The sequence below is a fragment of the Pyrus communis genome, chromosome 15, assembly GCF_963583255.1.
Source record: "Pyrus communis chromosome 15, drPyrComm1.1, whole genome shotgun sequence".
Taxonomy (NCBI): domain Eukaryota; kingdom Viridiplantae; phylum Streptophyta; class Magnoliopsida; order Rosales; family Rosaceae; genus Pyrus; species Pyrus communis.
Genome location: NC_084817.1, coordinates 3,308,466 through 3,451,198, shown reverse-complemented (window position 1 = coordinate 3,451,198; position 142,733 = coordinate 3,308,466). Strand labels below are relative to the sequence as shown.

The window sequence follows — 142,733 nt, the reverse complement described above, 5'->3', positions numbered from 1 at the left end:
GAATTCATGCATGTAGAACTCAAAAGGAAAGAAGCTTGTGCAGGTCACAAACCATGAACGTCTAAGATCAACTCGAATGCATTCGCCGGATTCTAGTATTTGCCTTTCTCATCATCATTTCACTTTAATACAATGTACCTTGTCGTCGATGTCGGTGAAAATTCTACAATGTACCGATGCAATGAAAAGATTGGATTTGCATGAATCACTGTCATTCTAACTATCAAAAACATCGGTGAATTCTGCACATCATGTATTGTAGAAAGAGAAGTGAGAGGAATGCCACTAGCCAACAGGATCCTCTTCTCATCCTCTTTGTGAGGATCTTGAGGATTTGTAAATCGTGTCTGTTCATCATACATCGTGCGATCAGTTTTTGTCAGGTACTATTTGTGTTTAATTTTAAATAATTTCTGACCGTACGATGTACGATAAATGGACACGATTTATAGATTCCGAAATCCTCACAAAGAGGATCCGGATCCTGCCACTAGGTACTAAGTGGTGTTTTTTTTTTTTTTTTTTTTGCTGCGTTGTAAATTAAATAAAACCAATATCTTGGTCATTTAGGCGCATTTGAATTGTGAAATTTGCTGACCATCTCTTTGGTCGATAAATAAACAGTGAATTCACACAACTCTTTTTATGTGATACACTTTTTTATTACTTTAATTTTTTTTCAATTCATTTTATTTGACGATTAAAAAATAAAAATAGCATATAAAAAAAAAATATGAGTGAGAATAACACCGTCTAATAAACTGAGATCGGACGGTAGATTGGAGTCATGAAATTTGATAAAGTGAAGGAACAGCATTGGCGACCAGACCTGACCCAGAAAGCAATAGGTGCCAACCGGGCAAATGAAATGAATGAGTATTGGGACAGAAAAGGTCGTCTCATTCTTCAGAAGCTTTTCATGGCATAACTGGCTTTGGTGGTAAGGTTGACTGCTGCCGGAAGAGACTCTGCTTTTCCAGTTTCCACTGTACTCCCGCCTTGCATTTAAGTTAGAGGAGGGTTGAATAATCAAAAGGAAAATTAAGCTACATGGACAAATAAAGGTGTACGAAATGAGAAAATATATGTATGAAAATTATTTACGTAACATTCAAAAGCCACTCACCATGGGATGATGTGTTGGTCTGTATTTCATACGACTTTTCTTCTGTTTGATTTTTATCGTTAGTGAATCACATGATGGTAGTTAAGACAAGGATGAAGTGACTATGTGAGTCTTCTCAACCCCTAAATATATGGACTGCCGGCGAAGCGACTATCTAATCCTTATATGTATATATAAAGTAACATTCAAAAGCCTAAATTATATTCGTTACGAATAAAATTTGAGCATTATTGTCTGATCACATTATGGATGGAATATTTTTCACTTAAACCCATTATGTCCTATCTCATGCGAAAATTGCTCTAATCAAACAACCCTACATTTACTCATACGACGTTAAGTCGAACGTTGACTTCGTTTAATGGGTAGTTTCATTGACAAATAAAACTCTTCATATAGGTTTCCTTTTTGTACTGGGTGTTAAAGCATCAGCGGCTGAAGTTGTCAAATTGGTGCAATAAGCCTTGTGATGTTATCCAATATACACGTGTTTGTATGCATTCTTTTCTGCTAATATGAAAATCCCCACAGCCTACCATAGAAAACAATACTAAATCCACCTTAATTACTACTCAAAGAGGTTCGCTTTCAGTCGGTATCATGCATCCTTCTTTGATTTTTCTTTCAGTTAACTTTTGACGAGTTTGTTTAGGGTACAATACCTTGATTAGTAAGAGAAGCGTTAGGATCCTTCGCTAGCATGTCTACACTGATTTTAGAATTCATGCATGTAGAACTCAAAAGGAAAGATGCTTGCGCAGGTCACAAACCATGAACGTCTAAGATCAACTCGAATGCATTCGCCGGATTCTAGCATTTACCTTTCTCATCATCATTTCACTTCAATACAATGTACCTGTTGTCGATGTCGATGAAAATTCTACAATGTAACGATGCATGAGAGTACCAGTGTAGTGAAACGATTGGATTTGCATGAATCACTGTCATTCTTGTGGATGCAAATTTCTGTTGTCTTCTCCTTTGACGAAAATGCACCTGCAAAATAATAACACCTAAGATTAAGGCCAAAAGTCTCATGCGTTCATGATGAATGGGGGGGGGGGGGAAGGGATTTGGCCGAAGAATCTCCGATGCTAAAGTTAGAATTTGAGAGAGAAAGTGTTTAGGAATTTTTGGGAATAGAATAACCTTGCATTTTAGTGGGAAAACATGACTATTTATAGGGGAGTGACTGCCCTGTTTGGAAAATAGGGGTCGGCCACATATGGTCAAATTGTGAGTGTAATTGCAAGATATTATGTGAAATAATATCTTGCAAGTAACTTGGCAATTAATCACAAATTGAATAGGAAAATTGGGAATTACCTTTTGAGTGAAGATTTGATAAGGAGTGATGAGAGGGTTTTGAATAAATATCATTTTGATCACCTTTGACTCTTCCTTGATTGAGTTGTTACTGTCCATTGTATGCACGTGGGAATCCCAGTGTGCCTCGAGAGTAATTTTGTCCTTTTCATCCAAAAATACATGTGTCGCCTCCATAATTTTCTTGATTATTTTTGGCTCTACAATTCTAGCCATCAAAAGCATCGATGAATTCTGAACACCATGTATTATAGAAAGGGAAGTGATTTTCACACACCTTTTTTTAGCGTTTCATGCACTTTTTTTTTATAGTCATCAGATTAAATAAACCAAACGAAATCAACAACCATGATTAAACAGGAGTGTGTAATAAGCTTAATCAACGGCCACGATTCTCTCCCCGTTAAATCACCCTCTCCTTCTCTCCCATTCTATTTAAACGGTTACAATTAACCCATATTAACATCTTATTTTCACTTTTTCTATAAAGAGAAAAAAACAAAAAGGAAAATGTGAAAGAAGGGGAACGAGTGGGAGGGGATTAGGAGAGAAAAGAAACCTTCTCCGTGAATCCCTAGTGAAAAATCTCTGGTGTTGAGTCAAGGTGGGGTTGAATTGAAGGTGCAGAGTTGTCCAGATGCTTCTTGTAAAAAGAGGGCATCTATCTCTGTCAAATCTAATAAAAAGGCACAACAGAGAGAGAGAGAGAGAGAGAGAGAGAGAGAGAGAGAGAGAGAGAGAAGGACGCAGGAGAGAGAAGTAGGGTTTCACAGTGCACATGCAGATAGGGTTTCACAGTTCACATGCAGATTGTTTGTCTTGTCTTTGCCGTGGACGGGAATGGGATTTGTCGATTTCTTTCGATACTATGTATCTTTACTTAACATTCACAAAACAGTGAACTGCTTTCAAGTAAAATTAATGGCATTCGTTTCTCCCTGTAAAAAAAAAAAAAAACGAATGTAATCCCCAAATGATTCACATTCCTTAAAGCACAAGTTATAAAAATAAGTCAATGCTTTACTTGTAATTTGCAAGCCAAGTTTCCAAGTGCTTTTAAGTATGGTGGTTTGCAAGTTTCGTCATCATAGCCGGGAAACTTGACAATAAGTTGTGGTTGCTAGTTTTAGATATTTTCATTTTACTTGCTCGATTCACAGAAATGAAATAGAGTTATGAGGAGCTTATTTATGAAGCAACCCGAAATTGAGGTGTAAACTAATATGTAGACACTATTTTTCTCTAAAGATATATTTTAATCTACTATACTTTATGAGGAAGATTGGAGATTCGAAGTAAGTACAAAAGGGGGCCACGGTTCTCTGGCCTAACCGAGATCTACTTTAGCAATCAGTTTGCTATTTTGGTGAGTCTTTAAAAAATAATTTTCATTAATGAGATCAACCGAACCACTTAGTATTATCATCTAGTAGTATTCAACTTTACTTATAAGTAAGGATTATTAGGTTCGATTCTCACTAAAGGCAACAAAGTTATTATGGTTGGTCCATTGTAGGACTTAACCCACTCTTCCGCTTCTCAGTTTAGATTAAAAAAAATGCGACCAACCCGCATAACATCTTGTAGAAGTATTGTGAATTTAGAATCCATAAGCCGAAGCCCAAATAGCAATTGGGTTATCATAATACTGTGTGAATTAGGCCTAAGTAAGCCCAAACTGAAACCAAGACCGGAACAAGAACTCAGAAACCAACCACCGACATGAGAAAGTTTATCACCAACTTTCGAATCAATACATCTCAAAAACCAGCTCCAACAAGCTGTCTTTTACCTAATCCATAATGAGAAAACCCACTAGGGTCTCCCACCCACCTACCCTCTACAATCCACGCTTACATTCACAGACAAACTTTCGTAGGACTACCTGTCTATGATGGATTTTGCACTAGGCGGGACCAGCGTAAGATCGAATGAAATAATACAATTAAAATTGTGCTTGTTTGAGAGGCATCATCCGGCTAAATCCTAACATTCGTAGGTTTGCACATGTGACTGAATTCTCATTTTGTATTCTCTTGAAGATAAGAAGAGGGTGGTGCTATCCACACACATTTTTACTTCGCACACACCTCTTGTTAATTTCTGTCTTTTGACATTCTTCGATTCATTCAATCCGAGGGTCGGAAATTGAGATGGTGTATGGATAGCATCAGCCGAAGAAGAAACCAATTTGAAAACCATCAACCTTAGTTCTCACTTCTCACCAGTATGTCAAAATATGAAACATTCTTTTTACAGAAAACAGAAGCACTTCAACAAATTTCAAGCAGCTGTTTACATAGCAGTTGGAACAGATTACATGATGGGAAAGAAATAGAATTTGCAATTCCTCCATTCTTTTGTGCAAATGAAATTCTAAAACCCTATAAAGTCTTTAAAACTAAAAAACGGTGTCAAAGCTTTAGAGTCAATGCCGAGGTTGAGGAAGAATGGATCAAAGATTGAGACGGAGGAACGCAGTGTCTTTGTCTACTACTTCTGCCTGTAGACGCTGCAGTGGAAGATTTTAATGAAGAGGGCCGAGGATTTGAGGATGCATTATTAGTCGAATGGCTTCTCAGTTTCTTCTTGTCTCCATTATAAACCCCGTCTGATCTTACTTGCCGAACCTTTGTTTCGTTCAGACCAGCCGGAAGAACACAATTGCAAAAGAAACCTAAAGTTCACCAAAATGATGCAAATAAATTACTAGGGAACAAGAACAATCTCTGAGTATGAGTATGAATACTTTTCTAGTTAACATGTTCTCTAAATTCAGCATTCCGATAGAAATAAGTTGTCAAGTTTGCCTTCTAACATCGAAGACATCCCGAAAAGATTATACAATGGACAGATAATTAACAATATAGAATCATTTGTATCCAAATTGTTATTTTTCAATGAATTTTGAATCCTATGTGCAGTGAACTGAATCTAAAGATGCAAATTTATGATGATAGGGTAACAATTTAAGTTTCGGTTATCCTGTGGCATTGGCATTGATGGTATGCTACTAATAGTGGTTTTGTTTCGCAGTGGTGCTATACTAATAATGGCTGGACAAAGAAAAACCTGATAAGAGATGTTTGATTTCTTACCAAGTCGAGCAAGGCGGTTGACCCAGCGAGGAATAGGCTTCCCCGTCAATCTGGTGCAAACATCATTGCAGAAGTGGTTGCAGTTCTTGGTGATAAGATGGTATGTGTTTCCGGAGTACTCCTCTGCTCGTTTCTCCATAAAGGCACGGACGTCCTTCGGACCTAAATCCGTTCTTCCGATCAAAATCGATTTTCTAAACACAAAGCCGGGACACTGCTTCGGTTCCACTTCGAAAATCCCAGTCGTTGCATGGTCATGAGCTCCAAAAGCATATTCAACGCCATGTACTACATCACATTACAATAAAGCATTTCATGCCAATTAACAAATACAAACATCTAATTACAAGTCTAACATAAAAATCTCAATCAATGGATTACATCATATCTGCGTGCTTCTACTACCCACAGTAACAAAAATCAATTCAAAAATTGGGAAAATTGCTTGCAATTGAGTTCAATGGAGAGTGAAGGTTCTGAATTTATCACACCCCAAAACATGAAAACTGAATTCTAATTACCCAAATTGCAAAATTAATCAAATCACTCAGGAACTCTTTGATTCTTCCTAAAACATAAAACCCAAGTTCAACTGAATCGAAATTCCACAACCCACATCCAAAAATTTAGACTTTCATATCAATTTCTTCAGTATTCATTCAACCAAAACACGCAGCCAGATCTAAACTTTCTGGACAACCAAACAGAAGATAACCCTAACACAAATAAAAAACAAAAACCCAATAAAATCTATTACCTTGGACGCCGGAATGGTAGACTCCGAGACCAAGCCAATACGCGTACCCATTGATCGGCGTAAGATCGTACACGTTCAGATACACCGGCACCTTCCCAATCTTCTTCTTTCTCGGCACCAATATCATATTACACAACATTTTCTCTCTCTCTCTCTCTCTCCAGAAAAAACCAGAACCCAAATACTCCCGAACAAAAATTGAATTCGAATACAGAAAGCTCCAGCTGCCCCAAAAGCCAGCGAGAAGTGCCGAAGCCGAGGGCGCCTCGGAAATTCTGGAGGCTTCGGGAGGGCGAAACGGGAAGAGAAGATTCGGAGAATTTTGTTTTCCAGATATTTTGTTAATTTAATTTAATCCTTTTTCTTGGAGGACGAATCTTAGGCAGCTCCGGCGGCCGAGAGTGTCTACGTCGTCAGCTCGGTTTTATAGTAAAAAGCGGAAGCTTTTTGTATAGGCGGTAAACTTGCTCGTCACAAAAAACAGCCCTACAAGTCGAGTTATTTACGGAAAACTGCCAATCAAAAACCGAAACGTACCAAAAAGTAGCCGCCACGAAGACACCGCCAAGGAAGAGGAGAAAAGGAAACTTCTGTTAAAAAATGGGATTAGGCTTCTAGTGCTTTTTTTGCGACGGAAATCTCCAGCCGCTTGCAAAATCCTGTCATGTTTTTTTGGATTTTTTAAGGGAGAAAATGGTGGAGTTGGGTTAAGGGAGAAAATGGTGGAGTTGGGAAAGGGAAAGGGAAAGGGAAAGGGGAAGGGGGAAAGGGAAAGGTGGTGCCTTTAACTTTCTTCCAGCCGAACGTATAAGTTAAGTCTTGGTTTGCCTTGGTGGGTGTGCTTTATGCAATATTCTTTGGGTTAATTTGTTGGGAATGGGATTAGGGGATTAAATATTGGGAGTATTTTTACTCATCATCATTTTAGTATAGTGTATGCTCATCATTTTATTTATCATTGTTAGATGAGTTTGAATTTTGAGATTCGTGTAGTGGATCAGGACAAATCTCAAAATTCAAACTTATCTACCAATAATAAACAGGGCGGTGATCATACACCACACTAAATGGTAGTGAGCTAGGGGTGGGTTCGGTTCGGTTTTTTGCCAAAACCGGAAACCGAACCGAAATTACTGTTCGGTTCAGTTCGGTCCGATTTTCTCTCGGTTTGTGTTCGGTTCGGTTTTTCTCGGTTCGGTTTCGGCCAGGTTCGGTTTTTTTTTTTTTTTTTTTTTTTTTTTTCTCTTCTAAGTAGCTAAAAACAATTGTATGAAACCAACTTGCAGCCATTTTGTAATGAGTCCCATTTCAACATAATCGTCAAAATAAGCATTCCAAATTTCTAATATAATCATTCAAAGACAATGAAATAATCATTCAAATTTCTAATATAATCATTCAAACATAATCGTCAAAGACAATGAAAATAAACATTCAATTCAAAGTTCAATTATAATCAAGTGTTCCAAAGTCCAAAGTTAAATAAACATCAAAGTTCAAAGCTTCCAAAAATCCAAACTTAAAATAAACATCAAAGTTCAAAGCTTCCAAAACTCTTCTTATGCCTTAATGGTATGAGAGTGATCCACCAACTTTTTCAATGATAATTTGCTTGGTAACGCTTGGGTGGCTTAGGGGGCAACATATCACCTTTTTTTGAACTTCCACTTGCCATTTCTACATACAAATAATAAAAGAAAAGATATTAATTAAAATATTATTTAAAATAATCTAACAAAATCAAATGCAATAAATAAAATTACATTTCTCAACTTCTTCACAAAACTCCATCTCCTCAATGGTTGGCTCATGATGTAATGCAACATGAATGAACCTAAGCCAATTTTGAGTACATATCAAAGCCTCCACCATTTTTGGACTTAAAGAACTACGATATGGATCAATTATCCGTCCACTTGTACTAAAGGAGGATTCCGAAGCAATGGTTGATACGGGAATAGTTAAGATCTCTCTTGCAACACGTGCCAAAATAGGGTACTTAGAAACCCCATTCACTCTTCACCAATTCAATACATCAAAGTTCTCCTCTTCTTCTCCTTCATTAGGATCGGAAAGATACTTGTCAACATCATTATGCACAACCCGGGCTCTCTTTGCTTTTCTCATTTCACTTTTTTCTTTCAACTTTCTTTCTATTTCGGTCATGCTTGATGAAGAGTCTCCACTTGTCGTTTGAGAACTACCACCACCACTTATACTTTGTTGTGTACTCAAAGACATATTTTCATGAATCTTGTAAAGATCAATCAATAAGTCCTTCACCCCATTTGTGGCACTTTCAACCTTTTCTTCATCCTCACCAAATTGTATCTCAAAATAATCAACAACTTTATCTAATTTGTGGCGAGGATCAAGCACAAGTGCTATAAAAAGATATTGATTCATGTCTTTTAAGTAAACCTCAATACTTGTCATATTTTTCTTGCATCAACTTGGAGATCATAGACAAAAGTTCATCATCTTTGTTTTCATGCAAGAGATTTTTGATCTTAAACAAATCACCAAAAGTAGTATGAACGGTTGGAGTATTAGAACAACATACTTTTAAAGTGACTTCATAAAAAGGTCTCAAAAAGATTGCAAATATCCCCGCCTCACTCCAATCATCCATCGAAGGTGGCCCCTCCCTCATATTATCATGATTGTCTTTAACAAATTACGGAAGGTAATGACCATCATCTACTTTTAATCTATCAAAAGCCATCTTGAACTTTAAAGCCGATTCCAACATTAAAAATGTGGAATTCCACCTAGTAGGGACATCCAAAATCACAAGCCCTTTGCTCTCTATTCTCACTTTCTCAACACACCTTTTAAAGCTTTCCAACCTTTGAGGGGAAGATCTTACGTACCTAACCGCATTACGAATGCTTTGTATAGCCGTATTCAACAATTTTATCCCATAATTCACAACCAAATTGAGGATATGAGCAACACACCTCATATGCAAATATTTTCCATCATGCAAGAGTGCATTAGGAATGCCCCACCCACTTATTCGGTGCACCAAGTCCCTTAAACCATAATCATTTGCGGAAGCATTGTCAACCGTAATGGTTAACACCTTCTCTATACCCCACTCCACTAAACACTCCTCCAAAAGTTGAGCAATGGATTCTCCTTTATGATTTGGAATAACACAAAAATTCAAAATCTTTTTATGTAACATTCAATCATCATCAATAAAATGGGCGGTGAGAACCATATAATTGGTTTGTTGAATAGAAGTCCATGTGTCCGTTGTTAGACACACCCTAAATGTCTTCAATTGACTCTTCAATTTATCCTTTTCGGAATAAAACAAGCTAAGTACATCCTTAGCAATTGTCTTACGACTAGGCACTCTCCACATAGGACATGCTTGCATGCAAAAACGGCGAAAACCTTCTCCTTCAACAAAAGTAAAAGGCAACTCATCTATAATTATCATCTCAACACAAGCCTTAGTTACTTCTTGTTGAGAAAAACCTATAGCTTCCAACTTATCTTTCGTGCCGGCAAAGGTTAAGATCTTTTGCCTATTTGCGGCAAATATTTCCTTATTAGGACCGTAGCTTCTACATCTTGCTATATGGTTTCTTAAATTAGTTGTACCATTTTTATCTGGGTCGGCCATATTTGATTGAGCGCAATACTTGCACAACCCCTTAACTCTACCACCCTCAATTTTTCTTTCAAAGTGCTCCCAAACTTTAGACCTTTCATGACTTTTTAATGATTCCAAAAGAGCTTCTTCTTTACTTACTTGGTCACTTTGGTCACCTTCTTTTGGAGTTGCATCGGCGGGATTTCCGGATCCACCAAGAGAACTAGGAGTTTGTCGAGGTGCCACCATGGTGTTTTTAGGTGAAGTTGATTCACCAATGTCCATCTAAAATAAGAGAATCATACAATTAATTTTTCAAATAAGAGATTCATTACAATTAATGAATTAATTATTAAACACAAGGGCAAAAGTAATAGAAAGATATGACTACTTACTTCCGATGGTATACTCGAAGATGAGTTTGTTTGATCATGAGGGCTATTTGATTTTGATCTCATTGAGTTTGAACTTGAGCTTGAGGCCCTTGAGACCTTTGACGCCTTTACGTTCATCTAATTCACACAAAACAATAAGAGGATAGTAGTTAGTACTACAAACTTATACAAAAGTAAATGTTAATCAAAACTGGCAAGCACATTAGTAGAAAACTAGCAAGCACATTATTATATCTTGAGAAGATGCAATTTCAAAAAGGATGGACTTCAAACTTTTCTGTAGGCAACCGGGGTTGAGAAACCCAGTTGGCCTTGTGGAATTGATAATTTGATAGTGTAATGATCAAGTTGTCTGTCCTATAGAGTATATCATACACCTCAAACTATTCGTCTTTCTCCTTGAGGTTTTGTTACTCAAACAACCAATGAACTCATGAGTTACACACAAAGTTATTTAAAAACACTTCAAAACAAACTTTGGCTTTGAAGAGAGAATATATGTGTTCCTAAGGGTGCAAGAAATGAATCAAATGGTAGAGAGAAGGGTGGTTCGAATTATCGTGCGAAGCACATGGAATTATGCATGCTGCTGCTTCATTCGCGGCTCACAGCCTCACACGGTTTGATGAAACCCCAAGACCTAACCTTTTGCCAGCTAATCCTCCCTGGTCCCTGCCTATTGAGTCTTGACCAAACCCAAAAACTAAAGGAGAAAAAAAAAAGAAAAAAGAAAAAGGATACATGCTCTTTTTGAATGAATGTCGACCAGCTCATTAAACAACACATGGACCACCTCTACAGTCAATGTTATCAACTGCTACAACCTACAATTGTTTGTAAATACCATATTAGCCTCTTGAGATGTGCTTACGTAAGTGTTAGAATAATTGGGCAGAGTTAAGAGAACTGTCGTATACTTATACACGTATGTCTTAAATACACAAAGCGAGTGAGAAAGGAAAAACTAGTCACTCACTGTCACGCACTCATATAGTAATACGAGTCATATGGATGTCCCATAGAGGCGGAACAAAAAGGAGCCTGAACCTTTCATGATTTCCCAACAACCTGAACCTGAACCTTTCATAACTTGACCTAACAACCTGAACAACCTGAACCTGAACCTTTCATAATTTAACGATGCCAAGTCTCGAAATGACCTAACAACCTGAACCTTTCATAACTTGACCTAGACATGTTACCAAAACAAACACTTTATGATACAAATCAAAAGGCAAAAGGCCTTTGGCAAAAGGCATGACATGTTACCAAAACAAACGCTTTATGATACAAATCTGATCAGCAGAAGAACTCACACAGCTTATACGTTTCAAAACCAATTTTCTTTCAAGAGAACCAAAAGAAGGAACTTTCAACAAGGTGCATCCAATTAACCAAACAAAACTTGTAAAGCTTTACAAGCATATCTTAGCCTACAGACAATTCAAATGATGAACATAATAAAAATCCTTACTTTAGTTACAATTTTACAGAATTAGGGTATGTTTTCATAATTTCAAGCAATTGGATCTTTTCCCTCTTTGTTCTTTGGATTAAAATTTCACCAAAATTCAATACAATCATGTATTTTAAAAAAATGGAAGAAAAACCCTAATTTTAAACAAATTGAATGAAGACATGAATTGGGGGAAACAGATGGGTTTCAATCGAAGTTTTCAAACAAGAAATAATAGAGAATTTTTGAAGCACCTGAGTCACTTCTAATGATAACTCGCCCGACGCCCACTGCTAATTGTTGATGACAGTGCTCTGACCTGTTTAAGACTCGAGCTTCCACTTCCAGTGTTCTGACCTGTTTAAGACTCGAGCTTTAGAGGTTTGGTTTGAATGTAGAGCAGAAAATAAAACGTGAGAGTCACTAACCTTTTGCTATGAGTGAGAATGGTCACCACCGCTGGCGCTAGCTGGGAATGAGAATGGTCACAGCGAGAGCTTGAAAGAGGATGAATTGGGAGAATGGTCACAGTGAGAGCTTGAGCCTTGAGAGAGAATGAGATTGACAGAGTCTGAGAGAGAGATGAGGCTAAGAGAGGATGAAGAAGACCGAGAGCGGAGAGACTGAGAGTGAGAGCCTTGGGAAAACAGGCGAGGCGAGACCGAGAGCGGAGAGACTGAGAGCGGATGAAGAAGACCCTAGGTTTAGGTTACACTCGAGGTAAAACGGTGGCGTTTTAGAATTAGGATTGTTAATTAATAAAATAGCATAAAACGACGTCGTTTTGAAGACTTCGGTTCGGTTCGGTTCACGAACCCCAGAAACTGAAACCGAACCAGACATTATTCGGTTCGGTTCGGTTTTTTTTTTGTTCGGTTTTTTTGGCCTCGGTCCGGTTTTCGGTCCGGTTTTTTTCGGTTTTCGGTTTTTCCAACCCACCCCTGTAGTGAGCAAAAATGCACTCTTAAATATTTGATCTTGTTTATTGGCACTAAAGTGGGAAGGAAATGGGGAATGGGTGATGTTAGGTACCATGGTACGTAGGATGGATCAGAACGCAATGGGATGGGACGCACTCGTTTCATGTTTGGTGCGCCAATTTGCCTGGGACGTGCTATCCCGTGGAATAGATTTTAGTCAATTTTTTGTGCCACCCTCCCCCTGGAACGACTTGTTCTAGCCTATGAAACACAAAATTATAACTTTTTGGACAACAATACCCCTCATTTTTTTTCATTAATTTTCACTTCGAAAATTAATCAAAATTCTAGAGATCTCTCCATTTATGCACAATTAGCATAAAATATTCATTAAAAATCAAAATTTACCTCAACAGATAAACTCAAAAACTGAGTTCTCTTGTTTTTCCGGGATATCAAGCTTCTTTGATCGCACTTCAAATTTTCTGGGAAACTGAGTGACAAAAACCCAACAAAAAGCAATTTTCTTTGTGTTTGATTTCTATATTCAAGGAAGAAAAACAGCAAAATGAAGAAAACCCATATCAGATAAAGGGTTCCTGAGAAAGCCAAAGAGAGGAAATTTTATGGGGAAACAAACACGAAGAACAGAAGGGTACTGGGGAAAACAGGTGAAAGGACGAGAGTTATGAGAAGAGTGGAGGAAGAAAAGGAAGAGGTAGAAACCAGTGATGGGTAATCTGTAAAGGGTACGATTGTCATTTAATCTTTCGTTCCATTTCGACCTGAGCGTACACCAAACATAGTATAGAATCTCCGTTCTGTTCCGTCCCGTTTGTGTACCAAACGGTACCTTAGGGAGGAGAGCAATTTACATTCTGAAATGTGTTCACCGATGCGTTGTGTTTTGATTTAGTAATATAATTTTATGGTAAAAACCTTAACATGTGTTATAATTTTATTAGAACGAAATGCCACAGTGGTGAATCCATTTTATTAAAAAGATGATTAGATGTGGTTCAAAATGTGATATCTGTCGTTTTTCAACATGAAATTAAGGACAAATAGGAAAGAATAATCTTGTGCTCATAAATTTCTTTGATGCCAAGATGCAATCGGTTTGATAGCAGTGTTATTTCAGGTGGTGGCGATATACTTCTAAGTTTTTGCCAAAAAGAATTTATAAGGGTTTTTAATTGTCATAAAACGCCTTGAATCATCAAGAAACAATCCCAATAGGTCCAAAGTTTTCCTATTAAAGTTTACTATTTACTTTTTTGATATGGACAAATGGGAGATTTGTGAATTTATTTTAGTTTATAGTCTATCGTAGATAAAATTTACAAACTAAATGATGTGTCATCAATAAATAATAAACATGTTTACCTATAATTAAGTAATATTTCAAGGGTAATGGTAGAGAGACTAAATTTGTAAATAAAATTTACAAATTAAATGATGTGTCATCAATAAAAATAGACATGTTTATTAACGTTTAAGTAATAATAAAATTGTCAACTTCCATATCATTTACTTTTTTAAATTTTGTCTACAAATTTAGTCTGTCTAGCATTATTCACACTTCAATCATCAACTTCCATATCATTTAGTTTGCAAATTCAAATTATTAATTTAGCCTCCCTAGCATTACTGCTTTGATAAATAATGGGTAGTGCTATTCACACATTATTTCTTACCATCCAAACAATCTTGTCATTTTTGTCTATTAATCTTCTTTCGTTCATTAAATCTAATGGCCAAAAATTAAAAAATATGTAAAAAGTAAAATAGATTTGCGGATAATACCATCCTAAATGGTATCACAGTAGTGTTGGCTTTATATATTAGGATACAAGGGTGAAGAAAAGGGGAAGAATGTATGAGGTAATTTGGGTTCCACCGTTTGCATGATTGGCTTATGTGCCCAATGCCACGAGCAACTGTCACGTACAATGGAGACAGTCTCGATTTCACCCTTCTTTCTAAATCTATTCTAAATCTAATTTTTAAACAATTAAGAAGCTCAAATGATAATATTTTAATAGCTTCTTAAATCTTGGTGTTATACAAAATTCGGATATTAATGTACCAATTTGCAGGAACCAAAGCTACCAATTCAAGGCTGCAAATATGTATATTTTATTTTATTTTTTAATTAATTGTATTTAGATTTATTTGCAAATCCCTTATTAGGATATGAACAACTTAGAGAACGACATAACATTACAGTAACATCATCTTTAATAATATATTATTTTATTTTATTTTATATTGTACAGCTGCTTGTAATTTTCTAGTAATCAATTGTACTATATTAACACGCTGACCTGTAATATAATTCCCACATTCCAAAATAAATTATGATTAATGCACCAAATTACTATTATGCACCCACATTCTTAATACTAGTCTTTCTGCACGCGCTCATGCACGTGCGAAAGAAATTTTTTTAATCACGACGTGCTACGCATGACTTACACATTTTAGATGTACTTATATGCGAGAATTGGTTTAATGTATAAAAACATAAATTAAAGGCGATTATTAATTTATAAGCGTTACGGCTATCAAGTTTTAAATTAGTGAATTAGTTGATTATGAACTAAAACCATAAAATGAAATGAGGCAACACACACACATTTGAAACATGGCCTACAATTCAGACAATGTTAGGAAGATAAACCATGTTATATAAATCATCAGCAATGACAAATAAAAAATGTCAAACAAATTTAAGCAATTTGACCCCCCCCCCCCCCAACTATCCTGCCGCTTAGAAAATTTTGAGCTCCAAGGCTTTGAGATATAATTCACTGCCCGGAGAGTTAAAACAATCAAATAGGCACTCATTAGGCAAGAAAGAAGTTGGAACAAAGTGAAATGCTGAGCCAAAAGTATATATATTTAAGAAGAATGTGTAATCCACAATTAAATGGAACAAAGAAGCGATGACATAAATCACTTACCATGGTCATAGTTATTTGTTCGGTACTCAAATTGTCTTCAAGGTCCTTTCAAATATGATCAATTCAGTCATTAACTCTTTGATAGATTAATTTCTACTAAACAGTTATTAACTCTCTCTTTCTCTCTCTCTCGTGCCTTTTTCACACTATACAACCCCCGTCTCATGGCCAACCTCTCCATCCTCTCACAGTCGCACGAAACAACCCAACCTGCTCTGCCTCGGCCAGCCTTCCCTAGCACAAACCCTGCGAGCACAAAATAACTAATACAAGTTTAATTGAAGCAATTAAGAAGACCAATGAAACATCATCATATAGTAATCAATGAAAGGTGAAAAAGGTACCAATGTTAATAGGTGGAAAATATATCAGAAAGTTCAAGTGTGAGAAGGAGAAAAGAAAGAGAGTATTATACCTCTAAAAATGGTGACAGAAGACCTATGCATGACCCTGCCTGGTCTTCACCATCCTATTAGATTTTGTTGTGATTCACTTGTATCCATGGTGTGGAATGAAAAACCACGCACTAATTTTTCAATTATGGAAGGTGAGGGTGGCTGGTAGTTTTACAGTTACCTGCAGAACATGGAATACGGTGGTTTCTTTTCCTCTACAGTGGGTTCTTCACGTTCGATTTATATTCTGTTTTATAAACTGTCCTTGATAAATAAAAAAAAAAAAATTAAAAAAAAAAACAAAAAAAAAAATTGAAGTAAGTGGAGTGGTTGTGACACGCCCTGATCCCGATGTCCGAGGGACATTGAGATGGCCACGTGCTAGCCAATATCTGAGGGTGACGAAAGTCATTTAATGAATGCATATGCCGAGAACATGTGAAACATGCATATAAATTGCATCAAAATAATAAGAGGTGACTATTCATTTCTTCGTGAAGATAGTGATAGTGCATGACATGTTCATAGCATACATCTAATTCGGAATACAACAGAAGGTGTTATTACAATGATGTCAAAGCAAAGATGATGGCACAATATCACTGGTAGGGGAAAGCCTCGTAGCGCGGGTTATAAGCCTCGTTCCTATGTCCTGAGGGGGTGCAAAACAAATATGAGTGGACTAAGTTGATATATATATATATATATATATATATATATATATAATATTGAAACAGTTATCAACATACTAACCCCCAAAGTTTTATGAAAACTAATAGCATAATATGTGATAGGATTTCCGAAACCCTAGCATGCCATAAAAACTTTCATAAAACATATATCATATATAGTATGCTAACTAGTGGTATTAGTATTGTCCGAAGGCTTATAGAACTCTTCCTTCAGAACACTTCCTTCACAAGTATCAATCACTCATAGGCTCATACAACACCCAACCCATAGGCCAATATAAGTATGATCGCCCGTAGGCAAAACAGTCACCACAACATTGAATATACTCTTTCCAAACATAAATACATATATCTCAAAATCATCTTCATAGCATATAGTCATCCATCATATATACTATAAAGAAGTGTAAAGAAAACATGTTCATAAATAGTATATAGTCATCCATCATATATACTGCAAAGAACATAAGTTTGATAAAATATGGTATTCCAAAATATTCGCAGTAAAACATGATATATCATAAGTGTATATCTAATTTACTCGTAAAACGTAACCATTAAATCATGCTTTTCTTGTATTCATTTCTACTATTAAAACATGCATTTTAGAATGAGTCTACTCACAGATACTTCGTCGTCGAAGAGCTATACGAAATAGGAATGACGGAATCGCTGCTAATAAATGCACCTAAGCACATAAAGGGTACAATTAACAAAATTATACTCCAAAGATTGAATTTTAGAAAACGAACATCATAAATGGATTCAGGACATCAAAAAAAACATAAAGAGGGACCTCGGCTACCCCCACGCACCGCCCTACGCGCCTTTACACGCCGTCGTGGGTCGCCAGAAAATTCGCCGATGCCGCCATGGACAGTGGCGCGTGTACTTCACGCGCTAACGCCGACCACATACGGCTAGCCTACTGGGTTGGACCAGGTTTGGGCCTGGGTTCTTGAGCTTGGGTTTGGTGGGCCTGGGCTTTGCCAGTGGGCTGGGTTTTAAGGCCCAAAAGGCTTGTGTCTAATGGGTTTTGGGTCAAAAGGCCTAGGCTTAAAAGCTCGACCCAAAGCAAAAAGGTTTTGGGATTTTAATAAATAAAAAGGGTTATAGGGGTTAACGGGCCAAATGCCTGAGTTCGAAATGGCCCAGAAGCCTTAGTGACATAGGGGTTAGGTTTAGGTTTCCAAAGAATTGGGCTTTTGTTTAGGCCTAAAGGCCTTAGTTCTATGGTTTTGGGCTTGAAGGCCCTTTCTTCGCCGGGAAAAAAGGCTGAAGCCTTCCGAGCTCCGATCGCCACCAACACTCACCCTAGGCTACGATCTATGCACCTAAATGAAGCTAGAGACGAGAGCGAGATATTTGGTACCTTCAATTAGTCGTGGGGTGGCCGGAAGGAGCCGGGAAATGCCTTGAAGGCTACGGGGTTCGCCGGGAAAACTCTCGGGGTTTCTAGGCTTCGCCATGCTTCACAGATACGACGGAGAGAGAGGGGTGGTCCTCTCGAGTTGTTGGTGGTGTCATCAAGTTTTGGGTGTAAGGATGGGTGTGTGTGTGGGTAGATCAGGAAGAGAGACATGTGAGAGAGAGAAAGTGTGAGAGTTGACTCGGGATAGGGGAAATGAGAAAGAGATAGGGTGAGTTAATGGGCTGCCACGTGGCAGCCTTATTGACATATGGGTTGGGTTTGGGTTTCCAAAGAATTGGGCTTTTGTTTAGGCCCAAAGGCCTTAGTTATATGGTTTTGGGCTTGAAGGCCATTTCTTCATCGGGGAAGAAAGCCGAAGCTTTCCGAGCTCCGGTCACCGCCAACACTCACACTTAGGCTATGATCTATGCACCAAAATGAAGCTAGAGATGAAAGTGAGGGATTTGGTACCTTCGATTAGTCGTGGGGTGGTCGGAGAAGGCAGGAAAATGCTTTGAAGGCGACGGGGTTTGTCGAGAAACCTTGCGGGGTTTTTGGGCTTCGCCGTGCTTCACAAAGATAATGGAAAGAGAGAGGGGTGGTCCTCTCGAGTTGGTAGTGGTTTCGTGAAGTTTTGGGTGTGAGGATGGATGTGTGTGTAGGAAGATCGGGAAGGAAGAGTGCGAGAGAAAGATTTGTGAGAGAAAGAAGAGTGAGTTAAGAGAGAGTGTAAAAGTTGACTCGGGGAAGGGGGGAATGAGAGAGAGATAGGGTGAGTTAGGGGGCTGCCACCTGGTAGCTAAAGAGAGGGAGAGAATCTAGAAAGAAGATTCTAATTAGGTAGAGGATAGGGGACCAATTTGTAACTTCAATAAATCTTTGTGGGTTTTTATCTTCTCTTTTATTTTTCTTTTACTTTTCTAATTTTTAATTCTCTTTTTGTTTAACATATTCTTTTTCTTTTTGACAAAAGTACCCCTGCTATTTTGTTTCTATTATTTTCAGCTAGTTGTGGAATTTTTTGTTTGAGGGGCTTTATAGTCCATTTTGTTGGTGAAGCTTTGAGACACCAAACTCTTCTTCTAGCTTTCTAATATTAAAAATGATGATATCATTTTAGTATTAGAATCACTAATTCCATATCATTTATATAGAAATATCACAAAATTATAATTTTAATATAAGTATCTTGTCACACATTAGTTACATACTAATTCCCTTTTTTCGTATAGCTTTGGTCGCTCTAAATCCTAAGACCAAATTAAGCCTTTGCGCGACTGAACTTTTTATAGTTTATTGGACAATACTTGAGTGGTTTCGTTAGTAATTTTTGGTAGTGATACTTTAGGTCCCCAAATCAAACAGTATGACCGAAACAAAGCTAATGAACGCAAAGAATACATCCGTAGAAGTTCAAAATCGAGTTAAGATTCTAGATTTTTGTTCACTTTCCATTAAACCAATTCTTTAAAGTTACACAACTAAGATTTTAAATCAACCATAATAGGAATCAAACTCACGAAAAAAGTTGAACCATTTCTCAATTTATACGTGTTATCCTTGTGCAAGAATAATGCTAATCCTTTCATCTCATACAATTGATATTGAAGAAAGGAAAAATCAAGTTCGAAAACCTGTGTGCATGAGTGAAATAAAAAGGTTTGTCATTGAGGTTTGTATTTTGCGATGCAGTCTAACAAACAACTATATGCGTACGTTAGCATGCACGCTTTATCTTAACTGCATGAACGAACCCATGTGTCCAGATAAGCTGATGATGTGCTATGCGACAACTAAATCTTTATCTAATAATCTTTGATTGGAAATTTGAAACCCTACCAATACCAACAATCATCGAGTAACCCATTTTTCATGATACATGTTGGAGCGTGGGGGTACAGTGTCAGCATTTTCATGTCTTATCATTCAAGGGATGGCCTTAAATTATGGACATGGATCTTCTCTCTAGATCTACGCATCCTAATCCTAAGAATCCACCAAACCGGACCACTGAAATTTGATCGAACGGTTACAAATAGGGGCTCACTTTAAAAGTTGTAATAACTTTAGCTGTTTGATCAAATTTCAATGGCTCGAATTAGTGGATTCCTAGGATTAAGATGCATGGATCCGAAAAGGATTCATGTCCTTAAATTATTACACCAACCCATGGGTCATGTTAGGTTTTTAGGACTCCCACGACTTATGTGAAAAGAAACGTACACATATTCTTCTTATATCATTAGCATGACATGTTACGATAATGGTGTATCAATAAAATAGGCGTATAAATAAAATAGGCATACAAGGGAGAAAGATTTATGTGAAAAGAAACGTACACATATTTTCATATCATTAGCATGATATGCTTCCCGTAATTCGTTCATAAGTAATTGATTGAAGGTCATCCCACTCTTCGCTAAGGAGCTAAGTTGGGGGCGGGGGACCCCAAAAAAATTTGTCATCTAAAATTTATAAGTCATAATTCTATATAATGTTTCACGCTTTTATTCTTGTTTGGTTTTTAAAACTGAAATGCTTTTGACTAAGTAGCGAAAGTTATGTTTGTAGCTCATTTTACTTATAATTTAATGATATTTGTAAATTTATAATTAGTGAGTCCTAAAATTTGTTTTAATTTAAGTTATTATTTTCTAGCATCAATACATTATCCTACTTTTTTTGAAAAATTATCGTAAAGAGGGGTTCTTTTATAAATTTCGCGCAAGGAAATCTCAATGATGGCCCTGATCAATATAGTGTAATTAAGTTGCTATTCACTCATGGGATTCCAGGCCAAAATATCATTATGAGTTGATATTTTTCCGTAAGCAAGCAAGAGATGTATCCCTTTGCCTTTGCATTTACAAATTTATCGTGATGAGCATTGTAGATACAAGTGCATATATCCTCGTTGTACGTAGAGTTGATAAATCAATCATTGAGTTGTTAATAGATATCTATTAAGATCTATTTAATTTGATATCACCGCCATATAAGGGTGAGGTTGGTAATGATGATGATGATGAAAGATAAAATCAAACTAAATGAGTCTTAATTAATAGTACACATTAACAACCTAATAAATTGATTTGCTACCTCTACTTGTACTTAAGAAGCATTATGCATTAATGTGCAGTATACTTTGTATAACCAGACCCCCTCTTCTTTTTTTATTTTTTTTCAGGAATAGTGGAGCTATCCGGTTTTGTTGCCATTGCTTTCACTCTTTTTCAAGCTTTTAATTAGGAGGCATGTTGGGTGGTTTACAAACCAAGTTGTGGCATGAATTTGAGCATAAGATGGGATCTACAAATGACACCTACAAGAGGGACAAGTAATTAAGAAGGCACAAACCTCTAATTAATATCTTGCATTTCAACTTTGAAGCAGATCAGACGAACCAACGAATTATCAATCTGATGATATTTCTCTTTCATAACTTTGAAATAGGTCACAAATTCGACTTTCCGTCATCATGGTTTATTTTAAATAATAATAATAATATTATATATGTGAGTTAGGGTAATTAATCAGACCAGGATTACCATCTTCTTTTTTATCCAAGTTTGAATCTCCACCTCGGTAGCCTGAGAATCCGCATCTTATTTTTGAATTAGTCAATTTTTGAAGGCCCAAAATGCAATTTTTTCTGTTTGTATCCACCAATCCAGGCCAACTCATGAATTTATCCGGGGTTGAAACTTCTTCTTCCTAATTTGAATGGGCCAAATTTAAGGCCCATTAAACGTGTATACACATTTGAACGTTCAAGGCCCAATTCACAAATCCATCTTCTTCTTCTTCCTCCCAATTATGTTCCACTGTTAACTTAAAACCCCCAAAATCCTTAAACCCTAAATTCAAAAATCCGATTCCCAACCCCCAATGGCTCGACTGATTCGAACTGCGCTAGGTGTGCTTCCAATTTTTTCTTCTCCCGCATCCAAATCCATATTCAAAGGCGTTCAGCGCCACCCAAATCTTCCGCCGCGTAAGGCAATCTCAGCCCTTCTCTTGCACAGCAGACTCTATGCTTCTGAAGCACTTCCCCAGTCGCCCATGGAAGCTAACATTCTTAGAATTCTCAGGAACGAGGTGGAGTACCAGTCCGAGTATGCTCTTCCTCAGCAGGTTGGTCATCCTCCTTTCTTATTCTTAGCTTCTGTTTGGTTTCCGAGGAAATTGCGGGAGTAGAAACTCAGAAAGAAACAATCTTTATCAACTTGATTGTTCGGGTGTTTTTTTTTTTTTTTTCCTTCTGATTTCTCAATTTGTATCGAACTGTAGTGATTATTTGATATTTAGAGTTTGAGACCGTTTCTGTAACAATGAAAAGCGCTTCTATGATCTAGAAGCACTTTCTGGGGAGGTACCTGACATATGTTTCTTCAGAATGTACTGCGGAGTGCTTTTTCAGGATGCACTTCCGAATGCTTCCAGTGCTTCACTTGGATTTTTAACAAAAGATTCAACGTCATTCTAAAAACAGCACTTATAGCAAAAACCGCTTCTTAGCAAAAAATGCTTTGTCTATAAGTAATCTCAAATGAGCCCTTATAAGTGTTGATTCTGAATTTCTCATCCGCATTCATATTTGTGATGGCATTTTTAACAATAACTATAATCATTACAGCCTGCTATGAAATTCGAATCGTTTACAGTGCAGGATCGGCCGGGAGAGCAGTGGATTACAATGAGAAGGAAATTAGGAGAGACTGAAGATATTAAAATTGAAGTCACTATGTTTGATGGGTATGAAACTGTTCGTAAAACTGGAGATGATAGCTCCGGGGAAGACGTGCGTCTTCACCTTAGTATGCTTGTTGATATTATAAAGGGGGGTGGTGGTTCCAAGGATTTGGAGTTTCTGTGCTCGGCCTGGCCGGATCGTTGGAGGTTCAGAAAGTTTATGTTCTTGAGCGTGATCGAATGCTGGCTAAGCCTTATATGGGACCTGATTTCAGGTACAATTTCAGGCCTCCCACATTGTATTTTCTGTTTTTTGGATTGTAAAGCCGTTGTTTCATATTTGTGATCATGTATATGAAGCACCAAATTGTTTCACTTTTGCATTGTAACGCTCTTGTTTCATTTTTGCAATCATGTATATGAAGCACCAAATTGTTTCACTTTTGGATTGTAACACCGTTGTTTCATTTCTGCGATCATTTTTCAATCATGTATCTGAAGCACCCTATTTACAATTCATTTCTTCTATCTCATCAGTCCTTATTTACGATATCAGCCTATCGATTTACCCTTAGCCTATTATTTTTGGTTTGCGGTCTTGGTTTTGGTGGCGAGGTGACCTTGTTTTCTTGTTTTTAGGGGGCAGGAATTTGAATGGAAGGCTTCAACAGAGGCTGAGAGAGTATTTAGAAGCCAGGGGAGTGACTGATGTACTACATGATGAGCTTTCTGTTTTCTTGCATCAGTACATGATGAACAAAGATAGAATAGAACTGATCAAATGGCTGGGTAAAGTTCAGTCGTTCGTGGAAAAATAGAGCGGTAAATATCTGATAACTCAAATTAGATTTTCGGTCATTCTTTTCTTCTTGCTTAAAGAAATCTACCATTGATAAGATAGCAGGTTCTGCCCAAGGCACCCATTAAAGTTTAAAATGTGTGCAGCTCCTGAATGCTGTAGTATTTACTTAAGTCCGCAAGGGAAATTGACATTTGAGATGCATCTGTGATTGGTAGGCAGATTTGGAGTATTCACGTGTTGTTTTCTGGATTTCTCATTAGCCAAAGCTGCAGATGAAGTTTGACACAGCCGGAGGCTATCGGCTATGCATCCTTCGTTGGTCTTCGAAGTGTGATGAATTAATCGAGTAAGGATTAGTGTTTCGAAATGTCACTATTTTGTGGAGTTTGGCGAAGAAACCAAACCCGCACTTAAATTTTACTTAGTTTAATTTCGATGGCAATTGATAATGTTAGTGAAAAACACTTAAATAATCAAATTATACCCATTGTGTAATAACAGTGCAATAATAGTTGAGTCTACAGTTTTCTTCTTAGGTTTTGACTATGAAATGGAGTTTGGATGAGCTTATTCGTGAATAACCCATTTTAAAATCTTTTTTTTTTTTGGTAAATTCAAGTTCGATTTCTTCTCTTTATAATTTATTAAGATTAATTTAAAAAATCACTGGAGTGAAAATATTAATTAATTTCTACATGAATAATCAAATCCATTAAGAAATGTGCATGCAAATGTAAAAGATTTATGAATATGACATGTTATGGGGCAATTCTACGAAAAAGTTCTTTAATTGGAGAAATTTTTTAGTAGACCAGAAATACGGTTTGATACAACAAGTGGTCATAATATAAGTAGTTAAAGATTTTTTTTCTTTTAAGTATCCAATCAATTATACAATAGGCACTTGGTGTATGATGCGTGTTTCTAATACGCTGAAAATCTGTCCGCGCGGTAGGCTTAGTCACTTACGCCAACCTCAATTTTAATAAAAAAAATTGTTTGTGATAGGAACTTAGCAAGTAATGTAAAATGTGGCACGTAAATTAATAATATAAGTTTGTAACTAAATCTTTTCTAGATTTTTCAGATCAATTAAGGACAATGTTTGTGATAGGAAGTTAGCAAGTAATGTAAAATGTGGCACGTAAATCAATAATATAAGTTTGTAACTAAATCTTTTCTAGATTTTTCAGATCAATTAAGGACAGTGACTCAATACACGCTCTTCAAAAGAGGACAAAGATACTCCCATTAGCTCAATAAATATAATTATCCGAAAAAAAGTGAATAAATATAAAATTAAAAGAAAAGGCAAAATCATTTTATATTTTCTTAGAAGGACAAAAAAAACATCATCAATCTAAAGTTCATAAGTATGACTTGGTTTCTTTGGGTTTCTTGTAATGGCAAGTTGACAACTTTAAATGTATTCCATGATCCATCTAATCTTAATCTCTTTTTTGTGAGTGGATCTTTGTCTAAGGGTTTATTTAAGAACCACTTCAGATTTTAGTTTTCAGTTTTTAAGTTCTAGTTTTCGATTTTAATCTACTCCCTCAATCATAATATCGTTTGTTAAAAATAAAAAAAATAAAAAAATTGAAATGGTTATCAAAAGACTTTTAAGTTGCTCATAATTCAGTTGTGTGAAAAGTTATTAACAAATTACAGGTTTATGAATTTTTCAAAAATTGTTTCAAATTTTAAGCCATGTTCTACATTTACGGGAATAACGCACATACAACAAGATGTGCACTCACTTTTTCGCCTGATTGATCATGCCATGTGAAAAGAAAAGTAGAGAGAAAGCGTATACAACATGTTACAAGATTATCCAATCAATATGTCCCAGTGTATACAGCATGTTACTCTTAATTAAATTGTTTGTTTTGTTTGGATCGACGTAGACACACTAATCATAAATTATTTGGAACAAATTTCACAACCCTCACATGTTTTTCTACTTGCAAACATAACTTTATGTTTAACATTGTTGGACTAAACCAGAGGAGGTCAGTTTGTGATTGTTGATTATCAAATTTCACCATTTGATTTGAAGGGCAGATTCTTAAATTAGCAAAACTTGTGAATATATGTTACCCCGTGGCTTCACGTACAATTTTATATTTTTCCAAAATATAAATTCCTTTTGTCGTTCATTTTTATAGATAGGATTCTCGATTGATGCAAAACTTTTTGGAGGTTCATAATTATTTTTTAGGACATCAAATGGCTGCCGACCTCTTTTGATTCTATTCAGTGGCAACATACTATTAGAGAAGCCAACTTCCTCGCATGCTATATTACATCCATTAGTCACAGTGTTGACAACATGTTGTATTTGGGATAGGGTGCTTTTTAATGAGGCATGCCAAGCGTTTATATTTGATTGTATGAGTTCCACGTGTTCTCAGGAATTTTCTTTATCTTAATAAAAAAAAATTCCTAGCCGAAAAAAGAAAGTAAGAGTCGTGCATAAGGAGAAAAAATTAATTTGAAATTCACTACCCAAAAGAAAAACAAAAGTTCTTGTTATTGAACTAAAATGTGGAGTACAAAAGTTGGAAAAATGAAAAATTCTAATGGATTTGGGACAAGTTAAAAGCAAACCAAAAGAGATCAAATGCTCATGCTATTCTCAAAAATCAAATTTACACAAACCATATTCGAAATGTGAAACGAGAATTTTAAACCACATCTCAATACCGACATAAAAAAAATTCAAAAAAAAAAAGAAAGAAAAAAGACAAGAGGATCATATATGATACAATGAAATGAAGAAGAATTTTGCCGTCTCGATACTACTAACTTGTTAGAGCTTGAGTGACAAGTCAAGCTGCTTCATTTCCTCCTGATCACTACCACTCTTGAAACGACTGTCGTTTCCCAACCAACATTTTCCAATTTCTTCACTGCTTTGTGAAACCATGTTGCTCTTTGCCATGTCAAATCTCCCAGCACCACCAACACCTTTAGCTGCTGCAGCCGCAAGCTTTCCGACCGCCGGTTGCTGATCAAAAAGCGACCTTGACCCAAAAGTCCGATGTCCATACGAACCACCAAACCTGATCGCAGACGAAGACATCATGGAACTAGGCTTGTGAATCTTGGAGTGAGCCTGAATGTCCAGTGCCCTAAAAGCACCGCCACCATGGAGAGGCAGAGAAGCCAAACTTGAGTAATAAGGGTACCCAAAACCTGCAGCTGAGGCCATTATGTGGGACCCCAACATCCTCTGCCCTCTCTTTGCTAGGGTTCTCTCTCGTTTGTGGGCATTCTGGTGCCCTCCGAGCGCCTGCGAGCTGTAAAATTTTCTTTGGCAGTAGTTGCATGAGAAAACCCTAGGCTCTGCCGCATCAGAAACAAGGGGGGTTGTGGTGGTGGTGGTGCCTTCTGATGAGCCCGTTTCGAGGCATTCAAGTAGATTGAGCTCCGGATTATCAAAGCAGAACCCGCGATTCGAATTGCTATCCGAAGCGTCTAGATCGATTATTCGGATGCTAGGTTTCTTCTCTTTTTCTTGATCTTTCATCTCCTCTTCATCTTCTTCAACTCTTAGTTTCTGTTTGGTTTCCTTTGGGTCTTGAAGTGGAGTGTTTGGACATGGAGGAGCTTCTGCTAATGAGAAGGTATTTGTTTCAAAATTCTTAGCTGGTTCCATTGCTGAAATCTTGAAGGATGTTTTCTGATTTTTTTTTTTTTTCAAGTGGGATTATGAAAATTTGAGTTGATAGAACGTTGTAAGCAAAAACTCAAGAGGATAAAAAGTTTGTTTATTGGACTGAGGGAAAGTAAATGTTTTTTGTGGTATATATGGATAATGGAAGAATCCACTGTTGTTAGTAGCTTTTTTTTTTTTTTTTTTTTTATTTTAAATATATTAAGATAAAGTTTATTTAACTTTATATTGGTAGGTTTACTTAATGTGATTTGTCACATACTTTGATTGGATCAATGGAAGTTTTACACAGTTCTTCTATCTATCCATAAATCGACAAAAAAATAAAAGGTATTTTAGTTTTGACATGAAAATATCGTTTTTCTTTGATTTCTTGTTTTTTTATGAGGATTTGTTTTACTCATTGCATGCATAAACAAATGCTTGCCTCATTTGCAAGTGTACTATAGACATTCTTAATTACTTGAGTTATAAGTACTTTATGAATTTTTATTTTTTGATTTTTTGAAAAAAAGGACCGAATTGAAGCGATTGATGTTCCCGGCAATGTCACCCTAGCTAGGGCATGAAATACATCTCAGTACATGGCACTGTCACCCTTGCAACATTCTGTGGGGGACCTCACCCTAATAATCATCTCATTTTCATGTGTGTTGTGGACAGAACATTATTGACATCTACTTGTAATTTCAATGACTTATTTTCCCTACGAGAGTACTTTCCTATCATTTTTTTGAAATATGGTCGACGAGAGAAACTTATCTACGTTAAGTGTATATTTATTAGAGTAGTCTGGTTAAAACACATCTAACACTGAATAAGATCACACATAGTGAGTAAGACCAAAATACTCATAAACCTAATACTTTTGCGAAAAATGCTTTATGAATATACGAATTATGACATGGTGGTTCATAAACTCTATACAAGTTTTTCTCTGATTTCATATAGATTGAATATATGTTAGGTGAAGTAAATTATTAACAAACTAATAAGGGCATGCATTTCGAGAATTACTAGTTTATAATTTAACAATTAACTATCATTGCGAATAAGTGCATGTTTATTTTTTGGTTTAATTTTAATTGTTTTGAGATTAGCTGTTGTCAACTGTCTTAACCTTAATTTAAAAAACCCTAAAAAGTTAAAACCCTCATTATCCTTAAACCCTAGAGTCCATGTTACTACAGTAATAGATTATTAGCACGCAATGCATCCACTTAAACATAAATTAATCTCGCAGGTAAAAGCTAATTTGGTTCACTGGCACAAAAGCTAGCTAATATTCTTATTTTCTATTCTTTTCAAAAGAAATAAAAACTAAAAGATGATATGTCAATGGTGGAATGGCGAAATGGCCGACAAATAAAATAGGGGGCAAGCTGATGTGGAGTTCCTCATGCTAATGTGCCATGATAGCGCCGTTTCATGCTGCATTATTAATATTTAATCACGATTAAATCTGCAAAGTTAACCCCTAAAGATAAGTATAATCTTTTGAGCAACTTCTAGGTATACCTGAAACACGATCACTTTTATTGTAACAAATAAAATAATACACTTAGTGGAGGATTTAAGAATTCAAATACTAGGGAGTCTCAATGTTAAAGCTTTAAGTTTTTTAATAGCAACAGAATGCGAAGCACGTAAATAAATTTCAGTTTATTCACTGAGGTATTTGGTCAAACAATTGGTATGCTTGTTGTTGTCATTCAAACCATATTGCGCACATGTTAACATATATCGATATATGCCAAAGCAAAAATAGATGAGTGTTATCAAGAAAATTTGTCAAGTGCTCTCAACACAACTACCAAGATATACCTCGTGGGCATTACTTTTTTTTTTTTAGTACATTGATATTTTTATACCAAGGGGAGGGGGAGTTCGGCTAAGTCACACAATGGACAACCTAATTTGGTATCAAATTCGTCATCCACGAGATTCGAATCTAAGACCTCTCACAACGGCCATTACTTAAACACTTGTTGGGCACAAAAGGAATTTGAACAAACATTCGAAGGGTCATCATAAGACTTTCCGAACACCAGATGGTCCTGAGACTACCTTGATTCTAATGTGCCGTCACTGATACACCGTGTGATTTGTGTTCTAAATAACTATAACAATTTCTCTAATCTTTGGATTTATTTATTTACATGTTATTTTTTATAGAATTATTGCACGGGCATAAAGTCATTTTAGGAAACTTTCTCTTCTTTCACCCAATCATAACCCCACATAAAAGTTTGGTGAGAATAAAATTGAGTGACTCACACTGACTTGAGTGGAGTTTGGTATTTTACCTTCTAATTGGTTTAATCAACTCATATGATTCCATGTTTAAACATTCATAGTCAAATCAAATATGGGACCAAATCTCCTTTTGAGATCTCCCTGTCTGTCCAGTCTCCAAACTAGTTCGACATACGAACTACTCCAAAAGAAGAAACCCATGAAAGTTCCATAAATCCATCACCTCCTCCACCACAAATGTTTTTCAAACATTTGAACTCTATTTCAAACATTTCAAAGGGGGGCAACTTTATCAGAGAAAAACTTACATATTGTGGTGATGTGACTCTTCGTTAATAATATAAGTCACGCGATTAGTGTTGTAGATATGAATGTCAAATCAACTCATTAGATGTAACTTTTCTTTCATTTACAGACGACAGTCATCCGCTTAAAATAGTACTACCCATCAAGGAAACAAGAGAAAAATGCAAAACAACTCAACGGCTCATGAGATTCAAAAGCATGGGATGCAACATGAAAACTTCTATAAAAGTCACTTCTAGTACTACTATTGATTGAACTTAAAACTTTCAAAAGACAAAATCAAAATTAGGGGTCGCAAAGAGTCGTATTGATCAAGTTTACTAATTTTTGTTTGGATCGTGTGTTAGTGTCAACCTACGAGTTGATCCACAAAGAAGAAGTTATCAATTCATAAATAATATGCTAAATGAACATTGTTAGTCCAATTTTAATCATGAAGACCTAGTTCAAGTCACATAAGATGTCACATTCGAAATTGACAATCTTACTTTAAAACAATCAGAACCAATTATTTAAAGAAAAACTATTGAAAATGACTTGAAAACTTTGAGTTTTAACGATAAGGACAAAATAAAAGGTAAAGTGAATAGTACTACGATTGACTTTTTAGTGTAAAAATATGATTTTTTGTTAAAGTGAACAGTACCGCGAACTTTTCGTTAAAACTCCTATGATTTAAAAGGAAGCCTTTCAAGCCCAAGTGTGCCCTAGAAGTACCATAGAAACTGTTAGCGGGTTTATCTAGTCACTAGGCAGCCCTAATTTCATCCGAAACTAATCCTAATGTATAGACCACTAACTCTTTGAGGTTGGCCCAAAAATCCTTACCCAGTTGCCCTACACATGCGGGATATGAGTGCCAAGTAGGAACTACTAATTAGTACAAAGAACAAAAGGATTGCTTCTCTGCTTCTCTGGTTTTGGCTTTCACACACCCAGTAATTGTATTTTATAACATTTGACAGTTTAAGTGGAAATGGTTAATATTAATCCATTATATATATATATATATATATGTGTGTGTGTGTGTGTGTGTGAGGTTTACCTACTTTGAAGCTGAAGCATTCAACTTAGTGATTGGACCAAAATCCATTGAACCCTAAAATAAACAACCTAGATTAAAAACATTAAAAAGTAATTATGTGCTTCCAAAGTTTTAGTGGGTTGCTTTCTTCACCAATCACCACTAAATGTATCTCCAATGGTCCAATGGATGTATATAATTATACAATATATAAAACTTGACTTGGTCAATTTGGATCCAGATCCCCTCCTGACCTTAAAAAATTGAGCCTGCTAAGCAGGCAATCGTGGTCGTTGAAATTTAATCCAACGGTTACAATTATTATAACTTTTAGAGGACCCCTGTTTGTAACCGTTGGATCAAATTTTAACGATCATGATTGCTTGCTCAGTAGACTTAGTTTTTAAAGTTCAAGAGGGGATCCGGATCCGATTAATTTCATATGTGACTTACGGGGACCTCAACAATTTTATCGGTGCATGTGAGATCACGAGCGTATGCTTTAGACGATGAAAATTAGATGCTACCCCATAATTAAGAACAAAGAACATGACCCTTCGAAGAATTATCTGAATTGGATTAAAAGTAAAGTCCAACTTTTTTATTTATCTTTAGGTTTCATCTATTACAGAAACGTTTTAGTATACGGTAACTCTGTCACGAGAAGTAAAGTGTGGCAGCCTTCTCACAAAGGGTGGAGTAGACTTCGCCTGCGAGCATTTTATATACATACGTAAGTCTCACCCCTTTATGAGAAGGCTTACGGCAACCCGTATACAAGACTTTCTCCTCTCATGAAGTTGAATGAAACTTAAGACTTTAGCTATAGATACAGACACGAGCAGTTTGTCTGCAGAAACTTCTATTTAAAATGACCCAGTTTTTTTTTTCTTTTTAATTTCCAATTCCTTTCCAAATAGAAACATCCTTTTCTTCCCAAATTTTCTGTAAATTAATTTGGCTGTATATGTTTGATATTTTCCTCCTCCTTCAAAGTTCAAACCCTAGCTGCTAATTTGGCTTGACATATATCCAGCAGGAAACTTCAACAACATACTTCCAAACACAAAACCAAATGTTGTAAACTTGGTCGATAATATTAAATTCCTTAGCATTCGCACTTCCTCCTTCCTACTTCCTCTATAAAAAAAAAAACCCTAATAACCCAAATTAAGCCAAGCCAGCCATTTCCGAATCTTGTACCTCAGAAGCAGAACAATGGGTACCCCAAAGTTGATGCCTTTTTTCATCCTTGTAATCTTCCACACAATGCTGTCTTCCGGCTCGGGTTCGAATTCGGATCATATTTATCCATCTGGGAAGGGAATCAGAGCAGCCTATTTCCCATCATCTAATTCGTTCTCACCATCCTCTATAGACACCCAATACTTCACCCACATCTACTATGCTTTCCTCCAACCCGAATCCACCGCTTACAAACTCAACGTCACCGAATTCGACAAAGCGAGGATACCCGAATTCATCAAAGCGCTTCGGAGCAAAAACCCTCCTGTCACAACACTCCTGTCCATGGGAGGCGGCGGTAACAATGCAACCGTGTTTGCACTCATGGTTTCCACCCAGGCGACCCGGGAAGTTTTCATCAACTCCACAATTCAGGTAGCTCGGAAATATGGCTTCCAAGGCCTTGACTTGGATTGGGAGTTTCCTAAAGATGCCCTGGAAATGTCAAATCTTGCCTTGTTGTACAAGGAATGGAGAAAGGCTCTGGATAATGAGGCTAGAGTTTGCGGTAAACCCCGTTTACTTTTAACCTCCGCGGTATATTACGCATCAAAATTTACTTTTCACGGCGGTCCGAGATCGTATCCGGCCGGGGCAATAAGTAAATATTTAGATTGGGCCAGCCCAATGTGCTTTGATTATCATGGGTCATGGGCAAATTTCACCGGGATGAATGCTGCGTTGGATGATTCCAAGAGTAATATTAGTACTCGTTATGGAATCGGGTCGTGGATTGAAGCCGGTGTCCCGTCCAAAAAGCTCGTCATGGGTCTGCCTTTGTACGGGCGGACTTGGACGCTCAAGGACCCGAAAGTGAACGGGATCGGGGCATCGGCTTTGGGTGTGGGCCCTGGGGATGGTGTTTTGGTTTATCACCAAGTACTTAATTTTAACAACAGAACCAACGCAACTGTTGTGTATGATACCGAATCAGCGTCTTACTATTCTTATTCGGGTAGCTCTTGGGTCGGGTATGATGGTGTCCGGTCCGCGAACATGAAGGTCCGGTTCGCGAAGTCATTGGGCTTGGGCGGATACTTCTTTTGGGCTCTGGGCCAGGACAATGAATGGGCCATATCAAAACAAGGTGAGGCTCCAACCCAAACTCAATTTGAATTCAATATTTTTTTTAATTCCACATTTTATGTAGGTTTGAGTTTAATGTTGTGTTTCTTGTTTGGCAGCTTCTAATGCTTGGAAATACTGAGGATTTATTTTTAAGGGAATATGAATGCGCCAAATCCCGAGCTTCGTGGTATATTCTCTATTAGTATCCATCTCATTACGCGATGAGACAATGTTATGAACTCCACAAGTAATAAAATACATTTATTTGTATAATTTCATTGTAGTTTATTTATTGTAAAGTAGAAATATTTGCTTAATAATACACATAGTTTAAGATCTCATGTCCAAAAGGTAACCAATTTAGTGCATATGTGGATACAATACCTATTTGGCAGACCTTATTAGGGGTGGGCACGGTTTGGCTCGGTGCAGTTTTAAAGTAAAATTGAAATTGAAATCGAATTCAAAATTTATTTCAGTTCGGTGTGGTTTTTGGGTAAGAAGTAAAAACCGATATAGAACCAAACCATTTGGTTTCGCATGTGTCACACTTGTAGGCTCGTTAAAAAAATTGACATTAATACAAGTATTCAACATTCAAACAAACTCAAAATTCCATACCTAGTCATTTGCAAACTAAATGTTTTATGTCATTAATACAACTCAAATAAAAAAAATCCATGATAATGACCATGCTAAAATTCAACTTGATGAAAGTTTTTTTTTTTTTTAACAAACGATATTATTTACATTAAGGGGAGGGAGGTGGGCCTCACAATGGGCTAACAATAACGTGGTTCAAATTCGCCTTTGGCGAGAATCGAACCTAAGACCTCTCACTTACAAGTGAAGAGGAATAATACTAGACATTAGTACTAAGTGGCAACTTGAAACAAAGTTCAACATCAAAAGGCCTATGACATTACTTTACTACAACCCAGTTGAAAAGGTTAAGTTTACCATACTAAAATCATAGTTCAAACAATGTTCAACGTCAAAATGCCTTATGACATTAGTACAACTGGAAAAAATAAATTGTTGGGTAAATGACAAAAAACTACCTCAACAATGGGTCAAACGACAATTTCATACCTTATCTTTTAAAAATGACAATGTCATACCTAATCTTACGAATTTGGTCCAATGTCAGACCTCTATCAGTTTTTCTGTTAATTTCTTTGTTAAGTGCTGACATGGTTAGAGACGGGACCCACTCACTAATCCAACTGGATTAAAAATTAATTAAATATATTTTTAATAATTAAATGTTAAAAAATTAAAAATAAAATTATTTTTTTATATAAAATTGTGGGATCCACCTCTATAAATCCTTCCCCACCTGTCTGCCTAACTACCTCCATCACCCTCTCTCTCCCTAGCTATAAATTAAAAATTAAAATTTATAGTTGTTTATATTAATGAAATTTTAAATAAAAAACCATAATTTGTGCGAAAAATATTAAAATATAAATTATACTATTGTGTGTGTGTGTGTGTAAACATGGGTACATTCTTCAAAATCACAAAAAAAAATTATTGTACCAAAATATGGGTACATTCATCAAAATCACAAAAAAAAAGAAAAGAAAGAGATATTAGGCTTAATAACATTAGTAAATTTCTTCAATTAAACTTGACATGGATACATTCTCATATCAAATAAAAAAGAATGTACCCATATAAGTTTAAAAACGGATTAGAAAAAAAAATTGAATAGATTTTATATTAAAAAAGGGTACATTTACACATAACAAATTGGTATATTTAAGAATGAGTACATTTTAAGATTAAAAATTTGAAAAAATTACATGAATGGGTACATATAATATTAAAAATTTGAAAACATTTAAAAAAAAAAACTAATGGGTACAAACTTATTCTAATTTATTTATTTATTTTGGAAATGTTTTGAATTGAAAATTAGTTGGGAGTTTAATAAAGGTGTGAGTATTAAAATTCTAAATCAATTATTAATTTTTATTTTAAAAAAGTATGTAACTAACATGTAAATTCATTATTATTTTAATGCTAAGGACTCAGATCAAAATCTAAAAACTAATACGGTTTCAGTCAATGAACATTAGTAACTAAGGACCGAATACTAATTTTTTCTTTGGGATGTTTTGATATAGATGCCTTGTTTTTTAATTACTTATACTAAACATTTGTTTCTTTTAAAATTTTGATTAAACATTCTCCTATAAATTTGGGGATTATAATTTCCTTTTGGCAAATTATCTCGTTTTCTTTTCATTATTCGTGCATTTACAATTTTAAAAATTGTCATTAGTTCGTAAATTATGAAAATCTGAAATCTTCCAATACTCATACAACATTGGTGTTTTATCTTGACTCATAAAACGTACCTAAAAGACAACTTGCAAAAAAAAATTTCTTTAAATAATTGGCAAATACATAATACACACATAAAATGTAGATACAAACAATAAAATAGAAAGTTACTAAAACATACATATTGGTACATTTAAAATAAACGTACCTAAAATCCATCAGTAACTTCAATTTAACATGGGTACATTTTAATTCAGCATGGTTACATTTTAATTTAGTAATGGAACATTTTAATATAGTATGAAGACTTTCAATTCAGCATAGGTACGTTTTAATTTAAAAATAAGTTGTGCTGGTACATTTTAATGTTTTTGTTAAGAAAGATGGTACATTAATTTCACCTGAATCATAGTTGAATTCTAACGAAGAAAATAGAGAATGAGAAAGAATATTAACCCTTACAGTAGTAAATATTGTACCAAGTTAGAAACGATTTATATATATTATCATATTGAAAATTCTTAATAATTTAAGTCTCTCGGTCCTCAATTATTTGGTTATTATCTATTTGGATATTATTGAATTTTTAAATTGAGGAAAGGATAAAGATAATAATTAAATAAATATTATTTGACACACCCCGACCGAGATCAGGGCGTGCTGGCCGTCACACGGAGGTGACGTAACCAAGTGCACGTGCGGAAGCTAATAGAAAGTAATGTAAAAGTACGAATAATTAAAAACTAGCATACAAAGTACTAAAACAAGTGCTAGCGTAAGTGAAACACAATTTCGGAGCAAATCTACAGCAGTCCAAAAGAAAAGATGCAACAAAAGTACACCCGAATGTGACCCTACGCTGGTGAGTGTCTGTCAGAAAAGCCGGGAGAACCCTCTGGGAAACCATCGAAACTTCTAATCAACTAGAACCTGGAGGGGCGCAAAACAAAAGCGTGAGTGGGCAAAAACAAAGCTCTTTGAAAACCATTTAGTAAAATACATTCTAACCCCTCACTGTAAAACCTGTATACTTCCCAGAAAATAAACATATATACGTATATAGGTATGCCAATCATGCTCAAGAGTATGCCATGCCAAAGCCTCATAATGAAATGCAAGTGCTCAGGTGTAACTCATATCAATAACAAATAATCTGGCAGCCGGAGTCACCTAACGTGACCTGTACGGCTGCATATAGAGCTCAAATCTCAAACTCAATAACTGAACCTGCCCACGAGGCGGAACCACCTAAAGTGGTCTGTACGACAGGCCTGGGTGTAATACATATATACGCTCTAGTGCTACGATCATGTGAAGGCTGTGCGAATAATCGCGGGTCACCTACGAGTCGGAACCACCTAAAGTGGTCTGTACGACAGGATTGTGCACCTAACTTGGATCCAAGCTGAGCGTGTGGTGCGGGAGGTGAACATCACGTGAAGGACTGTGCCCTACTCTGGGCGGGAGCACTAACACCGGGGGTGCAGGTTATGAGCTCTCTAAACATCTCAAACTGCTACTGAATGTAAATATGAATAACACTTACCTAGCACTTACCTGTGCGTCCACAGCACCCAATATGCATATGTATATATATATGCAACTACTAACATAACCAACGATGCATGAATAACGATAATGTAATGCATGGCATAAACTAATAAACATTAATTCAATTTCTGGGAAAATATAGTATATAGGTATATACGGAAAACCAAAAGCCCACTCATTGGTATGTGGAAGGGTCGTAGCCCCCCTGCCTCGAGTGACCACGCTCGTCCTCGGGGTACGTATCACCTATATGCGAAACAACTATAAAAACGTCAATTTTAAAGCACATAACCAACTTCTCGTAATAACTTCTCATACATTGCTCAAATTGGACAAATGAATATACCAACGTGCTCTACACAACCTCAGGATCACACCAGAATTTTTAGAAAAATTTTTCTCCGCCGCACACGCCCCCACGAGCCGGCCACGCGCAGGCACGTGCCTGGCACGCTGACGGCGTCAACTGATGCCGTGAGGAATATTCCGTTAGTTCTAACGGATTCTGTCAGATTTGACGGAATATTCCGTCACCTTCTCCGGCGAGCCTCCGGCGACGTCGCCGGCACCGGAAACTGGAAAAACCTGCAATTCGTGTTTTCTCACTCGATTCTCAACCATTTTCCACGATTCTTGAACCAAAATGAAGCCCTAGACTAGTAGAACATGTCCATACAACTTTTAAGGGCTAAAACCTACGAAAACTCACATGTCACCAACTTCCAAAACCGGCCAAGTTCGAACAGGACGATCCCGACGTCCAAACTCCTCCAACGAAGCACTCCGAGGCTCCTTGGGACACCACCAAGCTATCTATGAACTTCAAATTCCCAAAAACGTGATGAAATAAGTTTGCATGAATAGTACTCAAAACTGCCATTGTCGAAACGACGTGAAAACGTTAGAGTTCTTACCTGAAAATGGTACGATCGTGCTCCTCTCAACCTCACGAGCTCGAATATGGGTTTAGTTCCCTCGATCTGTGATGATTTGAGTGAGTTGTGTGTGTGTCCGTACGTTTATGGTGAATGGGAAGGGAGAGAGAGACACGGGACAGAGACAGAGAAAGGGATAGAGAGACAGAGAAAGTGATAGTGTATGTATGTGTGGCCCAACACATGTCACACCACACAAAACCACCAAACAACATAACGAAAACAAACTAGGGGTAGAAAGGTCATTTCACATGTACGTTTTAATAGCTTCGGGACGGGATGTCACATTATTTGAAGGCATTTCTAGCGTAGAAATTAATTTAAAATAAATTTGAAAAACATATAAATCAAGAATATACGTGCAATGGATGGTTTAATCAAACTTAAAGCACCTAAATTTAAAGTTAAAAAAGAATGAATGTTTTATCTAAAAGTATTTAAAATGAGACATCTAATTCTAATATTCTCTTTTCCTTTCGCATTATTCAAAATTTTCAATTTCCCATTAAATACAGAGAGGTTTTATAGACCTTTCCTTTGCTGCATGTGTTTGATATATTCCATGTGTTTGTGTGACACATTTACAATTCGCGCCTAACTCAAAATTAAAGTTGGTCTAACCTATTCCAACGAATTTTATTTAGAGAATTATTATTAGCATTACAAATACAAACTAATCATTTCATATATTCCTTGTTTTTATAAAGGAAACACTCGATACCAAATAGAGAAAAATATTTTTTACTGAATAGTGTTTTTTGTTAGCTTGTCAATCATGATTATTACTTTTTCATATTTCTATATTAATTTCAAAGTAACAATTACAATTAGTGTTTGCACAGTAAAACTCAAATACATAAAATCACTTACAACATACAAGAAACTCGAGTTTACAACATATCTGGCTACCTCTACCCACACTAAATTTTAGAAAACACATTGTCTCTCTCCCCATAATAGCCACCCAAGCCAGTGAGCCATATGTGGTGGTGAAGTAGAACAAGATTTTGATGAGGTAATAGATTCTGATAAAGGAAGATTGTAGGAAAGTCACTCAACATGTTTTTTAAATAGCAAGCATATATCCCTTATATTTAGGCCAACTTGCACAATGTCCTTCACCCCCTCCCTTCTCCTCAAAACCCTACCACCCTAGCTAGCCTATCATCTTAAAATATACAATCATGCTAAACGGAAAGTCATGTCATGTGACTCAAAAGGCGAGGAATCTTAAGATTTTGCACCATCATGAATCTTCTAAATAATGTATTGTCATAACCAGGCAGATTATATTATATTAACTTGTTAAACTAAAATGGTTATTGAAATTATCTAAAATCTTTATTTCGGTTTCTGACAATAAAAATAGTCCATGAGTTTATTCACTACCAATCATTTTAACAAAGATATTTTACGGAATGACGAAAATAATTGATGGTGGACAAACTCAGAACCACTTCTATCGATTTTCAATCTCAAAAACCAAAATGAAGAGTTATTCTAATATCAAAGATTTTGGCTAAAAAAACGTATATTATATTCGTAGAGAACAAGGGAGAGTGATAAGCTTTTCTTATCATGCTCCATTAGATTAATGCAGTTGGCTTAGTCAATGATGGTGCTTTTGATAATCATATTATTATAAATAAATAAGCTCATTGTGGTGGCTTGTTTTGAGCCAGATAATGCTTGCACGATCCTCCAAGACGCGGTAAGAATAACTTAACTTTAATCTTTGATGTTAAGATTAATCTTGCACTAGTTTAATAATCATATATCTTCACATAACTTTTACGATCAAGTTGAAGCAAATATCATACATTGCTGACAACAATCCGTTCCAATAATACATGGTGACTACTAATGATTGTTACTAAATACTTCGTTAATTATGACTATTGGTCGCGCTTGCTCTTGCTCTTATTCTCATTCTCATTCATCACTAAGTTTGAATTCGTTCTTAGGTAAAAACTATTTTATATATATATATATATATATATATATATATATATATATCTGTATGTTCCAAAAGATGGTACATGTAGCAAAAGATATAACTTTCCAGACACAATATGCTACGTTTTTCTCCACTAAAACAAACAATTGAAAGTGTATATTTAGTGCGCATTCCATTCAGCATTAAGGTGATTTGCCAACTTTTTCTTGCATGTATTAGGATTGGCTCAGTTTCCATTAATAATCATCATGCTCTATGTGTCTCTTTCTCCAACTCCACCCCACGTTTCAAAAGGTTTTGGATTTGTCTCTATCACTTAGGTGTGATCGATTTGCTGGTACTGTGTCTTAAGTTTTTTTAATTATGTTTTGAGAAATGCTAAGAAAACTTTCTAAAAGTGGAATTCTTGATCGACTTTCTGTTACCACATATTTTTGACATAATATTTTATAATATTTACACGAGAATTAAACTGTGAGATGATAAAGTCTATAAAAAATCTTACCTTTAGCATTTCTCATCGATTAAAAGTGGACACGGTAGCTCCTTACTTCTTATGTCCCACTTCCCATTCTTAAAGTATTGAATTCTAGTGCAAATTTCAAAATAACTAAGTTGATTATAGCTATGCACCTGTATTGAAGTTTGAATCAAATTTTTTTTTTTAACTTAAATTAATTTAAAATAGACTTATATTAATAATAAAAAAAGAGCAAAGTATTGAATTCTATTCATCCAAGAAGTACTGAAGTCCACATATTAGTATTAGGGTTACCAACTCTTTGCTAATAATAATATACTCACCCTTAGGAACAAAGAAGAGAGGGAAAATAATTAAAATATGTTTTGAAATAAGTAATAACTAATATATAACAACAGAGAAAGTTGACTTATTAAGAAAAGGCTAAATAGTCAAAATGGTTTCTGAGATTTACATAACTCATTACTTAGGTCCCTGAGATTGAAAATCAATAGAAATGGTCCATGAGATTGTCTACCATCCATCATTTTGGTCCTTCGGTTAAAAACTCTTTGGGCAATTTTCAAAACTTCGTAACTCAATCGTTTTTAACCAAATTCGACCCATAATATATCAAAATGAAGATAGAAAAGTGTAGAACAAGATTATACCTATTTGTAAGCCCAATGATTGCCGGAAATGGCCAGAAAATAGCCTCAAGGTGACTGGTCCGTGAGAAAATTGGAAAACTCGCTGGAAATTGGGTAAACTTTAAACGTTCATAACTTCTACAATACTTGACGAAATCGAGTGATTCAAAAACAAAAATCATATTTCTCGATGGGACGAAGATAATGGTACCTTTCTTGACTACTAATTCATCGTGGTTTGGTAAAAAAACTGCTCAAAAGAGGCAAACCATTTTCGAGTTAGACACTTTCGAGCCGTTTTCCGGCCAAACCACGGTGAGTTAGCCATCGAGAAAGATACCATTCTCTTTGTCTTGTCGAGAAGTATAATTTTAGTTTTTGAATCACTCGAGTTCATTGAGTATTGAAGAAGTTATGAACGTTTAAAGTTTACTCAGTTTCTGGTGAGTTTTCTAGTTTTCTCGTGGACCAGTCACCTTTGAGGCTATTTTCCAGCCATTTCCGGCAACCATTGGGCTTCTAAATATGTATAATCTTGTTCTACACTTTTCTATCTTCATTTTGATATATTATGGGTCGCATTTGGTTAAGAAACGATTGAGTTACGAAGCTTTGAAAACTATCCAAAAAGTTTTTAACCGAAGGACCAAAATGATGGATGATGGACAATCTCAGGGACCATTTCTATTGATTTTCAATCTCAAAGACCAAAGTGATGAGTTATGCAAATCTCATGGATCATTTTGGTTATTTAGCCTTAAGAAAATTACTCAATATTCAGTTTCGAACATTTGTAGGCGTTATGGTGACGTCACATAACTCTACTAAATTTACGACGCTATATTTTATGAACGTGTTACAATAACTACACGTGTTATAAATATGAATGAATTAGTAATATTATGTGTTTAACAATATTCATAACCAAGCTAACGTTCTTGTATCATCCATTTTTGTTCTCCATTTATGCTAATATGAGACTATATAGAATTATTTGACAATAAGATATCGCAACCAAATATAGAATGTTAACAGTTAACAGTATCATATGATCTATGTGCTAAGAATGTGGTGGATAAAGATTAACTCGGGTTCGTAAATCCCCATCTCGACAAAAAAATGTCAAAATAATTTGTTTTTTCATCTTCATCTTTTTAAATAACCTCAACGGTGCAGAGAAAGTTTAATTTATGTATTGAAATATGATAAACACATAATGCACGGCTGATAGCTCCAATTTCAACCATGACTACTATGAATACTATCAAACGAATGCTCATACCACTCTAAACGCACATCAATAGTGAAGGTATACTTAGTCAAATGATGTGCGATGCCATGTTCAAATATCTCTTCATGTAAATATTTTGACGAAATCCAATAACACATGTATTAAAATGACCTTACTAGGAAATTTTGACAAAATAAAAGATCAAAAAGGAAAAAATTTAAATAAGATTTTTATCAAGAATAAAATTTAAAAAAGATTTTACCCAATATGAAGCGATTAAATCATTTCAGAATCTGCAGTTAAATCCTTCAGTTGCAAATAAAAAGAATCAATTCTACTTGGTAAGATAAAATACCTTTCTTTTTCATATGTGTTTAAATGCGAATTCTTATGTTCCATTTTTGGAAATTTTCTAATTTGTTATTATTTTCTCGTAGACGAAAACTCTAATAACTTCTAAAAAAGTCAAAACATAATAATATCAAAAGAAGGGAAAAAAACTCAAATCAAAATTAAATTCTGATATCAAACACTGAGATTCTACTGAACCCAAAAGCCAGGAAAAACAGGGTCCATTTCAGGAAAGCCAACAGAGGAAAGGACTCTGATTTCTCAGTTCTTACGTACAGAGATGTGATATCTACGTATCTTTTTTTATTTCTTACATATTTTTTTAATTTTAAATTATCAAATTGAATAAATTAAATAAGATCAAAATGCATAAATTAATAAAAGATATGTGAGAAGTAAAAAAAGTTGGATAGATATCACACCCCTACATGTAACTTCGATTCCGTTTCTCTCATTCTCCCTCTTCCCCTTTCTCTATCTCTCTCTCTCTCTCTCCAGAGTCTCTAGAGTTACATAAACACCAAGAGAGAAAGGGAGACATTCATTATTAATATTCCATGTTTACCATTAATCACACTCCTTAATCCCTCTCTACTCTCTCTCTCTCTCTCTCTCTCTAATCACTCATCTCATCAACTCATTTTCTCTGCTTCTTTGTGTTTTTTTAAGTTCTGGGTTTTGCTGGGTTTGTCAAAACCAGTAGTAAAAAGCTCCAAGATTCAAACTTTTCTCTCCTCCAAATTTTGTTGCTTGGGGTTTTTGTGAAGTTCTCTGCTTGAAAACATGATCGTTGAGCGGGTACTCGACGAACCCAGAGACCAGTTTCCCATTGGGATGCGTGTGCTTGCCGTGGACGATGATCCCATTTGCCTCAAGCTCTTAGAGGCTTTGCTCCGTCGATGCCAATATCATGGTTTGTCAATTGGGTTTTCTATCATGAATCTTCTGATTTATTTTTGCTTTGTTATCAAGCTATTTTCTTTATTGGGATAAACTGGTGTTTTTATTTAGATTTTGTGATTTTTGTTACTAAATTTCATTGGGTTCTTAGATATATATATATATATATATATATGCTGACTAGATTTTGTCAGTCAATTTTATATTTTTCTCTCTAATTCTGTGATTTCTTGTAATAATAATTTGCGTCTAAAATGTTGATTCTCTTTTCTAAAATTAGGAGGAAAAAAATCATGTATTGTTGCGTGAAGTTAGAAATGAGATTATCGCTTAGATATTGTAGGGCAAATGGATTCCCAATTCAATTAGGTTGAATTTGAATTCTCTGTTCCATTGTCTATAGATACAGTCATAGTTTTTGTTAGGTTTGGTTGGATTATGATAGATTGGTATATTTTGGTTGGTCTACTTTAGCATCTGAAGGTTTGACTTTCTTCCTGTAGAAAATTGGTGTGTTTATAGTATCATTTGATGGATTTTGCAGTTACGACGACGAGTCAGGCAATCGCTGCATTGAAGTTGTTGAGAGAGAACAAGAATAAGTTTGATCTGGTTATCAGTGATGTGCATATGCCAGACATGGATGGATTCAAGCTGCTTGAGCTTGTCGGGCTTGAGATGGATCTCCCTGTTATAAGTAAAGCCAACTTGCACTGCGCAAATCTCTTATATTTGCTGTGTTTAGATTCTGAAATTTTGGAGTATCTTAGATCTGCAGCTTTTGTTTTTAAGTTAGGATTCATTACTAATTATGAATGTAAACATGTTCTTAGTGTTGTCTGTAAATGGGGATCACAAGCTTGTGATGAAGGGAATCACCCATGGAGCCTGCGATTACCTCCTAAAACCCGTTCGAATTGAGCAGCTGAAGAACATCTGGCAACACGTGGTAAGGAGAAAGAAGGTTGATTCAAAGGACCAGAACTCTGGCAATCAAGACAAGTCTGCTGGATGTGGCGAAGGAGGAGTGGGGTCAGTAGGCACAGGGAATTCGGATCAGAATGCAAAGCTCAATAAGAAACGTAAGGATCAGAATGATGGCGAGGATGAGGATCACGATGAGGATGAATATGAAAATGACGATCCTTCAACCCAGAAAAAACCTCGTGTTGTTTGGTCTGTGGAGCTGCATCGCAAGTTTGTGGCCGCTGTTAATCAGTTGGGCATTGACAGTATGTTCTTCATCCTTGTTCAGAGCTATTTGAAACCTTAATATGAATTCAGAACTTATACCCTAGCTTTGAGACTCCTAATAGTGAATACTTGATTCATGTATCCGGAATCTGTCATATTTTTTCATTTTCGTAACTTTTGTTTCTCACACGAAACCGTTGGATACTAATTGTTTCATTTAAATTTTTTTTTGTATACAGAGGCTGTACCGAAAAAGATTCTAGATTTGATGAATGTTGAAAAGCTTACAAGAGAAAATGTTGCAAGCCATCTCCAGGTATAAATTCTGATATATCCTTAGTTCCCTACAATCTTTATCGTCTATTCTACGAAGCTTATTATTGTTTTTCTTTGCAGAAATATAGGCTCTACCTGAAAAGAATCAGCTGTGTGGCAAACCAACAAGCTAATATGGTGGCAGCCTTAGGCACTTCGGATTCTTCATATTTGCGAACGGCATCTATGAATGGAGTTGGAAATTACCATACATTGACTGGACCTGCGCAGTTTCATAACAATGGATACAGATCCTTCCCGCCTAGTGGGATGATTGGTAGATTGAACACTCCTGCTGGAGTGGGTCTGCATTGCCTTCCTTCATCCGGAATGTTTCAATTGGGTCATGCACAGAATCCAAGCAATGCCATTAATGATCAGCCAGTCATGTTTCCTGGAAACCGTAATGGAAATATGCTTCCGCCGCACTTGGAACTTGATCAACAACATAATAGGGGTTCTACCTATGGTGCACCAATTTATCCCGATTCCAGTGGTTTTACAGATGCAAAAGTGATGAATAGGTCAAATGATCCTTTCGGTCTTACAGACAACACAATGTTAAGACATACTCACGATTCTGAAGTTGGAAGAAATCATGTAATGCAGTCTTCCGTATCAATGCCCTCCTTAAAACCAGGACTGGGACCCCCATTTCTGGATCGCGGACGGTTGAATGACAACTGGTCAACCGCTGCTCAGCCATCTGCATTCCGGTCAAATTCTTTCTCAGCGGGCGACTCTTTTAAACAACCTACTCTCCTTGTAAGTAACCTGAAGGATGATATGCCTGTAATGTCCTCGCAAATCGGGAGCTCTCAGATTATTGTTTCTTCTATTAATTCAATCCCCTGTCAATTGCAGGATTCAAGAATAGGATCGCAGATCCCGGCATCTACAATGAGCAATAATTCGGATCCAACAATCAACAATGACCTGTTTCTGGGGTGGGATGAGCCAAAGCAGGATTCCCCGTTCCAGTCAGATGTCATGTGTAGCTCAATGAACAATTTGATGCCTGTCAATGATAATGTGGCTCCTTCCCACCAGAATTTGGACACCAGAAGCTCAGCCTTCCAACGAAACAGCGAGTTCAATTTGATCGGACAACCAAATTTTCTTGACCCCTTACTCATGAACTATGATGGTGTTGAAATATCAACCATGGATGCACCATTGAAGTTGAAGCAGCAGGGGTACCTTATGGACCAACGAAAGCCACAGGGGGGTTATGTCCCCCACAATGCTGGTTCGTTGGATGAGTTAGTGAGCTCAATGATCAAACAGGTAAGGAGCTTTTCTACCGGTCTCTTTTACTGTCAGATTCACCAACACCCCGTCCGCCCCCACTGCCGGCCCGATCTGAAGAATTCATGGGCCGGCAGGTGGACGAGACAGAATGAAATTATATCTCATTGTTTACCTGCCGCATATATGTACAGGCTATTAGGAAGGCTTCTTGCTCGTCTACATGCGATCAACTTTCTATCGTATGGACAAATACTAGTTCATTGATTACCGAAAACTTAGAAATCATTGCTTATTCGCTACATTGAACTGAAGAATTTGTTGCATTACGATTATCATATTTTCCTTTTACTTGTTTGAAAACTCAACATGAACTTGGTGATGCAGGAAAGGAGATAGGCGAAATCACCGGGAGGAAGGTTCAATCCCCGTGTAGAATACTCGTTGAGATAGCGGTTCTTCGTATTTGTCTACATTGATCTCAAGTTTTGTATTTGAGTAGCAAGAATTAGTGTCCAATCTCTCTAGTTAGTTGCCGAGTAATAAGGGCTTTGTTTAATCTGTATGATGAAGAGGCATTGTCTTTCAGGCCCCGACAATGTATTACGGTGGACTAGTTTATCATGTCTCTTCGACTAAACATGCTTGGGCTTCCCTTATAGTTTAATTACTTCTGCATAATTAGCACACTTTCTAATTATTTTATTTATTTTCTTTGAGATAAAAGAAAATAGAGGAATCACAAAGCATCATCAATCACATTAAAAATAATAAAGCGTCGTCTGCACGATCTGATATGCTAGTTCAAAATAAAAAGAATGAATGATTTTGTGATTTTTAACCCCTTTTTTTATTTTTTTATTTTTTATTTTTTATTTTTTATTTTTTATTTTTTTATTTTTGAGTTTTTAGCTAAAATAGTTTATGAGGTTGTCATAACTTCTCATTTTGGTCCTTGAAATTTAAAATCAATTGAAGTGGTCCCTAAGTTTTGTGAAAAATCTCCGTTACATTGAAGAATTCACCAATTCAAGGGGATGAGTTGATTTGACCAAATAATACAAAAAAAACCTCAATTTGACTGAGAATTTTCATTGAAGGACCACGGTGGACAATTTCAGAGACCACTTCTATTAATTTTAAATATTAGATACTAAAGTGAGGAGTTATGTCAATCTCTAGACCACTTTGGTTAAAAATCCTTTTGTTTTTATATGAAGAAAGATTTGAGATAATGACACTTGTAATTTTATAGAAGCACATAGTTCGGAGAGCAAGTTATATGAAACGAGTTTACTGCTATCCTAATGTTTCGATTCCATAATACAATGTTATTTATAAAATTTCTCTCGAGTGACGTTGCATTATTGGACCAAAATACCATAATTATAGTAAACTCGTTTAATGTAACCAAAGAAAAGTACATCTCACCATAATTTTATTTTCTTATTTTAATGAGTTAATTAGTGCTGTAATGTGCCTCACCAAACGACCATTTCAAAAATCGTGGAATAAATAACTATCTTGGAACAACTCATATGGCAAATCATAATCATATTATATAATATATAATCTTTCCACAGAACACCTTCGGACAAAAGCTCACTCCCCACTACCAACAAAAAGAGAAAGCAAACTACAAACTTATACAATAATTTCAGCAAGTGTTAGGTACATTTGATTGGACAATCGAACTCGAACTCTTGACATAATCTAATCTCAACAGCATTTCTCTCGCTTCTTTCGCTATCCGAGCTTAGCCACTGAGGTTGCGGATTTGCCCGTATTCACTGCTCCTTACCGATGAAACAAGCGAGAAAAAGTGCTGACGCTTTGCGGAAGCAATCCGACTCTCATGTCAATGCCCTTACAATCACTAGGGTTTTGCATGAAATACGCAACCTGCGGGATCAAAGAGGCCAACGGGGACGCATATGCTGCTGATTCATGCAAAAACCCTATTTTGTGGAAGGGCATTCTGGTCCAGTCAGACACCAAAGTGAGCTCGTCGAGAGGAGGCAGAGTAGTCTGTGGCCCACCAACTGCCTCCATGTATGCCTTCACGTAGGAGCTGGTGACAGACTTCTTGGCTTCTCTTATCTTCTCGATAATGGCTTTGTGCGTGGCTTCCTCCACCTGTGCCGCCGTTAGGGCAACGGAGGCCAGCACGAATGCATTGCCACTGAAACCTTGGGGAAGTGCGGGGTCCACCTTGTTCCTTACGTCGACAGAAAATTGCAGGCACACCATTGCTTCCTTCCTCACTCCAAAAGCTTTGGTCTTTGTCTGCAATACTCATGACATCAATCAACCATAACACTAGTCATTCGAACTTGAATGTGGGAAGACAAGCAAAATATATTACTGTCAACTGGTCTTACACACATCCATTTTACACGAGTTATTTAAACTTGAATGTGAGTAGACAGACACAATACATTACTACAATTGTGGTTCCACGAGAGATTTTTCAGCGTATTATGAACACGACCAATGCACCAAGTATAATAATATAATAAGTGGGAAACTTGAACAAAAAAATTGTAACCAATTATATTATGACACTTGATGTACCAAGCCATGTTCTGGCGCAATAAAAAATTTCTCCTGGTCTCACCCACATTGTTTTCTTCTACAACTTTGAAAGGAAAAGGTTCCGCGTTGGTCTATACAAGTGGACCCTAGTCAATTCAATAGCTTCCAATCTTCATAAAAACTTGAACAATTTTGTTTCTGGGTTTGTTTTAAAGTAAGCTATACATGTGTCTAAATGTATGTTATATGCGTAGACATCCAAGTTCAAGATGTTTATCACAGTTTAATATTCTAAAAAAATGTTTTTATAGCCATTTTATCATTAAGAAAAATTTAACCAATACCAAAATTTTATGAAAATTCATCTCCGATTTGAGAATTGTGGATAAATCTAATTACTATTAGAATTAGAGTAATGTCAAATAGACCAACTTTTTAGACCACATTTTTAAATCCTAAGATGTGCAACTAATAGAAATTCAGTACGTTAATCAGCACTTAAAGTAATAATAATGATCTAATTATCAACAACCACATCATATGATATACAAAATATGGTTTAAATAGATGTCCCCCTAATATTACCCTTAAACTTACTCAAAAAAATTATGAAAGTAAAAATTAGCCTAATTTATGAAAGTTTAAGGAACCTAGTGTTTTTCTTTTTGTTTGATTTTGCTATCTTTCTCCAAGAGCGCCAATTAATTGAGAAATTTACCTTCCAGAGGTGAGCAGCCGCAACTTCAAAGGATGAACATGAAAAGCTACTCATTTCATCACCACAAACTTCTTTCTTCAAACTCTCAATCAGTGCACCACTCAGATGAAAGGTCTTATGAACATAATTACTATCAATAATTTGATTCAAAATATTGGACCCATTTTTGAGGAAATTGATCATGCGGTCATTGGATGCTGCTGCTTGCATGATCAATTGGTATAAATGATCCACGGCTGCAGCCCTTGTCACCACGGCAGAACCATCGTCGTTTCGGTTTGGCAGTAACTCTGTACTAATCCCTTTTGGAGCTTCATCAAACTTGTCCATCAATAGTGTTCCTCTGTCGTGCACTGGTAACTTAGGAATCTCCAAAACCTTGTGTTGTTTCATAGTTATGGTAGAATTAGAAGCCCATGCACTCATAAATTCATACGCCGCCGGTCCGTCGAACAACGAGTGGCTAATACCAATACCTATTGAGTAGCCTCCACAACCAAACTTGGTCACCTACAGTACCAAACCATTGCAAAAATTTCAAGCCCACTTAGTTCAATTCGCAAAAGGAGGTTTTCAGTTCAAATTTTATGGACGAGAGTAGTTGACATTCTAAAAATGCCATCTCTTTGTTTTTACACATGAGGGTTTTTACACATGAGGCGTGCAAGCTGATTTTTTTGAAGGGCAAATAAAAACTCCCAACAAAACTATAGGTTCAGTTTTAAATCAAGCGCATACGAATTTCAGATACGGAAGTTAACTTACGTATGGAAATTATATATATATATATATATATATATATATGTAACTCCAACAGACCCTAATGAAGATTATATAAATTAATCCAAAAACAATCGAATATATAGAAGAATAATAGATAAAAAGGTAGATGGAATTGGTCTTTTAATTTAAACATATTATATGTACATGATTTGTATCTTTTAATTAGGAAATATATCGAAATAATATAAATTCGTTGATCAGTATATAAATTACCTGAGCAATAACCAAAGGCATCTCTGAGAAGTCTTCATCAAACACAGGCTTGTGAACCAATTTCTCAAAAAATTCATTGCACTGTGATAGGTCTCCAAGCTCCGACATCTTAACCGGTGTCTCCGCCTCAACTAGAACAGCACCTTTGTTGTTGCACCATAAGTTGAGCTTGTTTTCGTGATCACAGCTCAACCTCCCCGCAGCTGGGTACCACACCGATAGCGTCTCTTCCAATCCACACTTCAAGCTTCCGAAAACCAAATCATCAGCACCATCAAGCGACAAATTGTTGATTTTGTGATGAGCAACAGAGTTAGAATTGTAAAAGAAAACCAAGTACATATGGATTGGACTTTGCCTGTCCAAGTTTGAGAGGGTGAGAAGTTTTGGTGGGTGCAAAACTTTTGGGAGTACAGACACGGTTTTGGTGATTGAAACTAGGGTTAAGTAATCACCAATGTCATGTTCTGTGCCCATGGATATTGTACGAAAATTTGTTTCTAGCTAGCAAGGGTTTTCAAGCTTAGGTGGCCTTCACAAATGTGAGAGAGAGAAGAGGCGAGGAGATGGTAAATATATAGACATCAAAATGTAGAGGTTGCTTTGAACCAAAAAAAAAAAATGTAGAGGTTGCACTCAGAATTTTTTTTATTATTTAAAAAAAAAAGATATTCTACACTAAATTCATCTAACGACGAAAGAAAAACCTTAAACTTAAACTTAAATGCAGACGAACAAAGACACTAGCTACTCTAACTAATTTGTCAAACGCTAGAAGTGGAGAAGCTCTAAAATTAGAATGAGGATCCTCTCCATATCCTCTTTGTGAGGATCCCCAGATCCTCCAATCACGTCTGTTCATCATACATTGTGCGGCCAGTTTTTGTTAGATACTGTTTATATTCAATTTTAAATAATAAAAAAATTTACAATGATTTCTGACCACACGATGTGCGATGAACGAATTTGATTAGAGAATCCTTGGGATCCTAACAAACAAGATCCGGAGAGAATCCTCATTCCTCAAATTAAGTCTGGACTGGAAGCACATGGTCGCGTCATTTTAATAGTAAAGTTTTTGCATGGTACTGTGTACTTTATCATCTATGAAAGTAAGGACTGAATTAATAGGTGAAAATTAAGGAAACAAGCTAAAAAGATCAGTAGTAGCTGTTGTTGATGGCATATCACACGCAAATACGTGTCTAAGTTTTGATTAAAAAAAAAAAAAAATTTAGACACTTGTCCACACGTGATTGATTATCAGTAGCAGCGAAGTCTTGTTCAAAGTAATTGATCATGTATGATCGATCTGTCTCGCACCTTGGAGGGAGAGAGACAGACAATAACCCCGGGGGACTACCTGTCTATATACTTGGTCCATCATCTTCCATAGGTTGGACCTCATACGTCTAATAGGTAGGACCATTTCGATCATTTTCTAATTAATGAGGTGAAAATGGAAAAAGTGAGAATAATTGAAGAAATAGGTGTATGTTGTGAAATATAGACTATATATATATATATATATATATAGTGATATATAAAGTACATAAGACACGATATTTACGAGACTTAGAAAATATGTTTACGTTCTCGAGACAGTGATAATAATTTATTTTATTATCTGAAATAATAGGAGTACAAATATAACTCTTACTATTTTTCTCTCTTTCTCTCTAGCCTTGACATAGCTTCTTACTCTCCATGGAGATGATGATAATTGGTGGTGTAGTTTATAAATGACCTCTCCACACATATTTAAAGAAAATGGTGACAAATACAAACAAACTGACTTTTTGCTAATGATTTGTTGTAAGCGAATTATCCACTCCTTTGTTAGTGTTTTCACCACTCATGGTTTGGTGTTTTCCATGGATGAATTCAATATCATTATAGTTTGTCATCCACATTTACAACTCCCCCTTGGATGATCACAAGTCTTCAATTGACTGTATCATTAGAACTTCTCCAATAATAACTCATGAGATGAATAGATGCATAGTCTAAAGAAAACAAAAATACTGTGCTCATATTGCTAATGTAGCATACTCTTAATTAGATGCTCCTTCTGCTTGACGTATTCCCCTGATTACAATAATTCTGGTTTAACTAAATTGTTATCAAGTTGATGCGTGTCAATTCAGTTCTTAAAGTTTTCAAATGAAAACGTTAGAGACGTGAGTTTAGTATTGTCCCTTCTCATAAATCATCCCTTTTTTATTTGATCGATCGTTCCAAGTTAGTTAGGACGTTATTTCAGACATCATCTTCCATAACCTGACAATTGGTAAACTCTGTCCTTTTAGTTAGTTGGGAAATGGCACGATCAATGTTTATTTTTATTTTTAAATTCTCTTTTGTTTCATTCGATTTAAAGATTAACACGAAAAGAAAAAGAATGCGTTAGAATCTATTCCTTGTATAATGCGCATATATATAACCATAAGAAGTTGTAGAGAAAAAACGACCACCTCGAATATACAAGGGAAAGAACTAAAAAGCTGCATAGAAACTTTGAGTTTTTGCTTTGTTTAGTCGTAAAGGTGGAGAAAATTTTCAGTGTATTGGAAACATGATATGGTACATCAAGTGAATATAACACTTCATGTACTAGACCTTGTTCTCAGCCCACTAAAAAATCTCTTGTAAAGGTGGACCTATCGATTGGAATTTCGAGTGAGAAATATAACAGGTTGTCATCAATTTGATGTGGTTGTTTGAGAGAGAGAGAGAGAGAGAGAGAGAGAGAGAGGGAGAGAGAGGGAGAGAGAGGGAGGAGGGTTGCAAGTGGCTCTTGATAGCAAAGCAAAGCAAGCGTGGTTTTAAAGGCCACCCTTTGTCTCTTCCATGTATAAACCTTTCCCAGCACCTTCCCTTATTTTCGGGGCTCTTTCTTTCGCTTCAACTTTTCTTCACTTTATAATTTATAGCCTCTCATTTATTCCTTTGTTATAATTCGTTACATTGCTTAGCAACATTGAAAAGCCAAGTATGTATTCTCAATCAATCTTTCAAAAAAGACTTACTTACACTTTTGATGTATCACCGCCGTGACATTTTAGACTAATAATACATGTTACGTATTTTAAATTTCTCACATAACATCATGTGATTCATTTGGAACCGTTATCTGAACATCCCGTTTCGTGTCAATCATTCTTTCATCTTTGGTATATATAACATATACCTACATGCTACCACAGAATATAAATAGAGCTATTAATCTAATTATAAAGCCCTAAAGCAAAATGTGTTCTTTCTTTTGATCTACCACTGCTAGTAAACTCTACCTAGTGCACGCTCCCTCATCTTTATCTTTTTATAAATTAATTCCACTGAATTACCTACATCTACATGCATGTCTATGCTAACAGTAACACGCAATGATGAATAATCCTGTATATATACCTGATGAGTTTTACTCAAATTATTGACAGCAATTTCTGAACTACTTTAAATTGTTTTCGATCATCTCTGCAGGTCAGAGACAAGCACAGTTCGACATCACGACTTCACGACACTGTATTAATATATAAATATGTGTTACCATCAGCTACAATAATTCCTGTACAAATTCAGATGCTGCATGTGCCTGTCCTTTCATTCCCACAGTTCTAATAATTTTTCAGAAAATAACATAAAAACATATTTATTTTGACTTAATAATTGTTTACACATGTTAATCCTGTTACTAGCCGCACTCGGTGGCGGCATACGCCATTTTTTCATGAGATTTCTCTTCTCTGAGAAGAGAGTAGAGAAGCCCTACAATTTAAAAATAACATAAATAAAATAAAATGATAATCCACGAGCCAAAGAAACCCTAATAAATTAATAAATATGCAGAAGACATGTTCATGGCCTCGTGCACGGTTATCCAGTTAGTTTTCTGCTATTATATTCTCATATCATTCTTTTGTGTAAGAGCAAGAGCATCCCAGCGAAGGGCTCTGTATAAGGCTAGAAAAATGGTAGATATAGTCCATTTTAGAGTTTCGAGGAATCTTTGAGGTTTTATAAAAAAATCTCTTCCAATGGGGGCTATATATGTCGGGCTCTATATGGGGCTATATATATTTATTTATGTAGTAATTTGATTAAGCGATGATTTTTTTTTTGTGCTAGCTTTTCTTAAGTTGATTTTTGGACGTGCTATCTTAATTTTTTTTTAATTTTTTTTTTATGGACCTTTCAACCTAAAAAGCTCAAAATGTGACAATGTTAGATTTAATCACTTATGAATTGTTCATTAGATTAGATTATCTTATCTTATCTCAATCTCATCCGTTGAAACAAACAAACCCCCACTTCACCCTCTGAAATAATTTGATTTTTCATGTATAACACAACAATTTACCGAGCACCAATTGGTAAATTAGTATCATACAATTTTGAAAAAAATTATTTGAAATTTTCATCCACAATTTCATCCACCAATGCCCATGAACATTAAATCAATTTGAATTTTTAATTCTTATGGAATTTAAAACAATCATTAATTAGCCAAATTGCAAGAAAATAAGTAAGAAAAAAGAATTAAAAAATAATAATAAAATGAGAGTATAAGTGTATTCGAAAGTGGAGGGAGAGTGATAGACTTTTGCTTATATGGGTTGCTACTTTTTTTTTGGGACCCAATATTTTTTGGGGCTAGATGTAGCCCGATTTTATGTTACCCAAGAAAAGAAGTTGTTAGTCTCAGTGGTGGATCTAGCCCCATTTTCCGGCTCATTGGGAATGAAATTTCTCGCTAAGACTTGAAATGTAATAGCCTCATAGAGGATAGAGCCCCAATTGGGGATGCTCTAAGTCTTCCAAGTTTAGAAGAACCAAAACTTTTGTTTTGCTGTCTAAATAATTTGTTACATATTAATTATTGATTAATAGGATACTAACCTCTTGCCACACGCTTTTGCTTGTGGCAATTTACTTTTTTTACATTTTATTCTTTATTTATTAGTAATTTTTATTTATGTTTAGTTTGAATTTTTTTCCAAAATTAAATTGTTTTATATTAGAATCCTAATTAAGAAAGAGTATTTTGGGATATTGAAAGCTTCACCATTTTGGTTTGCTCCCTTTATATATATATATAGAAAGATATAGATTACAATGGCTCTTAGGTTCATAACTTCATATAAATATGCTCAAAACAATTGAAGAAAATGAATGGCGAACCCTTCAAGCTACTTAAAAGAAATTAAATTGTTTTATATTAGAATCCTTCAATATATATATATATATATATATATATATAGAAAGATATAGATGACAATGGCTCTTAGGTTCATAACTTCATATAACTATGCTCAAAACAATTGAAGAAAATGAATGGCGAACCCTTCAAGCTACTTAAAAGAAATTCAGAAAATGGTTGAGGCATGAACATATGCTTAATTACTTAATTACTTAATTATACTTAAACTTGGCCAACCTGGTTTAGTTGAATAATTGTACAAATGGGGTTTCTGATGACCTATATAATGATCCTACGCTTTCATGATTCGTGAAAGTCAACTAGTCGTTAATTATTCAATTATTACAGTAATCCAAAAAAATAATTAAATTACGGTACAGATTGGATTATGTCTCTACTTGAAGAATAATTTATGGAATTATGCATAATTGAAATCTAATCCTTTTTTTTCATGATTTAGCTGCTGTGTTTGATTTAAAAGACATGGGCAAACTTACTTTCTGGGTTTACAAATTCATAATAAAGACAATGGGGATATTTTTGTTAATTAGTCAAAATATGCGATGGATTTAATACATAAAGTTGGAATAGAGTCTTGTAAACCTGCATCTACTCCATGCAAGCCTCATAATCAACTTTTGGTTAATGAAGGCAAGCCATTGACAGGTCCTACTCTGTACAGGAGTTTGGTTGGATCTCTTCAATATTTGACATTCATAAGACCAAATACAGCATTTGTTGTTAACTCTGTGTGTCAATTTATGAAAAATCCAATTGATATGCATTTTGCTTGTGTTAAGAGGATTTTGAGATATCTTCAAGGCACTGCAATTTGTGGAGTAACTTATTCCTCATATCCAAGATACACCAGTTCAACTGATTGCTTTCTTTGACTCTAATTGGGCTGCTGATTTGAATACTAAGAGGTCAGTCACATGCTATGTGGTGTATCTAGGAAATAATTTTTATATTATGACAACCAAGAAACAGGTTTCAGTTTCTAGAAGCTCGACTGAGGCAGATTATAAAGCTTTAGCATATACTGTTGCTGATGTTGCTTGGATTAGGTTGCTTTTGAAGGATTTGGGGTGTTGTGTTATTTACTCCTCCCACCATTTATTGTGATAACATGTCAGCCATTGCATTAAGTGCCAATCTAGTTTATCATTCGAGGATTAAACACCTTGATACAGATTATTACTTTGCCTAAGAGAGGGTTCATAAATTAGGGGATCTTCATGTTAAATACTTACCTATTGATGAACAAACTGTTGGTGTGTTTACTAAAGGACTCTATAGTCCTACCCTTGTTCGACATTGTTGCAATCTCAAACTCGGTTACCTTACTTGAGATTGAGAGGGAATGTTGACCTATATTGCCATGTCATATGTGATAAACTTGTCTAGTAATGATAGGATTGGATTATGATAAGATTGTCATGTCATCATTAGTTTGGATAGGATTTATTATATTGGCTATAGCGTAAGAAAGGTAATTATCCTTGTATTAATAGTGAGGATAGCGATCAATACACGTAGATTACTTTCTTCTTCATCAACCTCTCTCTTTGTTCTTCTTCCTTTCTTTTCTGTCATACCGTTAAGAGTTGACACATATTAATCCTATTACTAGCCGCACTCAGCGGCGGCACACGCCATTTTTTTCAAGAGACTTCTCTTCTCTGAGAAGAGAAGCCCTACAATTTAGAAACAAATAAATAAAATGACAATCTACAAGCCAAAGAAAACCCTAATAAATTATAATAAATATGCAGAAAACATGTTCATGGTTTCATGCACGGATATCCAGTTCGTTTTCTGCAATTAATTATATTCTCATATCATTCTTTTGTGTACGTCTTCCAAGTTTAGAAGAACCAAAACTTTTGTTCTGGGCTGTCTAAATATTCTGTTACATTATTAATTATTGATTCATTATTACGATATAACGATGACTCTTTGGTTCATATAAATATCAATGGCGAACCCTTCAAGCTACTCAAAAGAAATTAAGAAAATGGTTAGTCAACTTCTAAACAACGATTAAATATATTCTCATGTTACTATCTACTAATTTGAAGGCACGAACATGCTTAATTAATTATACTTGAACTTGGCCAACCTGGTGTAGTGAGTATGGTACAAATGGGGTTTCTGATGACCTAGCTATATAATCATCCTACGCTCTCATGATTTATGAAAGTCAAATACTCGTTTTTTTATTTTTAATTTTATAAAAGCGACCATTTGGTGGCAAAGCCACATCAGTCCACTCTTTAGGACGCCGAGAAGACTCACAGAGGCATTTTACGCTCTTCCTGATCACTATCGTATGATTCACATAGCGTCATAAATCGAACTAAAGGCTAGCTGTGTGCAATATGAGCCCCCCAACCCGCAGGCCACTCCATGGTGGTTAAAAGTCAAGTGCTCGTTAATTATCTAATATTAGTCCAAAAAATAATGAAATTAGGTAGAGGTTGGGTTGTGTCTACTTGAAGAATAATTTATGGAATTATGCGTAAAATCTATATTCTTTTTTTTCCTGTTGGATTTAAAATGTACCCCTTAAGTTGACAAAAACCGGGTAATATATATATTATCCTATTTGCTGGCACAAGCACAAAATTCAGCACATTTTTCACACTAATTCGTATTAAATTTGTAGCATAAGTTGGGAGGATAACATAATTTAGGTTGGTTCATAAAAAAAATTGGGGAATATTGTAGTTATTGGTATTGGTGATGATAGAGAGGTTTAGGTTTTCTGTTTCGACAACGACTCGAGAGTTGAACTTTTAAGCCATGATGAGGTACCCATCGTCGTCCACTCTTACAAATCAGTTGGTCCACTCCCATCAGACCAATATCCGACCAAGTTGCTTCAGAAATGCACAATCTCTAAAGCAACTTGGTCGGATTAAAAGGTTTCCATGCACAAAGACAAATACGTCATCCTGTAGCCGTCCCCGTTAAAATAGCTACGGACGCTAAAACGCCCCGTAGCCGCATCCCTAGCCCCGCCAGGTTCCTCTACATGACTAACATGTCAATGACTCGTGATTTATTCGATCATGTAGCCAGAAACAAGAGAGGAAGTGCAAAGAGAGAAATGAAGTGAATCATTTCCCCATCCGAAAGGAACATCTAGTGAACCGGAAGATTTCAAGGGAGACTTAAAACAGACCAATAGTTGGGCCTGCCGGGGCCTGAAAGAGTTCAAGACTCGAGATTGGGTTGGCCCGGATGGGCAGAGCAACGTAAGGCCCAACCCAAAGCTAAGACTTAGTACAAGTCACCCTGAAAAACCATCAACAATCAAGCAACTCAAACATCTGAAGTTTTGACAACGAAAATGTTCTCTATTATATATGAATGAAGAGAAGGTCCGGCTGTTTTTCAAGTTGTTTCCTGTGGTTTATAAACGCGACGGTCAACACGAAAAAAAAAGAAAAGAAAAAAGGTAAAGAAAATGGTATAAATTAGAACTACTAGCCTAGTAACGTCACTCCAATTAATCATCCAATACAATGACCCCCTTTCCTTTAGAATCGACATTGTTCTGTTCTTGCTTTCCCCGATCATCACAGATTATCCCGTCCACGGGTTCAGGGTCTAGCTCCATAATTGTAGGTTCAGGTTCTGCAGCCAAATTTGTCATCTCAGTGTCTGCCACGACAGCTTGCTTTCCGTCACTTTGCGGAGATGGTGGTTTCAGAAAAACACCGCTACTTGACTCAGCTTCCGATTGCTTACCTGGATTCAATATGAGAGATTCTGGTGGAGGATGATGGGGCACAGAAGAGAGAGTCATGTTTATCGCTTCACAAATGGTTCCTAAAGAAGTCTGAAGTGAAATATGGGCATTTCGCTCCACGATGTTGCACATCTACCAACATAGAAGAGAAAAAAACGAAAACAAATTGATTATCGAATTCTCATACTGAAACCAAGATTGTACACAAATAACAAATACAACGTACCTCATTATAAAGGCGAGGCAATTTCAATCGATCTGGATCGTTGTCACAAGCTGCAGCAGCAACTTCTTCAGGAGCTGCAATTTTAATCATCGCCAAGCCAATCAACAGAAGGCAACAGAAGTTCCAAGATTACCGTTATTGCTGTGCCAAGTAGAACTTCAAGAAACAGAAATAAACTTACTGATGTCTACTATTCTAGGCAACTGATCAACCATGTGACTATTAGTCTCCACAGAATGAGGGCTTGACAATATTGTAGCTTTCGGTTCACTCTCAGGTTCTTCACTTCCAACCACAGTTGCTTCACCCTGGGAAAGCAATCAAATCCAACATAAATTTTTTTGACTAACTATGCTACAAACTTGTCCACTTAGAACCATGCCTACTTTCGTAAATGACTACTATACATCTAAAGCCCAATCGCTACACAAACAGGGATAATAAGATTACGAGGCACTTAAATGTTCTTCTTTAAGCTACAACACACAATGAACGGTTGGTGCAATATGCTGGTACCACGATATATCAAAAATCATAACTTACATATTCCTCTGCAATCAACTCTGAAACGTTCCCTTTCTCCAAAAGAAGCACCCTTTTCTTAATAAATTCTACCTGCCTTCTCTGCATATCTCTATATTGAAATAACACAGAAGAGTTAGGAAACAACTGAGGTTGGTTCACGGCATCACTGGTTCCCTGGGAAACATTAGCTCCTATGTCACTTCCGCTACCATTTTCACTAGCATGGTTGCTAGGTCCTTCTCCATTAGTTGCTTTCTCACCATTCTGTGCTTGTGTATTAACTTGTCCAGGGAGGGGTAAATTTATAAAGGAGAGATTCAACTCTTGACAGATAACTTCTTGAAGCCTCAGGTCCTTGTCATCAACAATAGCTTGCCATCTTCCATATCCATGCCTAAGGATCCAAATAAGCAAACAGTAAGTGAAGAATTAACATAAAAGGACCACTCAGCATGTACTAATACATGCAAAGACAATGTAGAATTGTCTCGTGAACAAAATCAGAAATGGCAAAAGCCTATACGTTGCATACAAACAAAAGCAAATTGGTTTAAAACATGGTACAGATGTTTTTCTGCTAATCCGCAACTGTTTAGTTTGGCTCAGTTTCGGAATAAATGATTTCATGCTCTTCAATTTCTAAAGAATCAGGAGACACCCAAAAGAACAGCAAACCTTATTTGGACAATTTCTACAGAAGATTATTCTTGGTCAAGTTGATATATTGCCCTTCTGACTATCCTAAGAAGTATCAACCCAAATTAGTGCAAGCAAACTACATGATTATCAACAACTGCACTGCTAACAGACGCAGACGAAGCCATGTATATACATATATATGAGCATATGACATGTAATGTTCCACATCAGACAGACTAGCAAAGTAAAAGTATTAACAGCAGATGCAAAAATAATTGTAAATATCAAGCAGTAAATTCATACTTAATTACGGCACGCAGCAATGTTAAATCATGTTCCTCCTTCCAATACTTTCCACCCTTCAATCCAGGGTGGAACAACAAGGTACCCTCTGAAAAAAGTGGAGCCCCTGGATTTCTTAATGCTGCTTCCACCTATCATTGCAACACAAAAAAAAAAAATAATAATAAATAAATAAATCAAATCAGATGAAAGGATGTTACTTTTGATTCCAAATCCACCTTTTATATCCTCTCTCTGTGGCTTTCCCCACTCTTCAACATGTTTATGTGATATTACTTTTTATTAGAAAATTCGATTTGCAACTTGCAAGTAATACTTCAGGTGGTTTGGATACGTGAACTAAAGACTCACAGATGCTCCACTTAGAAGATATGACTGAGATGGATGGTCAGGGAAGAAGGGGTAGAGGAAGACCTAGGAAGACTTGGAAAGAGACTTTAAGAAAAGATATGGAGTACTTGGAGCTAACGCAAGACCTGGCACAAAACCGAAAGCGGCGTGCTAGGATTCCTACAGCGGACCCCACTTAGAGGGATAAGGCTTGGTTGTTGTTTTTGTTTTGCAAGTAATACGTAACCAAGTGATGCTTGCCTATCAACAGTTTGTCAAGTTATGTTGCCTGTCATGAGCAGGGCATATTGTCTTATCCCATGGCAATATAACATGCCAGACTGCATATTATAGTATACTTAAGAATTCTAACAAGTATATCAAACAGAGAATACAAACTAAATAAATCTAGACCTCCCCTTATTTGAGGAGATCAAAACAATTGATCACCTTCAACACTCTCGACAAAATAATACACAGTAAAAACTCAATTGACAACCCACATTACTCATTTGGTTAGAATATGTCCAAATACCAACTAATTTTTTTCCTTAACATACATATTTTCCAATTAAGGAAATAAGAAAAAGATAAATCGGAATAGTATGATCATAATCATCGATTGAACTTGTGAGTACAAGCTTACCCTTTTCTTCACCAGCATCAGAGTTGCAACCCTAATAAGTACATCTCCTATTCTGAGCCCGTCTTTAGGAACACCATCTACAACCAAGATAAGCAACAGTTACACATTAAGACTAGAAAATGAGGACATCGAACATAGAGGGAAGATGAAAACGACATGAGTCACAACAATTTATCACCTGCAAAGGTTGGAGAGTCATTCTCTCCTTCAGCTATGTGCTCCAAGAATAGTTTAGCATATCTGTAAAAAAAAAATACAGAACACAAAATAAATTCTTCACATTTATGCACAGCACAATAGACACAACTATTCAAGCAAGCATAAAGTCATTTGGAATGTGCTTATGCTAAGTTGTGATGAATATGAGACCTCAGGTATATATATATTGATAATCTTGAAAGACCGAGCGTCCATTTACACCATTACCTTATAACTAATGATCAAGATGACAGCCCATTTTATCAACTTATATGGTGTTTTTGAGTTTTTAAAGGCATATTTGGAAGCTTTTAATGCTACTGAGAGGAAGGAAATTTGAATATCATTCTAGTTACACAAATATGGATTACATCCAAACTGTCTAGTACTTATCCCTAATTCACACTATATTTCATTAATGTGATTCACCATTTAATAAATACTGCTAAATACCCAAATTAACAAAAAAAAAAATACAGGTGCATCACATTGTCACCCCTGATATCTACAAAATATAATATTCAATTAATCAATGGACATCTGAAAACAGCATGTAAAAAAAATCCAACAATCCTGAAAAGCATGTGGACAACTGAGGAAAGAAGACAAAGACAATACCGATATTAAATTCCAGTGACCTACTATAAGAAATTAACTCAAAATGGATGCAAATATGGAGGCATTACCTATCTACTTCTTCAAATGTCTTCTTCGTGCGTGCTGTAAACTCTTTCCAGTCATAATCCCCCACTCCGAACCTGCACATTCCAGAGAATCTTATCACCAAAATGAACCCCCCACTCAAACACATACACAAGGCAATTTAAAATGTAGAAGCACACTCACAAGGACATAAACCCCTAAACCCAAACATGCAGATACATTCCAGACATCCTTGTCAGAAGAAAGTTACACAAATCACAATTTGAAATGTAGAAACACCCACTTTCACCAGGCATGCGCATCTGTGTACATACACATGTTGTAGCACAGAATCCATGGAGTTTTAGTGGTTCAACATAATAATAAGTGCCGGACAAGAAAACTTCAAATTTTAATAAACTACCTCATCAAGACTTGTACAAACATGGCTCTCTGGCTTTGATTGAAACCCAAAACTTTGAAGGATCTTCCTTCTCCTTCCATCAAGGGAGGAGGCTCCATACTTTCCACTGAAAAATAATTCATTTCAAAGTGTTAGTATGATAAGCAAGAGAGCAACTAGTTGTTAATTTGTCATCAACTTATTTAGACAGTACATGAAAAAACATACCACGACTTCTCTTTCTGTTAGGCGGCCTCTTCCCCCCAGAAACAGTTCCAGATGATGATGTTTCAGCATCCATCACTTCAGCTTCATAGTTATCATCTTCACCGTCAGAACTCACATCTTCCAAACCAGCAAGATCGTCATCATCAACAGATACCATCTGAACATATTCCAAAAGCTTAAGATGTCTTATGGCATCTGTTACCACAGATCTCTAATAACATGGTTTCATCTCAAAACCAAATTAAGAATTTTGGATTGTTTTTCCTAAAAAGTTAATACATGAGATAATTCATCCACGTATTAGTTGAGATCTTCAAAGAACATGGCCTCAAGACGCATGCACATTCAACCATATCTTAGATCTGAAAGCCATCACCTTCATCCGCATCTTTCTGGGCTAAACAGGTGGGCACGGGGAGGAAGAGGAGAGAGAGGGTGGGGGGAATAAATACTCGAACACGAATATTTTTCACTCTTGAATAACATGGTAAGGGTGTTGATGGGTTTACTTTATGGTTTGTCTCTCATCTTCTTTTATTGGGAATAGCTATTCTAATGATTCTTTGACATCCTAGTGCTGAACTAACCAATCTCAAAATAATGATCTGTCTATTAAGGGTGATACGATGGACCTGCATGGGCGTCTGATTTTGCTAATCAAGGTTTGGTCCTTTTTCTCAATTTAAGCCAATTGCCCTTTTTAAATTGTTTTGAAGGTAAAATGGAAGTTCTTTAAAACAATTTGTACGGTATAATAAACGAGCTACCAAACTCCTAATCTAATAATAAAGCTTTGATGCCCTGGGGGACGGTAAGGCATCAATTCAGTGATCAAAGGGTAAATATAAAACCATGTTAGTGCAACTTTAGTGCAATACCTGCTTACGACTTCGCTTTCCTTTTCCCAAAGCATTAAATTCTTCAACTTTATGCACTTCATATTTGTCTTTTAATAACTCTTCCCAGTAATTTGTTCTTTCATAACTGCTTGCAATAGGTCGACTTTCCATGGCAACCTTTTGTGGTTCCTCCTCTGCTACAGCCTCTGCTTCATCAATATATTCAAAATTCGCAACCTATAACACATGATACTAGTTTAATTTCCTTAAAAAAGGATCACCATGAATCATAAGTCAATAGAGAGGCATGAGATAAGACAGTTGTAGATCATGTGGAGCAAGACTGCCTAGTATTAGAAATTGTGACCCTGCATGATAAGACATGATGGAAATAAAATCCCAAACTAAGCTACAGGTTCTGCAGACAGAAACTTTGACTTCAATAACATACAGATGAAAATATCACCTGCACGGCTGCACCACTGGTGCTTGAACCCCCTTTCTAAAGAAGAAATTATTCAATAAGGTGAAAGAGGAAAAAGGGATATATAAAGTAAACTCATTATTTCCCTTAGTTACTTACCGAAATATATGAATAAAGAATTTTTGAGGTCACAATTTCCCCAAAGCAAAATCGAATTTAATCTCTTACATTTCACACGTCTTCATATTCAGGTAAGCATTTAATTAAGAAGATTTTCAAGTTAATGTAAGTAAAGGACTACAAAGATAGCAATTCATGTGATGCAACAAAGAAAAAAGATAAAGAACAAAGACTGTTTAAAAGAGGGGGAGTGTTACAAAATAAGAGACTCTTCATCCCCGTTGGTTCCAATTGTGACAACAACTGACTTTCCCAATCAACCACCAAGTGATTTTAATAATCTATAACCACTATCTATACACGAATGATTGTGTAAAGGCATCTAGAAACATCCCTAGAGATGGTTAAAATTAGAACCACAAATGTTATACGTACATTTTGACTTGTTAAAATCAACCTAAATGTAACAACTTTAATTTACAACCATATAGAATCCATCAGCTAGTGTGCGCTACAAAACATGACTAACTCCCTAAATTAAATGTTATTGTGCCCAATAGACTACCATGCTTAAAACAATGCTGCATTTCTAACATTGTCCAATGCCTGTGTGCTACGACCCACATGTTGCCAAAAGAACAAAAGCCCAGGGCACCAATGAAAATTTATAAACTTGTAACTACCAAACAACAATATCAACTATGGTGCTGAGGCAAATAAGCCTTGTGCAAACCACCACCAGCATGATGCATTTGATAACCATAAGGACCTTTACTATCTATGTTGTAGAATATAACCTTGAAGGCCTTTAAAAATCCATCTTCATCTTCATCATCCAACATAGCCTCATCATCGCCAGCTTGATCACGATCCAGTAGTCTACCAACAAAGAAACAGAGCAAACAATAATTTTGAGAACCATTTATTGGAATGCCAAATCATTTCACTGAAACAAAGTGGCTTATACATTTACCTATCTATTGCAGCGTCATCATAATGGATTTGACGGGATTTTCCTGCTTCATCATTTTCGTCAGCAAATAATTCCTTCGATCCATACCTTATGATGTCATCTAACTCTTCCTAACATAAATTTAAAATCATTTGAAACTTGATTACATTTTCAAGGTACATAATGTCTATACACCTCTAACTGCAGTTATCTGAACTTACACATTCAACTTCTATTAAAGTAACTGCAAAGAAGAAATTTCAAAAGCACAGCTCCATAGGAAAAAGTGACAAGTATGAAAAAGCTCATTCAATTGACAAAATGCTACAGATAAATGTTTCACTTTTCCTTTCAAATAAGTATGGCCGCCTATTTTTTTGTTAAATAACACTTTGGTCCCTGTGTTTGCTCATATTTTTGTTTTTGACACCAATTTGGTCCTTGTTCTATCCCAATAACAATCTTGGTCTGCTTTGATGTCCTCTGTGTGTTGTGTGCTGACATAAATGCCCAAATTAGACATAAGGACCCAAATGGTTAACAACTAAATAATATGCAAATTGAAAACACAGGAGCCAAATTGAAATTCATAACTTTTTCTTATGTTTTTTTTTTTTTTCAGAATTTCAATTTGGTCCCTGGATTTCAATCATATGCAATGTGTATTAGCTACCTACATTCTAAACCACAAAGCCATCTCTTCCACTAGAATTATACAGGATACAAAATTACAAATAGCATGCATAGAGATGCAATCATCCATGGTTACGAAACCCATTTCACTCTGTTTGCAACTTATAATTCAAACTGTTCCTCATTCAACTCCAAGAGATGAGTTTTCTAGATTCAAAGTTGTTCCCAACAGATATACTTGAGCATTTTTAGCTTAAAAAAAAATCCTAATTTCACATACATAATACATCTCAAAATTATTGACCTATAACTTCAAATTGGAATCCGGCTATTCCTTTCCAACCGAAAACCAATTATTTTACCTTCCAAAATATTCGTAATCAACCAACTACACATTTTGTTTTCTTTCACATGCAAAAAAAAAGTATAAACTAATCATGAAAACTAAATTTAGTTTGCCACTAGATAAAAACGACCCAAACGTCCAAAGACATTTGCATACCTGGTTGATATCTTGTTTCTTTAACCTTCCAACAACCAAATGCTCCAATACCATTTTCTTCTTTGTCATTTCCATCATCCGTTCTTCAATGCTTCCTCGGGTTACTAGCCTATAAATCATTACCTGCAACCCCGAAACCACTATGCAGTTTAAGACACAGTAACCAAACAACTAGATATCAATGAAGAAGTAATTTCAACCTTGTTAGTTTGCCCAAGTCGATGAGCTCTTGCCATAGCTTGTAGATCAGCATGAGGATTCCAATCACTGCAGACCAAAAGCAAATTTGTTGAAGAAAGTTCCATGACACTAACTATTTAATTATTGCATGAAGGTAAACTATGAATCAATGTAAGTGGTAAATTTACCTATCATATATGATCACTGTGTCTGCAGTTGCAAGGTTTATTCCTAAGCCCCCAGCTCGAGTAGATAGCAGAAAACAAAATCTAGAAGAATTTTTGGCATTAAATCGATCTATTCTTATTTGTCTCTCAGCTCCACCAACTTTTCCATCTATCCGTTCATACTGCCATTTCTGATTAAAAAATTGACAATTTTACAATATCAACTGTTTCATTCTGCAAACTCCAACATCAAAGAAACAAACAACAAAATAGCTACGAATGAATACTTTGAAAGTACAATAGTCTTCTAGCAAATCAAGCATGTGCTGAAACTGCGAATATATGAGAACTCTATGCCCTTGCTCCTTAAGTTTCACCATCATTTTGTCTAACAATTGCAATTTCCCAGAAGTTTCTAATAGCTGTCTGTCAAATAGTAAAAGAAAAGTGGAATCAGCTATCTCAGGAACTCAAAGAACAACACCTCAGAAGGTCTATAGCTTACTTTAAATAGTATAGATCAAGAAAATGCAGACTCGATTCAACACAAGCGCAAGGCTAAAATAATCTATCACGGCCTTATGAACTTAAGCACCCAAATGAGCCACCAACTCTATACAAGAAACCAGTACATCAAATAGACGGCACTAAAGGATCATATAAACAAATAAGAAAGAAATAGTATTACTTGAAAGCTTCATTTGGATCTGCTATGTCTGGTTCAACTCCCTCTAACATAAACGGATGACAACAAAGCTTGCGCAATTCCATAACCACATTGATAAGAGATATCTGGTATAAAACCAAAATATTGTCAGACTGGAGTAGAATGAAAAAATAATAATTAAGTTCACTGGGACGCAGTCTTACCTGTGCACCACCTCGACGAGTTAGTATTTGATAGTTACGGGTCAGAATTGCTTTGTAATACTCTTTCTGTTTGCTGCTTAAATCAACACGTAATATCAGTTCCTTTTTAGGAGGTAGTTCCTTCATCACATCCTTTTTCACTCCTGCACCAATTACCATTTGCACACATTTTACCTAACTTTTCAATTATAATGGCCAATACAAACTAAAAAAACATCTCACTGTAAAATCCAAATTATCCTTAAAGCATATCTAATGGGAGCCTTATGGCCTAGGCAAATTGATAATTTTGCCTCAAAATTGAAAAACCAACTTTTTGCCCAATAAATTTGCCTAGTCAAGTAGAAGCCTAGGCACCTTGTGAGGCCAAAACTAGCCCCGGCCCAAGCCTCGGGTGGCGTCGTACACATTTAACATTTAAAATCCTAGCCTCTAGGCCTTCACCAGTAGAACCAAAAAATATTGGTTGGCAATATCATCGTTTTGAGGGGCTAGATTTTGCCTCTAGCCTCCAGCACTTGCCCAACACATTAGATATGCTCTTAATGAATTAAACCTCTGGATAAAACAAATAAACAAACAAAAACAAGAATCAAATAGCAATGCAAGCATAATGTAATACGTCTTTAAGAGATATTTAAATGGTATTAGTAATCCCAAACTTGAAAGGATTTAAGATTTATACTTCTTAGGAGATGGGGAGCCAACATTCTATGAAGCCGTGAAACTTGTTCCTCTTGATTTATATCCTTAAACTCTTCCTGAAACTCTTCCAGACTTCCGAACTGCAAGTATTTTACCCTCCAGTCAAATAATAAGACAATTTTGTTTTCAACTAGCGAACTTCAATACCTTAAAGTTGATATTATACTAACCTTCCCAGCATCAAGGAAATGCATAAGCATAAAGAGCTCGTCCAGATTGTTCTGAAATTTTATCACATGTCAGCAAAATTATAAGTTGATAATGACAAAAAAGACAACCTGACCATTATTTGTGATACCCGAAGACCCATAAGGAACAAGAACACTATGAAACTGACAAAAAGGACAATTTGACTATTATTTGTGATACCTGGGGACCCATAAGGAACAAGAACAATATAAAACGACAAAAAAATGAATCAGATTTCACAGAGAAGGAACTGTAAAACATAACTAAAATGGGCCAATTTTTCAAGAAAAGAAAAAGAAAAATAAAGAGAATCATCTTTAGAAAGTTTTAAAAAAGGGAAAACTAAGCAAAACATATATGTAACACAAAACAATCTCATAACAAACCTGGAGGGGAGTTCCGGTCAGAAGCACACGATGATTAGTCCAATACTGCTGTAATGATGAGAATAATTTTGAATCCTTATTTTTTAGACGATGACCTTCATCAACAATCTGCATATGGAGGTCAGCATTAGGCAGATATCAGACGTTGAGGACCAATAATGTGTACAGTGAGCCACTGAATGTTACCATGCACTCCCACTTTATTGGTTTTAGTGACGTTGAGTCTAAGTTGATCATCTCATACGATGTCAAGAGAACATCAAATTTGATCCTATCTTGCTTGCTTTCACTAACAATTTGACCAGATTTCTTTTTCTTTATCTTCTTGTGATTTTTGGGGAAGTAAAATTCATATTCCCGTATGACAGCACGCGCTTGGGAAGAGCCAACATACATAACCTGAACCAAGTGAATTTATAATCAGAACCACACTTACTTACAAATGATTATAAACAAGACAGATATTTAATTTACATACCACATTCATTTGAGGTGCCCATGTTGCAAATTCCCGTTCCCAATTTCTCAATGTTGAAAGTGGAGCCACAACTAGATGCGGAGAGACTTTCTCTTCAAAAAGAGATGCTAAAAAAGCAATACTCTGTATAGTTTTACCTACAACCACATAAAAATTCATACTGTTGGTAAAGTCCAGCTATCTAGAAGAAAAGGAAATAAAATTTCAAGGATAAACAAAGACTGACCAAGTCCCATCTCATCTGCAAGTATAACATGAGTTTGTTTGGACCAGGAGAAACGTAAGAAGTTCAACCCTTCAAGCTGATACGGATGCAGAGTGCCTTTAATTGAACAAAAAAGCACATGATCAAACTAAATAACCCAGGAAGAGACATACAAGCAAGAATGCAGAAAGAGCATAGCAGACAGATTAATGTACCTCCAGAAAGAAAGTCAGGACTGCCTTCATACTGTTGAAACTCTTTCTGCTTATTTTTTGAGTCCATGGCATCTCTAAGACTGCTCTTCTGCTTGCTAGACAAAACTTTATGAGACCTAGACTGAATTCTGTTAAATCTCCCTATTTCCGGCTGAAATGCAGCTATGTCCGATTCGGATTCCCAATAGCACTCATCATAGGGAAGTTCTTTCCACTTTACTAAATATTCTTTCTCATCGTCTTCCCTGAAGCATCCAACAAGTATTACCGCAGACTCAGTAGAAACTTAAGGACATATATTAAACGAAGCCTGCAGTCTTCTGTTTAAACAGTGATTCATCTTATATTTAACAAGCATGCTTGAGGTTCTCTCTTCAACCTTCTTATATAAATTCAAATTTCAGATAGACTAAAGATTACAAACCATACTTTAATTACAAAAGAGGTTTAAAACGGGTAAACCTGCAAGCCAGAATTCGATCAACGGTAGTCCACTCAGGTCGAATGGCAACAAAATCATCCTCAGAGTTATTACTTGATTCCATTTGACGATGGAAATTATTTACTTTTGTCTTCAAACGTGGATGGGCCTTAAAAGCTTTCACAAACTCCTTCTCTGGAACCCTGAACAAAAATATATGTAGTAGGAGGATGAACAGGGATGATGAAGATGTAACAATGTAGTAGGGTAAACTGAAACTCTTACATTGACAAAAATCAGACAAAAGTTAAGTAAATCGAGTTTAGTGCTAAAAAGGTGATACAATTTGCTAAATAAGTACAACTAGAAAGTATTACGGCAGGTTTCCAGTGTCAAACAACTTTACTGCAACCGGTTATGCTTAAAGGAGTTTGAACAAACAGAGTTAGCCGGTACAGATAAACATAATAAGCAGAAACCATTACCATGTGCAATGCAAATAAGATAGTCCCTTCCACTTTACAAGATATTGTTTTACAAAAATTTGCTTTGAGCCCAGCGTTGAGGCATCACTATCACCAGCTACAGTAGGGCGCATTTCACAGTCCAAAATCTTATCAATATCATTTAATGGGCTTACCTGCAAAAAAAATAAAAAATAAAATTCCCAGCCTGTCACCAAATCCTACAATCCTGTAACTAGTTTATTTACAAAACTGAATTTAGAAAAGAAACCGTACACATTCAGGGCATCTCCAGTTGCCAAGGGGAGGCGATCTCAATGGTGGAAGTAAACACTTAGAATGGTAAGCATAACTACAAGTTTCACAGTCCAGAAGATTCCCACTTCCACCACAGGCTTGACATGAATTCTCTTTCTATTTGTCCCAAAAGAAAAATAGAAAAATGTAAGCCAAGGATTTTTTATAAAAATTTTAAACAGGAAGGAAGCATGGGAACACGGCAGTCTTGAAGGAGTGCTAACAATCTCCAAAAGGAAAAACACATAACAATAATTCCCTAAATTTGAGACAGAAAACTATGATAACATATCAGAAAGTAAATTTTCATTTCAAATCTCCAAAGGAAGTATTACTTCCAGCATTGTCCTATGATGTTAAGTTCAAAATTCATCAAGCAAGGACTGCAATGTCTATATTTGACGCATACTATAAGAATTTTGGTCTTCCCAGTCCAAGTTGTGCAGTAATGGAGAGAATTTTTCTTTCAAGAACGGCAAAGAAACAATACAGAGGTCATTTAGGATGAAAAGTTTCTTCTGCATCTTTTTTCTCGCCGGGTGTCAAGAATGCTATTAGTGGAGTGCAAAAACTTTAAGACATTATCCAAATATTGATTATCCGTTTTCTAGAGCATTAAAAATCCAGTAACCACTGGACAAAGCACTACTACCAAAAACTTCAGTTCTTTTATTTTCCCAGAAAGTCCTTCATTAATTCATTGGTAGATGGTATTTTCAGAAAACTCATGCTGAAATATCCGTGTGGTTCTTGATGCATAATTACTCCACTTCCAGTTATTTGTTACAATTCGCTATTCAGTATCATGCATAGTGATGACTGATAAAAAGAAGAGAGCAAGAAACCCACGAAAACAAGAGAAATAATAATAAAATTAGTTGAAACAAACCGCATCACTCCTAATAATCTTTTCAAACTTTTCCGGAGCTGTCCCACGTTTTCCAGACACAAAATCAGCCTCATCATCTGACTCATCAATGTTGTACACCGGTCTTCGGTCTGACCTAACGCGAAGCCTCTCCACCAAGCTACTCATACTCTGCAAGGAAGGAAGGGGGCGGTAAACTGAATCAGCAACTGGATCATACATGAGAAACTGGGGAAGAAGTTCTTATCTGCTAATTAAGCAATTCTACCTGAAATGGTCTAACTGTGATATCTATACATTAACCACAGTAGTCTTCTGTTTAAAATTAATTAGAAAATTTTCTTTAGAACACGGTCAAACCCATCTACCTAACAATATTTTCAACTCTTGAAATCTCTACGTGTTTCATTTTCTCTTCTATTTTTCCTACCTTTTTTTTTGCGAGATTCATACGTCTGAAAATTTTTAAATGACACTGTACATCATATGCACTGCAAACATGATTATGCGAGCACAAGCTGAATTAGCAGAAATAAATACCTAGTATTGCTAAAATGATCAACTAAATTTAGCAAGATGCTATCTTTTAACCAAAATGGCAATATAACAATTCCATGAACAGAACAGCTGAAACGTTATACAGAAAACCACTTAAATACAAGACCTAAATGGTAAGCGAAGAAAAATCCTTGTAATCCTACAATAAAGAAATTACCTAAACCCGCCTATCTACGTACAAAAGCGGTTCTTTGGAACAATAATCCCATTATTTAATGTGAAGCCATAACTGATGAAAGAAAAAGTATAACTGTATACGTGCAAACGTAGATGGATTGTACGAAGATACATACAAGTACAGTAATACAAACAACTACACAATCACACACGCGCACAAGCAACATCCACATGCATAAAACATCATAATCAACTAATCAAGAACGTTCAAGCAATCCATATATGCTAGGAACAAACTCGAAAGAATTCCTCATTTATAAAGACTGTCACTTTTCTTATACGAAGCAACATAAAAAAAAAACATCTTGCATCATCAATGATCACACAATTCACAACAAACTCATGCAAGAAATAAAACTTAACAGCTGAAACTTCAAGTAACCAACCCCACACTGAAAATGCACACATGAGAATTCTCATCGAGAAAGCAATAATAATGAAAAACCACCCCCCATTTGTCAAAACAGCAAAACAACCGTCCAAGACCTAATTCACAAGCAACATGAAGGGTTTCTTGGACAGAAAAATTTAAAACCCAATCGTATAAACAGAAAAGGAACCCTAAAAGACCGAAATTCAAAGCCCACATGAAGGGTTCCTAGTGCAAGGAATAATTAAAATTTTCCCACCAATTTTCTGTCGCTCGGTGGAGTAATGTGTTTTCGATGTGTAAAAACGCAAAACGCGGTAAAAACAGCAAAACAACCCTAACAGACTGAAATTGACATCCCATCTCAAGGGTTTCTTATGCAAACAAATTACAATTTTCCCACCAATTCTTGGTCACTCAGTGAAGTTATATGTTTAAGTTAAACATACAATGAAAATACACAAAACCCATCTACAAAAACAGCAAAACAACCCTAAAAGACTGAAATTCACAACCCATCAGAAAGGTTTGTTGAACAGAAATTTCCCACCATTTCTTGGTTAAAACTTGAAACTTAGTTAACTGCCATGTGTTCGATTGATGAATACACAGTCAAAAAAACACAAAACCCTGTTTCCAAAAACAGTAAAAGAGCCCTAAAAAGCTCAAAATTCATAAAACCATTTGAAGGGTTTCTTGGACATCAAAATTCAGCAAAATTCACACAACATCTCTTTGCATTGACTAAGTGAAGTGATATGCGAGCGTTTAATTATTAATATATTAGCGTAATTAAAATGAGTTAATGGAAGAGAAGAAGTTACCGGAGCTCGGTGGATCTGGGGGACCAATTATTTCGATAGTGTGCCTGAAAGCCCCCTGAACCCAAAACGGCCGGGTTTGGAGCGGGTTAGAGAAAAATGAAACAGAATAATAAAAAAAATAAATGGAAAATAAAAAATAAAGGAAGTGAGGAGAGAGAGAAAGATTTCAAATGATTTTCTTACCCCACAGACACTGTAGAGGATTTTCAGCGTGGAAATTGGAACTTTGTTTACGTTGGGGGGTGGAGGGGGGCTTTTTATAAAGCTCTCATCTTGGCTTGCATGTTAATTTTAAGGTTGGTGAAGGATCTTAAGGTCTTTTCACGTTACATAACAAGTTTGAGGTTTTGAAATTTATTTGAGTTTCGGGGACTATAAAATAATTCGGTTGAAGCTCGGGGGGGGGGGGGTATAATTTAATTTCGTTGTAGTCATAATGCGTGTATTTTCAACACCTCTAAGACTCTCTCCAACCATGGGCTAAATGCCAAATTTCTCTCCTATTCCGCTCGAAACCCAACCCAAGCTAAATTTTTGGGCTAAAAACCAAATGCCAAATGAGGGCCAAATTCCCCCCAAGAAATAGCCCAGAAACACGTGGACTCTCCCTTTCCCAACCCACGCTCGGCTCGGTCACTCACGCCACACTCCCCACCCGGGCGTTAGCCTTTAGCGCCCGACAGTGTGGGACCCACTGTCAGGGCCGCTGTCGAAAGCAATTATGAGCCTAACGGCTCTTTTGTTCATTGAACGATTGGCATTATTGGACCGTTGGTTGATCCAACAATCCAGATTCAATTTTTTTTTTTATGTTATTTTAAAATACAGTGAATCCAACGGCTAAGATCGAATATAATCAACTCTAACGGTAAAAAAAAGATCTAACAGCCCAAATTTAAATCTAATGGCTAAAATAATTTAAAATTTTGAAGGCTTGCTTTGTGGAAAGATTTAGTGATTTTTCAATATTTATCGGAATTTAAATATTTTTAGATTAAAATGTTCATAAAATTAATTTACGATAGTCTACGTAATTATTTTTTTTAAAGTTAATTTAAGAAAAAAATTAGCCTAAATTCATTCTTCAATAATCTCAGGGCAAAATTTTAGCCCATAAGGGTTGGAGCAAAAAAACTGTTTCTGGGTTAAAAGCTAAATTTTCCGGACTAAAAAATTTGACTTTTAGCCCATAAATTGTGTAGAAAATATTTTGTTAAGTGTTAAATATTACATAACAGTAATGATCAAAAAATCATAATATTGTTTTGTCTGTTATATTTAAACGAAGCGTTATGCAATTTATATCATTAACTTTTATCATTTCAACATGACACGTGAATTTATCTAAATCACGTGCGAAACAATTCAAAGTATATACGACAAGACGCATTTCGTGTCAAACATGATGCTAGTGACATTGACAAAACACTATTGACCCATCTTGATCGAAAAAACCTCATGTCAAGGATGACCAAATGAGATGAAAAAATAATTACCAATGATTCCAAAATATCTAAGTACCATTATACAGAAACTATGTCGTTTTCAAGTTTGCTTATTCAACTGAGAAGTTAAATCATTACTTTCTAAATTGTGAAATGCAATTTATCATTGTCAACAAAATTTGAAGGATCTATGTAGATGTGGTGAGTAAGAGAATATTAGACTTCACACCCAAGAAAGAACTTCGTCATGGGAATTTCACTCACAACCCAAATAAAACAAGTACAAAAATGACAGAGAAAATGAAGTAGTATATCTTAGCAACAAAAGATGAAGCATTATGGACATATGCAAAATACTTAAAACTTCAAGGTCCATCTCACAAATATCCTAAAATTTATTAGTGCTTATCTTCAAATTGCCCATCCGATGCAGAGGCGGTACATGTTGAGCAACAAAGGACAATCGGGTTACGGCATATGCCCATAAATCCGTTTTGGAATTTTATCATATTAAACCTTTTTTTTTTTAATTTGACATAAATAGAAAAAAAATAATAAAATTCGAAAATAACTAAGAAAAATAATTAAGAAATTAAAATATAAAAAGGTGAAAAGCCCAGGTCCCAACGTAGAAGCCCATACGAAGATGTCTGGCTAAAATAAGCAAGCAAAAAGGCCACCACGTGAATATAAAGTGGAATAAATAAAAAAAGGAAGCATGCGGTGAAGGTGGATCGAACACCTGACCTTCAGATCTTCAGTCTGACGCTCTCCCAACTGAGCTATCCCCGCAAGTGATACTGATTGGGTTACATAATTATATATTTATATTTTCAGAGGGGACGATGAGAAACCTAAAACATAAATAATCAAAATATTTGCAAGTGCCTTTTACTACAGTGATGGAAAGAAGTTGAGCTCTTGCATAACGGTGCATAGTTCGAACTCCATTGTAACTAATCTTACATCTAATTTAACAACATTTATCCTTTGACAAAAAATATATATATATTTAAGTGAATAGTGGGTAAATTTAAGCCCTTAAGTTGGTCTAAGTGGTGATAAGGGAGAGGGGTTTGGATAATTCCATTGTTCGATTGTATGTATTGTAACTCATAAGGGCGGAATCACCCTTAGACCATGGTCGACTCCGACCCAATGCAAAATTTGGATTAGATTCACTCGGTCTGCACCTTAACAACTCTCAAGGCAAAGCTAAGTCACTTGTCCAAACATCATATGATTTACAAATTTGATTTAAAGAGTTAGTCTGTTTAGCATTACTTGTCTCAAAAATCTATTAAAAGACACATTTCAACAAGGGGTGGAATCAGTTAGGTTATGGGAATTTCGCCAAAAAAAGCAAGGCTAAATCACTCGTCCAAACATCATATGATTTACAAATTTGATTTAAAGAGTTAAGTCTGTTTTGCATTACTTGTCTCGAAAATCTATTAAAAGACACATTTCAACAAGGGGTGGAATCAGTTTGGTTATGGGAATTTCGCCAAAAAATTCCACCCCTTTTCAACCAAAGTAGAATCAAGTTAAGCAGATCGAATCATACACTAAAAATGCACAACAGAAAATTTTCAGATGTAGCAGAATCAGGTCCAGCAAAAGAAACAAACTCAAACGTAAGACAAAAGAAACAACATAAGATGAAAAACATCTGATGTATGTCGGAATATATAGACTTAAAAGTGAGTGAAAAACATTAGTCGAACGATACTTTACAAGAAAAGAAATATACCACTTCCATTTTTCCTAAAGCAACTCTTCCTTGTTCTTTCCAAAAGCATGAAAAATACTATCGCAAATCTACGCTAGAAGTCCTAACCTAATGTCCGCCGCAACCCGACTCTGCTCTTGTTTGATAAGAAGGCAACATAATAAAATGATGGGTATGATATAACCTTCCACTGAGTAAAAAGATGTATAAAGTATACAAACTGCATCCCATGGGGTGAATATCCTTCTTCGGGATGAATGCTTGCAGCCGAATAAGGTGATCAGCGCGAAAACAGGCCTTCGATTCCCCATATGATGTGAGAACACTCTCAAAATTGGTGAAAAAGAGTAATTCTTATCAAAGAACAACAATATCTACCTATCTATCTGTTCAGAGGCTCTAATTGAACTTCCATTCTTCCTGATGTTTGCGAATCTTTCTCTAAGTGTATTCCGTTCGGGCTCAACAGATCAACAGAGTCATCTTCCTCAAGGTTCCCCAGCACCCAATTGCTTCTTCCAAAACTTCTATCCCTCCTTTGTTGTTTTTCACGGTATTCCAGATACAAAACGATCAATGCACCCATCAAGAACCAAATTATCAACGCCCAAGTAAGTCCGTGAACATTTTCGGCGTCATATCTATCTCCTAAATGCTTCATTCCACTGAAAAGTGCTGCAATTCCTAAAACAAAGGCGCATCTCCCACCGATCACATGAAAGTACTCCCAGAGAATCCTTTTAGAGGAAACCTCCTCTCCATGAGCCGGTCTTTTGGGCCTTACGTATGCATTCACAGGTTGTATACAGACCAAAAACAACGCAGCCATCCCAAACTTAACATGTAATGAGCTGACAAAGAAACCCCTAAGCTCAGCAACAGCAAAAAGAACAGCAAGTAGGATGATTGCCAAACCTGAGTACTGCAAGTAAACATGAAGCTTGAACCAACCATCACCCTTAACATGTTTCAAGTATCTAGCCGACAGTATTCCACCAGGAAGCAAGATACCCCAAGCAAGAAACATCATAAATCCATGTACAGCTAATACCGGCTGTAAATCCTGCTCTGCCTCTGCAGAACCACGCATAAGCAGCACCCTAATAGGCCTACTGCTCGTAACAAAATGCATGTTTTGTTCACTTAGATTCTCATCTGTCCATGCAGTACCCATTGCCCAAACAACTTTAAGCGGAGTAGTGGGATCAATTATGTTTTTACACTCCGGTTTATCACTCTTACCACACAACGGTTTCAAAGGACGACTGAACTCGAATGTAATGATGCCATTTTCTGACTTGCACCTCACATAAGTCAAATTCTCAGTTGTTGGATGTATACTCGAAGCATCCCTTCCATCAATCCAGTAAGTGTTTACCCGCCCTTTACCAATATTATCAATCCAACCCACATAGGAATAGCTGTTCACCATTCCTCTGCCAAACCCTATTGCCAAAAAACCGCTCTTCTTCTCACCACGAACTGCAATAGATATTGAGTGTTCTGACAATGTCCAAAACAAGGTAACTTGCTGATCATCCAAAACGACACTGTTATTATACATATCAGGCAGACCTCCGTCAACCACCTGCACTTTCCAACCCATTTTCTGCTCATAAAGAGATTGATAGTATACTTGGTCCGGGGTATTCCTATCCGGTGCCCAAACCAATTCCATAGGTTTGGCTTGAACTCCTTGAGCTTCAGGCCCTCCTGCATAAATAGTCTCGGTAGAATTCCTTAGTGTAGCATTCCCACCAAGTGGGTCGGAAGTGATGTACATCGCGACATCATGCCCTGCTTGTATTGAAAACTTGACGGGCACCCCTCTTTCCACTCTCAACATCGGAGCCTCTTTCTTGTTAATGTACAAAACCTTTGAAGGGTTTGGCGGGTCTGGATAATGTAACGCTGGGCCGGAAGTAACTACGAGCGGGGCCTTGGCATCGGCAATAATCAGATGCTGATCCTCCTTTTCATCTGCATCTAAAGGGCCCAAACAGTCATTCACATTTTCAGAAACATTCAGCACCAAATGACCGAAAACCACACTCTTCGGTCCACCATGGTTCTGGGGAAGATAGTACGGCTGAAGAAGATCTGGTGGCCTAATCGGCCCTAATGCCCAAATGACCTTCATCTTCTCCGTATAATTCACCGCCAAATCGTACTTCTTGTCATTGGAAACCAACGGCCTCTGGTACCTAATAAACGACACGGCATCCCTCCTCTGCCCGTAAACCAATTTGGTATTGTTCACCTCGCCACCATTCGGGCCGGACCCTTCGTATCTGGTATCGGGGCAAACCCCCTTCACCTCGCCGTCCTTGTACAAGGTGCACTCACTGTACTTTGTGATGTAAAAATCGTTCACAAACGCCATGCCATCCTCTTTGAACCCCGCGACGGCGACATCAGCTCCGAGCATGAGCTCGGAAGTCGAATTCGGGTTGGCCCACCCGAAAGCCATGTAATTCATGGTCCCGGTGGCGGCCTCCAATCCGATATCGATCAGATTCTCTTCAGCACTCAACGTCCATCGAACCCTATAATTCTTCGACAAAACCTTGCAATTTTCCAGCATAGTCGGCTCAGTATGAATCCGAACACGACCCGTTTCGTTCCCTGAATTGGTTCCACTAGACGGCGACGGGGAAGGAGCCGAACCAGACGACCCGTTTTTGAAATCCCCGAGAATTACGTGCCCGAAGTCGGAGGCGGTGGGGAGGTCCCACACGGCGAGGACTTGGATCTGATCCCAGGTGACATTGTCCTTCAAGCGCACGATAAAGCTGTCGCTTTTGTACGTCTCGTTGAGCTTCTGATCGGAGACGACGAAGCCGGCGGTCAAATTAGTAAAATCAGGGCCGGCGGCGGCCCACCAGTGGACGTCGGAGCCGGGGAGCATGTCGAAATCTGAGACCTTGAAGGAGCAATCATCGATTATACGAATCGATCCGCGGAGCTGGTGCTGGAGCATTTTGAATTCGGATTCCGAGTTGACGACGGGGCTGGTTTTGGGGCAATCGGAACTGACCGGATCGGCATGGCAGAGTGCGAGGAGGAGGAGGAGGACGGAGAGAAACCTTAGGAAATTGGGTTTGCGAGGCATGAGGGGTGCGAGATCCGGATCTAATCGGATCTTTGATGGGTTCGTGGGTTTTGGATCCGAATCACTGGTTGTATTATGTAATGTGTATTCTAAAAACTGAAATGAGAGAGAGGGCGGAGGGAATGATAAAATCACCTGGTGGTGCACGGTGGTGATGCTCACCGTCGATTAGCTCCGCCGTGTGCTTTGGGGGGAGAGAGAGAGAGAGAGAGAGAGAGAGAGAGAGAGAGGAAATGGGGTGACGGAGAAGGAAGAGGAGACCAAGTTCGACGTGCGTGCAACTTTTTGAAAAAGCGCTTCGCCACGTTCTCTCAGTCCGGGGCTCGATTGGAATTTTAGTATTTTGGGGAAGAACAATTTTGATTTCAACCTTTTTTTTATTGGGATTTTTTAAGTTCGACTTCAATTTCCAATGACCAATTTTTAGATTCTTATTATTTTTGTTTTTGAATTCAAAAACAAGAGCCAGGGTGTTTTTCTCGTTTTTAAAATTTTTGTTTTGCGTTTTTTATGGTAATGTTGGTATTTAACTCGTTCCTCCTACCTGATGTCAACCTACGCCGGCACAAAATTTAATTCGAGAGAGAATCTTTGTGACAGTTTTGAAGAAGTATAGGAAATGGAAAAACTAATTTTCAACAATATAAAACCTAATTATTTATGGCGATGGTTACCTTATCCAAATGTTGTTCAAATATGCAATTACGTCGGATATCATATTTAAATTATTAATTGTTGTGATATAATATGTGTTTATCACATGAAATAATATTAATACGAAAAAAAATTTATGTGAGTCCGCCTATAAAATATATGAAACATGGGAGGGTAAGTACCAAACAAACGGGATCACGCCTCGATCCTAACAAACGTTCATGATTGACACGTAACGTCACCAAATACTCATCTCTTACATACCTCGCCTCCGAAAAAAGGTAAAACATAACTTAAGATCCGACTGCACAATTATTCTTCGTAGACTTTATGGCTGCATCTAACAAACTCGTTAAATTGCCTACATACCCTAAATAGGGATCAAGTCATTCGTAGTTCATTACTTCAGTTCATTCGAATATTCATCACATAAGTCATTATGTCCCAACAAAATATCACAATGAATATCATGCAATCTTTCAAAGAACAAACGACGAAGCACAATCATATTCTCTCGCAATATTTATCAACAAGTCAGTCATAACAATAACAATAATATCCAACATAATAATTCCACAAGACGAATAACATTTCCACTTCATCCATCACATAAATCATCACGATCCCACATAAAATCACATTTCATAACGTGTAACATATTAAAGAATTAACAAAGCATAACATTATTCTCCATAAATATTAATCAACTAAAATGATCATAATAACAACACTCATATCCAACATCACTCCACAATCCCGTCAATTAATCAATTCGTGAATCAAGATGTACAATCTTAGCATTTAATCACGTTCATCAAGCAATGCGATAACAAAACATTTCACAAATTAACCAAGAAACTCTATATTATTCCCCACTTGGATTATGAGTAATAAACATGGTAATTCTAATTTATTTTCACAATATCTATTGTGGGTAATTCCCATCCACTCGAATTTAGGATTCTAAGATCACCTCTACGGAATGAACAAGAGTAAGGATTACGGACCACTCAATGGAATCTAACAACATCGGGTTCTGGACCACTAAACGGAACCAAAATATCAAGCGGTTTCTCATAATCTACCCAGACATGTCATATGTAAAGTCAATGCCTACATTATGGGATTGGTGCACTGGCAAATCAGGTATTCACATAAGCTGCGAGGCTCAAGTGAGTGACAATAATATAAGCATGTGATACAATAATAAAACCAGTCATCAATCACAAATTATAAACCTTGAATATAAATCATTCATAAGAAATCAATACCAAACTTTTGAAAACTCTAAGGGAGTCACCCAAACATCCAACGGTTTGCCTGGAACAATCACAACATATCACAACCATATTATCATACACACAATGAAAAGTAAGGTTAGAGCGATACAGTTCGGCCGAAGCCTACATCTTTGAAGTCATCTCAATCCAAACTCAATGAAACCCAAGGTGGATACGATCTCGGACCATCACTCATCGGAATCGTGGAGTAAGAAAGATTATGGTCCATCACTCAACGGAATCATGGAGTGGAGTAGGGAGGATTCCGGACCATCACTCAACGGAATTGCAGAGTACAATGTATAACAACCAATCAATAAAACAACACATGAATCAAGTTACTCAAGTTAGAAAGGCTCAATGAAACAAGAAATGAAATAATGAAACGAGGCCTGAAACACATTTCGAAGCAACAAACCCCATGACAATGGGTTAACGGTCCATCACTAGCCCTCACCTTTCATCAAATCAAGCCAATCATACAAAACAAACCATATTTCCAATATGCACGTCAAATTCCACTTCATAAAACTACCTCGATGGCTAAATATAAAAATTAACAATTTATAGGAAACATAATTATAAAACCAATTCATATTCACGTATATTAAAGTCACTCTCATTTCATCATATCATACCATCTATGCAAATCAACCACCTTTCAAATATGCACGTTAAAACACATATCACGATCATCATCAGTACACAAGCTAAATCATGTTTAATAAACATAGGTCTATGGCTAAATATATACATACATAAATATATATATATATATATAATCACATTTCAATAGAAATCACATTATAAAACCAAGTCATATTCACAGATGATACCAATATAAGAAATCAAGGTAATAACCATATCACATATGTTAAGTCACTCTCTAACCAATGTAGGCCACTAGACTTCACTTAAGTCTCCCATGATACTAATTTTATTATTTAGAACGTAACGAGACATGTTGACAACAATACAACTCTCGGTCAACGATAGGGTCCACCACTCTACGTAATTTGATCTTGAAGATCCGCACATCAGATTTATGATCCATAACTTCCGAAAGTCCACATTATGTTTCTAGAATAACATACTAAAATTTCATTATGATCTAACGGTTGGATTATCGTCAATCACATAAACAAGTGATGGTCCAAATTGATCACCACACCAAACAATTGAATTTTGGGAAACCGAGCTTCATATAGGTTCACTTGGTCGCTAAAAGGTATTTGGAACCTAGACAACACTCATGAATGATCCCACATACCGCCACACACGGTGGTAGTCAAGATGGATGGTTTAGAAACCCCGAATTTTCAACATTAACTAGATGAGCTCAAATTTATGTGGTAGCTAGAGCTCAACAAGGGAAACACTTTTCACAACTAGGCTGACGGTAATTTCTAACCGGAAACCGTCCAAATTCACCGGAGAAGAACCGGATTTCTAAGGTTCTAAACACCCAACTCTAAAATGAATACGAAAGCACAAACTAAGCAAACCAACTTGAAGATTATGAAGAGTAGATGAAGTTTCATACCTCACTCGAAGGAAAGGGTTGCCAGAATCACGGGAAAAATGATAAAACCACCGAAAAAGTTGTGGGCTTTGTGGCTTCGAACTGCAAATATGGAAAAGAAATTGGAAAATCTAACACCATAGAGATGTAGGGTTCGTCAAGAGCTTCCCATGGACACCAAGATCACCCAAAACGGAGCTCGGATGAAGAAGATACAAGCGGGTCAAGTTTGTGGGTTAATCGGTCCAAATCTCTCCCTTTTCTAGAGGTTTCACTCTATTTATAGCATTTTGGTAAAATTACCAAAATGCCACCAACTTCAAACGACTCTAACTTCTCCATTCTGACTCGGAAATAAGGTCCGTTTATGCATACGCGCTCATGGAATCGAACTCTACCTATCCAATTCAAGAGTTGACCAAAAAGGTCGAGAAAATTTGAATTGACTAAAGTACCCCTCACTTTGTTTTTCTCAAATTTGGAGAATTAACGAACTAGTTCCAATCAAATCTTTGAAATACGTCAAGAATAAAATAAAAATAATAATTTTGGGGACGGGATATCACAAAAGGGATCACATCTCATACTAAAGATAAAATGCGATAAGACTAACATTAGATTTGAGTGCCAGATTATATTCTGAGTATTTATCAAATATAGCCAAAAAGTAACCCTTAATTTTAAAAATGTCACTTGTATAAAATATGTCAAATATATCTAAAATTCCACCTAAATAGACACAAATACCCTCAAATTTAACAATCAAATAAATTATAGGCGTTTTAGCCAAAATGATTTGTGATATTGACATAACTCTTTAATCTGGTCCTTAACTATTAATGATAATCAATAGTAGTGTTATTGAATTTGTCTATCGTGAATCATTTTAATCTTTATTTGAATTTGTCGATCGTGATCATTTTAGTTTTTTTTATGAAAAATATGTCAATTGCTTTGTTAGTGTGATGATGTGGCGTCACATGGGTCTCACAAATACAATCATATAACGATATGTGGATTAACTTTGTTTTTTATATTTAAAACTAAAAATGATATTAGTAAGAAAAAAAGCGTTGAAGGCATGATTGAAATTATGATGCTCCCACTTGCGATAACCGCATCGGCGCTCAATGTCAGTGATGAGGGGGTCGAAGGGGATAAGGTTGTGGTGGTGGAGTGTAGAAGCGAAGGTGAAGTTGGACCGGAGCTTGAGGCAATAATAGCTAAAAAGCTTTTAATTTATTTAATTGTTAAATTTAAGGGTATTTGTGTCTATCTAAGCGAAATCTTGAATATATTTGAAATTTTTTATAAAAAATGACATTTTTAAAATTAAGAGTTAATTTTTTGCTACATTTGATAAATACTCCCAGATTCTAAAATGTTTCGATCAAATATGATATAACTAGCATTATTACATATTACTAACGAAATGTGAAAAGGTAGTCTTGTTGATATATACAAAGTCCTGAAATCTTGAGTTGTTTGGAACTTTGGAAGTTAAGATGCCAATCTTAGGCATGAAAATAAAAATCTTCCTTGAAAATGCACCAAGAATATCAACTCAAACACCCTGCGATTACTTAGATGACAAGTAAAAAATAGCACAGCCGACGCCGAGAGTCGATGTTCGAGCTGGTTCCTTTCGCAAGCACGCTGTATCTGCAGGCTTCTTCCCATTCCCGCCCACTGTCACTAACACTGAAGAAAATGACACGCATGAAACGAAATGGCTTGACAGAACAATCTTCGGCAAATGAAAGGAAAGAATCTCCAACTGCAAAACAACAACACTGTGTACAATAAACATCGCTTGGACAAGAACCACGAACGCTGATGCAGAACTAGTGACGATTGATCGAAAAACAACATCCTGTATATGTGTAAGCAACCAAAGAACTGCAACTTTCATACAATATGTTACGATGGAGCTCGAAAGTAAATGTAGCGAGGAGAAGGGAAACTTCATAAACTTTTATTGAAACACTAACTGCAATAATATACAAGAAACTCAAAGCTGCAGAGAACCAGTTAAGGTTTCAGTAACAAGCAAAGCAAAGAGCAGAAGTTAAAACTACAACAACAATTCTTTTGCGAAGTGTACAGCGAAACTACGTGTCTCGCACTTAAATAGTCTACAAATATTCATCAATCTTTCGACAACTACTTTCTTTCAATTAGCTACTCTGTCCACTCTCAACGCCGAGACCATACAACACACCGGAGTACTTCTCCGCTGAGCCACTGAAGAAAGTATCCCTCAACTTCCTAAATGTACATGCTGTAAGCAGACTGTCGGAGCCTGCTTGATGGCACACACCAACTCGTTCCACTTCCAACAGTTCTGCAAGCTTGTTTAAGCCACCGTGAAGGCTGTTGCAGAACTTCATCAGATGCTTGATATCATACAACACTGGGAAATAAACCTTGATCAGATTAAAGAACTCCGTCTGGGTGTCAGGCAAACTCCGACAAGTCAACAACTTAAGCAAGTATCCAAAGTCGTACCCACTATGGAACGTAACCCAATACACATTGTCGCTCAATACAAGCCCTGAAGACATCAAAAGCTCGCCGAACCGATTCACATCAATCCCCTTCTCATTGTTCTTCTTGAAATCAATCCCACACTGACGCAACAACTCAATCGAATCGCTCGCATATATGTCTTCGCTCACGTTGAACTCGCGAAAGTTAAATTGCCAAATGTACTGGTTCTCGGTCGACAGAGTGGGAAGGTTGCCGTTCTCATCAAAGAAAGTGAGACCCAACTGAATCAATTTCAACATATCAACATTGTCCTTCAGAGTCTTGTAGTTAAACTCATTGATGTTCTTAAAATCCCCCACCGGGCGAAGAACCACGCCCGGAAACTCAGTATCCATAGCCACATACGGATACTTCAAAACAATATCACGAATCAGAGCAAACTCTTCATCGAGATTATCGTTCCACACCTCTCGGATTTCAATCGAATCCCCCTTCGGTAAAATCGACATTTCCAATTTACCAAATCAAGCAACAGAAGGACGAATACTATTAAACCCAGATCTACAAACAGTGGCCAAAGCGTTCCAGAACCCCCGAAAACCAAAACCCCCAACAGGATGCAGCAAATAATTATCAATCAATCAGTCAACCAGAACCTGAACTGGATCTTCTCAGATCTGACACAAAAAATAACACGAAAACCATCAAACGACGAAGGATTAACAGTACTTAACTGCATAAAACAGTACTAGTAATAACCCTAGAAAGCATATCGATTGGGGAAGACACTGCGATTGGGGTGAAAGATCTGACCTTTGACTTGTGGAATTGGGGCTGGAGACGAACGGATCTGGGACTTGGAGATAGTGATTTGGTGTTCTCCGGGCGGATGTTCTAGGTCAACGGAGCGGGAGAGGAGAGAGAGAAGGGGGTTGGGGGCGGAAGAACGTGGTTTGGAGATCTTTACTATGGTGGGTTCTTAACGACTCAAGGCAGCCGAAAGAGAAAGTGAAGTCGCCAAGAAATGGATGAAGGTAACAAATCGCTGGAGTTTCGCCTCTCAGACTCACAATCATTTGAGACGACTGCGTTTTGCCCTTTTTGCTTGTCGAGGATCAAATTTGCCTTTTGTTATATGCTTTACTTTAGCAATGGAACATATGAAGATAATATTTATAGGGCTCATATTTTGTTTCAAGGAAAATTAATGAAAAATTAAAAAAAAAAAAAATTTAATTAAAAAAGATCAATAAAGGTGTAATGAATAGTACTACATAAATGTAAAAATGTGGTTTTTCGTTAAAAGTAAACAGTATCGGGAGTATTTCGTTAAAACTCCATTTGTTTTACTACTTAAAATATACAATTATTTGTAGCACAAATCTTTTTTTTTTTTCCTCAAACAAACGATATTATGTACACTAAGAGAAAGAAGATTTTAGCACAAATCTTATCATGTATCTATATGGTGGGAAGAATCATGCTTCGCTGCTCGGAGAGAAGTAACGAGTCATGCTGAAATCGAATTATAAATGAATAAGTGCCCAATCATAGTTTTTAATTATTCAAACACATGTCCATTTGTTTGTTTTTCAGCATCACTTATTGCTCTCTTTTAGCAACGAAGTATAGTTCTAGTGGGAATAGGATCTTCAATCCGAATCCTTCAATCTTGTATGTTGAATCGAAAATCGAACGGTTAATAATTAGTTAACTTTCTTTCTTGTTTTTTCTTGTCATCTTCCTCCCTCTTCTCACTCTCTATGACTCTCTTCTCGTTTATTGGGGAGGACTTGGTTTCAATTTTGGGCAACCAAAGGCCAAAAAACAACGATGCTGGCATGGTGGGTCGACAATCGGAGCAAGCACCCAAGATATGGAAACAAACACTTCCTTGAGTGAGATGGGCAAGATTTCCAACTATTACTGATATTTTTCCAATAAATTAAGGGTATTTGTACACACGGTGCGTTTTATTGGCCAGTGGCGACTTACGTTTCTTATAGTGTACAATGTTTTTTGTTTGTAATACAACGATATTATAGAGTTTCAACTAAATCACATAGTGAGTTAGTCATAGTAAATATGACACGTACCATTGATAGAAATTGAACCATAAATCTTCTCTTTACAAGTGAAAAAGAACAATATTAAACCGTAATTTTATACCAGCTTCTGGAACAATTTTATCTACACAAGGGTCAATATAGTCAAACTTGATAGGCCACCGGCTACCGGAATGACTCAGTCACCCGTAAACTCGTTGAAGTCCTATCTTATTCATCCTCAACCCAAGATTTTTGGACCACCAAATTTTAATAGGGCGACAACGAAATGACTCAAATTAAAATTAAGTGCAAGTTGTGTGTGCAAAATGTAAACTTGTTGGGCTTTTGTTAAAGGTCCACAGCTCGATGTCTTAAATTGGGATAAATTTTTTAATGTGACTAGAATACAGGTAGTATATTACATATTTGATATTTTCATATAATATGAGAAATTTTTTTTTAAGTTATTAGATTTTTAATAGACATGTTCTACCATTTATATAATAATATATGATGTACCATTTTATGATTCGATCACATTAAAAAATCTCTCATAAACCGGGACTGTGCGACCAAGTTGAAAGACAAGAACCAAATGAAGCTCGTCCTAACATGGGTCCATGTAGCGAACCCAATTCTGTAGAAGCTGCCACTTGTAACCTTTTTATTATTTTATCACTTTGCAAATTATACATGAACGGTAATTATTTTAATTATTGAATTTAGTGCGTTTATTAAAATATGTATAGTCACTTAATACTACAGTTTAGTTTTCACTTGTAAGTTAAAAGTTTTAGGTTTGATTATCGTTAAAGACAAATTTGAACTACATTATTGTTATCTCATTGTGAAGTTAAGCTCACCTCCTTTCAGCTAGTAAATAATATCGTTTGTTAAAAATATATATATGTAAAATAATTGATTCACTCTTTAATTTTTTGTGCAGTTTGCTTACATGTAAATAATTGAACACGTGTATTTATAAAAAATGGGATCAAATACTTAAATATTATATTGACTAACGAACTAGTTAATCTGATTTCATTTCATTACTCCTTCTATTTGTAAGCTTTCTGATTTCTTTCTTTTTTATATTTTTGTTATAAAATATCCTAAATATTAAATACTAAATATTTGTTTCTTTTATCTTACAACGTGGTGTCCTCACATAGCTTTATATAGTTGGATGATTGCTTTGTGAAAGTGATGTCATTTAGATATTCTCTAGCACTTTTATTTAATTAAATGTTGGGACTCACTTTCATTTTTGCACGTCTAATTTGATAGGGTGTCCCACCGTCTAAACTAATAAAAAGTTTGAGCTTTGAATTTCAATCAATTCTTATCTCAAATTTTATACTTAGTTTATGTTTGGTGATAATGTTTTGTAAGATGAATTTTAAAATGGTGGCAAAGATGGTGGTTAGGCTGAGGTTGGTGTTGACGATGGTAATAGTAGGGGATGGTGGTGGTATGACGACAATGATGGGTGGTGGTGATCAAGATGGTAGATGTGGTGGGGTCTTGGTTGGTATTAAATGCATTTTGCACGAGCTTTGGTGAAACGAATAACTGTTTTATAAACGTTAATAAACTATCCTAATTAAGATAGATTCTATCTCGCATAAAGATATTGTCCAAATGATGTCACCATTTCTAATGCTTGTGCCAAATTTAGCCTCCATTCCTAAATGTAGCGCACTTAAAATATAGTTTAAAATGAATAGTGCATGGCTATAATTAAAATTTTTATGGTAGCCGTATTCATCCCCTCCAAACATGTTATACAAATATTAGATTTCGCGATATTTTTTCCTATTATATATGACTTTATTTTTTTTTTTTAAATCACCAAACCTGATCCAGTAGTTTTTACTTCTAAAAAAAATCCAACAACTACTTGACGTCATCACAGACATTAGCTACCTTTTGATATGGACTGGTCCAATTCCAAGTGTGTGAAACATCATATGGCTTCAAAGCTGAGTATGTGTGATAAATGGTGGGATGCATCACCCTTTATCATTGTAACCCTTAGAGCATGTAACAACCTGTCCCGAGATTTATGGAACAAAAAGGGTATTTTTGTATTTTCACAAAGTTTGGGGGGATATTTTCCTTTTAAAAATTAGTTTTTGGGTCTTAATTGGTGTGCCCAAGGGGCCTACCCCTGATTTGTTTCTCCCCGATCCCCTCTCCTTTCTCTCGTCCTCACTCTTCTCTCCCCGAGTTCTCTCTTTCCCTCACTCCTCACAACTCTATCTCTTTTCTCTATCTCAGTTCTCTCCCTCTCGCAAGTCTCTTCTCTCCCTTCTTTCATGGCTAGCACCGAGATGGTGCTTTGGAGATGACCACCAGATGCCACCTTTACCTGTAGGATGTCCCTCATCCCTCTTATTAGACTTTTTCACTTCAATCTCTCAACTCTGCAATTGCTTTACCGCGGCTAAGTTGCCTTGTTCGACACTGGTTATCGATTACCCCGCGTGAGAGTAAGGTTCTAGACCTTTGAATTAATCTTTCCCTCTTCGTTAGTTGTTGACTAAACTTTTGTACACGTTTTAGACATCAAACCATGAAGAAACCACCTTGGAGACATTTCCTCAGTTTTCCGGCTAGCACCTCCCCTTTCGAGGCAATTTTTGGCCAAACCACGGTGAGTTGGCCAACATGCAAGGTATCAATCTCTTCATCTCGTCAAATACTACAACTTTCCTTTTTGTTTCACCTAATTTCATGGGGTATTGAAGAAGTTATATCCATTTGAATCTTACCTAGTTTCCGGCGACCTCAGTGACTTTCGAGACATTTTCCAGCCAAACCACGATGAGTTAGACGTCGTGCAAGGTACCATTATCTTCGTTTCATCGAGAACTATGATTTCTGTTTTTGAATCACTCGATTTCGTTAAGTTTTGACAAAGTTATTAACGTTTAAAGTTTGTTCAGCTTTCCGGTATAAATCCAGCCTTCCCTTCCGTTTAGCTCTGGTGAGCAGCAACCACACTTGGCGTTTAGGCTTTTCTTGCCGAGCCCAACCCTTTAACCCTTTGAACTCATCCCAAAACCCTTGAGAACCCAAACCCATGGGCCTTTAGACCCAACTCGGAACCAACCTAAACCCTTTTACCTAGAAACCTAAACCCAACCCAATTTCCTATTTCTAAAACTCAACCCAAAATCCTATTTAAGCTAAGGCCCTTGGGCTGATTAAAAGTCGAGCCTTAGGTCCGTTCACCTTAAAGCCCTAAGCCTAATTCCTAAAGCTAAACCCAGCCCACCTAAAACCCTAAGCCCACTTCCCAAAACCCATTTCCTAAGCCCACTAACCCATCCTACCTAATTCCCTACACCCTAAACCCATATCCCTAAAGCCCAAACCTTTTGAACCCTTAGATCCAAATCGGTCCAACCCAATACCTTTGATCCGGTCTGACCGTTAACTCGATCAATGGCCAGCATTGACTTTAACTTTGACCGGTCAATGGTCAACGTTGACTTTTTGGGTTGACTTTTCGAGTTTTCGTCTGAAACCCTCATAAACTAATTTCGACATCCTGTACCTGTTTTCGATGCCCGTTTTTCCAAATTAATTTGTTTGAGTATAGTTTGACTGAATATACCCTTTGTGTGAATAGGTGCAATTAGTAACAGTGATTCTATTATTCCTTTTTGGTATGGCTTTGCACCAACGGTGTACGATGAGTGGACCCCTTCTAAAAATGCATGTTTTATTAGTAGAAATGCATACATGAAAAGCATGATTTAACAATTATGTTCTATGAAACGTTTTATGAGATAACATGTTTATTGAGGCTATTTTGAATTACTACTATTTTTCTTATAACCCGTGTTCTTATAGAATATTCGATGAATGAGGATATGATATTTAGAACATGTTTAGAACACCTTTTTATAGTATAGATGATGGATGACTTTATACCATGAAGTTATTTTTCCATATATGTATGTTCACTGGATGACTTTATACCATGAAGTTATTTTTCCATATATGTATGTTCACTGGTTTTGTACTTACCTAGTGGTCCTTTCCACTACGAGACGTGGGGATAGATTCTGGTTCGTTCCGGGAGATTATTTGGTGTTGGCATAGGGTTTGAAGTGTGTTTCCTCTGGCTATTTAGCACAGGGACAGGGAGCTGGCATGGGGTTTAGAATGTGTTTTCCTCTGACTGTCTGCTCAGAAACGGGGAGTCGGCATAGGGCCTGAGGGTTATTGGACATTCACTAGTGATTATTATATATACAAGTTATGGTTTGAGACATTGCACGACATGCTAGGTTTTAGAAAACCTATGTTTATCATGATATATATTGTGTTTTCATAAAACCTGGGGGTTAATACTTTGATAACTGTTTTATTATATATATATATATATATATATATATATATCAATTTGGTCCACTCATATTTGTTTTGCGCCCCCTTCAGGACTTAGAATCGAGACATACAAACCTTGCATCCAGGCACTTCCGCATTGGCGTCTTCGAGTCCTCTCAGTGTAGGATCCATTCTTTTATTCATTCAATTTTATATTATTTCCTTTAGTATTATAGTTAGTTGTATGCTCTGAACACGTTCCTTTAGTGCTTATTCTTCATAATTATATTTATAAGTTTTTATTTATTCCTTTTTCTCAGTATTTGCATTCAATAAATGACTTTCGTCATTCTCGGGTGTCGGTCAGCACGTGTCTATCCTGGTATTCGGGGAATATCAGGATCGAGGCGTGTCAGAGCATCTCCAAAGGATATGTCAAAACTGCCACGTAAGCATACAACAGTAAAAAATGGCAGCAACCTCTCTAACTGAGCCTTCAATTTCTTATGCGACGCTGAGTCATTTGAAGGAAAAACTTTTTGCTGTCAAATTTGACAGCATATGTCAAATTTATTAAATGATTTTTTAATAGATTAATATAATATATAATAAATGTTATGTTTTTTAAAGTATTTGATTGGTTGCCTTAATGAATGGACTCCATAAAAAGATAAAAAAAAATTATTAAATGACATTTTTATTTAACAAATTGGGTGAAGCAAAATATTGTGCAAAATGTCAAATTGCCACATAAGTCATCAACCATTATTTTGATGTTTATCACCACCGCAACAACACATGCGCCAGTCCCTTGAATAGTGGTGGCTTAAGGCTAGGGATGGGCAACGGTTATGGCAGTCGAGTAACTGCGATTATTTACCCATAACCGTTTAAGCTTTTACCCACATAACCGTTTTTCCGTTGGGTATTTACATAAACATGTATACACATACCCATAACCGTTTATAAACGGTTAACCATACCCATAAACGCATACCCATTTACCCATTTACTTTTTTTTTTAACAACTTAAAAATTAAAAAGAAATTTGTCTTAATTTTCTTTTTTCTAACTATTAAATACCGTTATAAGTACATTTAACATATATTTTTATATTAACGGCAAAATTATTTATGAATATATGCGATGTCTCTCAATTATTTGACGGTCAATCTATTACAAGAATCATGCATGGTTATAGGTTAATTAATATTCTTGTATACATATATATTTATATATGTAATTACGCATCAGTCCACTAATTTGATAAATATTTGGATTTTTATTTAGAAACATATGTTCATCAATCCAAGCCATTTAATCGATTTCTAATTCTGGGGTCAAATATTTATTGAAAACTCGAGGCCAATTAAATATGTGTGTGTATATATATATATATATAGGTACGCATCATCTAATAATAATATGTTTATAAATGCTCAAGGTAATCATTATCTTGAATTGGTCAAAGCTCCAAAAGACTCCAAAACAAAACTGTCGAACACTAATACTTTAGCATATTCAATCACATATATTAAATATTAGCATATTCTATTAACTATATTTTTCTCTCAAGTGAGGCATATATATTATATTATATGACCCTTTATAACCAAATATATCTCGGGATACTAAACTTAGTTAGAAACTAATTTTTTTTTTGTTTTACATATATTAAAATAAACGTTTAAATGGGTATCCGTTTATAACCATGGGTAATACCCATAACCGCCCATTTAAATTTCACGGGTAAATGATTATACCCATAACCATTTATTTATCTAAACGGTTCCCCACAACCGTAACCGTGAAATTTAAATGGGCAGATAACCGCAGTTACCCATAACCAATGGGTATTTGCCTATCCCTAGTGAGGATCCTCCTGACCAAGCCCATCAGGCTGTTGAAATTTTATCTAATGACTACAATTATTATAACTTTTAGAGAGGCCCCCTGTTTGTAGCCGTTGGATAAAATTTCAACGGCCCGATGAATTTGGTCAAGAGGATCCTCACCCTTTGCTCAAGAGAGGATCATGATCCGTATGTTTTGATATAAGTCTAATGTATTGCACAGTCATAGGTACGGTCTAATAAGTAAAGCAATTAAAGTGTCCATAATTTGAAAATAAAATTGCACCGATTGTCATTGAATGTTTTATCATGACTCTTCTAGAATTAACATGGAACTTTAAGTTACACATCAAATCTCATCATTTCATAAAAAACTATCATCATTTTTAGTGTAAAATATATTGTTGTATTACAAAAAAAAAAAAAAAAAAAGGTTACTTATCAAATCTCGTCGTTTCATCAAAAACTCTATTCAACTCATGTTTTGAATTTTCCTCGTGAATCCTACAGATTAGTATCCAAATTTGAATTTGAATTCGCAAGAAGCTATGAGAACTACAAGTAATTTTACATGTTTTCATTGAGTCATTTACAACAGTAAGCTTCATTATTGCTGGTATTTGTTACATGATTCGCGAGCATTATACATTGATTGTCTTACGTAAGTAATTGCTCAAGAGGCTTTTGACATTGATTGTATTAGCTTCAGGGGCTTTTAACATTACCAAGATGGAGGACTACATCTTGTCATGTAAAATTACTCATTCCACCCTGATAGGTAGTTACAATACGATAGGTAGTTTAGCTTGTACAAGTACTTATATGGCAGATAGTTTTGACTGTAAAAGTACTTATATAATAGGTAGTTTAGATTATAAAAGATCCATTGAAATCTAAGTTTATGCCGACTAATATTATAATATGATAGGTAGTTTAGACTGTAAAAGTACTTATATGACATGTAGTTTAGACTGTAAAAGTACTTATATGATAGGTAGTTAAGATTGTAAAAGATCAGATGAAATCTGGGTTTATGCTGACTAATAGGGTACCTGAGTTAAAAAAAACAGAAAAATAATATAACTAATAGTGAGGCCCCCCCCCCCAAGAGATTTATAAGTGTTCAAAATTTTGGAAATGTCCTAAATTAATTTTAGGAAATATGTGATGCAAATATAATGACTCTAACTTTGACTTATAACATACAATTTTTTGTGAAAAAAAAAAAAATTGAAATTTTTAGCTTTAAGAAATATTTTGCACTGAAGTTAAGGAAAATATTACAAGACATTTGAATGTGATCCTACCGATTATTAGGTCTTGAAACTATTTTTTATTCATTCTTAAAGTGAAAAAAATAGAAAAATATCTTTAAATTTAGATTTTAAATCATTGATTACAAGTATTTAAAAATGAATTATAATATATTTTGCACAGAAAAAATATATTTTGAAAAACACGAATATGATAACTTCTTGTTATGGTAAGAGAAATAAAAGAAACGCTAACAAAATAAAAAATAAAAATAAAAATAAAAATACTGAAAAAAAATTGAAAAGGTTGTGATCGGTACGAAGATAGCGATTTTCTTCCTTAATAGTCGCTATCTTTTTAGCGATTGTATGTAGAAAGAATTGCTAGCAAAGTACCGATCATATCATTTTCTTTTTTTTTCTTTTTCCATTGAATAGCTATAGTAGAGCAAAATAGTAATCACAATGCAAAATATCAACCTAACAACAAAAAGTGTTGACATATGGAGTCCTATTCATGGACCTAAATAAAAGAATAACTAAAAATTAGACTAATCTAATTGTTAGGCCATAAAATTGGAAAAGGGATCCTTTCTGGATCTCTTCCACCAAATCCACCAAATCACTTAATTTAGACCCTTGAAATTTAGTCCAACGGCTAAAGTTATTATAACTTTTAAAGGGGCCTCCTGTTTGTAGCCATTTGATCAAATTTCAAGGGTCTGAATTGATTGATTGGGTGGATTTGGTGGAAGGGATCCGGAGATGATCTCTTTCCATAAAATTGGACCTATTTCAAGTTAGTTTATTTACAAATAACAAATTTGTAAGGAAGAAGTTAATTTAAACCACATATTAATGAAACTCTTTTTGTCAACTATAAGAGGGTGAAAAAACATTTTTGTCTTCTATCACAAAATAAAATTATGGACAATAAAGTAATTTGCACAAACTAAATTTTACAGTTGTTTTTAAAAGTATCATCTACATGTAATCCTAACAAATCACTTACGAGAACTCCGGATTTTTACAGGTGTATTGTTTTATGAAACTTCGAATTTTTATGACACTTATTTTCAAAACTTCAAGTTCGAGTTTAAGTATGAACTCTAGGTTCATGATACCTACAAACAAACACAATATATGTAAGTAGTGAACGGGAATAGCTTTGGGACCTATGTGTGAAAATAATAAGTGACGACTCAAAATATGGGGCTGTCGTGGCTTGCAGGCCCAAAGGAGTTGTTGTTGGGTTGCTAGGCAACAAATGAGAAGTACATGGGTTAACAGATTATATACCCAATTATTGGGTTAAGAAGGAAAAGTGAAAAACAAGGCCTAACCCATGGGCTTGTTATTTCATGAGAGCCAAAAAAAAAAAAAAAACAAGGCCCAAAAGAAAAAAAAAAAACCGAGTGGGACGGTAGGTAGCCCATGTCTGTAAGAAAGGTGATGCAAAATGGCTTTGTTTTGGACCTTAGAGTTTTGGAGCAGGAACGACTTGGTGGCTCGGGTAGCGCGGCTTCAGGCTGCGACTCCCATGCGTGTAGGGTTTAAAAAATCCCATTTTTTCTTATTCTCTTATTCACACATATTCATTTCACCACAATTATAAGAACAATAAATTTAAGTTGAATCTATAATTTGAAAAAAAAAAAAAAAAAGGTAAAATTAGAGTTCATGCTTCATGGTGAATGTTTCATGCAATCATTGCTGAAAAAATATCAAAATTGAAACCATGTTTTATAGATTACTTGGATTGCTTGATGAATATTGTGAACGGCTTTGTCGTAAACAAGCATTCAGTTCCTTAGTGAAGCGTGTTTAACAATGTGTTGTAGCCTAAATTTAACTGAAGGAGAGAGAGAGGGGTGGAGCTGCACAAAGAGAAAAGATAGGCTTGAGAATTACTGTGATGATATTTCTCCATACCTTGTGCCTTTTTTAAGAAAAATAATGGAGTTACTTGGCCTACAAGTAATAAAAAGTTGTGCCTTTTTGTTTTTTGTAATTGATTCTTGAATTGTTTCTCACTAATATTAGTAGTTGTTAAGACTATAAATACTCAAGTAATGATTTCTGTTGTGAAATTGGTGTGAATGTCCACATAAAGAAAACAACCACATATGGCTAAGGGTGGAAAGTGGAAGAATAGAAGTCAGAATTATATTGCTTAAATAGTATAAGTTTTGTTTTTATTGTTTTGGTGTGGAAGCCTTTTACAAGCATTAAAAGAGACGTATGCTTGTATCATATGGGTAATACAAAAAGATGAAAAGCAGAAAGTAATAATCATGTTTTTCTCATTTGTCTCTCTCTATATTCATTTCTCTTATCTAATACTAGTGAAGAAAATAAACAAAATAATACATGGTTCTCGTTTCACTTTAATCTCTAACGACTCTAATAATATATATAGGTACGTATCATCTGATAATAACATGTTTCTAAATGCTCAAGGTAATCATTATCTTGAATTGGTCAAAACTCTAAAAGACTTCAAAACAAAACTGGCGAGCACTCTAATGCTTTAGCACATTCAATCACATATATTAAACATTAGCTCATTCTATCAACTATATTTTTCTCTCAAGTGAGGTGCATATATATATACATATATATATATATATATATATATATTATGGCCCTTTATAATCAAATATATCTCGGGATACTAAACCTAGTTAGAAACAAATATTTTTTATTTATTTTTAGTTTTACATATATTAAAATAAACGGTTAAATGGGTACCCGTTTATAACCGCGGGTAATACCCATAACCGCCCATTTAAATTTCACGGGTCAACAATTATACCCATAACCGTTTATTAATCTAAGTAACCGTCAAATTTAAATGGAAGGATAACTGCAGTTACCCATAACCAATGGGTATTTGCCTATCTCTACTTGAGGCTTCAAGTGGATTACAATTGGTTTGCCCATCAGCTTTTAGCTCGGGAATCTTTTTCAAGATTCTATTTAGCTCACCGTTGAAGATGCGTTGTTTGTTAAATGTGGGCTATATTGAGCCCTTTAGCCCCCCATTGCAAATGAAAATTACTTAATATATATTAGACGCGTGTTCAAAAGGTAAAACACTCGTCAAATACAAGTTTGCTACACGGTGAATTGGGATTTGGGAACAAGAAAATATATAACTCTAAATGGGAATTGGATTCACAACCTAGGTCATACAAATTGAATCCGACAGTTCTTATTAACTCATTCCACCGACTCAGTACACAAACCAACAACTCCGATATCATTTACACACAAATGTGTGATCCAGATTTATGGACCCCAAGGCTCCGGACACTAAGGCCATCTCTAACCGAAGGGTCCAGAGGGCTAGAGGGTCGAAAATAGCCTGAAAACCGTCTCTAACCGAGGGCTAGGCCAGAGGGTTGTGGATACTGAGAGGGCCCCACGGAATCAGAGATGGCTAGCCAGAAAAATCAGTTTTCCTGTCGGTTATAACCGACAAGAAAGCTTAAAAGAATTTTGAATCCAACGGCTAGCTGACGTCAGCTAGTCGTTGCTAGTTGGCGCCAGTTACCGTTGGATTCAAAATTTTTTTTTATTAATAATTTTGAAATGGCCTCGTTTATAATGGAAGGTAGGGCTTGGATGGGTGTCGGAAGATAGTGTGAGGGGGAATTGTCAAACAAATGACAGTGTTTGGACTCGTGTGTCAAAAAAATACTTAGAGTTCTATGAAGGCACCACTCCAGTGAATATTTGAAACCACGAGAGTTGTTCTTCAAGATGAAAGAAACATCTTCAGCCAAGTTTGAACAAATGGCACCAAGTATTGTTAGCAGCTGCAAGTAGACATGAAAGCAACGCTAATTACTACGACGAAATAAGTGTTTTCACAATTTATTTTAAATATTTAATTATATTACATTTAATTTCATAAACTAATTTCCTTTAATTTTTTTCTAGGTACGCCAAGCAGAGGAATTGTATATGGAGAGCAGCTCGAAACCCTTTCAGTTTCATAGTTGTTGGGAAATTTGTAAAGGGTGTATGTTATTTGAAGATCCACCATAGAGAGCTTCTACGCCGGTGTTCGGAATTGCATCCTTAGCTGCAAATATGGATGAAGATGGATCTCCAACCATTCAACAAACAAGGGTAGAAAATCTGTCTTCGGGTGAAGGTTTCATACCTAGGGTTATGGGACGAAAAAAGGCACGAAGGTTGGAGGAAAGGGTAAGGCAAATGATGATTACGCCGCTCAACATGAAGTGGCAGCCTCATTGCGATTATTGGCGGAGTAAAATGCTCTTGAGGCGGAAGAAAGGAAGTGTAGGCATGAAAAATGGGCCAAACAAATGCAAGAAAAGATGGATGATAAGAATATGGAAAGAAACACTTCGAATTACACTCCAATGAGTAAGACCTATTTTAATAGGAAAAAAAAAATTATGAGCCAGCGACAGTTGTTTACCTCTGACTATACTCTTACGATGGCGGATGATGAAGATGATGTTGATTATAGATATTAAATTTAAGTTGTTGTAGTTTTTAAATTTAAGTTAATGTTGTTTTTGAATTTCATTTGTAGTTTTTAAATTTAATTTGTCGTTTTTAAATTTTAGTTGTAGTTTTTAAATTTAAGTTGTTGTAGTTTTTAAATTTAAATAATAAATTATGTTTGGCCCTCTGACCCTCGGTTGGAGACGGAGGCAAATATGGTCCTATACTGTTTATTAAAATATTAATATCTTAGAGAATCTTGGAGAGCCAGAGGGTTAAAACGAATCATCTAGCCAGCCATCGGTTAGAGATCGCCTAAGCTCCGAAGTAGATCTAATTCCCTCCAAATGGGTGACATGGAAAAAAGATCCCACGTGTATGTCTCTTTGTCCACGTGACAGACTTTGATTGGAACAATGATGTCAAGACACTGAGAAGTCACAGAAACAGTTCAATCGCCCAAAAAGCCGAAACCCCGCGATATGCAAAATTCTCAGCTGCAAGACTGAAGAAAATTGAAAGAAATCCCAAGAGTCCAAAATGTCGGAGACGAAGGCAGAGAGCAAGAGCAAAAACCCTAAGAAGGTCAATCTCTCAGATCACAGCTCCATCAAGCACCTCCTCGACGAGTCTGTCTCCGAGGTCGGTCGATTTTTCTCCAATGTTTTCATAAATTTAATTTCACCAGTTTACCGATTGAGTTTAAAATCTCACAATTTCCTCAATTTCTGAAAGATTTGGATCATGCGGTTATCAGAAGTTTTGTTTTGCTTGATTTATTGTGTGATTTGTGGATTATGAGGCTGTTTGGAGTGATTAGTGATTGGATTAATTTAATTAAAATGGTTTTGTAGATTGTTAAGAGTCGCGGGTATGTGGAGAATACGAGGCTGAGTAACTTGAAGTTGCTGATTGGAACCGCTGTGATAATCATTGCTTTGTTTGCTCAGTTCTACAACAAGAAATTTCCGGAAAACCGAGATTTCCTGCTTGGATGCATTGCATTATATCCTTTTTCTTGGAATTGATCTCAGATAATTGGTTAAAGTTAGGTGCTAACTGGGTTCTGCTGTCTGTTCTTGACATTGTTTGATCGTGATTTTTTTTTTCGTAATCACCATATTCCGTAAGTCGTGTGTTTTGTTAACTATATTTACGAAATTTTGAGCGGATACAACTTTGAACGACTTGGTTCAGAAGAATTGAGGAATGAATTTTCGGAAAGGACTGTAAGAATCTGATTGAATAGTTAATGGCGTATCCTTGTTCGAATGATCATTCCGCAAGTCTGTTTCATCTTTGACTCTGGCAAGTATGTCATCGTTAATGGGATATTGCAGCTGGTCTCATACACAAAGGAGAAAAATGCAATCTTGTTCACTCATCCTCCTGCGGTAAGCTCTTTTATGTTTTTCTTAGTAAACATTTTCATATTTGTTGTTTAATGTTTGTATATTGTTTTTAAGTATTACCACCACATAGTCAATTGATGTCTCGGTGAACGATAGTTTCATGCTTGGTGGAGATGGTTCTGCAGATGTTTTGTATAAGATTTTAGTACTACATAGGATGTGAGGAAGAAGAGTTGGAGTCTTTAGCAATGCTGTCTTAAATCTGTCAAATTTTGCCATGACATGGACTGTCTTAGCTTAATTCAAGTCACATGGCTTGTTTACGTTTTGTTATAAATAAATACAAACTGTTGAGTCTTTGCTCTAACATGGTTCATTAGTTAATTTCTCCTTCAGTATGCGAGAGTTTTGTCTCGTTGCATGTTTAGTTTGTAGATCCAGGTAATTTGAACTAAGGTGTCATTGTTTTCTTCACTAGTAACTATGTACTATAGTTGCTGGAAATTTCAATTCTGCCAAGTATGTATGCCAAAAATATTTTCAGTACGTTGGGGTCAGTTTGGCAAAATTGGATTATCAAGTCGGTTTAATTTCAACTTAAACGAGTGCGAAACTCAAAGAAACTTAATAGTTTCAGTTTACAGCTTCTGCATAATCACTTGGAATTTGGGCTAGCAGTTCATTATATCATCTGAAATGGATGCACATTAAGTTGCTTCACGAAAGAGAAGTCGAAATATGGTCTTGTTGCCTAACATAAAAATTGGTGTTGTCCATTTCTCATTGGTAATGCATTTGTGCAGGGCGCCTTTAGCACCGGGTTGGTGGTGTCTTCCAAGTTACCAAGATTTTCTGACTTGTACACGCTTACAGTAGCCAGTGCAGATCCGGAATCAATATCTGCAAACAAACCAGTGGAATTCACAAAGAGCGTTACTCAGTGGTCTCTCTCTTCCTCCGCCTCTCCCTTTCATGTCTGCGCATAAGTGCTCACACGTGTGTTCATATTGCTTCTTGGAGTTTCAAGTTGCAGTAATATTTTCTGCTCTACTTTTGTTTTTCTGTTTCAGGTTTACCAAGGATGGAGTGTTGGTGGAAGGCCTTTTCTGGAAGGAAGTGGACGGACTCATCAACGAGTATGCAAAAGAACCGAAGAAGAGCAAGTGAATTCTGGCTTTTCAGGGAACCCCATTTGTTGTGATTTTGGTAAAACCTCTTGGTAGTCATGAACTTGAATGAATTTGAAAGACAGTCACCATCCTTTATAATGATCACTCAGGTTCCCACTTCGAAGCTTATTTATGAAAGTGCCTTTCTGTTTGTTAGATATCATGAAATTGTGAGCTCTGAAATTACTAGTGTTCTTTTTTCATGTTTGTAAACTTTTATTTTGCATTTTGTTCATAGTTACGTTTAGCTAAAAAAGTTAAAAGTGCTTATTCATGAAGCATTGCTTTCATTTTCAATTTTGGGCTCGTTTGATAGTGGTTCTCGGTAGTCACAATAACTTTCAGAGAGAGGCACTTCATGTGACAAAATGCTTATATCAAAAGTGCTTTCAAGTACTTTTAACATAAAGCATTCTCAAGTGGAGTACGTTCTAGGAGAATCCTCTACATTGTTTTAAGCTTAATGTTGAGTGGTATTTAAAGAGATTCTGATGGTAAATGAATTTTTGGATCTTACGCCAATTTGGGCATATGTGAGATTCTCACTGTTGATCTATGGGGTCTTTACTTGGGCTTACATGGCATGAAGATTATGGGTTGATGAGTTATTGAGGTATGGAGTCTTTACTTGGGCTTACAATTGGCATGGACATTACACATTGATTCATTACTGGTGGAATCAGACCATGCAGTCGTAGTTCATTTGATGTTGCAAGTTGTTGGCAATAATTATCATTTGGATGCCCTTGTTGTACCCTGTCGAGAATTGCCTTTAAGATCTTGGTAATGCGAACTTCAGCATGTTTATAGAGGTTTTAATTTTTTTTTTGTGGCAGACAATTTAGCTACTTATAGGCTTGATTAGTTGATATATATTTAGTCACTTTTTATTTTGATAATCCTCCTTGTTTAGCTAGTTTTATTCGTGATGATCGACTTGAGATGTCCCAATCTAAATTTATTAGAGCCTTTGCTTTTAGCCCCGTTTTTCAATTAAAAAGTTCATTGTGACATGATGATATTTTTTTCATATTAATGTCTCTCGTATTTTGGAGAAGCATTTCCAAACGGGTCTTAATATACGTATAGTGCTACATGATTAATCCAATATCGGATAGGGAAGAGATCCTTTCCAGATATCTCCCACCAAACCTACCAATCAATTAATACGGGTTCTTGAAATTTGATCAAACGAATAAATTTATTATAACTTTTAAAGAGATTTTCTATTTGTAACTGTTGAATTAAATTTTAAATGTTCGGATTAATTGATTGGTACGCTTTGGTGGGAGAGATCTGGAGAGGATCTCTTCCCTATCATATAGGCCCAAAAGAATTGGGTCGGTTGGATTTGGTACAACGACAAACGCGGCAAAGAAAAAGCATAAAGGAATAAAACAGGATTTGCCCCTTCTGGAAACACCCCCAAAGCTCCTTCCTTGTTCCTTCTACAGCCTTCGATTGCCTCTTCCTCAAGTTTCTTCTCTCTCTCTCACTGAATCCGAATATATTACAGCAAAACCCTAATCAATCTCAATTCTCTGTTGTGCTTGTTTGCCTTCATTTCGTGGTCAAATGGCGAGCAGGAGAGCCACCACAACGCTCACCAAGTCGGCCCTGGCCTTGGCGTACCTGAACGCCTCCACCAGAAACTCCCTCTCTCATCAGTGTCGCGCAATCGCTGTCGCCGCCTCCGCCCGCGCCTTCGGCAGCTCCGCCGCTCCCTTCTCTCGCCCCTGCATCGTTTCGGATAGGGGAAATGTCGCTTCGGCCAAGTATTTGGCAAGCGCCTTCACTCGCAGCTTCCACTCTACGACTCCCAATTTCTACTCCGCCACGAGCTCCTCCCAGGTCACAAAATCCCTAAAATTATTCTCATTGGATTTGAATCTTTAATTTTTTATTTATTTTATATATTATATGAATAAAATTGGAAATTGGAGGCTAATTTTTGAAATTTTGAACTTGATTGAAAAATCAGGTCAGTCAGAATGAGTTCACTGAGATGGCGTGGGAGGGCATTGTGGGTGCCGTTGAAGCTGCCCGAAATAGCAAGCAGCAGGTGGTGGAAACTGAGCACTTGATGAAATCGCTTTTGGAGCAGAAGGATGGTTTGGCCCGGAGAATTTTTACCAAGGCGGGGCTGGACAACACTACGGTTCTTCAAGCAACTGACGAGTTCATTGATAAGCAGCCCAAGGTGCATTTAATCGAAACCCCTGTTCCATTTTTCATCATAGATGTAATGGCATAACCATGTTTCGTTTCAATGCAAGTGCTTTAATTAGAAACTCGTCAAGATTTTATTGAAAACCCAATTGCGTCCTGGAAAAGCACTTGGAAGTGTTTCCTGAAAAGAAAGTAGGCTTTAGGGTTTAGGGATAGTAGAACTATTGAAGTTTTATGCAAAACAGAGTCATAGGGGCTTATGGTTGCCAGAGAGAGGTTTTAGCTTCTCCAGAAGCAGTCCCAAACTGTCCTTGAGATGGCATTGTGGTTAATTGAGCATTGTGTTGTGGTAGGTGACGGGTGGCACCAGTGGCCCTATTATGGGTTCGCATCTGGTTGGCTTGTTGGACAATGCCCGGCGGCAGAAGAAAGATATGAAAGATGATTTTGTGTCGGTGGAGCACCTTGTGTTGGCGTTTCAGGCCGATGCGCGGTTTGGGCAGCAATTGTTCAGAAACCTCCAGCTTAGTGATAAGGATTTGAAGGAGGCTGTTAAAGATGTTCGTGGAAGTCAAAGAGTCACTGATCAAAGTATGCTGTGCCTTACCTTGAATTGACATTTTACTATGCATATATGTATTCAGTATTCTTACATACCTTCAATAATAAAATCAATATTGTTTTTTTTTTAATATAGATCCTGAAGGAAAGTACGAGGCCTTGGATAAGTACGGGAATGACTTGACTGAACTTGCTAGGCGGGGCAAACTTGATCCTGTTATTGGCCGAGATGATGAAATACGGCGGTGTATCCAGATATTGTCTAGGAGAACGAAGAATAATCCTGTTATTATCGGTGAGCCCGGTGTAGGAAAAACTGCAATTGCTGAAGGGTATGTTTATTTGGGTGCATTGCATCTTTCTACTCTATCGTACTTTTTCAACAAGTTTTGATTTATTATGACTTAGATATTAACTGCAGATTAGCTCAGCGGATTGTACGTGGGGATGTTCCAGAACCGCTATTGAATAGAAAGGTAGTTATTCATTTCAGTATATTTATCAATTGATTGATATGTTTTTCTCATAGTTATTACACTAAATATTTTCTGTGGGGAAAAAAAAAAAAAAAAAACCCTTAGTATAGGAACTTCTTTCTTGTTTGAAGATTGAATGCGGATTTTGACATTGTTATTCAAATCTGAACCAGGTTCAATTTCTTGTACTTGGATCTCAATTCAAATTTGGCTAGATCCACCCTCAATTCAATTCATTGTATAAGTATACTGCATTAATCGTGCGTGATGTTTCACATGAAACAGTTTCTTCTTTGACTTTAAAAATTTCTGCATTAATTTTTCATTTTGTCTTGTATTCTACAGTTGATTTCCTTAGATATGGGATCATTGGTTGCTGGTGCCAAGTTTCGTGGGGATTTTGAGGAAAGGTTGAAAGCTGTTCTGAAGGAAGTTACTGCTTCTAATGGACAGATTATACTATTTATTGATGAGATTCATACTGTTGTAGGAGCAGGTTTGTGCTCTTTTTCTGATAAAGCTATAACATTTTTGTAGTGTATCTGTCATGTTTTCTCCTGATGTCCTTGTTAATGATTCTTTTAGGGGCTACAAGTGGTGCGATGGATGCTGGAAACTTGTTGAAACCAATGCTTGGGCGAGGTGAACTTCGGTGTATAGGAGCAACCACATTAAATGAGTACAGAAAATACATTGAGAAGGATGCTGCACTTGAGCGTAGATTTCAACAAGTATTTTGTGGCCAGCCATCTGTGGAAGACACAATATCCATTCTTCGTGGCTTGCGTGAGCGCTATGAACTGCATCATGGTGTGAAAATATCAGATAGTGCTCTTGTTTCTGCAGCAGTTCTCTCAGACAGATACATTACAGAACGTTTTTTGCCTGACAAAGGTAACAAACTTTTCATCTTATAGGCCTTTTCTTGGTGGTATTTTGGGGGGGGGGGGGGGAAGGTTTGGTAGAAATGGGTTTTCCTTGTAAAGTTTTCTTCATGTTCTGTATAGAACTCTATTTGATTCTGTGAAAATGAATCTGCTGCAGCCATTGATCTCGTTGATGAAGCTGCTGCAAAGCTGAAGATGGAGATCACTTCTAAGCCAACCGAGTTGGATGAGGTAGACCGAGCTGTGTTGAAGTTGGAGATGGAGAAGCTATCAGTGCAAAATGACACTGATAAATCATCGAAAGAAAGGTTAAGCAAGTTGGAAAGTGACCTGGCAGTGCTGAAACAGAAACAGAAAGAGCTAAATGAACAATGGGATCGTGAGAAGGCTCTCATGACTCGCATACGATCAATTAAAGAAGAAGTATTCCTCTGTTTACTGTGCAATTTTTTTTTGTTTGGAAAATTCCCTCATATCTTGATTTGCTGATTCATATGTTTTTAAACTTTGTAGATTGATAGAGTAAACCAAGAGATGGAAGCTGCTGAACGTGACTACGACCTAAATCGTGCTGCTGAGCTCAAATATGGAACTCTAATGTCCCTACAACGCCAGTTAGAAGAGGCTGAGAACAACCTTGCCGAGTATCGGAAGTCTGGAAACTCTATGCTTCGTGAAGAGGTCACAGATATTGATATTGCTGAAATTGTAAGCAAATGGACTGGTATACCCTTGTCAAACCTTCAACAATCAGAAAGAGACAAGCTGGTTAAGCTGGAACAGGTTCTTCACAATAGGGTGATTGGTCAGGATATAGCTGTGAAATCTGTAGCTGACGCAATTCGACGTTCAAGGGCAGGTCTCTCTGACCCAAATCGACCAATAGCAAGTTTTATGTTTATGGGTCCTACTGGTGTGGGAAAAACCGAGCTTGCAAAGGCCTTGGCTGGCTATCTCTTCAACACAGAAAATGCTCTTGTCAGAATTGATATGAGTGAGTACATGGAAAAGCATGCAGTTTCACGCTTGGTTGGGGCACCACCTGGTTACGTTGGTTTCGAAGAAGGTGGGCAGCTAACAGAAGTGGTTCGTCGAAGACCTTATTGTGTAGTGCTATTCGATGAAATTGAGAAAGCGCATCATGATGTCTTCAACATTTTGTTACAACTGTTGGATGATGGGAGAATAACCGACTCTCAAGGGCGAACTGTAAGCTTCACCAATTGCGTTGTGATAATGACCTCAAACCTGGGCTCCCACTACATACTCGAAACTCTTCGTAGCACGCATGACAGCAAGGAAGCAGTTTATGAAGTGATGAAGAAACAGGTCGTCGAGTTGGCAAGACAAACTTTCCGCCCTGAATTCATGAACCGAATCGATGAGTATATTGTGTTCCAGCCTTTGGATTCGAAGGAGATCGCTAAAATTGTTGAGATACAGGTAAGCAATCTATCTTAAATGCTTTTATTAGCTATTCTTACTAGAGATGCTTAACTTGTTCATTGCTCATTGCAGATGAACCGACTGAAAGACAGGCTGAAGCAGAGGAAAATCGATCTTCATTACACAAAGGAAGCTGTGGAGCTTCTCGGGACATTAGGCTTTGATCCGAACTATGGCGCAAGGCCGGTGAAGCGGGTGATACAACAGTTGGTTGAGAATGAAATTGCAATGGGAGTCCTGAGAGGAGATTTCAACGAGGAAGACACGCTTATCGTCGATGCTGAGGCGTCCCCGTCGGCCAAAGACCTTCCTCCTCAGAAGAGGTTGCGGATCAAGAAATTGGAAAGCAGTTCAGCTGCAGATGCCATGGTTGTGAACGACTGATCGATCGTTTTCGGTTCTTTGAATTGTAAATAAGTTGAAGAGAAAGGGGTTTGTCTTAATTTTAAGGTGTTATCGAATGGAACAAAGTTATCAGAGTTTATCGAATGGAAATTACCGGACAACAGAAGAATTATGTCGAACAAACAGATGCGGGGTCGCAGGCAGAGGCACTTCACATGGCAATTTCTTCACTGTAGCCGGCAGCGTATGTCAGGTTGCTTCACCATACGTCATATTTGTTACATATGCGCAACATGGTTCGGCTGACGACAACAATCGCATATAGTTTGGTTGGCGACAACAAACTCACTAAATGTTTGACAAAATGTTTCAGTGAATAAATTGAAATTTTTTGTGGCCTCTATTTCTATTAAAAACTTAAATCTTGTAACACTGGAACTCCTCAAGGTTCGAATTTTTAATTTGTTACTGCGTATATGCATGGCCGACTACGGATTTCTCCCCATCGTTGTGTTAAAAAGAAAGAAGAAAAAGAAATACAAATTTCGTATGTCTTACACTACATAAGTCATTAAACCCCCTAAATCTTCTTCCTATTAGGCTCTCATTCGTTAATTATGAATGCTAATCTTCTTCCTATTAGGCTCTCATTCGTTAATTATGAATGCTAATCTTCTTCCTATTAGGCTCTCTCCTATCATATGCTCAGAAAATTAGACCCCCTAGATCTTTTTTGGCGTAAAGACTATATTAGAATGAATAACTCATTAGATTTATAAGGGTGTGAAACTAAGTGACAAAAGCTTATGTAAGGGCACTCGGACTTTGTCATCGGTAAGGATTTAAGACTTTAGAGGGTTTGGTTTTGCTCACATTTTAAATAGGTGCTTAATTATGATTCCGATCGTATTAAAGCTCACCAATAAGTGTACAACAATCATCAGATAAACAGTACTTAAACTCTCACAAAAGCGTGAGATTTTATGTATTTTAGTCTCATCCGACTCTACGCTAGTCTCACTCAGTATAAAAGTTATCATAATTAGACAATCACGCACAAATGTTTCTCATGCGTCAACCTTACCTAAGACTTTAATGTAAAATTTGGGTTTGATAATTTGCGATTGTAAATAGAAAAAGCCTCAAAAGTGCTAAACTCCACATATTAGAGACTTGTTCACTAAGATGTACGCAAGTCACATCCTATTGGTCTTTTTCATGTCCGATTGGCATTTTTGTCCCACTAATTGTGGTATTATCGTATTGTCACGAGATTAATGTTTGACATGGTTTTAGGATATTGTACTTTTTGGATGTATTCAATGGCTAATAAACCCCAGCATCCAATAATTCTGCCCTTTAGCCTTTCGAGCCTAATCAATCTAGCTGACAACCGTGCATCAATAATTTATGTGTAAACTAGGTAAAAACTCCCAGTGTGATTATGATTTTTCTTTACATCGTCGAAGAGATTTGAACTCATAAATTTTCTGATAAAGTGGAAAGAATAACATCGTTTTAACACGTAAAAGTGAAGGCATCCATATAACTAAAATCTTATATATATGGGTGCGTTTGTTGCCCTTATTAGCTTTTACTAGATTGAACTGAATTAAGTGTTAGTGTAGTCATGTATTTGTTATCGCATGAACTAGCTTTAATGGGACTAAAAGGACTTACCTCGACTAAACGCCCCGCTAGACAGTCTTAGCAAGACCCTTTGAAAAGCAACGAACTGCTTAGACCATCGCTTCGTCTTTGTCTGCTTCGCCTCGCCAAGTGAAAGTGTCACATCCCGGCCCGGGGCGGATCACTTTCCGAGCCCGCTCCACCACCGTAGCACGATATTGTCCGCTTTGGGCTTACCATTCCCTCACGGTTTTGTTTTTGGGAACTCACGAGCAACTTCCCAGTGGGTCACCCATCATGGGATTGCTCTAGCCCCCTTCTCGCTTAACTTCGGAGTTCCTACGGAACCCGAAACCAGTGAGCTCCCAAAAGGCCTCGTGCTAGGTAAGATGAGAATATACATTTAAAGATCACTCCCCTGGGCGATGTGGGATGTCACAGAAAGTGCATAAAGCGCTTTAGATTACAAATACCTTGTAACTCAATTTATTAATAGTAGTACTTACATGACGTGAGTTTGAGTTTTTTTTTCTATTTATTTTATATGAAAAGATCAACACAAAGTCCAAATTGGAAATGCGTGATGATGTACACACACTCTTTTTTATTTATAAGGATAAATCTTGGATCTTTCGTTTATGTTATGGTAGGAGCTCCACTCATGGCGATCTGGTAGAATTGGGAGAAGTCGTTTACCTCTCACAGTTAATATTTTTAAATTCATTTGATTCAAAAGAAAACTAATGAAAATAGCTTGAAAACTTTGAGATTTAATAAAAAAATAAAGGATAAAGTGAATAATACTAGGATAAATTTTTTAATGTAAAAATATGATTTTTCGTTAAAATGAATAGTACCGATAACTTTTCGTTAAAGTTTCATTTATTCAATTGCTAAAATAAAATAAAATAAATAAAAGTGGGGAAACACTTTGATGCCAAATATTCCCCTGAAGTTGCACCCAACTCTCTCCTCCGCTCCGCTTATCCTGCAACCCCCAAATCAAACACCTATCTGGTCCCAGAGAAAAACGACATAGAGGGGCCCCACGCGACGCCTCTCTTAGCTGGGAGGCATGAGAAATGAGGGGACGGTGTTGGTACAATACACTGTAGTAAATAGTGCCAAATTACGCATTTCCCCATGCAAAAAAAACTAATGCCCTGCTTTGGTAGCCCCCTTTATTTTTTTTTCTCCCCAACACAAATTCCCTTAGAATTATTTATTTTTCTTTGCGGCAAAAATAAGGATTTAGGAAGAAATGAGGGAAAAAGGTGATTGTCCAAAAACATAAGGGAAAATAAAAAATATGGGCTTAGGAAGAAATGGAGGAAAAATGTAGTTGTCCAAAAATTTAAAAAAAAAAAGATTTAGGAAGAAATGAAGGAAAAATGTGATTGTCCAAAAAAAAAAAAGGGGAAAAAAAGGGTTTAGGAAGAAATGAAGGAAATATGTAATTGCCAAAAACAAGAAGGGAAAATGTGGTAAAATTGTACATTCTCTTGTTTTCATTCGAGTTTGAATTTTCTTATCTGTAAAAATTTTAGTAGATTAAAACATTTTTGTAAAAACAATAATTGAGACCAAGTTTTGTTTTATGTGCAATATGAAAAGGCAGTTATTTATAATATTAAGTAGGTTTTGCATTCAAAATTTGGAACACGTGAAGTAAAGTTGGTCGTTTATAGTTCGAAGTATGTTATGTATAAAGCGGTGAAACTAACTTTTGATACGTGGCATAAAATATTTAGCATTAAAATGTAACATAGGTTACATGGTCATAGTCACAAACATGGTTTTGACGCGAGCTAAAAGTCGGTCATTTGTAATTTGGCATAGATTTCATTTTACAAATCCGAAGTGAAATTTGAAGATGTTGAGTAAATAGTTGATTATAGAAATCTTATAATTTTAAAACAAAAGGTATTAAAATTTTATTTTATTGATTACCCGATTAAATTAATCTTTTAAATTTTTATATGTGAAATTACAGTTGTGAATTTTAAAGTATTAAAACAATTAAAAAAATTATAACTAGAAAAATATGAATAAATAATAAATAAAATAGTTATAATCTTAAATTAGTCTCTTGCTATATGCCTACTTGTCTGGCAATTTGGCAAATGACCTTTTTATTTTATTTTGTATTTTGTATCTAGTATTATTTATTATTTATTGTTTTACTTTTGGTTATTATTGTTTTTTACAAAAATATATTTTTAGAAAATAACTAGTATTTGCCTACACACTTTATATGTATGAACACATTTTTTAAAAAAATGAGAGAGAGAGAGAGAGAGAGAGAGAGAGAGAGAGAGAGAGAGAGAACGTGGGGAGAGTATGAGGTTTATTTATTTATGTTTTTTAATATTAGAGGTATTTTAATATCACATATAGGTGATGCTTCAATAAAAACAGTAAAATTTGAACTTATGAAATTACATTATTACCCATCATTTTTTTTTTTGATCAAAAACTAAAGAATCTTTTCATTCTCTTTTAATTGACAAATAGAGTTTCATTAATTCATAGAGATTAATAGTGATAATTTTATTAACCACCAACTAGTTTTTTTTTTTTAATTACTTTTTGTGAATGTTTTTTAAATTATAATTTTTTTTAAATATATATCACTCCTCTCTGTTTTTTAAGCGTCAGTAGGGTCAGTACGAAAGAAGCAGAGTCCCTCTTCATCCGATCGTTTCCCTCTCTCTTTCTCCCTCGCATTTCGTTGGGTTTTTTCGTGCAATGTAGTTCCTTCCTCCGCACTCGAGAAGAAGCCGGGAAGAATCGAAGAGTAATGGCCAAGTGTCACCGAAACGACGTCGGATCCGTCGTCCTAGACCGCCCCAACACCACCTCCTCCGGCCATTTCTGGCTCTGGTCGTCCTTCTCCGGCGCCTCATTCCGTCGGAAAATCTTCGACGCCGTCAGTTGCGGCCGCAGCTCCCGCTACCGCCACCGCGACGTTGACGACGAGGCCGCTCCGATCAGTCCCCCGACTCCTCCGGCCACCGGAGTCACCACCCTCAGATCAATCACAACCAAAACGACGACGACGCAGTCGCAGACGAATGTTAAAGAGGCGGAGAAGGCTGTGAAGCCGAAAGTGAAGTCCGAGAAGCTCTCGGATCTTCTGAACCTCGCGGAGTTTTCGGAAGCGGAAAACTACGCCGCGACGAAGAAGAAGGTGGAGGCGCTGGAGGAGCTGAAGCGCGTGGCGAAGGACCTGCAGGCGGACGACGACTCGGCGAAGAGGAAAGAGGCGGCGAGCAAGGTTAGATTGCTTGCCAAGGAAGACTCGGAAGCCAGAGCCACGCTCGCGATGCTCGGCGTCATTCCTCCGCTCGTCGCCTTGCTCGACTCCGACGACGCCGTTTCTCAGATCGCGTCGCTCTACGCTCTGCTCAATCTCGGGATCGGCAACGACGTGTGAGTTGACACAAACAGGATTAATTAGCTTAATTTTTATCTAATTTTGTTTTTTGTTAATTAATCGTCTTAATTTCTCTCCCTGATTGTTCTTCGTGCATGCAATTTCTGGTTTAATTAGCTAATTAATCAAGATTAATTACTTTTGTTTAATTCGTGTTTATGTTCTGTCATTTTCACGTCATCAAGTTTTATTCTCCGTCATTTTCAATGTTCTGTAGATTTTCACCTGTTTTTGCTTCTTAAACGAAATTATTTAATAACTATTCTGAATTGTTCTTATCTTGTTGCCGTTGATAGTACTTGCAGATTTGTGAAATGATGAACTGCTTTCTGCATAAGCGCTTCTGTTGGGGGTGCTTATCTATGAAAACATTGTAATTTTTAGAGCTGAAATCCAGGTGCTTCAGTGCTTTTGAAGAATCACTTAGCTGCTTCCCTGACTCATAACCGTTTTATGCTTTTCTTATTATCACAACCATTGGCTTCAGTGACTTGATTACTCTCTTCATTTCTATCAAACGTGAATAGAAGTGCTTCTAGTTGTAATAAAGCACTTTTAGGGCTCGTGTGAAGGTTCTTTTAATTGACCTAAGGTTCTTTTAGAAAAAATGTTTATTGGTTCCAAAAGTACTTGAATTGTGCTTCGTCTCAAGTCATTTTTCAAGATTTATTGGCATTTTTACTAAGGAGTGGTTCAAAAATATTTTCAACAGAAGTTTTTTTAGTTATTTTAAAAGCACTTTCAAACGAGTATAACTTTTTAAAGAAGCACTCCTAAATTTTCTACTTTGTTTGGTTATTTTCGCATCTGAATCGCGTTTAAGGACACATTGTTTGAATTGTTTCATTCAATTTTTTTTTTCTGATGTTGTAACTTGTAAGTTTATCAATGCTTTTTTGGACCACCCCTTTTCTTCAGGAACAAGGCTGCTATTCTCCAAGCAGGGGCAGTGCACAATATGCTGAAGCTAATTGAATCCCCAAATCCTCCAGACCCATCAGTTTCAGAAGCTATAATTGCGAATTTCCTCGGCTTAAGCGCGTTGGACTCAAATAAACCGATCATTGGAGCTTCGGGCGCCATACCCTTCTTGGTTAGAACCCTCAAGAATTCGGACAATGCAAGTAGCTGCCAAGCCAAGCAAGACGCCTTGAGAGCGCTGTATAATCTTTCAATCTTCCCATCCAATATTTCGTTCATATTGGAAACAGATTTGATCCCGTTTTTCTTGAATTCGCTCGGAGACATGGAAGTGAGCGAAAGAATCCTTGCAATTCTAAGCAACGTGGTGTCTGTTCCCGAAGGCCGAAAGGCAATTAGCAGTGTGAAGGATGCATTTCCAATTTTGGTTGATGCATTGAACTGGAATGACTCGCCGGGGTGCCAAGAGAAGGCATCATACATTCTGATGATAATGGCACACAAGGCGTTTGGGGATAGGCAAGCCATGATCGAGGCAGGGATGGTTTCGGCATTGCTCGAATTGACGCTTTTGGGGAGTACATTGGCGCAGAAGAGAGCCTCAAGGATCTTGGAGTGTTTGAGAGTAGATAAAGGAAAGCAGGTTTCGCAGAGCTTCAGCGGGAGGAGTATGGGGGCAGCTGTCTCCGCTCCCATTTGTGGGTCTTCATCGTCTTCTTCAAACCTGAATGTGGGTTCCAAGGAGTGTATGGAGGACGAGGAGGACACGATGAGTGAGGAGAAGAAAGCCGTGAAGCAATTAATCCAACAGAGTTTGCAAGACAACATGAGAAGGATCGTGAAGCGGGCGAATTTGCCGCAAGATTTCGTCCCGTCAGATCATTTCAAGTCGCTCACCTCGAGTTCAACCTCGAAAAGCTTGCCGTTTTGAGGGAATTAGAGCTGCCAATGAAGATCTAGAGATTGAAGGTGAAGAATTTGTGAAGTTAGTAGTCTTGTGTTCTTACTTCAATTCCAACTTCTGGTCTGTTGTAGCTTTTGTTAGTGTATGTATTTGTTCAAATCTATATAGTGCTTGTAATTATAATCCGAATAAAACAAACTTCGATAAGATTGTCTGATCTGTTAATCTATCCGATAATTCAATATTAATCATAAAAAACGTGTATTGACACGTTATCAACTATCAACTTGTCTTCCATAATGCCGATATTCTCGATACTTCAATTACGCAACTGTCAATAATGTGTCCGTATCCTTGCAGCGAAAGGTTTATGTAGCAAGAAATCATGGGATTTGACTCAAGTTTTTCCCGTAAGATGATGCGATCACTTTCAATAGAGATTTTTCTCAGTGGCAAAGAACGGAAAATGAGAAAATACAAGGGGTTATTTGGTCATAAAACATTTTTCCCTGAGCGTCCCCGCAATCATGAGGCCAGTTTTCAACTCAGACTCACAGTACAGTTTTGTCCAACCAGTTGGACCCACCCAAAAAATAAAATTTGCTAATTTCACAATTAGATCCATTCAAAATTTCTATGGCGAAGATTCGGACCATTCATTCAAGAGAGAATCAAAAGAGAAAAAATGATTCGGACCATTCATGCAAGAGAGAATCTCTAAAGATCGGATTGTCCAAGTTTTAGGTTTGGTAGAGTTGGCCAGTAAAATAGGTTAATGACATTGTAATGTTGAAGTTAAATGTTTCAAATTTCTCGGTCCGCGAGATCTAATCTTAAGTGAATTACTGATGGAAGGGTTGTCGGCCATTTCTAATGCATATGATATAGTGACTATTCAGGACCTTTCTTTGGGAATTAACTTCGCTGCTGAATATTTCAGCAAGAATTCCTGCTTACACTAAATCTCGGATGAATACGTGTTCAAGTTTTATTAAAAAAATAAAAATTTGAACACGTGTCCATCCAAGATATCTCCTGCTGAAATTTCAGCAGGGAAGTCTTGCTCTCTATGAGCATTTGGGAATCTTTCCCTTGTTGTTTTTTGTAATTTAGGTCTGGAAAAAAATGAATTTATTACATAATTTGCAGTAAGGATAATGTGGATTATTAATGTTAAGCATCTCCTTCACTTCTCTCGTTAGTTTAATACTGTATTAATTACCTTCTTAATTATGTATGCTTTGACGTTGTTTACTGGTTTTTCTATTTAACAATTTATTTACAGATCTAAAGAGAAGAACGTGATCGACAGCTGTTCGTCATTAACGGAAACCATCGAGTATTCGTGCTCAACTGATTTACATGTAAGAAGTTAAGTATTTTTTTCACATAATTTTCATGGCGGTGGAGAGATTTTTTAAGATGTCTAGAACACGAGGCGGTATTCAATATGTTATTATAAAATTGGTGATAAATTTTTTTTTTCTAAATACTCATCTACTTGTATAATAACATATAACATATACATCCATATTTTTCGGTATACTAAAAAACCTCTCATTTTGGAATTCACCTTGGTATCTTTTGCTTTGTCCTTGAGTAACTTTCCATTTTTAACCACTGTCCTTACTTTCCATTTTTTACCAGTGTCCTTTGTAAATGTGCAAAATTTGGTTGGCCCATTGATCGAAAGATGCAGTAAATTTGATTTTATGATTTACTTTTAGAGTAATGATATTTATATTATGTTTTTGTATCATATTTTCATACCATTTTAGGAGGCATTTGATGTGGACAACCACATCATTTGAATTAATTAGATTTTTAAATTTAGTTCATTATTTAATAAACTAATAATTAAGAAAAACTAGTTAATTAAATGATGATTGTGGTATACGATGAGTTTTTCTCCTTCCTTTCCTTGGGTTTTGCAAATTTTTTAAATAATGTGGCTGTTCACATTAGATGTCATCTAAGGTGGTATATAAATGTGGTATAAAAACATGGTATGAATAACATTACTTTTACTTTGATCCATAGAGTATTTTTCTAGAGAAGTGTTATTGGCACTCTAAAAATCTCATTCTACACTCATCACAAGTGTATTTTTGTTTTCAATATAAAAAGTTTGGAGTGTAGAATGAGATTTTTGAAGTGCTAATAACAATTTCATTTTTCTAACTCAATTAAAAACACATGGGAGCAACTTGCGTGAAACACGCTTCAGCACTATGTGTATGTGACATTCCCAATTTAAAAGTGTTATGTCAACAGAGAGAACCGTGCATGGCGCAAAAAAACGCACACATAATATTGTATTGTTGGACTAAAATGTGCATGTATATATTTAGTTTTTTAAATATAAACGATATTCTACTTCGAGTCCATGTTAAGAAACAGAAGGCAAGTTTGAAGAGGAAGACCATAACCATTAAGACAACTCACCGCTCGTAGTCCACTAATATTTATTTAGTACAAATGTATTTATTAACGTAGAAGTGGGTAGGTTGAGCACTAGGGCCTCTGCAGCTTCTGGATTGACCAGCACAGTATTTGGTGTGATTTGAATTGTTTATAAATGAACACACAAACTGCAAATGCATGAAGGTGCTTTCCGGTGAAGGTAGGTCAAGATTTTAAATGCCATTACGTTTCTAGGCAATAAGAACCGTTTCTTTACCAAAACAACTTCACAGGAACTCAAGGAGGATCCCCTTCGGATCTGTTTGTGAGAATTCTAAGGACCCTCCAATCACATCTATTCATTATACATCGTATATCGTACGGTTAAAAATCATTGTAAATTTTTTATTTAAAATTAAATAAAAATTGTACTTGACAAAAACTGATCTCACGAAGTACGATTAATGGATGTGATTGGAGGGTCACCGGGATCCTCACAAAGAGAATCCAACGAGAATCCTCTCTCACAGGAACTGATCTAAAAATAGGGTTTTGTTATTAATTAATTGGTATTTAAGTGTGTAAGTTGCATCCTCCCATGATAAGTGCAACTGATTTTTGGGTATGCCAAATTTTAATATAATATGATAATTGTTTGCCATTTTATTATTGGACAATTCCTTTGGCCAAAATCTAATTATTTTTAAAATCAAATTCAAGTCCCAAAACATTTTTTTTCTCAATTTTTTATTCTTTTAGCTCATATTGTGTAGCCTAAAAGTGTCATGAAATAAAATATTCATCATTCATCTTTATGGAATTTACTTTTTAGATAAAATTTAATTAATAGGAAACTGTTATTAGCATTTTAAAATTTTTATTTCACAATCTTCATTAGTGTTTTTCTTTCTTTCCAAGTATAGAAAGTTTGAAATGCAAAATAAGATTTTTGGAGTACCAATAACAATTTCTAAATAATATTAATTACAATATATATATATATATATAATTATACCTAATGTAATTATATAATATTGGTTACATATGTTATACTAGCGTTGATGGTTTTGGATATCGTTACGATACTGAAAATGTATAATGTGGTACAAATACTATGTCACTACAAATTGTTGCAAAATTACAATACAAATTTGGTATGATACGGTTAGTAATTTAATTGGTATAGTAATTTAGTAAAAAATTAAACCCCTACGTGGAGCCGTGAAGGGACCCTTTCTACTTTCAAATGCGGGGAATTTTCAACATTTAATTCCAACCATCCAACTAATCAAATTTAAGTATAATGCTGGGCCAACCAAATTTTTACGAAATTTGAAAATCATATGATGTGTCACTAATGGAAAATAAAAACGTTAATCAACACCTAAATGATAATTCAATCGTTAACAACCACGTCATATGATTTATAAAATTTGATCCAAATAGTTAGTCGAATTAGCTTTACTCCAAAGCTAAACTTTTTAATATGCCTCCCGCCAATAATTGGCCAATATTTTAGTTGGGAAATCTCTTTTGAATGTGTAAGTGGTGGAGGGAGTAGTTTTAGTCACTATCCACCATTATTTTCCTTTCCAATGAGTACACTTCTAGTTTGATGTTAATTCCATCGTTTGTCGAAAACTTCGATAGAGCCGCATGGTTAGTTCAGCTTTTATTTTGGTGTGGGATCGGCAGGGCCAAAGGCCCAAAACACACGTGGTTCATATTTTTTATGGAAGGTGTCCTACAATTAACGTGATTAAGAAGCTAACTCAAAGTTTTTCTCAGTAGCAAATTTGGTAAGACCAAAATACAAATGATCTATGTCACCTCTATCCGAAATTTTCTCATGTCACATCATGTTTTTCCATTCTATAACAACGACAAGATTACTATGTAACTTTATAACTCGGTTGGTTAGAAACATTCACTCGTAAAAGGCCACGTGTTCGGTTCACCCGCCCTCCGAACTGTTACCATCGTTCATGTAAATGAAGTGAGTGAGGACCACCAGCACATGTAAAACGTTAGCCCTACACATGGAAAAGGACGGTGGCAATGAGAGCTATGGATGGGTTTACAACAAGAAGGTAACTCCTGAGGTTACTTGATGCATAAGCTTTTTCCTCTTTCTGTGGAGTTCTTTGTAACTTTGACTTGGTTGGGAAAGTTCATAAAACAGGGGGAATCTATGAGTTGTAAAAAGGCACCGTATTAACGTGTCGCTTCAACAATGACTAAAAACGCTTTCAGATAGCCAACAACGTTATAAGAACATTTAGCAGAAAAAACTAAAAACGACTTGTGAATTGTAAAAGCAGTAAGCGGTTTTTAGTGCTTTAAACACCTACCTAGTACTTTACCAGAAAACACTTAAAATCTTTGATAAATACAATGAGTGATCAATCAAGGTAGTGATTTTCGTACTCTTCTTTTGTCCCCATGCATTGCTTCATGTTTTTTAAATTTCTAGTATAATCAACGCACAAACACGCCGAAAAATGCAAATGGGGAAGAAAAGTACCCAAAAAAATGACTAATGTTCTGCTTATTTTGCAGCAGTTGGAACAATGGAAAGAACAGCTCGAATTATTTGATTACTAAAGCAGTATAACACAAATACAGGGATTTATGAGTAAAACAGTATTAACGATAAAAGGTAACAGATGGTAAATCTTAAAACATATTTGCTTCATTAGAACATCCTACTACAACTGTTATGGGACCAGGTACCAGGTACCAGCTACCAAAAATTCCAAAACCCGTGTACCTGTTTTCATGGAGTTATTCGTCCTAAATGACCAACTTCTACTTAGTTTCGGTGACTGGAAGGTACACGCCTTCTGATGCCAACCAAACGCTGTCAGCGCGTTTATCTTTCACACCACAAACCTGCATCATGGCAAATGGATTGTATTAGCACAACTTTAATAATAAATCCAGGCATAAAGTTCAGCCGACACATTTCCAGACAACACAAATAAAATCGTCTACAACTGCCTTAGATAGATATGACAATTGTATTTAAAATATTCTTTCTTGCACATTTTAACATTCAGAAAGATTGTCACTAATAACTTTCAAGAAGATGAGTGACGCAATCGTTTATGCTTAAGTTGAGACCCAGATTCATATTTCCATTAAACTACAGAACTTTGTATAATTGCGTGATGATGAATACAAAATACCACCAGAAGATTTCATTACCAACCGTAAGTTAATCCTCGTCAGGACATCTAACTATCAAGTTTAGGATATAATTAGTAATCAGCACCATTATCAACAATTCAAGCTCAATATACAAATGAAACAAGCGAAACAAGTTAACAACATATTTGTAATTTCATTCTCATTTTCGTAGATATGTGGTTGAGTTTAAGTTATCTCACCTCCTGCTGTCCCCCAGCTATGCGGGTGTACTTCTTGTCATGACTATGTAGATAAGCACCTGTGTCAATATGCTGCAGTCGAACCCTCTGATCTTGCTTCCAGGTCTTCCCACTCCCTTCAATTGTCAGCCTACAAAATACCATACCAACACAATGCATCAGAAACACTGATGAGTGATGACCAAGACAGGCAAACTTTTTACGAACATTTCAATTTGCCACTCACCTCCAGTGATCACCGGTATCAGATTCATTTTCTCCCCCAAAGCAGCTCACCTACACCCACATCAACTTATACAAGTCATTAAACCTAGTAACAATCCCAACCTCGTTTATAATCGGACGGAAAGAGATTAAACAGTCTACAAATGATACTCAAAAACTCCATAGACAAATCAAGTCACAAACTTTATGCCATTTGACGCGTCACCCCAATTCGTAGTTACAAACGAAAAAGTAATCAAAAATACAACCACACACAAAATTTGGTAAGAAAAAGAAAGACTTTCCAAACCTCTTGGTTGCCAGTAATGGGGGATGCATGCAAGTGGCTGTGCAGCCATTTCCTAGTCTTCATGTGCTGCAACCTGATGATTGTCCCACTCGGAATGCTATCGCCTTGCTTGGCAGATGTTTCCAGCTCAGGTTTAACAATCTGCAAAAAACCCAGTTCAATATCACCACCAAATACACAGAGACTGCGAGAGAGAGAATAAATCGACATACCCAGTAGCTATTAGCGTCGTCGACATTGGGAAAACCAGTGACAGACTGCTGACCGCTACCAGAGCCATACGGCACGTCGTGTGAATGCAAGCGAAACTTGGTCTTCTCGTGCCTCAGCTTCAATAAGGTGCCGTACGTGACCTGCCCAGATCCCATTTCATAGTATCAAAATCTCCAAACAAAACAAATAAAAAATCTAACCGGAAATGGGCGGCGGAGACGAACCTCAACGCCCTCGGCGGTGGAAGCGGTGGCTGCGTAGCCAGTGTCCAGATCCAGGTTGTAGATGAGGAACACAGCTAAGCAGAAGAAGCCGATCGCCATAGCGAAGAGTAATCCTATGAACCAGTTCTGTTGCCAGAAGGGGAAGTCAGGCTCCGAAGCCCGGCTGGGTATGATGACTCGCCCCACGACCCGACGCGGCTCGGCGGACGACGACGGCGTGGAAGAATTGGAGGGTTTTCTTCGCGTCAAACTCGGCGAGCCTGAAGACGCCACCGTGAGACTTCCCTGAAAAGGGAATTCGAATTCTTGATTTGGAAAATGCGAATTTTGGGATTTCGGGGTTTCGATCTGTCACCGCAACTCTCTCTCTCTCTCTCTCTCTCTCTCTCTCTCTGTCTCTCACTCTCGTCGTCTGTGATTTGTTAATGTGTCTGTTTTTCTGCACGGCGGGCATTGCCACTGTGACATGTATTCGGCGAATGGGAGGTTCACACGTGGACGTTTGAATGACATGGAAGCTTGTTAGTGGACGTATCGTGTAAAACCACGTTGCGGCCCAAATACTTCTAGCCAGAGTTGAAAGATTGGGCTGAGCTTTGTTGTTAATGGACTGGGTACGATTCAAGCCCATTATCTTTGGTACTCACTAGCCCGTAGCCGGCATTTTTCCCGGGGAGTATTTTTTTTACTTTTCTTTTTATTTATTTTAAATTTTCTGCACCTCCTCTTACCTTTTAGGCTTTGATTTATTTATTTATTATTTTTTTTTTTAACGGCTGTGTTAGAGCTAAAAAAATATAATGGGTAAATGAGTTTGAAATTGATTTATGTGTAACACGTAAAAACCAAATTACATCAAAGAGTTTAAATTCATTTATCTTTAAACTCGAGGTGTTGCGTTGGTATCCCTCCACCCAAAATTTATATGCAAGATTATAAAGGTTACATGATTGGTGACTTGTTGCGATGTAACAAAATATCCAATAGATTCTAATTAAATTGATGAACAATACTCAGGCGCTCTTGATTAACATTAAAAAAAAATTGAATTAATTTTCCAATTCTATAAATAAAATTTTCTTAATAATACTTTTGGTAATAAAAGTTTCCATAATTGATAGATATATAAGTATATAGAACGACCTCCCTCTCTCCCTAATTACACATGATTTTTTATTATTCATCCCTTTTTCCCGCTCAAAATTTGAAACCTTTATCTTTACTTAGAAATTAGAAATTTAGAATTTGGCTAATATTTGTATCCTTTCTATCTCTGGAACAGGGGATAAAGTTATTCCAACCTGGGAATCGGGGAGATCTCGTGATCATAGTTGTTCATTGTACATCTCGTGATCACAAGATCCCCAGGATAAGGATCCGGCTAGAATCATTTTCCCCCCATATATGATCTAGTTTTACATCTTAGCGCTCAACTAATAAATAGAGATTGAGCTTCGCGTCGGAATGAGAATCTCACATGGTGATGACATCATGATTGTTCCAATGATATATTCAATCAAGACAAGGGTAAAAAAGTGGCAATTGTTATATTTTATTTTAAATTAGTCTAATTAATGAGAAAAGGAGATTCGAACTCGAATGAACAGCATGGAGCATATTCACTCTAACTAATGCAGCTAGCCTTCTGCGTGATGCAAATTTCGATCACAAACATTTAGGACTATGATATTTGTAAGAAATTTACTTTAATACGACGATATTAAGTGAGTTAGAGAATTCGAATCGAAGACCCTCAATACAACCATAAACACTCTTAACCACTTTTTTTTTTTTTTTTTGACTTACACATCTCATTGCAAAAACAGTTCGACGAATATAATATAATATATTTCAAATGTCGATTCTTTTTTTATCCACTTACCATAAACTTAGAAAATTCTTTCGTTTTCAATAATTTATTCACTTGAGCAAAAATAAAAAAAGGTCTTCCCAAGAAAAAGGAAGAGCAGCATCAAATCCTACGGTCCAAGGACGCCAGGTGGTCCCCACAGGAAAGATTCAAAGGCGGATTTGAAATCCGAAATTGAACTCGAATTCACAATCCCGCGGATTCCGAAAGTAAAAATAAAAACCAGAGGGATCCATCGCTCCACGATATTTTATTTTTTAATTGCAAAAAAATAAAATTCGAATAACTCTCTCTCTCTCTCTCTCTCTCTAAAACGAAAACCCTAACTTTCTCTCTCCAAACAATTTTTCCGATTTCTCTCTCTTCGATTCGTGTGGTTCTGGGCCTTCAATGGTGTGAGATTAGGGCTAGAGCTGCGAGATTGTCAAGGATCTAGAGCAAAGAAACAGGAGAGGGGAGGAAAATGGCGTTGGCAGAGAAAGAGCTCGAGGCACAGCTTACGGAAGCTGGGAATCAGCTCTTGGAACCTCCGTCTTCCGTCGACGACCTCCTTGATGTTCTCGACGTAAGCCCTGATTCCTCTAACAATTTTTGGGTTTTCTTCTTCTCTTCGTATTCTGAAGTATTTGCGTCTCAGTTGCTTTCCTTCCGTGGGTTTTGTTTATTAAACTGAGTACTGTGTGATTATTTGTAAATTTAGTGAAATGGGAATTCAATGTTATTGTTCTGAAACCTTCTGATGTGGGATTCAAGTGGGTTTTAACATTTCCATTTCTTTTCTTATGATTTGTGCTAATTTTTTTCCGCTATTTAAATCCTGGGCTGCATGTTCATGTGTTTGGTATTGCTTGGATTAAGCGTAGATTGGGGCAATACTTTCATATGCCATGCAGGAAGTTCTAGCTAGCTTTTCAAAGCTGGAATTTTGTGTTTTAATGAGGTTGAGGGCGAGGGGTTTGAGTCTCTAGCTCACTTTCCTTTTGAGCTTCTTAGCTACGAGATTCGTTATTAATTATCTCTCACTGTGCGGATAGCATGCGGGGTTAAGTCATTAATGACTGAGCTTGAGGAGAAAGACAACGATGCATATCTGCGTTGGTTTATAAATGGTATTCTGCATTTAACAATTACCAAGTAAGCTATAATTTGTTAGAATGACAAAGGGTTTTAGGTGTTTTAAGGTTGGTCTTTATCATATACAGCAAAGGAAGTTAAAATGATCTCCTGATATGTATATGAAGGTAAGTTATTAATGTTCACCATGACTAATAATTCAAATTGAAGGATGACATTTCAAGTTCAATTATGTTTCATTAATGCTTTTGAAGCTGGACATTTAGGAGAGAGGAAAGCCATTTCATATGTGGTTTTTGTTCCCTGCTTGCTCAAGCAGGGATTTAGAAGGAGTAATGGAAAGATTTTTGGTTGCTTTGAATTACTTTTTCCTAAAAAGGATGGCATTACATTTTCCTAAAAAGGTTTTCCTTACTTTTCATTTCTACCTTACGTCATGAAATTAAGTTTATGCTTGGCGTGTGTGCGCACACACGCATTAAATTTGTTATTTGTACCTTTCCTTAAACAAGGGCATTTATTTATTTTATTTTAAAGTTTGTTACTGTTGCATGTTTTCTCTCCGGTTAATGTAGTTTTTTAATAAACTCACCGGCCATGTTCATTTCTTCTCCTTCTGGTTTCTGATCTAGCTAATTCAAATTTGTCTACACAGTTTTGGCATAGATTGAATTGTAAAATTCTTCTTGCACCAGTGTGTTGTTCTTTCCCCTAATATTGTATTGTTCTTTCCTTAATATTGTATTGTTCTTTCCCTAATATTGTATTGTTCTTTTCGTGGTGATATATTAGAGAGTTGAGAATTGTCTATCGAAGGTAGAACAGTCACCTACAAAGTCAATGCAAACTGCGCTTTCTCCATCACAGAATGCATTGGTTGCTGAGGAACTTTTCAGGCATCCAAATCCCGATGTCAAAGTTGGTGTTGCAGCTTGCATCAGTGAGATAACAAGAATAACTGCACCTGATGCACCTTATGATGATGAGCAAATGAAGGTAACTGGGATTTAGATCACTAAACTGATTATTTATTTGTAGAGTCTGCTCATGTTACATTTAGAAAAAATTCATTAAACCTTCTAAATTTTATGCATGCAGGAAGTCTTTCATCTTATTGTATCTTCCTTTGAAAATCTACATGACAAGTCTAGCCGATCATACGCAAAGAGGGCTTCGATTCTTGAAACTGTTGCGAAGGTCAGATCGTGTGTGGTGATGTTGGATCTTGAATGTGATGCATTGATCGTTGAAATGTTCCAGCATTTCCTTAAGGCAATAAGGTACAAAGTCATAAGTAGAGTTGGAGTCACCACTTTATGTGTGTATAGACTGTAGATACTATATTTATTATTTGTTTCCACTTGTGGAGTAAAACTTGCCAGCTGATATGTTCTAGAAAACGCAACATTATATATTTGTGTTTTTATATATTCCAGGGACTATCACCCAGAGAATGTTTTCTCATCCATGGAGACTATTATGACTCTTGTTCTAGAAGAAAGTGAAGAAGTTTCTGCTGAGCTACTATCTCCCTTATTAGCTAGTGTGAAAAACGACAATGAGGTGAATAATTGTTTTTGATTGACCATTAGTACTTTCTACATCCTGTTTTATTTGTCAACTTACTAACCATTTATTTCTTTGCAGGATATTCTACCAATTGGACGAAAGTTGGGGGAGAGAGTACTTGAAAGCTGTGCCACTAAACTTAAGGATTACCTGGTAGAAGAAGTAAAAAGCTTGGGCATTGTTTTTGATGATTATAGTAAAGTTGTAGCCTCGATCTGCCAAGAGGCAAGTGATGATGCTGAACAGAATGAAGGCTGTGATGCTGATGGAAATGTGGTAAGATGTTCGTAGTTGCAAGGTTAAGACATTTTATACGCATTTCGTTTGTTCATAATGATAATTGTGTAAAACTTCATAGTTTTCTGTTTCCTCAACAAGGTTATCTTTTTGATCCCTGATCCACTCTCTCATTCCTTAACTTGTTCAAAAACATTGGTGTTTATAAATTTGTTTTTTCATTTTCTTCTCTGGGGGGTGGGTGTTGGTCTGGTTACTTTGGTTGTTCTTTCATCCACAGTCAAACAGCCCGTAGTTGGCTGGTGATAACGTTACATTGATTTGTCTTTGTGAACCAAGTCAGCAACTTGGGATTCCTCTCCTCTGCTGTACAACTTGTATTAACTTTTGCTACTGCAGGCTGCCGAGGAGAAGTCAGCAATTAGAGAATCTTCCGATGAGGCAGCCCAGGTGAGTTTCTTCTGTCAATTTCTTCCTTTTTTTCTATCTATTTTATGTACTTTATGCTTCTATTAGGCAGAAATTATATTTGATTGAAGTGGGTTATTTCACAAGTTCTCTTTGTCTTTGCAGGTAGATAAAGAAAAGGCAGAAGCGCCAGTTTCTCCTGAACGAATTGATCCCGCTGTTGACAGATCTTCAAAGTTAGTTGTGAACAATGGTAATGCAGAGACTGGCGAAGATGATTCTGTAGCTGAGTCGAATGCCTTGAAGAAGGAAGAGGAGGGCGACAATACTGAGGATCAGAAAGATCCAAATGCATCAAGCAATGGTGAACCTGATAGTTTGGAGACTGAGAAAGCTGCTGATGCAGAACAAATTCCAGAAAAAGCTACCAAAGAAGGAGCAGGGAATTCTGATTTGTCAACAAAATCAACACAACCTTCAGAAAATTGTCAAGCTGATAATGAGGAAGATACTGAGACACAGCCAGAACATAAGAGTAAAACAGAAGATGTTCCCAGCTCACCTCATGAGGATCCTTCTGTGGAGGCAGTTGTGCAATCGGAGAATGAGAAAGTATCTGATATTAACCTCTCTTCAAAGCTATTGGAAAAGGAACCTGCTGGTGTTGCTTCTCCATCCCCAAGTGAGAGCCTTCCTGATGTAAGTCGCTCCAAAAAGGCTGGAAGGAATAAGAAGAAAGATAGTTCTAATAAGGGGGCTGCACCATTTGCAGATGATGAACACCAAAAGGTTACTGATGGAACCAGTGATTCAGAATTAAAACCAAGTAGACGCTCTGGGAAACAGGTGTCTGCTGGGGTTTCTAATGAGAATAAAAGTCCAACTGTGGTGGAGACATCTAGAAAGGAAAGTGCCACCACAAGCGATTCAGAGGCAAAACTGAAGTCAGCTAAGAAGGTAGATGGGAGCACTAAAACTAGCGATGGGTCTCCTATAAAGCAAGCAGTAGATAAGAGAAAGCGGGGTCGTGGAAAAGTTACTCCGGCAAAGGCTGCAACAAAATCTTCAGCTAAGGATGATGACAAAGTACTTTCCTATTGGCCTTTCAGCTATTCCTTGGACACTGCCAATCGTTTTTATTGTTAAATACAGTTTTAATAAAATTACTGTTGTTATTTAGGAGATGGTGTCAACACCAAAGTCAGCCCCAAAATTAACTAAGGAAGAATCTCCCCTGGAGGAGACCCCTAAGACCAATTCAAAGAGGAAGCGTGCTTCAGGAAAAGAGAAGGTATGTATGCTTTGGTCTATGCTACAATTTGTATGTTTTGTTAAAAGAATTGTGTGCTTTCCCCTTGATATTAAGGTTTACTGTTTATGAACGCTAGTGCATATGGCATTCACCTTTTTGCAAGATTTTGGAATATTATTGTTAGTTTTGTTCATTGTGTAGTAGTGGACTTAGGGTGATCATATATCTATGATTATGCCTTATCTTATATTACTGTTTTCTTCCTATTTAGGAATCTGGTGACAAAGATCATGGTGAGGAGATGGTTGGATCAAAGATTAAAGTTTGGTGGCCAAAAGATCGTACGTAAGTACTGACCTTGCGTTCAGTATTTCCTCAATATATTTCTTGCAATGCTGCAGGAGTCTACACGTGAATGTTTGGATTTCTTAGTTTGGTTGTTTTATATATCTAAAATTATTTGGCTTCAAGTTTGCATTTAAAAAAATAGTAACTATGTTGCACTATCTGTGTGATTCTACACAACTTAAGTTGCACTATGATTTTGCAATACATGCATCATTCTTCATCTAAACTTGTGTTACCTAGGTGTCTGTTGATAAGTGTAGCATCTTTCTGGAAGCCTTTTAGGGTGTTTGGAAGTTGGCACATATTTTAGAGTCTTAAGTTGTGCGGTAGAGATGTTCTGCCCTTTTAGCAACTTGTGATGACTTCAGCCTTCGTTTCCTTTTATTCTCTTCTATTTTCATTTTCTAGGGGGAGTGGGAATACATGATATCCTGCTAAAGTTTCATTTTAAAATTGGGTTGTTAAAACTACTGCTAGAACTTTTGAATTTTTCCAGAACTATTTATTTTTATTTTTATAGAACTAGATTAAGGAATTTGTTTATGGTTGTAAAACTTGAATTTTTAGTTTGTCGTTTAATGTTTTATTGACAATTTTACAGGTTTTATGAAGGTGTTGTCGCATACTTTGATTCTGCTAAAAAGAAGCATAAGGTGAGATGCCAACTGTGGAAGTCCCCATCCTTATTTTGTACACCTTATTCATTTATGTTTAATCAAATTAATTGCTAAAAAGGATCATCGGTTTTCTGTTACATTTTATTTTGTTTAAAATGAAACTTTATTTACTTAAATTCTTTGTACTTGGTCCATTCTTTCGTAGGTATCATATACTGATGGTGATGTTGAAACACTAAATCTTAAAAAAGAGAGGTGGGAGTTTGTAGCAGATGACCCTGACTCGGATGAGGTAAAGTCGCTCTCATTCTTTTGCTACATTAAAGCATTCATTACTCAATTTTTGTGCTGAGACATTTCTGTTGACAGGAGCAAGGTACTGATCAATTGAGTCATGATGCTTCTTCTGACGTGTACGTACTATTTACCTTTGATGTGTACATTACATATACGACTTTAACATTAGTCTGTAAACTAGTTTCTGGATTATTGTCTGCATCATGCTGTAGGTTGAATGTCATATCCAGATTATGTTATCACATCTTTGTATCCTACTGAATTTCTGATGATTGTCACCCCTCGTGTACTTAGTTTGTAACATCTCATGGACTTGTCTTGAATTTTTTTTCTATTTGATGATTAATCATTGTTTAGGATTTAACATAAAATCCGCAATACTGGAGTTTTCATTTCCTGGAGTGGTCTGTAAAGTTTTGCTTCAATTATTTTGCATATTTGTTTTTTTAGAGTTGTGATCATATCCTCTTTAATGTTTTGCTGTGCAACCAGGCCTTTGAAGAAGAAAGTGAAAAAAACTCCTGATGACTCGACTAAGAAGGAAAAGATGGATACTTCGCCCAAATCGTGAGTGCGATTTTTGTTACTTAAAAGTTGATGCCATTATATCTGTAGTTTTCTAAATTCAAGTCAAATCTTATAGGGGTGGAGGAGCTTCCTCCAGCAAATCAAAAGGTGCTACAGCTAAATTTGATCGCAAATTAAAAGAAGGCAGTAAAGCTGATAGCAAATCCAAAGGTGGTTCTGGAAAATCAGATGACGAACGTATTGGAAAATTAAAGGATCACACTCCAAAAAGTAGTGGTAAATCGGTTGATGTTGCTCAGAAGACATCCAGTAAATCGAAGAACAATGATACCCATACACCTAAAAGCACCAAATCCAAGGAAGATGACAGCACCGCACAAAAAGCACAAAAAGCTTCCAAGTCCAAGCAAGACACACAGAAGACTGGGAAGTCAAATCAGAGCACATTAAAGACTGCCTCCGTTTCCAAGGGTAAATCGTCTGCTAGCAGCGGGAAAGCAAACGCCAACGGTACGGGCAAGGCAAAAGCTGCTTCGAAACCGACTAAAGAAGATGAGGATATGAAGGAAGCCTCAAGTGATTCTGAGAAAGCGCCAGAAAGCACACCAAAGGGGAAGTCCCCAACTTTAGCCAAGGTACTTGCAAGTGAGACCAAGTCTGGTAAGAAGCGGCGAAGAGGAAGCAAAAGTTAATCGTCTAGTCTCGCCTGTGACCGTGACCGTGCCCGTGATTTAGTTTTTCCATCATTATTGGAATGATTCCCAGATTTGTGGCTAGAATTGTTATATTTGCGTTCGATAGCCTAGCGTATGTTGGTTTGTAGGGGTAACGTAGTTTTCTGTTTATGTCGATGTTCTAGACGGAATTAATGGCTGACGGTAGAGAAACTTTCGAGCTAGTTCCATTTCATCTTCCTCTACTGACCGTCTCATCTTTTAATCGCTTTTTTAAGCTTCCGTTGGCGAGCTCCGGCCTCCGGTGCTGCTCAGAGTTTAATGTTGGTCTGAGATTTTGTGGTTATATTTGTAAATTATGATGGCCAATCCATTTCGCCTAATAGTATTCGTCGGAAGTTGGTTCAGGCAGAGTTTCTGCATTTTTTCACTTTAAAGTTTGAATCTGCTGTGCATGGAGTATATATATCTTCTTACCGTAGATATTCTTAAGTTCAGGTGCCCGTACAAGGATTTACATGTAGCGTTCTGTGCCAATAAAATAAATGAGTTTTTGTCCTCATGTCTTTGTTTTATTAACATGAGAAACAACATTGGTGATGTATCGGTGTCATGTAAGTTCTTCCGTACAGAAAGTGGGATGCGGTGCTTTTTGTGCGGTTAGACTACAAGCAGTTTTGGACGCCCGCATATAAGAATTTCTTCCTTCTTTCTTATTGGACTGCATCTGAATTTCATTGCATAATGAAGGGCGTTACAATATGCAAATCAAAGCGAAAGGATGAACGAGTTTGGGCCTCTAACGGTCGCATCTAATTCAGATATTGCAAGTTGGAATTTTCATGTTGTAAATAAAATCGAAACATTTTTTAAGGAGATTTTAACGAAAAATCATATTTTTACACTAAAAAGTCATTTATGATACTATTCACTTTACTCTTTATTTTGTTCTTATCGTTAAAACTCAAAATTTTCAAATCATTTTCATTAGTTTTTTTTTTTAAGGGAAACAAACGGGTGGTTTTAGAGAGATTACTTATTTAAATTATATGACGTGGTTGTTGACAATTAGATTATTACTTAAGTGTTGATTTATGTTATTAATGTCACATCATATGGTTTACAAATTTAGCATAAAAAGTTGGTTTATCTAGCATTCGAAACGAGTCTAACCATCTTTTGATCTCATCCAATTTATATAACTAGCATATGCCTCACAGTGAGTGAAAATATTTTTTTATTTATGTTTTAAAATGGAAGGAGGGAGGGAGAAAAAGTGGAACGTGGAAGTGGGGAGAGAAGTTTTTATTTTCATTTTTTAATTTTCAAATTAGAAGGTGTTAGAATCACCTTTGGGTAAAAATTAAAATAAATAAAAAAATGTAAAATGTAGTTTGTGTAAATTTACTTTGCGGCCCATAATTTTATTTGTGGTAGAAAAATAAATTGTTTTTTGGAAAAATTAGTTTCTGGTCATTAGTTTCTAATGTTCATTGACTAAAACCTTATCATGTTTTAGATTTTAATCAAAGTCCCTAGCATTAATATATTAATGAATTACATGTAAGTTACATAATTTTTATAAAAAAAAAAAATTAGTAGTTGATTTAGAGTTTTAATATTCACACCCTTATTTAACTCCTAATTAATTTTCAATTCAAACATTTCCCAAATAAAAAAAATAAAATTAGAATAAGTTTGTACCCATTAAATTTTTATAAAAAAATTTTAATTTTTTAATCTTATATGTATCAATTCTTTAATTTACCAATTTGTTAAAAATGTACCATTTTTTAATTTAAAATGTACCCATTTTTATATAAAATTTCATTCAATCTTTTCTCTAATCTATTTTTTAAACTTATATGGGTATATTCTATTTCGTTGATTTGAGAATGTATCCATGTAAAGTTTAATAGAAGAAATTTAATAATGTTATTAAGGTTTTTTTTTTTTTTTTTTTTTTTTTTTTGTGCTTTTGAAAAATGTACCCATGCTTTGGTACAATAATTTTTTGGTTAGTTTTGATGAATGTATCCATGTACACACACACACACACACACACACACACACACACAATATATTGGAGAGTAGAATTCATCTTTAATATTTTTAATCCCATAAAATATGAGTTTTATTTAAAATCTCATTAATATAAATAACAACAAATTTCTTTTTAATTTGAAAATATAATAACCTACATAGAGATACATTATTACATTAATGTTAGGGACTTCGATCAAAAACTAAAAACCACAAAGGTTTCAGTCAAAGAACATTGGTAGTCAGGGACCGCATCCAAAGTGTCCCTTGTTTTTTTCACTCTCTTTAGTTGACAAAGAGAATTTTATTAATATATAGTTTAGATAATTAAGGATTTTGACCTTTCATGCTCCACTCGACAAAACCCAAAAAAAAAAAAACAAGAGAGATTTTTTTTTTTTTTTTGTCAAATGATATTAGATTAGATATTAGGAGTCACCGACGAGATTCGAATTCATGGTATCATGTAAGGGCTCAACCTTTTTCACAACTGTAGTAAAGGTAACTTGCAAAACAAGAGAGAAATTGACTCTAGTATTTTGTTTGGGCTTTTGCTTATTCCTCTTTTGTGCCATCGTAGCAAGTTCAGACTCCATCTTCTCATATAAGCCCCCATGTCAAGTTGCCATACTATTTGCCTACTTTATCAAAGTTTATGCCACTCGCACGTTTACTTTCTCTATGTACAAAGGTCAAATATTCATGTTTAGGTCACTCAATTCTTTCATGTAATAATATGCATATTGGGAGCAAATTTGCTCTTAAGATTGAGAATATATTCTCGTGTTCATGGAACTTGATTTCTTCATATGTTAACTAATGTGTTGAGAGAAAATTAGCACTTCAATCAGGAGTATATCCCCTTGTATTTAGTACTGAGACAAAATCAGCTCTTTGGAGTTTATACCCTTGTCCTTGTGTTCATATGTTAACACTTAAGTATTGGGAGAAAATCTGCTGAGCCAAATTGTCCATGAGATTGATATAACCTTTCACTTTGGTCATTGAGATTTAAAATTGATAGAAGTGGTTCCTAAGTTTGTTCACCGATAATCATTTCGGTCATTTAAATATTCTCAACTTTTTAACGGATATTTTTTACATAAGGACCAAAATGACAGATGTAGACAAATTCAAGGACCAAATTTATTGATCTTAAATATCACGGACCAAAATTAGGAATTATTCCAATTTAAGGGACCATTTTAGCTAAAAAAAACTTATATTCTTTTATGTTTTCTCTTTAGTTTCTTCATATGCTAACTTACGTATTAAGAAAAAAAAAATCTGCTATTCAATAAAGAATATATCCCTTTGTGTTTATGTCATTGGTTTCTTCATATTTTGAATGCTCGACTCCTACTTGAGAAATTATTGATTGGAAAGGCCTTATAGCTTCAGTGTGCATTGTAACGATATCCCCACCATGCGCACAACATCTACTGGTCATCTATTTGTCCCCCACTTAAGGTAGTTGTTTTTGGGAAATTAGTAGCTTGCAAATTGTTGGCGCTTGTGGAAACTTATATTCTCAAGTCCCTTTCGCCAGATGCTGTGTATTTCTGGCTCTCTTATCCCTGCACCTGACAATTTTGGCCAAATGTTACTGCAAAGGTGCAATGTATATGGGAAAATGATACTCGTCCGATCATTTTCCTAAGGATCTTAGGAATCTTGTGATCGTAACCATTCATTTTACATCGTGCAGTTAAAAATCATTTTAAATTTTAAATTTAAAATTAAATATAAATGGTACTTAACGATAATTGACCGCACGATGTACGAAGAACGATCACGATCACGGAATCCCTATGAAAAGAATTCATTGAGGATAATTTTCCATGTATCTGTTTACCAAAAAAAAAAAAGAAAAAAAAAGGTGCAATGTATCTTTAAAGAAAGGGCCACAAAACACTTAAAGAGAATGTTCATGTGGCAAAAGTGACTTTCCTTTTGTCATCTAGTCAAATCTTTATGTTCTTTAATTCAAAAAACAACTTGTATATGTCACGAGTACACCGTCAATATAACTTCTCATGAAACTGGTAGGGTCTTTACAAACACTGTATACCGATAGACTTTCTACAGACACTGTATTCATCTAGCCCTAGTTTCAACCACCAAAATAGCTCACACACAAATGAATCTTAAAATATATCCAAAACCTTATTGGCTTATATGTTTTCCCAACTAATTTCCTTTCCAAAATATGAATACTAGCATGAGCGTTCGCACTAATGTAAAAAGCGCAATAATGATAACCCTAGTTATGTTCAATCTTAGCATGCAGATGGGATACTTTGCATTTCTACGCATGGGTACAGGATTGGCATGTATCACACAATTGACAATATGAGGAGTAGATCAATTTCTTATAAGTTGTTACATGATTTGATCTCTCATCGATGTGAGATTTTGTCCTCACATTCTCACACGCCCCTCAAGTGAGGCGAATTTTCAAGTCTAATGCGTGGACAATACAAATTGGGTGACGTGGAGCACGTGTTGTTAGACAAATAAGGAATATGGTTGGAGTCCTTGTGTAATTGTATATAATATTATTATTGGAAGAATAAGCCGTCCTACAGCCGTCAAGCCGTCCTACAGCCGTCCTACCTTGTCCTACCTACACACTAGCCATCCTACAGCCGTCAAGCCGTCCTACAGCCGTCCTACCTTGTCCTACCTACACACTAGGACGGCTACCTTGTCCTCTACAGCCGTCCTACCTTGTCCTACCTACACACTAGGACGGCTACCTTGTCCTACCTACACATTTGTATCATGTATATATATCCTTGTAATCTTGTAGAGAAAAATTAATGAGAAAAAGCATTCTCTTCCATATTTTTCACAAAGCATTCTCTTCCATATTTTCTACACATTCTCTTCCATATTTTCTACACGTGTGACCGTTGGATTTCACAAGTGGGCCAACCTGCTCTAATACCATGAAAAAAGTTGAAGTTATGCCATAAAACTAATTGTCAATATGGGGGAAGTAGCTCAACTCTTTATAAGCTCTTACATTATTAATTATTTGATCCCTCACCGATGTGGGACTTTATCATCACATTCTCACAAAATAACATTATGTGTGTATAGACAGAGATCAATCAACAACTTTGTTGGGTGCTTAACTTTGTTATTATTATAAGGGAAATGAAGCTAACACAGTATTTTTCTCTTTTTGCACACTTTTGCTAATTTCTTTCTTGATTTCTCTTTGATTTTTTAAATTTAAAATTCAAAAATAAAGAGAGGTGTGTAGATAAACAAATGGAGGTGTAAAATTAAACAAAGATTAGACCCTAAGTGATCGTGGTCATGGTCACATTTTAATATTTTCACGTACGTACGAAGGAGGAACTATTAGAACTAAACAAAGCTTAAGGATTCCATTTGTAACTGAACATGAAGGTTAAGGGTTCCACTTGCATCTGCACATTGCATTACTGACAATTGACACATGGGGTTGGGTTGCAAGTCGCACTTTGTAAAGATTCCTAGACAAATATTAGCCATCAACTGTGGGGATGGCAATTGGGAAACAAAAGGTTTCTTAATTATATATCTTTTATCTGTCCTATTTTGATTTGATTCTGTGTGTGTGAACAATATAAGTTTAAGTATTCACAGTTGACTTGAATGATAATTGGAGGGTGGAGATGGGCAGTGATAGATTATGCTATGCTTGGAACAAAAGGAGGTCCTCACACATGTTACAAGTCACAACACATATCAATATTAATGGTTATTGTTTTAACTTATTCAGTAATGGTTATCTTTAGGACTGAAGAAGAAATTCATCATCTGATTGAAATCTCACATTTTTTTTTTTACGAAAATGATATCTGCACATTTTTTTTGTTGATAACGAAGCATAAGCATGAAAAAAAAAAAAGATTACATAAGAATATCATGAGGTCACGAGATCCTTGCTATATATCACATTATTTTTCTTCTTTTACCCATATATAAGATTACATAAGAATATTACGAGGTCACGAGACCCTAGCTATACTCATATACAAAAGCATAGTTGATTCGTTGTAGTATTTAACCTTTACTAGGCCATATGTTGCTTTTGTGGTTAATTCAGTTTGCCAATTCATAACTTTCACACCAACTGAAATTTATTTTGGAGCTGTCAAGAAAATCGTTAGGTACCTTCAAGGCACAATCCAAAGTGCCATTGTGTCTTCTGCAGATATAGTGGCCAATCTCACTACATTTTCATATTCTAAGTGGGCTGCAGATCTTAACACTGGACTTGGAAGTGACCTACATTCCCACTGATGATCAAGCAGCATATGTGTTAACTGAGGGTCTTCATAATCATTCATTTGTTAGACATTGTTACAATCTCAAGTTCGAAAATCCCAGCTAAGATAGAGGGGAGATGTTGAATATAGTTGACTGCTGCCACCTCATCAAAAGTCTGTTAGTGTTGCCACACCATAAAAAATCTGTTAGAAGTTTGTTAAATCTGTTAGTGTTGTTAGAAGCTCTTGTGTTTGCTTAAGAGCTACGAAGGCTTTCATGCTTTATATAAATGAACAGAGTCATTTGTAATCATCATCTTATGTTTGCTTAAGAGCTACACCGGCTCTCGTTTCTCTGCTTCTTCTTTTCTCTCTGGTTTTCTCTTTCGTTTTCCTCCATATCCTTTCTGTGTTCAATTCTACAAATTGAAGAAGTTAAGGTTCCATCATAAAACCAATTGACAATATGGGAAATAGCTCAACCTCTTATAAGCCCATGCAAGGTTCCTCTTCTCATAAATGTGGGACTCATTCTCAACACACCCCCTCATGTGTGGCGAATTTTCAAGCTTAACATGTGGACAACACAACAGGGTGACGTAAAGCGCGTGTGGCCGTTTGGCTCAACATGGGGAATAACCTAACCTCTTATAAGCCCATGCAAGGTCCCTCCTCTCGTCAATGTGGGACTCATTCTCAACACGTCCTTTCATGTGTGGCGAATTTTTAAGCCTAACACATGGACAACACAACGAGGTGATGTAAAGCGTGTGTGACTGTTTGGCTTCACACGTGGGACAATCTGCTTTGATATCATAAAGAAGTTAAGGTTTTACCATAAAATCAATTGACAATATGGGAGTAGCTCAACATCTTATAAGCCCATGCAAGATCCCTCCTCTCATTAATATGAGACTCATTCTCAACACATGTTTGATATTTGTTAATAAATTGATCACTTTTTAAAGAGATCTAGACCGTATATATTAACTTAACTCAATTGCTATGAGCTTAATTATTTTTTTGAAGCCAGCTTAATTACATTTACGGACAAAATTGAATAAAAATGTTCTTTGAAATTTTGTATGGGGACAACTTGAAATTGCGAGTGGTCCATGAATGATGAGTGAAGTCCCCCTAAATGTGGTTAAACTAATACAAGTATTTAAATGGAAGGAAAGGGAAGTTAGATGGTCCATGCATGGTCGGGGAGGAAATTAGCCACTTTAAAAAAGAAACTTTCTTCCTATTGTATTATGGTATGCGTTATGTCTGTGTTTCAAGCATACTAAAAAATCTATTGGCTTTAAGGGCGTGTTCTGTCTTTCCCATAGATATATGCACCAATTATTTCCTGTATGTTGTGCAGTAATTGACTACCTTTAGTTTAACAACATGCATCGTAATTGCAGATCACTTGCTAGCTCTTTACTAAATACATTTTTCATTTTTCTCAAGTAATGTATTTAAAGGAGACATGAGTTTAGTTTAATTGATTAGAGTAGTGTGCTCTATTTTTTTAGATCAAATTTTGAATCCCACTTATTTTACTTTAGATGAATTTAGTGTAATTATATACATTTAACAATATTTCAGTTTTGTTCTTACTTTTGGTCGCACCTCTTTTCTTTTCCGATGATGTTAACCCAAATAATTCCGAAAATTATAACAAAATTTCGGGGCAGAGATGCTGCAGAAAGACAAAAAGGACAATAATCAAGAGTATATATTTTCGCTTTTTTTGTGAGTATTTGAAATTGGAATAACTTTTTCAGCATTTTCACTTGTAGGATTTTTTATTTTATTTTATTAAGCCACAAGCAAATGAATGAATATTTAGCCAAAAAATGTGAGTGAAGTGAATAAATATTCTACCTAAACAAGAATATAGAAAATTTCATCCTGTACAGCTTAAACAGAAACACCAAATACTAGTTTTAATATAAAATTCGAAATTGATTAAACCAACTACATTTTTTCGTTATTACTAAAAAAAAAATTAGCATGATTATGCGAATTTCTTCTAAAAAGTATTTAAGAAACCGTAGCATCATATATATATGATTCATTCGACTAGGATTAGAACGGGACTTTATTTGGCAAAATATATTCCTTGAATGGGAATGATACTGATTGGTCCCCGTCAACCACACGATGGCACTAATTAACAACATAAGCCTTAACACAATTTTAACGTGTTAGTTCTTGGTCACACGATATCTTCTGCAGTATTATTTGCATTGCTTCCTGCAGGCTATTCTAGGACCGATTTATAATTTTTACTTTTTGTGGAAGAGCCGAATTAATTTGTTTATTTGCATAAGTAATATTAGGCGAAAAAAGAATTAAGCATAAGAGTATAATTATTTCATACTACTGAAATACAAGTCCTTTGCAACTTATTTCTACTATCATTAGTTATCTTGGTAGGTGATTCTTACAGGTGACATGTTAACTAGGAGATGATGAATTTGGACTTCATATACTTTAAACAATTTTTCTCTTTCAACAATTGTTGGGTATGGAATTGAAATCGAACTTCTTTTAACAAATTGCAAATTGAAAGCCAGATTTGAGTTTTAAGATTTAGGAATATGTAAGGAAAACAAAATTCATACATACCATTAGTTGTAATCCAAATATGAATAAGAGTTTTGCATTAGTGAAAATAAACTCGTAGTGTATGATTTGTAAACATAAAATTTTACGGTATTTCAAAGTATTCTTTATTTTTAAAATTTTAACTGTTAGCTTTTGGTTAATGTATGCCTCAAATGAGTTAAGGGTGAGGATTGAAGATCAGAAAGTACTAAAGAGCGACTGCTTTCGCTAGTTAGGATCTATCTTGCAAAAGAACGGAGAGTTGGATGGAGACCTTAACTATAGAAAACAAGTTGGATGGATGGATTGGAAGAGTGCATCCGACGTGTTGTGTGACAGTCGTATACCACTGAAGCTCAAGGGAAAATTTTATAGGACGGCAATAAGGCCATCAATGCTTTATGGCACGAAATGTTGGGCGGTGAAGCATCAACACGTACATAAAATGGGTGTAGCAGAGATGAGAATGCTTCATTGGATGTGTGGGCACACAAGAAAAGATAATATTAGGAATGAGGATATCCGAGGTAAAGTAGGAGTAGTTGAAATTGAAGGAAAGATGAGAGAAAATTGGTTACGGTGGTTTGGACATGTGAAACAAAGGTCTATTGATGCTCCAGTTAGAAGATGTGATTACATGACAGAGGTTCAGGGCCGAATGGATAGAGGAAGACATAGGAAAACTTTGGAAGAGACTCTAAGAAAATACTTAGAGTACTTGAATCTAACGGAAGACGTAGCACACAACCGAGTGCAATGACATTCTAAGATTCATACAATCAACCCCATTTAGTAAGAAAAGGCTTTATTGTTTGTTGTTGTAGTAGCTTTTAGTTAATGTATCTTTAATTAAGTATGAATCCAAAAGTTAAAAACCTCAAGTTTAGAACAAATTAAGATTCTTGGCTCCACAAACTAGAGAGGAACTCATCTTCAAAATAGTTCTTGGCCAATACGTAGAATTTCTTACTTGTGATTGGAATGATTTATATTATAAAATACTTTGTAAATTTGTTTAGGGTAAACTGTCAACTTAGTTCCTAAATTATCACTTCAATGAAAATTAGGTCCCTAAACTATTTTTTCAGAAAAATCAGTTCTTAAATTATAAAAATCTGCCAATTACATCCCTAATATTAGATTCGAAGTTACTATATTCAATTTTTTGTCAATTTGAATCATGTTTCTTGCATGTGATACACATTGAAAATTTTTCATAAAGAAATAGTGTTTGGAGTTAACTTTGGACGGTAAATTGGATGTAGATTCGCAACCTATATGAAATGTTAAGGGCTTATAGACGAGAAAATGACGATATTACACTTTAAAGTGTGTAAAGTGACTTAAGTTAACAATAAATTGGATAAAATAGCTTTGAATATAATAGTAATGATGAGATTAGCAATTTTTAATGAATTTAGAGACTTATTTTACTGAAAAATAATTCAGAGACCTAATTTTCACTAAGTGATAGTTCATGCACTAAATGGGCAGATCGCCCTTTTTTTAATAGAAAATCAGTTAAAATTTAACAATTCAATTGTAGTAGATTAGGTAGACGATTCGAATACTTATATTAATTTTATGCATCTTTAATTAACTATGAATCTAAAAGTTAAAAACCTCAAGTATAGAACTAAGATACTTGACTCCACAAATTATGAAGGAACTGCTTCTCAAAATAGTTCGTGGTCAATACACATAATTTTTTGCTTGTGATCAAAATAATTCATATTATAAAACACTTGGTAAAATTTACTTTAATAGAAAATCAATTAAAATTCAACGAATCAATTGTAGCAAATTAAGTAGACGATTCAGATACTTCTATTAATTTTGACTATAGAGTTTTATACACTTGATTTCGATGACTAAATGATGTTAAATTTTATTATTTAAAAGAAAATTTTTATATTGTGATTTATAATTTGAATAATTACCATCGCAAGTAGAGAGTATAGTAATTATTCATTGTAAGTAGAAAGTACAGTAAATAGGTAACAAATAAATTTAAACAGATAAATAGAGAAATGGGGAGCCATATTTATCTGGATCTAGAAGTATAATCTCTGTTTAAATTTGATAAAGACAGTAGTTAGTGCTTGATTGATCATTTAGACCATCTTCAAAGAACATCTCAAATATACCAAATAGAATTAAAAGAAATAAAGGAGTCAAATGTATTTAATTGAATTTTTTAATACA

The 142,733-nt window shown here is 36.2% G+C and overlaps 13 protein-coding genes, 1 non-coding gene and 1 pseudogene across 14 annotated transcripts; 7 read left to right on the top strand and 8 right to left on the bottom strand.

The window, feature by feature from the left end:
- Positions 1-4,647: 4,647 nt before the first annotated feature.
- On the bottom strand, positions 4,648-7,008 carry LOC137718237 (deSI-like protein At4g17486). The gene is made up of 3 exons (XM_068457751.1): positions 6,308-7,008; positions 5,551-5,838; positions 4,648-5,129 (listed from the first exon to the last, which is right to left on the bottom strand). Exons 1-3 carry the CDS (start codon positions 6,444-6,446, stop codon positions 4,867-4,869), a joined length of 690 nt encoding a protein of 229 aa, XP_068313852.1. The 5' UTR covers positions 6,447-7,008; the 3' UTR covers positions 4,648-4,866.
- Positions 7,009-21,984: 14,976 nt separating this feature from the next.
- On the top strand, positions 21,985-24,166 carry LOC137718851 (uncharacterized protein At2g39795, mitochondrial-like; annotated as a pseudogene).
- Positions 24,167-26,118: 1,952 nt separating this feature from the next.
- On the bottom strand, positions 26,119-27,427 carry LOC137718716 (zinc finger protein 1-like). The gene has a single exon (XM_068458258.1). The coding sequence runs from the start codon at positions 27,302-27,304 to the stop codon at positions 26,456-26,458; it is 849 nt and encodes a 282-aa protein (XP_068314359.1). The 5' UTR covers positions 27,305-27,427; the 3' UTR covers positions 26,119-26,455.
- Positions 27,428-31,970: 4,543 nt separating this feature from the next.
- On the top strand, positions 31,971-33,360 carry LOC137716920 (class V chitinase CHIT5a-like). Its single transcript, XM_068456271.1, has 2 exons — positions 31,971-33,240; positions 33,338-33,360. The coding sequence occupies exons 1-2, from the start codon at positions 32,127-32,129 to the stop codon at positions 33,358-33,360; spliced, it is 1,137 nt and encodes a 378-aa protein (XP_068312372.1). The 5' UTR covers positions 31,971-32,126.
- Positions 33,361-43,128: 9,768 nt separating this feature from the next.
- On the top strand, positions 43,129-47,043 carry LOC137718206 (two-component response regulator ARR14-like). The gene is made up of 7 exons (XM_068457706.1): positions 43,129-43,561; positions 44,093-44,245; positions 44,382-44,780; positions 44,982-45,058; positions 45,139-45,822; positions 45,922-46,344; positions 46,693-47,043. The coding sequence occupies exons 1-7, from the start codon at positions 43,432-43,434 to the stop codon at positions 46,702-46,704; spliced, it is 1,878 nt and encodes a 625-aa protein (XP_068313807.1). The 5' UTR covers positions 43,129-43,431; the 3' UTR covers positions 46,705-47,043.
- A 799-nt stretch (positions 47,044-47,842) lies between these two features.
- LOC137718654 (brassinosteroid-related acyltransferase 1) lies at positions 47,843-51,082 on the bottom strand. The gene is made up of 3 exons (XM_068458206.1): positions 50,555-51,082; positions 49,559-50,068; positions 47,843-48,591 (listed from the first exon to the last, which is right to left on the bottom strand). The coding sequence occupies exons 1-3, from the start codon at positions 51,029-51,031 to the stop codon at positions 48,103-48,105; spliced, it is 1,476 nt and encodes a 491-aa protein (XP_068314307.1). The 5' UTR covers positions 51,032-51,082; the 3' UTR covers positions 47,843-48,102.
- An 8,005-nt stretch (positions 51,083-59,087) lies between these two features.
- Positions 59,088-74,735, bottom strand: LOC137717262 (CHD3-type chromatin-remodeling factor PICKLE-like). The gene is made up of 32 exons (XM_068456569.1): positions 74,679-74,735; positions 74,496-74,550; positions 72,588-72,737; positions 71,678-71,815; positions 71,423-71,577; positions 70,979-71,140; positions 70,517-70,761; positions 70,323-70,418; positions 70,097-70,233; positions 69,805-70,017; positions 69,619-69,726; positions 69,214-69,264; positions 69,024-69,123; positions 68,339-68,481; positions 68,157-68,260; positions 67,756-67,894; positions 67,490-67,659; positions 67,322-67,388; positions 67,122-67,244; positions 66,008-66,117; positions 65,832-65,913; positions 64,530-64,727; positions 63,652-63,808; positions 63,445-63,550; positions 63,065-63,136; positions 62,359-62,420; positions 62,181-62,257; positions 61,205-61,335; positions 60,281-60,656; positions 59,919-60,045; positions 59,738-59,811; positions 59,088-59,643 (listed from the first exon to the last, which is right to left on the bottom strand). The coding sequence occupies exons 3-32, from the start codon at positions 72,732-72,734 to the stop codon at positions 59,269-59,271; spliced, it is 4,245 nt and encodes a 1,414-aa protein (XP_068312670.1). The 5' UTR covers positions 72,735-72,737; positions 74,496-74,550; positions 74,679-74,735; the 3' UTR covers positions 59,088-59,268.
- A 1,924-nt stretch (positions 74,736-76,659) lies between these two features.
- TRNAF-GAA (transfer RNA phenylalanine (anticodon GAA)) lies at positions 76,660-76,732 on the bottom strand. The gene has a single exon. It is a non-coding gene; the product is annotated as a tRNA-Phe (tRNA).
- Positions 76,733-77,602: 870 nt separating this feature from the next.
- LOC137717682 (cytochrome b561, DM13 and DOMON domain-containing protein At5g54830-like) lies at positions 77,603-81,163 on the bottom strand. The gene has a single exon (XM_068457120.1). The coding sequence runs from the start codon at positions 80,782-80,784 to the stop codon at positions 78,055-78,057; it is 2,730 nt and encodes a 909-aa protein (XP_068313221.1). The 5' UTR covers positions 80,785-81,163; the 3' UTR covers positions 77,603-78,054.
- Positions 81,164-86,190: 5,027 nt separating this feature from the next.
- Positions 86,191-87,857, bottom strand: LOC137717460 (probable CCR4-associated factor 1 homolog 7). Its single transcript, XM_068456843.1, has 2 exons — positions 87,544-87,857; positions 86,191-87,407 (listed from the first exon to the last, which is right to left on the bottom strand). Exon 2 carries the CDS (start codon positions 87,237-87,239, stop codon positions 86,418-86,420), a length of 822 nt encoding a protein of 273 aa, XP_068312944.1. The 5' UTR covers positions 87,240-87,407; positions 87,544-87,857; the 3' UTR covers positions 86,191-86,417.
- A 13,312-nt stretch (positions 87,858-101,169) lies between these two features.
- LOC137717712 (signal peptidase complex subunit 2-like) lies at positions 101,170-103,454 on the top strand. The gene is made up of 5 exons (XM_068457162.1): positions 101,170-101,349; positions 101,562-101,713; positions 102,020-102,101; positions 102,863-103,002; positions 103,130-103,454. The coding sequence occupies exons 1-5, from the start codon at positions 101,248-101,250 to the stop codon at positions 103,224-103,226; spliced, it is 573 nt and encodes a 190-aa protein (XP_068313263.1). The 5' UTR covers positions 101,170-101,247; the 3' UTR covers positions 103,227-103,454.
- Positions 103,455-104,619: 1,165 nt separating this feature from the next.
- LOC137717710 (chaperone protein ClpB4, mitochondrial-like) lies at positions 104,620-109,506 on the top strand. The gene is made up of 10 exons (XM_068457161.1): positions 104,620-105,079; positions 105,210-105,428; positions 105,751-105,988; positions 106,095-106,290; positions 106,380-106,434; positions 106,780-106,930; positions 107,020-107,328; positions 107,479-107,744; positions 107,835-108,764; positions 108,840-109,506. The coding sequence occupies exons 1-10, from the start codon at positions 104,804-104,806 to the stop codon at positions 109,149-109,151; spliced, it is 2,952 nt and encodes a 983-aa protein (XP_068313262.1). The 5' UTR covers positions 104,620-104,803; the 3' UTR covers positions 109,152-109,506.
- Positions 109,507-113,404: 3,898 nt separating this feature from the next.
- On the top strand, positions 113,405-116,209 carry LOC137717413 (U-box domain-containing protein 7-like). The gene is made up of 2 exons (XM_068456779.1): positions 113,405-114,173; positions 115,096-116,209. Exons 1-2 carry the CDS (start codon positions 113,542-113,544, stop codon positions 116,027-116,029), a joined length of 1,566 nt encoding a protein of 521 aa, XP_068312880.1. The 5' UTR covers positions 113,405-113,541; the 3' UTR covers positions 116,030-116,209.
- A 4,769-nt stretch (positions 116,210-120,978) lies between these two features.
- Positions 120,979-123,123, bottom strand: LOC137716746 (stromal cell-derived factor 2-like protein). The gene is made up of 6 exons (XM_068456123.1): positions 122,746-123,123; positions 122,521-122,661; positions 122,309-122,449; positions 122,021-122,070; positions 121,795-121,924; positions 120,979-121,297 (listed from the first exon to the last, which is right to left on the bottom strand). Exons 1-6 carry the CDS (start codon positions 122,842-122,844, stop codon positions 121,214-121,216), a joined length of 645 nt encoding a protein of 214 aa, XP_068312224.1. The 5' UTR covers positions 122,845-123,123; the 3' UTR covers positions 120,979-121,213.
- Positions 123,124-124,886: 1,763 nt separating this feature from the next.
- On the top strand, positions 124,887-131,864 carry LOC137716745 (sister chromatid cohesion protein PDS5 homolog C-like). Its single transcript, XM_068456122.1, has 14 exons — positions 124,887-125,180; positions 126,482-126,685; positions 126,788-126,969; positions 127,126-127,252; positions 127,337-127,534; positions 127,895-127,945; positions 128,069-128,989; positions 129,084-129,194; positions 129,427-129,500; positions 130,105-130,156; positions 130,326-130,412; positions 130,490-130,533; positions 130,910-130,984; positions 131,061-131,864. Exons 1-14 carry the CDS (start codon positions 125,079-125,081, stop codon positions 131,635-131,637), a joined length of 2,805 nt encoding a protein of 934 aa, XP_068312223.1. The 5' UTR covers positions 124,887-125,078; the 3' UTR covers positions 131,638-131,864.
- The last annotated feature ends 10,869 nt before the right edge of the window (positions 131,865-142,733 follow it).

Bases quoted from the DNA above. Each gene is read 5' to 3' on its own strand.
- LOC137718237 (XM_068457751.1), bottom strand. From the start codon at position 6,446: ATGTTGTGTAATATGATATTGGTGCCGAGAAAGAAGAAGATTGGGAAG. The intron at 5,839-6,307 runs GTAATAGATTTT...AATGTGATGTAG, and splicing joins CTACCATTCCGGCGTCCAAG to TACATGGCGTTGAATATGCT. The intron at 5,130-5,550 runs GTAAGAAATCAA...GGTGAACTTTAG, and splicing joins CAACCGCCTTGCTCGACTTG to GTTTCTTTTGCAATTGTGTT.
- LOC137718716 (XM_068458258.1), bottom strand. From the start codon at position 27,304: ATGGAACCAGCTAAGAATTTTGAAACAAATACCTTCTCATTAGCAGAA.
- LOC137716920 (XM_068456271.1), top strand. From the start codon at position 32,127: ATGGGTACCCCAAAGTTGATGCCTTTTTTCATCCTTGTAATCTTCCAC. The intron at 33,241-33,337 runs GTGAGGCTCCAA...CTTGTTTGGCAG, and splicing joins ATGGGCCATATCAAAACAAG to CTTCTAATGCTTGGAAATAC.
- LOC137718206 (XM_068457706.1), top strand. From the start codon at position 43,432: ATGATCGTTGAGCGGGTACTCGACGAACCCAGAGACCAGTTTCCCATT. The intron at 43,562-44,092 runs GTTTGTCAATTG...TGGATTTTGCAG, and splicing joins CCGTCGATGCCAATATCATG to TTACGACGACGAGTCAGGCA. The intron at 44,781-44,981 runs GTATGTTCTTCA...TTTTGTATACAG, and splicing joins TAATCAGTTGGGCATTGACA to AGGCTGTACCGAAAAAGATT.
- LOC137718654 (XM_068458206.1), bottom strand. From the start codon at position 51,031: ATGGGCACAGAACATGACATTGGTGATTACTTAACCCTAGTTTCAATC. The intron at 50,069-50,554 runs GTAATTTATATA...TTGGTACTGTAG, and splicing joins TGCCTTTGGTTATTGCTCAG to GTGACCAAGTTTGGTTGTGG. The intron at 48,592-49,558 runs GTAAATTTCTCA...TGAGTATTGCAG, and splicing joins CGGCTGCTCACCTCTGGAAG to ACAAAGACCAAAGCTTTTGG.
- LOC137717262 (XM_068456569.1), bottom strand. From the start codon at position 72,734: ATGAGTAGCTTGGTGGAGAGGCTTCGCGTTAGGTCAGACCGAAGACCG. The intron at 65,914-66,007 runs GTAAATGTATAA...CTTTGTTGGTAG, and splicing joins GATGACGCTGCAATAGATAG to ACTACTGGATCGTGATCAAG. The intron at 60,657-61,204 runs GTATGAATTTAC...TTGGATCCTTAG, and splicing joins TTGCTGCGTGCCGTAATTAA to GCATGGATATGGAAGATGGC.
- LOC137717682 (XM_068457120.1), bottom strand. From the start codon at position 80,784: ATGCCTCGCAAACCCAATTTCCTAAGGTTTCTCTCCGTCCTCCTCCTC.
- LOC137717460 (XM_068456843.1), bottom strand. From the start codon at position 87,239: ATGTCGATTTTACCGAAGGGGGATTCGATTGAAATCCGAGAGGTGTGG.
- LOC137717712 (XM_068457162.1), top strand. From the start codon at position 101,248: ATGTCGGAGACGAAGGCAGAGAGCAAGAGCAAAAACCCTAAGAAGGTC. The intron at 101,714-102,019 runs ATATCCTTTTTC...TGACTCTGGCAA, and splicing joins CTGCTTGGATGCATTGCATT to GTATGTCATCGTTAATGGGA. The intron at 102,102-102,862 runs GTAAGCTCTTTT...GCATTTGTGCAG, and splicing joins TGTTCACTCATCCTCCTGCG to GGCGCCTTTAGCACCGGGTT.
- LOC137717710 (XM_068457161.1), top strand. From the start codon at position 104,804: ATGGCGAGCAGGAGAGCCACCACAACGCTCACCAAGTCGGCCCTGGCC. The intron at 106,931-107,019 runs GTTTGTGCTCTT...TGATTCTTTTAG, and splicing joins TCATACTGTTGTAGGAGCAG to GGGCTACAAGTGGTGCGATG. The intron at 107,745-107,834 runs GTATTCCTCTGT...TAAACTTTGTAG, and splicing joins TACGATCAATTAAAGAAGAA to ATTGATAGAGTAAACCAAGA.
- LOC137717413 (XM_068456779.1), top strand. From the start codon at position 113,542: ATGGCCAAGTGTCACCGAAACGACGTCGGATCCGTCGTCCTAGACCGC. The intron at 114,174-115,095 runs GTGAGTTGACAC...CCTTTTCTTCAG, and splicing joins CTCGGGATCGGCAACGACGT to GAACAAGGCTGCTATTCTCC.
- LOC137716746 (XM_068456123.1), bottom strand. From the start codon at position 122,844: ATGGCGATCGGCTTCTTCTGCTTAGCTGTGTTCCTCATCTACAACCTG. The intron at 121,925-122,020 runs GTGAGTGGCAAA...GGTATTTTGTAG, and splicing joins GATACCGGTGATCACTGGAG to GCTGACAATTGAAGGGAGTG. The intron at 121,298-121,794 runs GTGAGATAACTT...GCCATGATGCAG, and splicing joins TAGCTGGGGGACAGCAGGAG to GTTTGTGGTGTGAAAGATAA.
- LOC137716745 (XM_068456122.1), top strand. From the start codon at position 125,079: ATGGCGTTGGCAGAGAAAGAGCTCGAGGCACAGCTTACGGAAGCTGGG. The intron at 130,157-130,325 runs GTGAGATGCCAA...ATTCTTTCGTAG, and splicing joins CTGCTAAAAAGAAGCATAAG to GTATCATATACTGATGGTGA. The intron at 130,534-130,909 runs GTACGTACTATT...CTGTGCAACCAG, and splicing joins CATGATGCTTCTTCTGACGT to GCCTTTGAAGAAGAAAGTGA.